General features: G+C 45.1%; 9 protein-coding genes and 1 pseudogene across 10 annotated transcripts in view; 6 read left to right on the top strand and 4 right to left on the bottom strand.

Annotated features, from left to right (window-relative positions):
* Positions 1-2,121, top strand: part of LOC116996881 (fatty acid-binding protein, liver-like) — a 3,037-nt gene extending 916 nt beyond the window's left edge. The window contains exons 2-4 of the mRNA XM_033060907.1: positions 231-403; positions 1,416-1,508; positions 2,053-2,121. Coding sequence (XP_032916798.1) covers positions 231-403; positions 1,416-1,508; positions 2,053-2,103 — 317 coding nt within the window. The 3' untranslated portion in view covers positions 2,104-2,121. The remainder of the gene's footprint in view (positions 1-230; positions 404-1,415; positions 1,509-2,052) is intronic.
* A 4,187-nt stretch (positions 2,122-6,308) lies between these two features.
* On the top strand, positions 6,309-9,839 carry LOC116997010 (fatty acid-binding protein, liver-like). The gene is made up of 4 exons (XM_033061194.1): positions 6,309-6,389; positions 7,403-7,575; positions 8,590-8,682; positions 9,759-9,839. Exons 1-4 carry the CDS (start codon positions 6,323-6,325, stop codon positions 9,807-9,809), a joined length of 384 nt encoding a protein of 127 aa, XP_032917085.1. The 5' UTR covers positions 6,309-6,322; the 3' UTR covers positions 9,810-9,839.
* Positions 9,840-15,180: 5,341 nt separating this feature from the next.
* On the top strand, positions 15,181-18,598 carry LOC116996855 (fatty acid-binding protein, liver-like). The gene is made up of 4 exons (XM_033060877.1): positions 15,181-15,289; positions 16,298-16,470; positions 17,466-17,558; positions 18,548-18,598. The coding sequence occupies exons 1-4, from the start codon at positions 15,223-15,225 to the stop codon at positions 18,596-18,598; spliced, it is 384 nt and encodes a 127-aa protein (XP_032916768.1). The 5' UTR covers positions 15,181-15,222.
* Positions 18,599-19,818: 1,220 nt separating this feature from the next.
* On the bottom strand, positions 19,819-44,049 carry SMYD1 (SET and MYND domain containing 1). 2 transcript variants are annotated; one of them, XM_033060536.1, is made up of 10 exons: positions 43,731-44,049; positions 35,474-35,650; positions 34,716-34,929; positions 33,289-33,419; positions 31,449-31,487; positions 28,659-28,851; positions 24,528-24,620; positions 23,368-23,531; positions 21,695-21,863; positions 19,819-20,160 (listed from the first exon to the last, which is right to left on the bottom strand). In XM_033060536.1, exons 1-10 carry the CDS (start codon positions 43,865-43,867, stop codon positions 20,002-20,004), a joined length of 1,476 nt encoding a protein of 491 aa, XP_032916427.1. In that variant the 5' UTR covers positions 43,868-44,049; the 3' UTR covers positions 19,819-20,001. The 2 variants fall into 2 exon arrangements, with proteins under 2 accessions (XP_032916427.1, XP_032916428.1); XM_033060537.1 differs by lacking the exon at positions 31,449-31,487.
* A 23,776-nt stretch (positions 44,050-67,825) lies between these two features.
* Positions 67,826-78,221, bottom strand: LOC116997126. Its single transcript, XM_033061398.1, has 2 exons — positions 77,941-78,221; positions 67,826-72,201 (listed from the first exon to the last, which is right to left on the bottom strand). The coding sequence occupies exon 2, from the start codon at positions 72,189-72,191 to the stop codon at positions 69,567-69,569; it is 2,625 nt and encodes an 874-aa protein (XP_032917289.1). The 5' UTR covers positions 72,192-72,201; positions 77,941-78,221; the 3' UTR covers positions 67,826-69,566.
* LOC116997127 lies at positions 75,893-77,713 on the bottom strand. Its single transcript, XM_033061399.2, has one exon. The coding sequence runs from the start codon at positions 77,599-77,601 to the stop codon at positions 75,904-75,906; it is 1,698 nt and encodes a 565-aa protein (XP_032917290.1). The 5' UTR covers positions 77,602-77,713; the 3' UTR covers positions 75,893-75,903.
* A 3,420-nt stretch (positions 78,222-81,641) lies between the features above and the next one.
* CD8B (CD8b molecule) lies at positions 81,642-87,831 on the top strand. The gene is made up of 5 exons (XM_033061307.1): positions 81,642-81,729; positions 84,062-84,409; positions 86,296-86,391; positions 87,018-87,107; positions 87,791-87,831. Exons 1-5 carry the CDS (start codon positions 81,684-81,686, stop codon positions 87,829-87,831), a joined length of 621 nt encoding a protein of 206 aa, XP_032917198.1. The 5' UTR covers positions 81,642-81,683.
* An 11,505-nt stretch (positions 87,832-99,336) lies between these two features.
* LOC122149397 lies at positions 99,337-110,050 on the top strand (annotated as a pseudogene).
* On the top strand, positions 101,291-106,249 carry LOC116997108 (T-cell surface glycoprotein CD8 alpha chain-like). Its single transcript, XM_033061352.2, has 4 exons — positions 101,291-101,678; positions 102,051-102,167; positions 103,083-103,113; positions 105,339-106,249. Exons 1-4 carry the CDS (start codon positions 101,567-101,569, stop codon positions 105,382-105,384), a joined length of 306 nt encoding a protein of 101 aa, XP_032917243.2. The 5' UTR covers positions 101,291-101,566; the 3' UTR covers positions 105,385-106,249.
* A 5,433-nt stretch (positions 110,051-115,483) lies between the features above and the next one.
* Positions 115,484-140,036, bottom strand: RMND5A (required for meiotic nuclear division 5 homolog A). Its single transcript, XM_033060217.2, has 9 exons — positions 139,775-140,036; positions 135,236-135,378; positions 129,300-129,434; positions 129,045-129,145; positions 124,259-124,425; positions 123,428-123,593; positions 120,849-120,951; positions 118,658-118,812; positions 115,484-117,208 (listed from the first exon to the last, which is right to left on the bottom strand). The coding sequence occupies exons 1-9, from the start codon at positions 139,914-139,916 to the stop codon at positions 117,145-117,147; spliced, it is 1,176 nt and encodes a 391-aa protein (XP_032916108.1). The 5' UTR covers positions 139,917-140,036; the 3' UTR covers positions 115,484-117,144.
* Positions 140,037-140,492: the final 456 nt, after the last annotated feature.

Raw genomic sequence — 140,492 nt, 5'->3', positions numbered from 1 at the left:
ATGGGACATATCCCACAAAAATTCAGGATGACAGTATTAATCTTCCTCCCCAGCAGACTCAGGGACATATGGCTCTTGGGGAAGTATCATCATTGTAAGGGTTTTCCACACTGGAACAGAAATTTTCCCAACTGTAGGTCCCCAAATCCTGCTACATTGATTTGTTTAGCAGTAGCAATCTGCCCACAGATGGCTCCACCGTTCACTCAATGTCTCTTGTTCCTGGGCAGGGCTCCCTGAGGAGGAGATCCAGAAGGGCAAGGACATCAAGAGCATCACAGAAATTGTGCAGGATGGGAAAAAGTTCAAGATTACTGTAACTGCTGGCTCCAAAGTGTTGAAAAACGAGTTCACCATTGGGGAGGAGAGTGAGATGGAGCTGATGAATGGACAGAAAGCAAAGGTGAGTGAGCAACTTCTCCTCTGCCAGGGCTGTGGGGGCTCAGGGACATTAAATTTCCTTTCCAGCCGTTCCCTCTGTATATGAGCAAAGGGACTGACCATACCCCAGGAATTAATTAATGTACTGCACTTCCAGCAGAAGACGCCTTAAATTTCAGAATCCATTTTAATGGTCACTTTGGAAAATGCTAGAAGCTGTTGTTTTAATATCCCATTTGGATAAATAGGATAAAGATGCTTTGGTATAATTTTTTGACACTAACACTTCTGAAGGATTTGTGGAGGAAAAGGATTGACTTTGTGACATGTTGCAACAGAAAAACATAGCTCTGCCTTAATTTTGTTGACTAAATCATAGTGCAGGAAAATCAGATAATGAATCATAAACCAATAAATCTCTCCTTTTAAGTCACTGTAGCTGTTAGCTTCTCTGTTAGACTTTCCCGCTGCTTCAGGGTACACTGGTTGAGATGATTTGGCAAGGAGAGGAGTTACCACCCTTGAACCTGGGTCAGCTCCCATTCCTCGACATCAGTTTCCAATGGTTCAAGTCAACACCACTGGTGATACTGCCTCTCATCTCTGCCTCAGGAGGAGATGGACTTGCAGGGACTTCTGAAAGCAGGAGGGATGATCACCAAAGAAATGCCCTGTGAATGAGGCTCTGAGAGCTGTACCCGCTGTGTCAGGATCACTGCACTCCCTTTGGCATAAACCATGAGGAAACAGCTATTAGAGTTTTAGCCTCTGTACATCAGCAACTCAAGGGCAAATGAACACATCTTCTAGCTGGGCAAGGCAGCTAAAGGGAAATGGGCTTTGCTGTCTTATTTATTTGATTAATTTCATTGATCAGTGACAGCTGCCCTGGGGGTGCTGCTGCTGTCTGTAGCCTTTTGAGATGTGCAGCTCAGGTGGCTCTGCTGTCCCCTCCTGCCACAGCAGGGCAAGGACAAAATGCAGGGGTCCAGGTGGTCTCCAGCAATAACACGAATGCTTCTGTCTTCTACCAGGTTGTTGTGCAGATGGAGGGCAACAACAAACTGATTGGAGAGACGAAAGGGATGAAATCTGTCACAGAGCTCAATGGAGACATCATCACTCACGTAAGTGTGGAAGGGCAGTGCTGGAATAACAGAGCTGCCCCAGGGGCCTGGCCCTAGGAAGCTACAGAGGAACGGGGAGGAGCTGGGGCAGAGCACGTGCCTGCACACAGGCTCTGCAGCCTGGAACAGGAGGCACTTTCAGTTCAGTACATTATCATCCAGAAAGTAGTTTTTCAGACCTCGTTTTAGGTACAGATGATCAAAGTTTCAGGTAGTGAGGGCGTGTTCTCACTCACACAGAGGAACAGGTATGTGCCAGAGCTTCGCTCTCTTAGAGAAGAAAGGTGAGGCAAACTGATCCCAGCTGAGCGATGCCACCTTATCCCTACCTGCTTTGGGGGATTCATGAAGAGATGCGAAGCTTTAAAAGTTCAGTTCATAAGAGATAGACTGGGGATCAGTCCTGTTCTGATTTACAAGACCAGATCCTAAGTACAGTTTGGAGCTAAATACCATGGTGATCCTCATGTGTGCCTTCCAACTTGAGATATTCAACAATTCTACAAATTCATAAAAAGCTAACACTTCTTCATTTCTTTTTCAGACAATGACCATGGGTGACCTCAGCTTGAAGAGAGTCAGCAAGAGAATCTAGAAATCTTGAATATGCCAATAGTTTACTGTGTAAAATGTGTGTATTAAAATAAAATTTTTATTGAAACCTTTTCATTGTCATCAACTTCATCACTGCTATTGCAAATAGACACAAGCCTCCAAAACTCATGGAAGCAATGGTAGAACTGGGTAACAAACTGAGCTGAGGGTGTGCTGATGTTGGGGAATGGAGCTGAGGCAGAGCATAGGCTCAGAGCCAGTGGGTGACACATGCTGATGAGTATCCTTCCAGCCCTTTCCTGGGGACCAGGGGAGTCCTGGGCATTATGCCAAAGCTTCTGAGCCCCCTGCCCGGGTCTCGAGCCATCCAAGGAAATCAGGGGAATGTCCTGGATTCCCACAGGAGAATAGGGTTGCTCAGTCCCACAGTTCCACCCTTTACACCCCAGGATTCATCATCTGCAGGCATTCCTGGTGCTGCATTCTAGCAGAGGATCAGAAGGGATTCTAGGATACACTATTCTATTTTTACACCTGTCTCTACATTTCTTCAACCCTTTGTTCAGGAGCACAAAGATGTGCCATATATCCACTATTTTCTTCCTAAAATGTGAAGGGAAACAGAAATGGAGGCACTGTGTCTCATCCTTTGCTACACATATGGAAACAGCCAAGTTGGATTTAGGAAGTAGATATTAATTTTTCTGAAGATATAGAATTGCACCAATAAAGGTTATAGCTCTGCTATATGGGGACTAAGACACCAATAATGGATTTCATCTGGTGTCCTATAATTTTTGGAGTGTAATAGCAGAGAATTCTATAAAGCTAACAGGTCACATGAAGTGAATTAGGGGCTAAGGAAATTATAGATCCCCTGCTGAAGTCTGGGGAGTCACTGGTGGGATAGATAAGAGGAGCAAGGTGATAGAGGAGACATGCATGGAGACATTCCTAGACCTCCACAATGCTGCCAGGGACCCTCCCCTGGGCTACAGGAAAGTGCCTCTCCCCACACACTGCTTTGGCTGTGAAGTTGTTTTTGTAGGTCAGAATTTAGGAGTTTCAGTTGGAATTGGAACAGCCTTTTTTCTGTATTAGCCTTAAACATCAAAATCTGGGCATAATGTCCAGCTCAACAACAAGGAGTGCAGGTAGGAGGTGCTTGCCAGACACTGAGTGAAAGTGAGAGTTGAGCTCAGGAATCTCAGGGAAGGGTTGAGGAGATGTCATGAAAAGATACATCTGCCCCACTGAAGCTACAGAGGTGACAGAGCCAAAGTTCTTGATTATGGAGATGTTATAACGTGAGGCACCAACCACAAATTGGGAGGTTTGGATTGAGCACCGCGCGTCTTGGCGACCCAGGATGAGCGCCCAGGGATACACAGGAGGTGTGGATTAAAATTTTGCCAAAACCAAGGCTGATCCACTGGTGATATTCTTGCCTAAGAAGTTCTGCATGCCCCTATCTCCAATTCAGGTGCAAAAAGCAGAAATAAGATAATTCAGTCTTTTTTTTCTGACAAACTTCTAAGACCCTCTGCTTTATTTTCAAAGCAACTTAAAGACAGAAGTACCTGCTGGCTTCCCTCAAGATGTAGCTTCCTCAGCAATTTTTGAAAATTATGCATGTCTTTTCTCTTTATACAAACCAGATTCAGGTTTTAGTGTATGGATTTACTTTAATCAAATTATCAATTGTCATGGCAAATCAGGCACATTTTCTTGGCCCTGGCAAGTTACAATGATATCATATTTTAAAAGATGCTGTATTTTGTTGGTTAGATGTACAACTAGTCTGAACTTTGCTTTTGAGATTAAGTTTATCTCACCTGCATTTGCTCAGTAGGCCTGGTTTGATAATAATTACAGTAATTTAACAACTATAAGGCTCATCTGTTTGACTAAAATTTTGATGGAAATCCTGGAAGTGCGCCTTATAATCCAGTGCGCCTTATATATGGACAAAGTGGGGAAATTTGCCAACTTGGAAGAGTGAGCCGCGAGCCACGGCATCACCACGGGAGCCCCGATCCGATCCGTGCCAGTTGTGAGAGCTGTGTGCCACACGCCAGCCGTCGCTGGGGACGGGCGGGAGTGCCGGGGTCCATGCACGGGGATGGTGCCTGGGGCTACATTTAAAGTCTACCCCAATTTGTGAAAAATATTTGCAAATTGAGTACCTGCCAGTAAACTCCGTGATCAAGCGATTCTGTTACTAATTTGTTATTTTGTTGCATGAGGATCACCGCTGCAAAAAAAGTGCGCCTTCTACTCCAGTGAGCCTTATATAGGGGCAAAGTTTGGAAATTTGCCGACACCTGGAAGTGCGCCTTATAATCCGGTGTGCCTTGCGCTCGTGAAATTACAGTACCTTGGCCAAATTTCATTCAGTAAGTGTTTCTCCTTTCTGCCATATGCACTGCATTTCTTTGCTAAAGAAAATTATAGAGTGTTGAGCCCAAAAGAACACAAAGAGGTTTAAGTTCAGTTCATTGATCAAAAATCAGTTGGTCACATTTCCATATTTTCTAACAGAGACCCATAGTCCCCCACTTCAACAACAGCAAATCAGGAGCACAGATATGTTATAGTTATTCACAGTAAGCAGAGGAGCAGAGGATACCTACAGGAAACAGCTTCAGTTCCAAATGGGCTGAATTGTCTCACAAATTATCCATTTCTGTGAATGAAAATATTTCTGCCCAGTTACCAAGAGAGTCCTGGACAATTATATTCCCCTTTCAACAATTAATGAGGGACATCCAGCCCTTAGGAGCTTTATCTCCATGGGCACTGTGGGCCTGGGAACTCTGCACATTTTTCAAGCCTAATTTCGTTTCCCATCACCCAAAGAGAGGGGACCTGAATTGCCTGGAGGAACAGCCAGAGGTCCAGGGCATGAAAACATGGGAGGCACACATGTGCTTCCAGGTGGCCCATGGCCAGAGAATTTGGCTGACAGGAGGCAGGGATCTGCCAGCTCAGGCTGCTGCCAGGACACAGCAAAAGAGGCCAGTCACTGCTGTTCCCGTGAAGAGCACACTGAAAAGGGACATGTCAGCACAGCCCCATGTGACACTGGGCTATTCACCTGAGGCAGGTACAAAAATCAATGCAGTTCCTAACATTGCTGAGGGCATAAAATGGAAAAAAAAACCAAACTAGAAGCTCTCTGGAGAAATTGCTGAGTCAATCCACCCATCAATGAATGCTCTCTGAACCTGCCTGGCTCCCTCCATGGTGCCTCCATGGACGATGTCCCCATGAATTTTCCCCCTTCCCAGCCAAGGACAGAGATGCAAGCTGACGTTGTGAGGGAGGAGGAATTCATTGAGGCAAGAAGCCAAGCCTGGCAGTCCAGATCCAGAGGATGGATGCTCAGATGCCATGAGCAATCTGGGACAGGGCTGGAAGAGGAGCCCAGCTCTGAGTCCTGCTTTGGAGGGAGGAATCAGGCTCAGTTTGGAGCTGCTGCTGATCCTTCAGCCAATGTGGCACTTGGGAGAATTGCAGCTCCAAGAGCTGGAATGCTCAGTCACACGAGTGACTATGGGGAAGGGAGATGAAAGCAGTTTGGTAGATCACTAATGGCAGCAGCTCTCTATCCACACAGGACCACAGAGGTGGAGCCTGATTCACACTGCAGTCTTCAGGTGGGCCAGTGCAAGGCCAGGAATTAATTTGGAGTATTTTTCTTAGAGGAGAGTGATGTGTTCGTGCTGCTGCTCCATCTGGATTACAACAAAGCTCACCAGCACAGGTCTGTGAGTCAGTCAGTCCCTGCCAGTGTGCAGCCACTATTTCTGCTAGTGCTGAACACCCACCAGTGAGCAGAAACCCCCCAGTTCCAGCTCCAGGGGACACACAGTCACCACATTCTCCTCCTGCAGTTATGTGCTTCCAGTCAACAAACTCATTAAATGATTTGGTTCCTTCCTCTGATAATGAGCCTCTTTGCACTATAAGTATTATTCTTTAAATAACTTGTTTATGAATGCCACGTTGTGACATCCATAAAATGCATTTTATGGGGTTTTCCCTGCCCCCACGTTGTAAATTGTGTTCTGCAAAATGTAGAACAATTTATCACTGACCATTGCCCAGTTTTATGTTAATGTTTGAACATGCCCATAAACCAATTACATCATCTTACCTCTGGTCAACTTTTAAGGCAGAAGGATGATATAAAACCCAGCTCTGCTTCCCAGTAAGGCGCCTTCTCTTGTGTTAGGAGCACAGAGACCATTTCCACAATGAGCTTCTCTGGAAAGTACCAGCTCCAGTCCCAGGAAAACTTTGAGCCCTTTATGAGAGCCCTTGGTAAGTGCCTGCATGTGCTATGTGCTGCTTTGTCTCCTCAGATCCCACTAATTTTTGGGAGCCAACTGTGCTGATGTGCTCATGATGTAGATTGAGACATCTCTGAGATTTCCTATTTCTGTCTGTCACCATGTAATTATTGGGATTCTAAATGTATTTGTGCAGACATGTGTTCTCAAAATAGAAGAGAATGCATCTGCCTCTGAAGCTGAGGGTGGGTGAAGTTTTATGGCTCGCAGGAAGTCAGTCCTGGCAGGTTCTGCAGCCACTGGCCAGTGTGGCTGAGTGCTGCTCACATGTGATAAACCAGAAGGACCTTGGTGGCTTAGGGGAACTGCAGATCTGCTCCATCAGGCTGTGAAATTGGAGGGCAAGCAGGACATTGCACAGACACTGTGCTGAGATGCTGCAAAGCCTCACACCCCACCGTTCACCAGAGAAATAGCTGGTGTTGTTTAAATGCTAAATGATGAATGTGCCTGATACATTTGCACTTGTGTTTGTGACAGGGAATGTGGTCCTGCAGGGATCCAGGGGCTTTGCTCTATTTCTGCACAGTTATGTGCCAGAAGGGCTCTACCTGTCAGATCACCTTCAGGCTTTGGCAAAAAACTTCATTAGTTGGTTCTGGGGAACCCTGAATCTCTTTTGAAAAACACTTTGTTCCTTTGTTCTGTCTTGATTTAGCCTGTTTTTCCTTGCCTGTCAGTGAAGGAAGGAAAACAGGAATTGCTCTTAGACAGGGAGGTGATGTTTGTGCCCCCAGTCAGGTCAGCGAGACATGGGACATATCCAGTTCCCACAAAAAATTCAGGATGACAGTATTAATCTTCCTCCCCAGCAGACTCAGGGACATATGGCTCTTGGGGAAGTATCATCATTGTAAGGTTGTTCTGGAACAGAAATTCTCCCAACTGTAGGTCCCCAAATCCTGCTACATGGATTTGTTTAGCAGTAGCAATCTGCCCACAGATGGCTCCACCGTTCACACAATGTCTCTTGTTCCTGGGCAGGGCTCCCTGAGGAGGAGATCCAGAAGGGCAAGGACCTCAAGAGTGTCTCAGAAATTGTGCAGGATGGGAAAAAGTTCAAGTTTACTATAACTACTGGCTCCAAAGTGGTGAAAAATGAGTTCACCATTGGGGAGGAAAGTGAGATACAGCTGTTGAATGGAGAGAAAGCAAAGGTGAGTGAGCAGTCTCTCCTCTGCCAGGGCTGTGGGGGCTCAGGGACATTAAATTTCCTTTCCAGCCATTCCCTCTGTATATGAGCAAAGGGACTGACCATACCACAGGAATTAATTAATGTACCGCACTTCCAGCAGAAGACGCCTTAAATTTCAGAATCTATTTTAATGGTCACTTTGGAAAACACTAGAAGCTGTTGTTCTAATATCCCATTTGGATAAATAGGATAAAGATGCTTTGGTATAATTTTTGGACAGGAAAACTTCTGAACGATTTGAGGAGGAAAAGGATTGACTTTGTGTCATGTTGCAACAGAAAAACATAGCTCTGCCTTAATTTTGTTGACTCAAAGGTAGTGCAGGAAAATCAGATAATGAATCATAAACCAATAAATCCCTCCCAGTAGCTGTTAGCTTCTCGGCTAGACTTTTCCCCACTGCTTCAGGGTACCCTGAGTGAGATGATTTGGCAAGGAGAGGAGTTACCACCCTTGAACCTGGGTCAGCTCCCATTCCTCGACATCAGTTTCCAATGGTTCAAGGCAACACCACTGGTGAATACTGCCTCTCATCTCTGCCTCAGGAGGAGATGGACTTGCAGGGACTTCTGAAAGCAGGAGGGATGATCACCAAAGAAATGCCCTGTGAATGAGGCTCTGAGAGCTGTACCAGCTGTGTCATGATTTACAGGATCACTGCACTCCCTTTGGCATAAACCATGGGGAAACAGCTATTAGAGTTTTAGCCTCTGTACATCAGCAACTCAAGAGCAAATGAACACATCTTCTAGCTGGGTAAGGCAGCTAAAGAGAAATGGGCTTTGCTGTCTTATTTATTTGATTAAGTTCATTGATCAGTGACAGCTGCCCTGGGGGTGCTGCTGCTGTCTGTAACCTTTGGAGATGTGCAGCTCAGGTGGCTCTGCTGTCCCCTCCTGCCACGGCAGGGCAAGGACAAAATGCAGAGGTCCAGGTGGTCTCCAGCAATAACACGAATGCTTCTGTCTTCCACCAGGTTGTTGTGCAGATGGAGGGCAACAACAAACTGGTCACAGAGGTAAAAGGGATGAAATCTGTCACAGAGCTCAATGGAGACACCATCACCCACGTAAGTGTGGAAGGGCAATGCTGGAATAACAGAGCTGCCTCAGGGGCCTGGCCCTAGGAAGCTACAGAGGCAGGGGAGGAGCTGGGGCAGAGCACGTGCCTGCACACAGGCTCTGCAACCTGGAACTGGAGGCACTTTCAGTTCAGTAGATTATCATCCAGAAAGTACAGTAATTTCACGACTATAAAGCACCCTGTATTGTAGCTGCACTTCCAGGTGTCGGCAAATTTATGAACTTTGCCCATATATAAGGCGCACCGGACTGTATGGCTCACCCTTTTTTTCAGTGAGGATCCACACAAAACAAAGTAACAAATTAGTAACGGAATTGCACAATCACGGGGTTCTGACAGGTGCACAATTTGCAAACATTTTTCACAGATTTGCGTAGCCTTTAAATGCAGCCCCCGGTGCCCTCCCTGTGCCGCGGACCTCGGCACTCCCGCCTGCCCGCGGCGCCGGCTGCTTCATCTGTCGGGGCGGGAGCGGCTCGTCTCAAGGCTTAGCTCGCGCCATGTCTTGCAGCTCAGCCCCCCTGCCCGCTGCGTCACGCAGCTCGGCTCACAGCTCGCACTTCTGGGTTGGCAAATTTCGAAACTTTGGCCATATGCAAGTTGCAACAGATTGTAAGGCGCACTTCTGGGTTTCGATCAAAATTTCAGTCAAAAGAGTGTGTAGTAGTAGTCGTGAAATTAATGTACTTTTTTAAACACCAGTCTAGGCACCGATAATCAAAGTTTCAGGTAGTGAGGTCGTGTTCTCACCCACACAGAGGAACAGGTATGTGCCAGAGCTTCACTCTCTTAGAGAAGAAAGGTGAGGCAAACTGATCCCAGCTGAGCGATGCCACCTTATCCCTACATGCTTTGGGGGATTCATGAAGAGATGCAAAGCTTTGAAAGTTCAGTTCATAAGAGGCAGACTGGGGATCAGTCCTGTTCTGATTTACAAGACCGGATCCTAAGTACAGTCTGGTGCTAAATACCATGGTGATCCTCATGTGTGCCTTCCAACATGACATATTCAACAATTCTACGAATTCAAAAAAAGCTAACACTTCTTCATTTCTTTTTCAGACAATGACCATGGGTGACCTCACCATGAAGAGAGTCAGCAAGAGAATCTAGAAATCTTGAACATGCCAATAGTTTACTGTGTAAAATGTGTCTATTAAAATTATTTTTTATTGAAGGCTTTTCATTGTCATCAACCTCTTCACTGCTATTGTAAATAGACACAAACCTCCAAAGCTCATGGAAGCAATGGTAGAAACTGGGCAACAAACTGAGCTGAGGGTGTGCTGATGTTGGGGAATGGAGCTGAGGCAAGACACAGGCTCAGAGCCAGTGAGTGACACATGCTGATGAGTGTCCTTCCAGCCCTTTCCTGGGGACAGGTGCCAGCACCCTGCTGGGCATGCCCCAGTGGGTCCTGCACCCATGGCTGATCTGGGCTGGGGAGCACTGGGCAGGAAAAGGGCTCTGTTCCCTTTCCTTACTGACATGGCCAAAGTGATCAGAGTCTCCAGCTGTGCCAAGAATTCGGGGTGCTTTAGGTGGAGTCAAGGAAGCACCAATGATCCTGTTTGGAAAGCTGCCTTGGCAAAGAAACCAGCATGGGCTACCAGCTGCTGTCTTCATCCTCACACCTCTGCAGTAGGATCTGGCCCCAGAGGCTCTGGCCACCCCATCCCCATCTCCTCCCCACCAGCAGGAGGGTCGCAACTGCCCCCAGGTTTCCACTGTGTGTGTTTCACCCCAAGCTGCACCTGATAAATCGGGTTGAACTGGAATTAAACACTTCTTCCAGGGTGAAACACAGGTTTTCTCTCCTGGCAGGAAATCAATTGGTTGTTCACAGTGTAGACAGAGGGAGAACCAAACTCATCTCCCGTGCTCCTGCTTGGCACTTCAGGTCCAATGGAGATGGGGTTTTGTGCTGCACACAGGAAAGGAAACTCTTCCCTCTTATCTGCCTTTTCCAAGGGTGGTGCCAGGACCCCTCTCTGCCCAGGAAAGGTTTTCCATATTGATCCTCATGCCAAGAACTGAACCAATATGGATTTTCACACGGGGCAGCAGAGGCACCTCACAGATAAATGGAAGGGCTTGGCTAAACAGTGCCTAAAAAGCAGATGTTGGGCTTTAGTCAACACAGATCTGTTGACATATCAGCAAAATCACTGAGAAATGTCTTAAGAGAAAAAGACCTTTTTTTTTGTTGTTGTTTTGTTTTTCTTGTTTTTGTGCTGAGAAGCAGATAGGGGATTCATGAATAAACCTTTTCCTCTCCTGGCTGCCGCTGAAAGTCTGCAGGAAATCAGTTGGATTTTGAGACATATGGGCAGAGAACAAATACATCACTTTAATCTAGAAATCTATTTTAAAAACTTACTTTTCTACCTTATAACAATCTAACTTATGCTCTACTTCTGTTTTGTGGCTTGCAACTCCTCATGCAAGGATGGCAGTTTTTCCCAAGGGCAGAAATCGAAACCACAGGGGTCCTGGGCATTATGCCAAAGCTTCTGAGCCCCCTGCCCGAGTCTCGAGCCATCCAAGGAAGCCTGGGGAATGTCCTGGATTCCCACAGGAGAAGAGGGTTGCTCAGTTCCACAGTTGCATCCCTTACACCCCAGGATTCATCATCTGCAGTCATTCCTAGTGCTGCATTCTAGCAGAGGATCAGAAGGGATTCTAGGATACACTATTCTATTTTTACACCTGTCTGTACATTTATTCAACCCTTTGTTTAGGAGCATAAAAATGTGCCGTAGATCCACTATTTTCTTCTTAAAATGTGAAGGGAAACAGAAATGGAGGCACTGTGTCTCATCCTTTGCTACACATACGGAAACAGTCAAGTTGGATTTAGGGAATAGATATTAATTTTTCTGAAGATATAGAATTGCACCAATAAAGGTTATAGCTCTGCTATATGGGGACTAAGACATGAATAAAGGATTTCATCTGGTGTCCTATAATTTTTGGAGGATAATAGTAGAGAATGCTATAAAGCTAACAGGTCGCATGAAGTGAATTAGGGGCGAAGGAAATGAGAGATCCCCAGCTGAAGTCTGGGGAGTCACTGGTGAGATAGATAAGAGAAGCAAGGTGATAGAGGAGACATGCATGGAGACATTCCTAGACCTCCACAATGCTGCCAGGGACCCTCCCCTGGGCTACAGGAAAGTGCCTCTCCCCATACACTGCTTTGGCTGTGAAGTTGTTTTTGTAGTTCAGAATTTAAAGAGTTTCAGTTGGAACTGGAACAGCCTTTTTTCTGTATTAGTCTTAAACATCAAAATCTGGACATAATGTCCAGCTCAACAAGAAGGAGTGCAGGTAGGAGGGTGTTTCCTAGACATTGATTGAAAGTGAGAGTTGAGCTCAGGAATCCCAGGGAAGGGTTGAAGAGATGTCATAAAAAGATACATCTGCTCCACTGAAGCTACAGAGGTGACAGAGCCAAACTTCTTGATTATGGAGATGTTATAACGTGAGGCACCAACCACAAATTGGGAGGTTTGGATTGAGCACCGTGCGTCTTGGAGACCCAGGATGAGTGCCCAGGGAGACACAGGAGGTGTGGATTAAAATTTTGCCAAAACCAAGGCTGATCCACTGGTGATATTCTTGCCTAAGAAGTTCTGCATGCCCCTATCTCTAATTCAGGTGCAAAAAGCAGAAATAAGATACTTCAGTCTTTTTTTTCTGACAAACTTCTAAGACCCTCTGCTTTATTTTCAAAGCAACTGAAAGACAGAAATATCTACTGCCTTCCTTCAAGATGTAGCTTCCTCAGTAATTTTTGAAAATGATGCATGCCTTTTCTCTTTTAACAAACCAGATTCAGGTTTTAGGGTATGAAGTTAGTTTAATCAAATTAATAATTGTCATGGCAAATCAGACACATTTTCTTGGCCCTGGAAAGTTACAATGATATCATATTTTAAAAGATGCTGTATTCTGTTGGTTAGATGTACAACTAGTCTGAACTTTGCTTTTGAGATTAAGTTTATATCTCACCTGGCATTTCCTCAGCAGGCCTGGCTTGATAATAATTACAGTAATTTAACAACTATAAGGCTCATCTGTTTGACTAAAATTTTGATGGAAACCCTGGAAGTGCGCCTTATAATCCAGTGCGCCTTATATATGGACAATGTGGGGAAATTTGCCAACTTGGAAGTGCAAGTCACGAGCCGCGGCTGCACTGCGGGAGCCCTGAGCCACAAGCCGCTGCCACCCCAAGCCAACATGGAAGTGCAAGCCGTGAGCCATGGCCACAGCAGGGGAGCCTTGAGAAGAGTCGCGTCAGCTGCGAGAGCCGTGCGCCCCACGCCAGTCGGTGCCGGGGCCGGGCGGGAGTGCCTGGGTCCGTGCACGGGGATGGCACATGGGGCTGCATTTAATGGCTACGCTAATCTGGGAAAAATATTTGCAAATTGAGCACCTGCCAGTAAATCCCACGATTGCACGATTTCGTTACTAATTAGTTACTTTGTTACATGCGGATACTCGCTGGAAAAAAAAAGAGTGTGCCTTATAGTCCGATGGGCCTTATATATGGATGAAGTTCAGAAATTTGCCGACACCCGGAAGTGCGCCTTAAAATCCGGTGTGTCTTATGCTCGTTAAATTACTGTACCTTGGCCAAATTTCTTTCACTGAGTGTTTCTCCTTTCTTTCATATGAACTGCATTTCTTTGCTGAAGAAAATAATAGATCATTGAGCCCAAAAGAACACAAAGAGGTTTTAGATCTGTTCATTGATCCAAAATCAATTGGTCACATTTCCATATTTTCTAACAGTGATCCATAGTCCCCAATTCAACAACAGCAAACCAGGAGCACAGATATGTTATAGCTATTCACAGTAAGCAGAGGAGCAGAGGATACCTACAGGAAACAGCTTCAGTTCCAAATGGGCTGAATTCTCTCACAAATTATCCATTTCTCTGAATGAAAATATTTCTGCCCAGTTACCAACAGAGACCTGGAAAATTGTATTGCCCTTTCAACTATTAATGAGGGACATCCAGCCCTTAGGAGCTTTATCTCCATGGGCACTGTGGGTCTGGGAAATCTGCACATTTTTCAAGCTCATTTCTTTTCCCATCACGCAAAGAGAGGGGACCTGAATTTCCTGGAAGAACAGCCAGAGGTCCAGGGCATGAAAACATGGGAGGCACACATGTGTTTCCAGGTGGCCCATGGCCAGAGAATTTGGTTGACAGGAAGCAGGGATCTGCCAGCTCAGGCTGCTGCCAGGACACAGCAAAAGAGGCCAGTCACTGCTGTTTCCATGAAGAGCACACTGAAAAGGGACATGTCAGCACAGCCCCATGTGACACTGAGCTATTCACCTGAGACAGGCACAAAAATCAATGCAGTTCCTAACATTGCTGAGGGGATAAAATGGAAAAAAAAAACAACCCAGAAGCTCTTTGGAGAAATTGCTGAGTCAATCCACCCACCCCTCAATGCTCTCTGAACCTGCCTGGCTCCTTCCATGGTGCCTCCATGCACAATTGTCCCTATGGATTTTCCCTCTTCCCAGCCAAGGACAAAGATGCAAGCTGACTTTGTGAGGGTGGAGGAATTCATTGAGGCAAGAAGCCAAGCCTGGCAGTCCAGATCCAGAGGATGGATGCTCAGATGCCATGAAGCAATCTTGGACAGGGCTGGAAGAGGAGCCCAGCTCTGAGTCCTGCTTTGGAGGGAGGAATCAGGCTCAGTTTGGAGGCTGCTGCTGACCCTTCTGCCAATGTGGCACTTGGGAGAATTGCAGCTCCAAGAGCTGGAATACTCAGTCACACGAGTGACTGTGGCTCCTATGGGGAAAGGAGATGAAAGCAGTTTGGTAGATCACTAATGGCAGCAGCTCTCTACCCACACAGGACCACAGAGGTGGAGCCTGATTCACACTGCAGTCTTCAGGTGGGCCAGTGCAAGGCCAGGAATTAATGTGGAGTATTTTTCTTAGAGGACAGCGATGGATTTGTGCTGCTGCTCCCTCTGGGTTACACCAAAGCTCACCAGCACAGGTCAGTGAGTCAGTCAGTCCCTGACAGTGTGCAGCCACTATTCTGCTAGAGCTGAACACCCACCAGTGAGCAAAAACCCTCCAGTGCCAGCTCCAGGGGACACACAGGCACCACATTCTCCTCCTCCAGTTATGTGCTCCCAGACAGCAAAGTCATTAAATGATTTGGCTCCTTCCTCTGATAATGAGCCTCTTTGCACTATTAGTATGTTTTTTAAATAACTTGTTTATGAATGCCACGTTGTGACAACCATAAAATGCATTTTATGGGATTTTCCCTGCCCCCACATTGTAAATTGTGTTCTGTAAAATGTAGAACAATTTATCACTGACCATTGCCCAGTTTTATGTTAATGTTTGAACATGCCCATAAACCAATTACATGATCTTACCTCTGGTCAACTTTTAAGGCAGAAGGATGATATAAAACCCAGCTCTGCTTACCAGCAAGGCACCTTCTCTTGTGTTAGGAGCACAGAGAACATTTCCACCATGAGCTTCTCTGGAAAATACCAGCTCCAGTCCCAGGAAAACTTTGAGCCCTTTATGAGAGCCCTTGGTAAGTGCCTGCATGTGCTATGTGCTGCTTTGTCTCCTCAGATCCCACTAATTTTGGGAGTAAACTGTGCTGATGTGCTGATGATATGGACTGAGACATCTCTGAGATTTCTGCCTGTCATCGTGTAATTATTGGGATTTTAAATGTATTTGTGTGGACATGTGTTCTCAAAATAGAAGAGAATGCATCTCTCTAGAGCTGAGGGTGGGTGAAGTTTTATGGCTCACAGGAAGTCAGTCCTGGCAGGTTCTGCAGCCACTGGCCAGTGTGGCTGAGTGCTGCACACGTGTGATAAACCAGAGGGCCCTTGGTGACTTAGGGGATCTGCAGATCTGCTCCATCAGGCTGTGAAATTGGAGGGCAAGCAGGACATTGCACAGACACTGTGCTGTGATGCTGCAAAGCCTCACACCCCACTGTTCACCAGAGAAATAGCTGGTGTTGTTTAAATGCTAAATGATGAATGTGTGTGATAGATTTGCACTTGTGTTTGTGACAGGGAATGTGGTCCTGCAGGGATCCAGGGCCTTTGCTCTATTTCTGCACAGTTATGTGCCAGAAGGGCTCTACCTGTCAGATCACCTTCAGGCTTTGGCAGAAGACTTCATGAGCTGGTTCTCTGGATCCCTGAATCTCTTTTGAAAAACACTTTGTTCCTTTGTTCTGTCTTGATTTAGTCCATTTTTCCTTGTCTGTCAGTGAAGGAAGGAAGAAAGGATTTGCTCTTAGACAGGGAGGTGATGTTTGTGCCCCCAGTCAGGTCAGCAAGACATGGGACATATCCAGTTCCCACAAAAAATTCAGGATGACAGTATTAATCTTCCTCCCCAACAGACTCAGGGACATATGGCTCTTGGGGAAGCATCACCATTGTCAGGGTTTTCCACACTGGAACAGAAATTTTCCCAACTGTAGGTCCCCAAATCCTGCTACATTGATTTGTTTAGCAGCAGCAATCTGCCCACAGATGGCTCCACCATTCACTCAATGTCTCTTGTTCCTGGGCAGGGCTCCCTGAGGAGGAGATCCAGAAGGGCAAGGACCTCAAGAGCATCTCAGAAATTGTGCAGGATGGGAAAAAGTTCAAGATTACTATAACTACTGGATCCAAAGTGGTGAAAAACGAGTTCACCATTGGCGAGGAAAGTGAGATACAGCTGCTGAATGGAGAGAAAGCAAAGGTGAGTGAGCAGCCTCTCCTCTGCCAGGGCTATGTGGGGGCTCAGGGACATTAAATTTCCTTTCCAGTCATTCACTCTCTATACTGACCATACCACAAGAATTATTTAATGTACTGCACTTCCAGCAGAAGAACCCTTGCATTTCTGAATCTTTTTTAAGAGTCACTTTGGAAAATGCTAGAAGCTGTTGTTCTAATATCCCATTTGGATAAATAGGATAAAGATGCTTTGGTATAATTTTTTGACACTAACACTTCTGAAGGATTTGAGGAGGAAAAGGATTGACTTTGTGACATGTTGCAACAAAACAACATAGTTCTGCCTTAATTTTGTTGACTAAAACGTAGTGCAGGAAAAGCAGATAATGAATCATAAACCAATAAATCCCTCCCAGTAGCTGTTAGCTTCTCGGCTAGACTTTCCCCCCTGGTTCAGGGTACCCTGAGTGAGATGATTTGGCAAGGAGAGGAGTTACCACCCTTGAACCTGGGTCAGCTCCCATTCCTCGACATCACTTTCCAATGGTTCAAGGCAACACCACTGGTGAATACTGCCTCTCATCTCTGCCTCAGGAGGAGATGGACTTGCAGGGACTTCTGAAAGCAGGAGGGATGATCACCAAAGAAATGCCCTGTGAATGAGGCTCTGAGAGCTGTACCAGCTGTGTCATGATTTACTGCACTCCCTTTGGCATAAACCATGGGGAAACAGCTATTAGAGTTTTAGCCTCTGTACATCAGCAACTCAAGGGCAAATGAACACATCTTCTAGCTGGGCAAGGCAGCTAAAGAGAAATGGGCTTTGCTGTCTTATTTATTTGATTAATTTCATTGATCAGTGACAGCTGCCCTGGGAGTGCTGCTGCTGTCTGTAGCCTTTTGAGATGTGCAGCTCAGGTGGCTCTGCTGTCCCCTCCTGCCACGGCAGGGCAAGGACAAAATGCAGGGGTCCAGGTGGTCTCCAGCAATAACATGAATGCTTCTGTCTTCCACCAGGTTGTTGTGCAGATGGAGGGCAACAACAAACTGATCACAGAGGTGAAAGGGATGAAAGCTGTCACAGAGCTCAATGGAGACACCATCACCTATGTAAGTGTGGAAGGGCAGTGCTGGAATAACAGAGCTGCCTCAGGGGCCTGGCCCTAGGAAGCTACAGAGGCACGGGGAGGAGCTGGGGCAGAGCACGTGCCTGCACACAGGCTCTGCAGCCTGGAACTGGAGGCACTTTCAGTTCAGTAGAGTATGGCGTAGAAAGTACAGTAATTTCATGACTATAACACACCCTGGATTATAAGGTGCACTTCCAGGTGTCGGCAAATTTCTGAACTTTATCTATATATAAGGTGCACCGGACTATAAGGCGCATTTTTTTCAGCAAAGATCCGCACACAACAAAGTAACGAATTAGTAACAGAATCGCCTGATCGCGGGGTTCTGGTAGGTGCTCAATTTGCAAACATTTTTCACAGATTGGCGTAGACTTTGAATGCAGCCCCAGGCACCCTCCCTGTGCCACGGACCTCGGCACTCCCGCCTGCCCGCGGCGCCGGCTGGTGCAGCTCGGCTCGAGGCTCGCAGTTCTGGGTTGGCAAATTTCGAAACTTTGTCCATATTCAAGGTGCATCAGATTAAAAGGTGCACTTCTGGGTTTCGATCAAAATTTCTGTCAAAAGGGTACGCCTTATAGTCATGAAATTATTGTACTTTTTCAAACACCAGTTTAGGTACAGATGACCAAAGTTTCAGGTAACGAGGGCGTGTTCTCACCCACACAGAGGAACAGGTATTTTCCAGCATTTGGCTCTCTTAGAGAAGAAATGTGAGGCAAACTGATCCCAGCTGAGCGATGCCACCTTATCCCTACCTGCTTTGGAGGATTCATAAAGAAATCCAAAGCTTTAAAAATTCGGTTCATAAGAGGTAGACTGGGGATCAGTCCTTTTCTGATTTACAAGACCAGATCCTAAGTACAGTTCGGAGCTAAATACCATGGTGATCCTCATGTGTGCCTTCCAACTTGAGATATTCAACAATTCTAAAATTCATAAAAAGCTAACACTTTTTCATTTCTTTTTCAGACAATGACCATGGGTGACCTCACCTTGAAGAGAGTCAGCAAGAGAATCTAGAAATCTTAAACATGCCAATAGTTTACTGTGTAAAATGTGTCCATTAAAATTATTTTTTATTGAAGTATTTTCATTGTCATCTACCTCTTCACTACTACTATAAATAGACACAAGCTTCCAAAGCTCATGGAAGCAATGGTAGAATTGGGCAAGAAACTGAGCTGAGGGTGTGCTGATGTTGGGGAATGGGGCTGAGGTGGGGCACAGGCTCAGAGCCAGTGAGTGACACATGCTGATGAGTGTCCTTCCAGCCCTTTCCTGGGGACAGGTGCCAGCACCCTGCTGGGCATGCCCCAGTGGGTCCTGCACCCATGGCTGATCTGGGCTGGGGAGCACTGGGCAGGAAAAGGGCTCTGTTCCCTTTCCTTACAGACATGCCAAAGTGATCAGAGTCTCCAGCTGCGCCAAGAATTTGGGGTGCTTTAGGTGGAGTCAAGGAAGCACCAATGATCCTGTTAGGAAAGCTGCCTTGGGAAAGAAACCAGCATGGGCTAACAGCTGCTGTCTTCATCCTCACACCCCATCCCCATCTCCTCCCCACCAGCAGGAGGGTCACAACTGCCCCCAGGTTTCCAGTGTGTGTTTCACCCCAAGCTGCACCTGATAAATTTGAGTTGAACTGGAATTAAACACTTCTTCCAGGGTGAAATACAGGTTTTCTTTCCTGGCAGCTAATCGGTCAGAACAATCCACACAGCCATTGTCATAGCCAAACTATACCAACTGGCTTCTGCATGGCCCCATGTCCACCACTGCAGACATTTTCTGATTTGTAATTAAGGAGGATAATTTATCTCAATGAACTTATCTTGATGGAGGGATTCCAGTTAGTCTCATTTGCAAATGACCCACAGTTTGATGTGTGCCAGCTGCAAAATCATGTCCCAGTAGTTTTTCACCAGAAAAACATAATTTAACACTAAATACCATCTGTTGGTCTTGTTCAGTTTGCATTCATTGCCCACAGGTGTACATGACACTTCTTGGAACTGGCTTCCCACTTCTATCACCACTGGAAAGAAATGGACACCACTGGAAAGAAATTATGTCATCCCAAGGAAGTGGTAGAAGCCCCCCACCAAAAAAAAAAATCAGTCAAAATTTAACAAAGGAATTCAGAATCAGGGCATGTTGAGAGCAACAGGCTTCCAATAAAAATGCAAATAATTTTATATCAGTTTTTTTTGCTTTGATTATTTAATGCCTTAGTGATAGAAAAAGGGATGTTGTTTCTGCCAGGGCCTCTTCTGCTTTAAGCCCTCAGAAGAGTTTTCAGGATGCTCCCCCAGCAGGTCCATGCTGTCAGACCTGTGCCACTGGAAACAATCCTTGTGGATATATCTCACTGGAAGAGCCACAGGTGATGTTACCCTGCAGGCATGAATTGGTGTCAAGCTCCAGCTTTATTCCTTTTTGTGGAAGAGGCTTGGTGCGTTCTCATTACTGGGTTCAGGCATGACTTGGATCTTCTGGTTCTTGAGGGCAGCTTCCCTCATCTTGTAATACATGAACTCGTTCTGCTGGAACATGCGCAGCTCCATCTCCGTCTGGACACGCATGACCTGGGGGACACAGCAGGTTACAAATCCTGGGACACAGCAGATCACAAATCCTGGGACACAGTAGGTTACAAGCCCTGGGACACAGCAGGTCACAAATCCTGGGACACAGCAGGTCACAAATCCTGGGCCATACAGCAGGTTACAAGCCCTGGGACACAGAGAACCTCAAAGCAAAGAATCAAACACTGCCAATATCAGGCACTGTCCCCAAGGGGTGTCCTGGGCCATGCAGTGACTGAGGCACCTTGCCCTCAGTGCCCCACCAAAGCTGACTGGACTCAGATATTCTGCTGCTTTCTCACTCTCATTTGCCTGTGTACTGAGGAAGACATCAGTCTTTCCTGCATCCAGTTTTTCCACAGGCTACTGGGAAGCCTCATGCTCCCAAAATTGATGCAGGGCCTGGAGGTGATGCTGTGCAGAGCCAGGAAATGAGTGCACTTCCCATCCACACCCTGGGCTGGCCCATCCCCAGGGTGGGGGTCACCTCAAGTGGGAGAAGAGGGTTGCTCAGTCCCACAGTTGCATCCCTTTACACCCCAGGATTCATCATCTGCAGTCATTCCTAGTGCTGCATTCTAGCAGAGGATCAGAAGGGATTCTAGGATACACTATTCTATTTTTACACCTGTCTGTACATTTATTCAACAATTTCTTTAGGAGCATAAAAATGTGCCATATATCTACTATATTATTTTTAAAATGTGAGTGGAAACAGAAATGGAGGTGCTGTGTCTCATCCTTTGCTACACATATCGAAACAGCCAACAAGTTGGATTGAGGTAGTAGATATTAATTTTTCTGAAGATATAGAATTGCACCAATAAAGGTTATAGCTCTGCTATATGGGAACTAAGACATCAATAAAGAACTTCATCTGGTATCCTATAATTTTTGGAGTGTAATAGCAGAGAATTCTATAAAGCTAACAGGTCACATGAAGTGAATTAGGGGCTAAAGAAATGATAGATCCCCAGTTGGAATTGGAAATAATTCCTCACATCTGAGCAGATGCAATTCCCTGGGATCTCCACTCTTGACTCTAAGCTAGGGAATCCAGCTATCAGTCATCTGAGCTAAAAATACACTGCTGCTGAGTGGGGAGTGGTAAATAAAGAAGAATGGACACCAATAAAGAAAATCAGGTGGTAAACTGGGCACATCCACCACATGTAATTTGATAAATTCAAATTGCAATGACATCCATCTGAGAGCAGTGAAATCAGCCTGTTGGAGGAATGGGGGGCTCTGTCCTTTGGCACAGCACTTTCAAAGAAGATTCAGGGGCTCAGCTGCCATTTCTCATGTATATTCTGATGCAGAATAAAAGCTGTTTTTCAGGGATGAAAATTTCCAATAAGAAAGGACATGCATTTCCCAGCAGAATGTATCATAATCTAAATAAAGCTACAGCACTAGTGAGAAGCAGCCAGCACTCAATGCATCTCTCAGTTCTTATGGGTGGTTTTTTCTATGGCTCCACTGTAATCTTGCCCAGATAGAGAGGAGAGGCAAGACAGGAGATGACACCTACCTCCAGGTCTTTGGTAATTGGGTGGGAAGGTCCATGGGTTATCAGGAGAATGGCATAGGCTTTACAGATCAAGCCATGGCCAGCTTCAATGAGGCCAGCGTGCCAGTGGGTCACTCCCGCCCGCATCACGGCCATCCCCAGCTGCGCGTTGTTGGGATGGTAAATTTTCCTGGAAAAACATTGGGTAATTTTAGTTCAGGAGAAATCTGGATTCTCAAAAGTGTCACTGACATGATATTTTTTTTTCCAAAGAGCAGATTGTTTATTCAGGTGAAGAGCCTGTTGCAGTCAGTGCCCCTGAAATGTGCCCTTCTTAGAAAGGGACAAGGACACATTACTCAAGGGCAGAGCTGGACATGACATGAGTTGTGAAAGGTGGGGTGTGAAAAGTTCAACATCTGGCCTGGAGAAAACCGAGCTCTGTCATCTCATGCCAAGACTGTCAGTATTTTGGCACAAACAGAACACAGATCTGACCCTATGGCTCAGCTGGCACCAGCTTAACTTACACACTTAGTGGGGTAACAATGCAACAATCACCAGTTTCTCATCCAAAGCAGGAAGAGAAATAGGTGGTTCCAGAAACTCCAGAAACCATCTCACCCTCTGCAGATGCATCCCTTCATTTGGGAATTTTCAGTGCCTAAGTTGGGAAAAAGGAAACCTCTCCTCTACATCCAACTTTAAAAGCTGAAGCAGAGTTAGAAGCTGCTTAGCTGAAAATCTGCCCTCAAGGGCTTCTTTGGAACTTTGAATTGGTATTTAAAGCAAGAAAGGAAACTACTGAGATCCTCACCATGGTCTGAAAAACTGAGGAACACAAAGGGGAAGGAATTTTCCCTCAGTCAATTAGCTCAGTGCCAGGGCTAGGACATGAAGTTGTTTGTCAGGCCTGCAAGCCAGGGAGGTGACTCTGTCACCCCTCTGCAAAAGAACAAAATATAGCAGGTCTTTTGGGGTAGAACTGGCCAAAAAGACAAGTAATGAGTGTAAGATACCCTCAGCAGGAGAGTGAATGAAATGATGAATTAGGCTTTTCTCTCTTCGCTACAGTTTCCATTATTTTCTTTCTTTCCTTTTTTTTTCTTCTGTTAAATACTCATCAGTTCTGTCATAAGAGCTCAGTAATAATAAAACATATAATTTTTAATGTGAGGTTTACCCTGGATCTATGTGAACTAAACCTGAATTTCTTTATTCTCACTAAGCTTTTACCACAGGACTATATAATTAGCCAAGACAAAATCCATGTACTATTCAGGAGTGAGGGAATATCTTGAGTGACAGCCATTTGGCATGGTTTCTATTTGAGCTCTCCTTCCTGCAGGGTGCAGGGAACAGGCTATGTCCTACAGTCACAGCCTCTTTGTCCTGCTCCCAGTCTTTTTATCTTGTTACCAGGGCAGCCCTGAGATGCTTTGGACACAAAACAAAAAGGCCAGTAGAAGACGTTCCTATACTATTTGCCAGTTCCAGTTTAGTGAATCAAGGTGTTTGGGAGCCCTTGTGCGTTTTAAGAAGGGATCCCTCTCAGTCTGGTGGTACAAAAATGTCCCACTATAAATTTCACCACCACTGCCATGATGGGAGCAGACTAAGGAAATGATTCCTGTAACCCACTGCTTCGCATGGCATGAGCACAGAGAGCTGCCAGAAGTAGGGCACAGACGCACAGGTAGCCATCCACCATCCTCTTGGCATAGTCTGCTGCTTCCTCAAACATCTGCAGGTAGGAGAGCACCTCGGAGGCAATGCTGAGGATCCTCAGCAGGTAGATGTTGGTGTCCCCCAGCACAGGCTCCTGTTTCTTCAGGCAGTCACGGCACAGCTTCACAACCTGAGCGTGGAGGAGCAGGGAGAGGAAGGGTGAGTCCAAACACCTTTGGGCCTGGAGCTGCCACACCAAGACCCTGTGGGTTGCACAGTCCATACCAGTCCCAGCCTCTGTGAAGTTTTGATTTGTTGAGAAACATCAGCCTAGGAAATCATTAGCACACACAGCTTTCTCTCCTAGAGTTACACTCATAAAACTGGTGAGGAAAAAGAGATGTCTACTGCTCAGGAGAAGAAAGACTCTGGGAGGCTGGGTAGTGTCAGATACCAAGTGCCTGTAGCACTCTTATACCCCAATGCCATCCACCCAGTCTCCTGAAAATATTCAATGCAAGGAATACTCTCAATGACCCCTTGGGGCTGGAGATACAGAGGTGCACTGTTCCATGCCTGACCTAGCCATGAGTCAGTGTCCAGATTTCTGTTCTAGGGGGCTTCACCTTTCCCAAAGACAGTTAAAACCCAGAGGTCATTACTCAACCTGGAGTGCTCTCTGAGGAGAACAATTAAATATTTTCTGAGTGAGCAAAAGAGGGGGGGAAAAAAAGAAATTTATTTGAGCTCTCATCCATTGCCCTTGTAGCTTGGGCTTCAAGTAGGACATGGTTCACCCAAACCACACGCCCATCCTCAGCACCCAACAAATGAGCAACATGAGGCACTGAAGAGATCAGCACAAAGACCCCTAACAATCTTGTTCCACTCCCAAACCCACTGTCCTTCTTTTTGTGAGGCTACCTGGCAGAGCTGACTTGTTACACCTGCCCTGTAACTCATGAGTTTCACCCAAGAGCCCTGGGTTCAACACCTGTGTCAGTCAGAGGTGCTGGAAGTCACCTGGATCTCCTTGTGTCATTGCTACAAAAGTTAGTCTGGGATGCCTCAGACGTGGTTGTGCTTTACAGTTGTTTCATCCATAAATCATGAATGTAGAGGGGGGACAAGGCTCTTTTCCTGGGCAGTGTGTGTGCAGCAAGAGAGCAGAAGTGCCAGGACTCACCTCGTGGTAATTCCCCTCCATGCGGGCCTTGTTGATCTTCTCCAGCGTGTCCTTGGAGAGCTGGATCACCTCCTTCACTGTGTCTGCAGAGGGCTGGGGACAGCAGGGAAAACCAGTGAGGAAAATGCACTGCCTCACACACACACCAAAACATATGGGTTGAAAGAATGTTTGGTCCAAATCAGCTTCGTGGGATGCTTCCCACATCACCACTTCCTACTGCTGTTTGCAAATACCACTGTGTTCCTCAGACCTGCCCAAGGCTGAAATGGGCTGCAATGCTCCCAGTTCCAGGCCAAAAGGTCCTGCTGATTTCTGTGAGTGTTGCCCATCAGGGTGACCATGTGCCTCTGACATGCATGGCTGGGTTCCTCAGCTCTCCCCACCACTCTGCCACTCTGGAGAAGGGACAGAATTCATCCTGCAGCTGAGAGGTGTCATGAGATACCAAAGAGGCTGTGAAAGCCCCCAGCTGGTGAGTACCAGGTGCTCTTAGTGCAGCTGCTACAGAGAAATGAGGCTCTTGAATGAGAGATTGGTGGGAGAGGAAAGATCCCTGAATTTTACCTACCCTGAGAAATGCTGTCATTAGTTCCAAACATCCTAAGATGGCTGAGCTCAGATTTCAGCTGCACCCAGATTGGGATATGTGTTTTCCCACACTCCTCAAAGAAGTTTATTTTTCATCACATATTTAGAGACATGAAGCACTTCTAGGAACACATGGCAAAACACTAATGAGCTCATAATTTGCTGCCTCCTCTTTCTTCCTTTAATACTAAAATATAACATAATACCCAGCACAACCATTCATCTTCTGCTTCTCTGAGCCCTTCAAATTTGCATTTCCCAACTATTCTACCTATCATGACCTTCCTTTTTATAAATGAGGAGATCTGAAATCAGCCCACAGTCACATAACTCTGGGAATTTTGGGAAGAGCCTGACCTGGAGACACACAGCAGAGCCAGCAGCCAGGAAAGACCTCTGGGTGCAGATCAAAACTAGGGTCCAGCATTGGAATGAAGCATGCAAAGATTGGGAGTCAGGACTGTAGGACTGTCCTATCGCCTTTTTTCCATACCTGCTCAATTAGCCTTTTGAGGAATCTGAAATTCATCCAGTTGGGAAATCCTCTTCAAAGTTTAGCATTGAAGAAAAGCCCATAGTTTTCAGATCCATTTACTCCTATCTGTTTACAGATGCATTTGTGTTATGATTTATTATTCTATAGTCTTATACTGAAGCTATTGTAGCTGGTCAGATTTGGGCACAAAGCACATCCAAAGGCAGTGTTAATGTCAGTGCAAATCACATTGCTGTGCTGTCTGAGTCAAGGCTCCCAGAATAGGGACCCAAACCAGCATTTCCACAGTGGCTTGGTCTAATAAAAATCCTCCCTTGCCTTTGCTAGACTTCTAAGTCAGTTGTCACTATAAACAATGGGAGCTTTGCTGCTCTTTGGAAGGGGTGAAGGACTGGAGGTCAGAGCAGCTGTTGAGGATGGAAGCTGTCCATCTCCCATATATTCCTAGCACTTTTTCCACACAGCTGTGAGTGCTGCTGCTCCCAGGCAAGAGTGCCTGAGCTCAGGAAATGAGACACAGCCAACGTGCTCTGTGGGTGAGGTCAGCCTGGACACTTATTGTCTGTGGATGGGGTGTATTTTTAACAGCTGAAATCATGCATCTTGCTTACAGGCTTTTCTGCAGAAGCATTTCAGTCTGTGGAGGACATTCCCCAGAAGTGCCTGTTTTCCTGCTGTGTGCTGCACAGCACCTCTAATGCTCACAAAGAGGGGATGGTGCATGTGCAGTGCAAGGGTGTCCCTGCTCATGGCAGGGCAGCTGGAATGAGATGATCTTTAAGGTCCCTTCCAAGCCAAATCATCCTGTGATTCATGGTCTCACTGCTCAGTCAAGGCTTGATAGCAGGTGTTGAATGAGGGATAAGATTTTTTTAATGCTGTCTACTGGAGAATGTGTTCAAAAATATTCCTGCAGAAAGCCAGATAAAAATCCTTCTGCATCAAAGAACTGAGCTCTGGGACAGCTTTATACTATAAGTGGAGAGATACAGCAGTCAGGATTAGCTGTAAGATGAAGCTTGATAATTTAAAATGGGTTATATAGAAGGGTCTTTTTGCACCAAAGGGAACTTGACTCAGCAAGGAAAGGTCTCCTCTAGTCCCATCTCCTGTCTCCCATAAGGGAGCCCCCCTATATCAGCTCAGTACTATTTCTCTAAACCTTTCTCAAGGAGAGGTTTACACTCTGCAATATCCAGCCTTTCCTGGCTGCCATCTCTGTAAAAGAAGAGTTACAGGACTGGGCTTGGCTTCCTGGTACCTCCTGAGAGGGAGGCTGAGAGCTCTGTTCTCCTTCCCAGGAAGCTGCATCTCACTGGGCTATCCTGGTGGCACTGCCTTTGTGAGCTCACATTTCCTCATCCCAACTTTTCTGTTTCGTTTCCCACCTGCTCCACATCATCCCCTGAGCTGCATTGTCTGATTCATGGTGTGACTGCTCAAAAGTGCAGATCAATGACTTGATGATACACTTATTGTACACTTTACAAGGCTTGAAGGGGTAGAAATCCCCAAGCTAACACTGCCAGAGAGCACAAAACTTATGGACAATTATATCCTTGGGCAGAGGAACTAAAAAGAAACTCTTAGAGCTGCTAGCACACTCATAAACTGGAACTGCTGACCAAGCAGCACATCCCACTGCCAACAGCAAGGCACAGCTTTATACCCTCCTGCTTGTGACTTGTGGCACCTCCAAGGAAAAGGAAGATTACTGAAAAATGAGCAGTTAAACATGTTAATTCCTTGCAGTCATTCTGCCCGTGGAAAGCATGCAAAAATGTCAAAGGGATGGTGCAAACTCCTTGTGACAGGCCTTTACAAAGAGGGATTGGAAATTCAGGCTTCCCACACTCCTGGAGCTGGTGTGATGGTACAAACTATAGAATTTCAGCAGCACTCGTTAGTCCTGCCACCATGGATCGCCTGCAACACATTTCTTTTTCTGCCCTCAAAATGTAGATTTCCTTGCAGTTTCTCAGGAAACAAACAACAAAACAAAACAAAACCAAAAACAAAACAAAAAGCCAACAAAAAATCCCCCACCACAATCTAAATGCCAGCATTTTTCTCAGCTCTAGATCTAATTTTCCAATATTTTTGCATTCTGTCTATTGATGGACTTTTAGGTTAAAGGCAACTTCTGGGGGCTTTTTTAAATTAAAAACTGTACTTACCTTGCATAATAAGGATTAAGCTTACCTTGCATGGTGGGCTTGAATTGGGTGTTGTGCCCAATCTAGGTTCAAGGCTCAGTTCTGTTCTCATTTTTTTTACATTGGCATTAGTCATGCTTTTGCCAAAATCTGACTCTGTTCCTATCTAGAATGTCCCTGTACTGAGAAACCACAATCCTAGAGACCCACAGATGCCTTGGTAGAAGAGATGCAGCCACCACTGGGTTTGGACACTGCAGGACTGTTGGAGCCCAGAAGCCTGGGATTTTTGGGTTTTCTGTGCTTTCTGACACTGACCCCCAGGAGAGCATTGCTTTTGACTTAGGGCCTTGGAGAAAGCTCCAAATTTGAGTGATGGAGTTAAAATCACAGGTGTGTGGTTGGAATGGAAGTGTGTGATTTCACATGGTGAAGGGTTTTGAATTTGAAGGCTTTGGAGAGTGGTGGTGGGTATGGGACAGAATGGAGGGGATTAGGTGTTGTCTTTTTCTTCCTTCTTCTTCACATTTTCAGGTAGTGGTTTCTGGTTGGATGGTTGGTGCTGCACTGTGGGTTACAAGAGTTTGGTTATTGGGTCAAAGGTATGGGTGATGTAGGTGTTGGTTCTTTATTGGACTATTTGGCTTTGAAGAACCCTGTAACTAGCTAAACTGAGGCCTCTATCTTGCTTGCTTTTAGCTGGTAGCTGGAAGTGTTACAGAACTCTCTGTACTTCAGATAAAAATTTAATAAACAACCAAATCCAAACATGAGAAAATTCATCTCCTTCATGTTTTTAATCCTAACTCTGAGTAAAAACAGAAGAAAATGAAGACAAGCCACTAATTAAACGGTGCAGTTACCACATTTACACAGGACAAACCATACCTTGCTTTCCCCTGCTTTCACTGCCAGCATCAGGTCGTCCTTGAGCTGTTTCTTGCAGTGCTCGCATGTGCAGTCGAAGTAATATTGCTTCTTCAGCTGCTTGCGCCGCTCCTCGCTCAGGCTGAGGAAATCCACGTAGGAAACAGTCAGCTCATCCCCCGGAGAAATCTTGCTCAGGGCCCGCAGCTCGATCCTGGGGGCAGAGGAATTGGGGTGAGCATTTGGAGAAGCAGCAGCAGTGCAGCCCTCAGGGATCAATCCTGCCCTGCCTAAGGCACTGCTTTGTCTTCAGGGAGGCAGTGCAGAGGTGAACAGCAGGCTGGTTAACTGGATACAGAGCAGGAACACAGTCACATCAGTTTTTCCTGCCCCTCTACAAGTCTCTGGCAGGGATATGTGAAGGTCTGAGCTATAAAGAGGTTATGGCTCCATTATTTTATCCATATGGGGATGAACCTGCACATCAACTTTTATTTTGTTGCAGGAGATCTCACCAGAAGAAAAAAACCACTGAGATCAGAAATACACACCAAAATGCTTTTTTAAGTGCTGCTTTGCATGCTACCCACACATCCCTGGCTACCCTCCCAGATCCTGAGCTCTGCTGCCTTCGGTATCGTTTTCACTTTGGAAAGTTAAGACAAATTCCCTCTGGGTGCTGCATAAGAAATGCCCTCAGCCTGCATGCATTCCCACATAAAAGCTTAGAAATAATTATCTGGAGAGAGTCTATTTTTAAATAGCTTGTTTGACCTATTACCACAATTCAGTTGCCAGTCTCTGTTACTGAAATCCATGGCAAGCCCCTGATGATGGGATTTGGAAAGCCAGACCTTTGTACCTGCTTTTCCCTCATGTCATTCCCTGCAAAAGGACTTAAATAATGGAGATAATAGTGAAGATTCAGAACTGTTCCCTTGCTGTTTCACTCTACTGAATCTCCCAGTTACTCTGGGCCATGTCTCAGCTGTGGGGCTAAACAGGCACAACTGGCTAGACAGATTGGCCAGAATGGGGAAAAAATCCAGCAAATACCAACTGTGAGATGGTTCTTTTGCATCTACCCCCTTTCCCAACTACTAGTGAGCTCAACAGTGTGTTTAATGTCTGCCCTGAGATGGACCTGGGGAGGACCTGCTGGCTGCCACCTGAAAATGAGGTGCTCTGGGTGGAACCCAACAAAATCCTCATTAAAGACAGAGGTGGCAGAGGATTCACAGGTATCAGCAGGTGCTTTAAAAGTGACCCTTTTGGGGAGGACATGACTTATTCTGTGTGATCATGGTTTGCAAAGGGATTGTAATTCTGTAATTCCCTTCTAATTCCCTTGGAAATTCTGTTACAAGCTCTCAGGGTGTAGATCTGAGTCTTCCAGCTCTGCTAAAGCTGCTGTCAAAATTCTTCTGAGGCTGGTCTTGATCTTCTCTGGGTGCTGCCATATCAGCAACATATTTCATACAGAATCCATCACCATACATGCCATTATCACGAAGGGCAGCTATTAGTTATGTCACAACCACAGGAAAATGCCAGGCAGAGAAAGCTGCAACCACCTACTCCAGGAGGAAGTGCACAAAAAAGAGCAATTCCCACCTGGAAAGTTTACACATATAAACATTCCTGTTCACACTTCACAGGATCCTCATTACAGTGAGCCATGCAACCAGAGAAGCACAATCAAGCCCCTGACTTTCATGATGCCCCTGATAGCCCAAGCACCACAGGGGTATTTTAAGCAGCATCCCTTGTGTGGAGGGGGTTGACAGCCTTTGGGGTAAGCCAGGAAACACATGGCATATTTTAAATACTGCAGTTAAAGAGACACTGTCAGCCAGGAGCACACCACTGAGCTTGTCAAGGGCTCTTTCCCCACGAGCAGCAGGGGCCTTGATAGCTGCATGAACAGGCACAGAGAGTGCCTGATAGCTCAAAACTCAAATTGCCCCAAATAGCAACTCTAATCAGAAGTGAAACTCTTTCCCCCCCCTTTTTTATGGCCCTATCTATAACGTACTGAGTGAGATTCAGTGGTGAAGAAGAGCACTTCAAATGTATTTCACATCTTCTTTGGGGAAAATGCATGCCTGCTTGAAATTAAATTTTAAAGACAACAGTGTCCCCTTAAGAACACTGAGTATAATATACCAAATGCCATGAGTTAAACAAAGACTTTTTTTGCACATATTTTTGTGATTTATTTAGTTTGAATCAGGTAACAGTGGCATCATTAAAAGGTGGAACATTAATCATGAATTATGATAAAAAGGAATTGAAACCTGCATCTCATGGTACTGCTACTGTAGGCACACATTCCTCAGGCACAGTTTGTTGCAGGAGAAACGTGGAGTATTTAGTATGTCAGTAACACAGTCATTTCTCATCTCCTAATAGGCAAGGTTTTATTTTGGGCTGTACAAGATTAGCGAGACCTTGTTCTGACTTTCATGCTCTTGCCATGGTCAGGGGAGGAGAAATGAGAAGTGGAGAGGGGAAATACTGACAGGGAGGAAGCCAAGGGAGAGGGTGTGGGAAGGCAGAGAGGGAATTCACCCTGGGAAAAACAGTCACAGTATTACCACTATCATTTTAACTTACTACAAAATGCAGAGTTAAGTGAGGTTTGGGTTTAGTGGGGCTTTACACAGGGGAAGAGAAGTTTAGAAAACAGGAAAAGTGGAATTTGGTGTAAACAGAGGGAGCCCCTTGGGGTCTTTGAATCTTTTCCACAAAACACAGGGCATGAGGGGTACAGGGTAACGGAGGAGAATGATGCTTTCAAGACCAACCCACCTCATCTGTGTGTGGAACATTGATCTTACAGCCTCATGACTGAAAGACAAAACAAACATCTGCAGTTTACACATGTACAAGTACAACATTTTAAAAAAATGGGTACAATGCATAGCACTGGACATTGTACTGGCAGGAGACAAGGGGGTTCCCTGTGCCTGGCTCATGCATGACAGCTTCCCTTTGGATGTGCAGCTGCCAGGACCAAACTGTCCATCACTGGGCTGTGGAGCATTTGGTGGAGAGCTGCCCTGGCACTGTGATTTTAGGAGTGGTCTAGGTCAGGGAATGTGCAAAACCTGCTCCTGACATTTGACAGGAACAAGGGGACTGGATCTCCTGCACAGAAAGGTCTCCACTGACATCAGCAGTGGTGCTCTCTAGAGCACAGCTTGAAATGGAAATCAGGCTGGGATATCAGCCACAATTCACCTGGCCAGTCACCCAATGGTCAAGTTTAAAGTCAGTAACCAGATACATGTGGGAGCTTTGACAAGCTGCCAGGCAGATAAATGCCATTCCTGTACTTACCCAGAAAGTCAGGGCTGTTATCACTGCTGGTTACCTCCTCCACTGCTGGGAGCTGTTTGGAGGGGCTCTCCCATCAGCCCACTATGGATCCAGTCCAGGACAACTGGATATCACAGTACAGACTCCAACCTGAGTGGATCAGACCCTATTTCCCACCAAAGTAATCATCCTAATGCAGTTTTGTTTTCTCTTGGCTCCTTTACCAGCTCCTTGATAAATGCCGGTGCAGTTTTGTCAGGGAAAACCAGCAATGATAACTGGAGTGCAGAACCAATGTGTTAGCGAAAAAAAAGAAGAGGCTGGGGGGAAGAGGGGTGGTTAAGTTATAGTACTAAAGTTTAGTGAAGACAGGTAGCTGTAAAACAGTAGCACAAAGATCAGAGGAAATCCTGTGGCTGTGCAGTTTTTGGAAAGCCATTTCCCACAGTTAATATTTTACACACACTGCAACATTCTGAGTCAACAGCAGTTTATACCTGCCATGGTTTGGAAACTGGGAAGGGCAGAGCATCCCTCCTGTGGGCTACCTCCTCTCCCAGCTCTGGTGAGACATCCCCACATTTCCCAGTGAATCTTTTTCCATCTCACTCATCCTGCAGAGGTTTTCTTACAGGTCTTGAGCGGGAATAGGGAATGCCCAGAGATGGAGAGCACCCTGCACTCTCAGGTGGCTCTGCTTGCAGATAACAACCACAACTGTCACTGAGGTCCCCTTGCTAAAGAGTGAATCAGTGATTGATTGAGATGGTACACCCTCACCAGATGGGGTTGTGTTAGGAATGGTTACAAACACACCAGCAGACAGTAAATGCACAGCTGATTGCAAGCTTTGGTTAGGAGAAACTCTTGGGCTGTGTACTCAGCATAATCCTTCCTCATTTGCTAAGTGGAATTACTCCTTAACTATCTAAAAATGAGGTTTCAATATAAGGGGTGAGTTAAACAGGTACTTACTACTTTAGCTACCTATTTTGAGTCTAGTTTAAAAACTCATAAAAAACCAGGGAAATTTTGAGTCTAGTTTTAAAACTCATAAGAAACCAGGGAAAAATTCTTGCCTGGTTGGTGAATTTGGGGTCAAATCTTACGTATTTGTTAGTGCATTGGATGAGAATTTTTAAAATAACAGTGAGAGAAACCAGTTTGTCTTTAGCAAGAAAATACTGTTTGGGTTTTCTTCTGAGCTGGAGAAGGAAATAAGAATGAATAGATTTTCTGGGGCAGGGGCCTGGCACTGGGGGTGGCAGAGCCTGCTGAGCTGGCTGTTAGGATGCATCCCTGCTGCACCAAAGGAAAGAAATCCACTCACTTGCCATTGTTGAAGACGACAGTGCAGTTGGGCCAGCAGTCATGGTTGGCCTGGCAGAGGTTGGGGAAGATTCCCACACCAACAGCCTGCAGTCCTCTTTGGTCACTGAGGGTAAAGCCATTGCAGCTGATCTATTCCCAAAACACAGGCAGGAAAAAATATCAAAGGAGAAAAAGCTGAAACACTCCAGTCAGGATAAAACATCAGAAGAGAAGCAATGCAGGGCTCATGCAGAGGGACCAGGGCAGGGCTGAGCCAGTGTTACAGAATATTTGCTGTCAGTGCTCACTTGGGATGCCTAAGGTAAACTTGGTTTGGCCGTGCATTGATTTCCTTGTATTTGGTTCCCGAAAATAATTCAGAAAAAGGTCACAGGAAAATGATTTTGAGGCAATTCAAGCAGAAAGCAAAGTTCACACTCAGGTATCAGTTAGAAATTAACCTTGACTGCTGCATTCAGCCTGGTCATGTTTGCTGGGCTGCCCTCAAAGCTGATAAAAACCAGCTACTACTCTTTGCAGTGAATTTTCAGAATGACTACTTTTGCATGACATATATTCCAAGAATTAATTATTTCACTCTTCTATATGATACACTATTATCACATATGAACAGAACAGTATTTAGTCACATAAATGATGGAAATATCTGCAAAGAGAAAATGTGATAAGATAAACCAAAGGAAGTAATTACCCAGTACTGGTTAATTTACCCTGTTAATAATTTTATTTCCTTTGTGACCTGATTCTGTAGTTTTTCCTTGCTTCTCCACAGACAAGCTGTGCTGGTCACTACCACATAGTGTCCAGTGGACTGGATTTTCTTTCTGGTGTGGGTACCAAAGCATGCTGTGTCCTCTCCCTGTACTGGGAGTGGCAAAGACCAGCTTGTCTTGCACAGCAGCCACTGGCAGAGAGGTGAGCAGAGCCTGTGTCTCCTCTTGGTGTGTTGGGAGCTGAGGAAGTACTGCAGGGATACCCAGGGCTGGGAGCAGAGCAGCTCAGCCTGAACTGGAATTTCCCTCTCTGCTACACTGAGAACAAACAACTTAGTAATGGATGTTATTAAAAATATTTCCATTGTTTAACTGATTTATTATATATAAATGTAAATGTAAATAAATTGAATGCACAGAATATTAATAGACATTAATGTATCTACTAAAACAGATCTGCTATAATCAAATATATTCTAGGTGTATTTACTAAAAATATATTTTCTTAGCCCTCCCAGGTGCAGAGAGATGCCCAGCAGGACTTGTGATGAAAATGCAGCACCTATGTCACAATTTCCCAGTGTCAGTGCAGAAGAGAAGCAGGTGGGGAATGGGATGAAGTCAGCCATCCTCTGGATGGAGAGTTTCTCCCCACAGCTGGCATTACAAACCCTCCCCCCTCTGCACTCCCACCCCTCTCACCCCTCCGTACCACTCCGAATATGTGGGAGATGAACTGCATCCCAAACTGCTGGCAGTGGGGCGGCCAGAACTCCAGGAAACTCTCCACATCAGCACGCAGCTCCTTCTTCTCCTCCTCTCCAAAGCTGTCCACGTGGTTCTGCAGGTCATCGATGGCCACCAGGCAGCCCTCGGAGAGCCCGCTGCCCTCCCGCTCCATCTTCCACAGGATGCGGGCAGCCAGCCTGGCCAGGGCACCACAACATCAGCAGCACAGGGAGAGACAAAGCACCGTCACATTCACCTCCTGGGGGAATGCTGTGCAGGCAGATTGACTGGGACAGGCTCAGATGGGTGATGGGTGGTGGAAAGGGACGTTCAGGGTTTTGTCCCAGCAGTTGTGTTCTCATCTGGAGTGGTGCTACACACTCCCAGGTCCTCAGCCCTCCACAGCTTCTTTGAGGATTCCTCTCATTTTTTTATGCAAATTAGGCAAACTGGGGGAGAATCCATCTCCTCTTTCACTTTTCCACCCACTCCCCAGTTTCCCACACCTCCTAAACCATCCAGGGTGAGTTTGCCTCACCACGTTCAGAGTTTTTGGGACCCAGCAGCACAAAAAAACCCAAACAGGAACACATCTCTTGATGTGAACTATTGATGTTCCTCCACATACCTTCCCTATCTCAGGGATGCTCCTGGCCTATCCTAAACCTTCTCCCACCTCCCCTTGCCCAAATCAGGCCACCCAGCTCTTCCTTCTGTCCGCTCCCAGCTCACAGCTCTCACCTGATGTTTTCAGAGGGTGCCTTGCCGTGCCTCTTGATGGCAGAGCACTCGTTTTTGTGGTTGAGCCAGGCTGCTCTCTGGCAGGTCCTGTCGCAGTAATAGGCAAACTTGCACTGCCCGCAGCGGTGCAGCCGCTCCTGCCTCTTGAAGCAGGTGTGACAGATGACATGGGTCAGGCTGGAAGGACAGCAGGACACCTTGGGTCAGTGAGGGCCAGCTCTGCCCAGTGCAGATCCTGCCAGTTTTGCACCCCTGGGTTCCCTGCAGCCACAAAAATGAACCCCCAAGATTTCTGGGGAGGATGGAGAAACGTCTCACCCAGCTTAATCCTTGTGTTCTTGCCTGGTGCTGCTGCTATGAGTTAAATGGTGATGGAATAACTGGGACTCCTTCAAAAGGGGCATTTCAACTTTGGGGGATTCAAAACAAGACTTCCAAAGAGCATCCTACAATTGTATGCATGTAACTATAACCAAGGCTGGGGGAGAATACTGATGAAGAAGTCTGACCTCACCCATATGCCCCTTCATGTGTCCTGCTTTTGTTCCCAGAATTTAATTCACTGATAAGCAGGGGGAGACACTTTGGTCTCCTGTCCAAAAAAATTTTGGGACTTTCCCCTTGCTCAAGAGAAGGCTTTTCACTGCCTGATTTGGTGTCTCCAGCTGTCTGCTTCTCCAGGCAACCGCCCACTTTATCTGGGCCTCCAGCCAGGCTTGACAGTACAGGAGAATTTAAATTCCCATCACTCAGCCACTGCTGGTGCCAGAAGGAAGGATCTCCTCACTGCAAAAAGCTCAGGGACCACAGAGGCTTCATGATCAAAGGAACACTTATAATTGTGCACAGCACAGAGTGAGGAAACTGAGGCATGGGGAAATAAAAAAATTATTGCTGATCCCATAAGGAGGATGTGCCACAAGCAGGAATCAGACTCACAGCCCCAGAGAATCCAGCCCAAAGATTCTCTTCCTCTCTATTATGCCTATATATAGGTACACACATACATATTTATATTTATATTTATATTTATATTTATATTTATATTTATATTTATATTTATATTTATATTTATATTTATATTTATATTTATATTTATATTTATATTTATATTTATATCACAGTACCTTTAATAGGCATTTTCTTTTCTCTGGAAATATTACATGAGCTGCTGACATAATTTACCCTGTGCCTTGGCTCTTGCAGGATAAAAAGGGCCACGGATTTAAAAGCAGGATGAGCCACATCAGACAAAACCACATGCAAAAATGAGGTTTGGAAAATGAGGTTTAGGATAGTGAGCAGTGCTGGAAGGAGCCCAGTGCAAGGCAAGCACCTGGGATGGGGTGGGGGAAACTGCTGGGAAGGGGGATGCAGCCAGCTCCACTGTGTCAAATGGAAGAGCTGAGAGCTGGTGGGAAATGTGAGGCTGTGCTCTGTCAGCTGTCAGGTCAGGGGGCAGAGAGGTGCAAGAGAGATTGCACTCCTTGTAAGGCAAAGCAGAGCTGGAGAGCTGATAAAACCCACATGGTTGTATCGTGCCAGGAAGCACAGGGAGGTATCTCATGGGGAATGGGGGTCCCTCCTGTACTGGGTGTTTTAAGGCCAGTCAGAAAGAAAAAAAGAAACAAACAAACAAAAAATTTTTTCTTATAGAAAGGAATGAGTTGGAAGGAAACATGGTACAGAAAAATCCAAGTCCTCCAACAGGTGTTTCTCTCCCCTCAATTTGCTCCCTGAGAGTAAAAAATAATACTGAAATGCTGACTTTGCATTTTGTCGTTTATTGCATGGGGAGTCCAGATTTTCCAAAGCAAACCTGGCTGGCAGAACTTACCACCAGCTCTGGAAATCCCTCATTTCTGAGGAGTTTCACCAAAAATGTTATGCAAGACTTTCTGAGAAAGGAAAGGAGCAGCCCTTGTGGTATTGAAACTGCAGAGGCAATCACTCACAGGTAATCTGACTGGAAGTGTAAAAAATACTGCAGCTCTTACAAAACCATTATGGAATCCTCTGTGCCCCAAAATGGCTTCAAAGAAGACTGAATTTATAGATACTGTGTGTTATCCAGACTCCAGAGGCCTGGGCTCAACTCTTGGCACAGTAAAAGAAAATCAGGGCATCTCTCTCCTCAGTGTGCTCCAGAGAACAGCTTAAGATGTCATCTGGGGAGGTGACTTCTGCTGGGGCACCCACCAGGAGCCCTGGAGGTTTGAACCCTCTGAGGCTGCTCAGCTTCCCTTGTTCCTCACAGGGACAACACAACGGATTTCTGCTCTGTCTGTGCTCACCACAGCTCTGAGGTGATCGCTGCCCTCCTTCCACACATAGTGAGAACTGGTTCTCACCCTGCCCAAAGGCAGGATCCTCTTCAGTACAGTGATGCCTCCAGCCCATCACAAGCTTGCCAGGTCAGGATTTAGGACTGACTTAGAGGGCAGATGCCACTGACTGACTCAGTGAATGACTTTTTGGGGAGCCTCAGGTTTCATGGCCATGACCAACCAAGCTGAGCTCTGAAGGGCTCACGTGCTCTGGTGTTACTGAGGTGTGACGTGCAACTACAACTAATCCTGACTGTGACAGCTACAGTGACAAAAACAGTGATTCAAACAACCAACCAACAGTGCCAGCCAACAATTGCAAGAGGTAACACAGCCCTGACAACTAAACCATGGCTCCTGCAAGCACAGCTTGCAGCGAAAGCACAAGAAACAAATAACTCTTGTGACTGCTTGGATTGGATTCAGACAGATTGAGGTCTGTTGGACCTGCCAGGGTTGAGCACTGTCACAGGAGATGTATTAGCCTCACCTCTGAGACATGCACAGCCCAAACATCTGCCATCCAGCTCATAAAACATCTCATTCACTGGCCTGGAAAAGCCAGGTGAGATGGCTTTAGTGCAAAGAACAAAGCAGGATTTTATGGAGTAGCTGATAGCCACAGTGAGTAGCTCACAAGCTGTTTAACATGGCTCCATGATATTCTGTACATCAGAGACGATGCACACAGATGGCCTAACTTACACCTAAATCCTGTTTATGATTGCTTGGCAGGGCATCTCTCTCCTCAGTCTGCTCCAGAGAGCAGCATAAGCACAGCTTAAGATGTAGGCAAAGTCTCCTTGGTTTTCAAAGCACAGACTGTAACACTTCATTAAAGACAACAGCCTAAAAAAATGCACCTGCTACCTAAAGATGAATTATTAGCATAAGAATGGGTTTACACCTTTAAAAAGGAGGTGGAGCATAGTACTTTCATCTTTGAATGTCAGGGATTATAGATCCTAGTTTTTCTGATTTGAGAAGAGGATTTATTTTAGACTAATTTTTTACTATTTTATTTTTAGTCTTTCATTACATGACTTCCCAGCCTCTTCTTAAAGGTGTGGGTGAGGTTTTCTTTAAAAAGCTAGGTTTTCTCCCAGGTTTTAATTAAACTTTTGAACAAATGAGATAGTAATAAAAAAATCAAACCCCAGAACATTTTAAAAAATGTGAATACAATCACATCAGATCTCAGTTTTTATCAGTATCAGCTCAAAGAATTTGTTCCCATAATCTTTTCAGCCATGCTGTTATGGAAAATGTTGGATTTCTTAAATCTCTAGGTCATCCTAACTACAATAACAGAGTTCCTCACGTTTCCTTGGAAAATGTTTTCTGCCTCTTTCACATGTCAAAAAGACATGCAAAAATGCATGATCCCTGTTTTTTATCCATTTGCACATCACTCATCAGGCAGATCTTCAGGTGATCTTGGCTTTCCACCACATGACACTGTTTTCCTTGACTACTGTCCCTCAAATCCTGCTGGTTAAAGAGCAAACCTTCTCTTGGCAAAGGCTGACGGAGGCATATGAGGCATCCCCCTGCTCATAGGAAATGCAAACTCTTACAGGCTTGAGAGCCAGCTGATGTGTCAGAGGAGAAGGTCACATAGAGCACATTGAGCCCAGGCCCTGGGAATGCCATCCTCATGGAGGTGATGGAGGAAAGGAGACCTGGGATCTTTGAGGAGAAAGCAAAGAGGGGGAAGGATTAGAGAAAGCTTCTGTGAGAGGCTCAGGACCTTTGAAAATTGAAAAATTACCCCAACAAAAGCAAAGAATCCCTTGAGAAGATTTATTTCCAGCTTTCTGCTTCTACATCAGGGCAAAGCTGATGTCTTCTGAGTGATATTTCACCTGATAACAGCAAGGTTGAGTCAGAGCTCAGGCTGTGTCTACACTTTATCCTGGGAATCACTCAGAGTTCTGCACCTCTTTTCCATCAGTATTCAGCATTTCTTTAAGCAGCCTGCTCTCATTCAGGTAGAAGTAACAGGCTTGATGCAGGAGTCAATGCTAAGTATGCACTGTGTTAAGCAACTAAGTTAGAGAATCATAAAATCAGAATGGTTTGGGTTGGAAGGGACCTTTAAAGGTCATCTAGTCCTAGTACAACCCCCCTGCAATGAACAGGGTTAGCCTAGTGACTCATACTCTGGAATAAAATCTGACTATGAGCTGGCTGGTGTTTATAGGAACCTCATTTTTCTTTGAGTTTTACGTACTTCTAGATTAAAAGTCTCTGGCACTGTGTAAAGAACTGCTGCTCAGATGGCCATCATTGGGTTGAAGAGCACAAACCCTCACCAACCTTAATTACTTTAGGGGCTTTCAGGGTCCCTGTGACCTTCAGGGGCTTCCAGGGTGGGATGCAGCCTGTGGATTTAGACACCTAGATGTGCTCATCTGTGCCCTCTGTGTCTGAGCAGAGATTCCACCACCACACTCAGTGGGGCCTGGAAAGCCATTCAGCTCAGAATGTCTGTGTTCACTGCACACATGGAGTTCCATTGATTGTATCAGCATTTAGCATTGGTTTCACTTGTCTGCACACATAAGTCCAGTGTTTGCTTCTGCAGGGACACTTGATGATAGTTTTGTCAAAGAAAAAATTTATCCTTTTTCCTAGCAAAATAAACTCTCCACACTCCCTCAAACTCAGCCTCCTACTGAAAGACAGGGATCTATAAAGTGCAGTTGGGTGACAGCCCCAGGTCCAAATTACTTTGACAGCTCCTCACATGTATCTGTCTCTATCTACATATATAAAAGTCAGGTTGGAGTCTGTACCGTGATATCCAGTTGTCCTGGACTGGATCCATAGTGGGCTGATGGGAGAGCCCCTCCAAACAGCTCCCAGCAGTGGAGGAGGTAACCAGCAGTGATAACAGCCCTGACTTTCTGGGTAAGTACAGGAATTTATTTGCCTGGCAACTTGTCAAAGCTCCCACGTGTAACTTGTTACTGACTTTAAACTTGACCATTGGGTTACTGGCCAGGTGAATTGTGGCTGATATCCCAGCCTGATTTCCATTTCAAGCTGTGCTCTAGAGAGCACAATGATGCTATATCTCTGCAGAGCTGCCCCTACTAATCTCAAAAGGATCTTTGCTTCACCTGCACATCCTTTGCAGCCATACAGAAGATCACTGTGTGGCCTCTGCACCACAACTGCCTTCCATACACCATTCAACAGCCAAATCAGGGGAAGGATTTCAAGGTCCAATACCCCCAGACTGGGAACAGACTTCCCAAAGGACTGAGTTCTTCAAAGGACTGCAAAGTAGAGGCCAGCTCAGCACTCCAGTGCATCTATGTGGTCTTTATGCACAAAGAAAGCCTTTTTTCCAGAAAGATCTCTGAAAAATCTGGTCACATATTTGGTAGAGCCTGAGCCAAAAACTTAAACCCAGCAATCATTCAAATTTGAGTCCCTTTTCCATGGTACACACAGAGCTTTTAGCAAGACACTGAGTGCAGCTAGGAGGAGGCACTCTGGATTTTGGGTTTCCCTGTGCAGGCTCAGACCCTTTTTTAATGGTGTAGACTCAACAGCAATTTTAGGACTGATTGTTTGTGGGCAAGGAAAGGCACATGCCTCTTGACTGGGCTCTTCATCCATGCAGAGGCAACAGCAGCTGTTAGAGGGTAAAACCAGCTACCATGGCCAGGTGAGGATTTATTCTGGCAGGAATAAAGAACATGAGGATGCAGGCAACCCTTTCAGCAATCAATTCAATGGAGTTTGATGCAACTGAACACCCTGGGACAGGAATAGAAGGTACCTTTAAAACCAAAGTCCTGAGTGTGTAAGGAAAGCATCAGGGTAATTTCCACAAGAAAAATGTGTGTTTCCATTGTATCTCCCAGCCAGGCTACATCCTGCCAAGCTCCAATCAACAAGCATTTAGTCTGTTTCAGAGATTTTGGGACTGCATTTCACCACTGACCCATATTGAGTGCTTTGAGCTGAAATGTGGCACAGGAGGGTAAGAACCCATTATTATTGCTCAACAGTTGCAGAGAAGGGCTGTGTTTACCTTGACTTCTTCTGCTCAACCTCTGGACCTGCCCTCTGGGAACTGAACAAGCCCAGCCTGGGGAGGAAGGGAGGGAAGCAGGGAAACAAATCTCTCCCCATCTGAGGTTTTCTGTTGGCCCAAGACACGGTCTGCAGTCTAAGAGCTGATGCAGTGAGAGCTCCTGCCCTTATCTCACAGTACACCAGTGACATTTGAAAGTGCAGCTCTTCAACATGGGCAGCATGGTGCAACATTTCGCATAGAAGAAAAACTATTTTTACCCCACCATCAAAAGTTAAAATGTTCCCAGTGGTTTAAAAAAAAAAGTTTTTTTTTAATAAGGCATATGAGAGAAATAATTGTCCACAGGCACTTCTGAAGCAAATCACCACAAAATTCCAGCTAGTGACACGAGTGAAACTGAAGTACTAACAGAAGAGCTAAAAGGACACATCAAGGAGAAATGATTTTGTCACCAACTCCTGTAATTGAGCTCAGGGTTAAAACTTCAAGAACTCAACATTTTAAAGTGAAAAATGGCATTTTTAATATGAGCTCTTGCAATGACATATTAAAATAAAAACTGAAGGTGTCATTCCTGCTATGGCAAAGATTCATAATCATGTTCACCCACTGGCAGTTAAAGGACAAAGAAACAGTGAATGAAAGACACACAAAAAACTTATTTCTTCCTCTGCCCATTTAATATCCAATTCTCCGCTACTGCCAGATCACACAGTGGCCTTGATCAGCTTCAGCTATGAGATGACCAGAGTTAATACAGCAGCACGACCTCTGCTTGTGCCCCAGACTTTGTTAGCAGAGCTGATTTAATCAGACAAAACTCAGCTAAGCAGAATTGCTCATAGCCCTGTTTAGTGTGCAGGGTATTTACTGAAGTCATTGGCTGTTCAGGACAAAAAAATTCAGTCTCAGTACTCTCCATGATGCCCTTGAAGAACACTCACAACTTCCTTAAACTCAGAATTAAACCCTCAGCTGCCATCTAAGTCCTCAGTTTAAAAACTTGGGCCACATTCTGTTCACAGTCAGCATGTTATAAGGCTGAAGAAATTCCATTTGTGTCAGAGGCTTTAATTTAGATTTAGCCCAATGGAGATCAACATAGAAATCCGTTCTTTGTATCTTTTCTCTTCCAGGTTATTTTAAGTGAATCTTCCACTGATCCAAAGGGCAGAGCACCTACCAGCAGCACAGGTTGAGTGAATGTTGTGATTAAAACAAGCAGCAGAAAAGAAAAATATCCTTGCACCAGAAGTCTGCCACATCAGTGTGAACATAAATTTAAAACCTGTCTCATGAAAGAGCAAAAGCAGACGTTTGTCTCCAGTTAGCTCAGCCAGCTGTAAATATTAAATCCCTTTAACAGAAACAGTGTCACTCGCTGATCCCCACCAGCTCCTCGCTCCAGGGCAGCGGGTGATGAAGCTGCAAGTGCAGCTGGGGATGGCAAATGTGAGCAGAGCTCAATAGAACTCACTTTTATCATGGATTACCCATCGGAGACTTCAGCAAAGTCCGTCTGAGATTCCTGTACCTGAGTTACCCTGACTCCTGGCAGTGGAGCATGGGGCTGGCTTTGTGAGAGACTGAATGTGTGCAGCTCTCACTGCTTTTCCAGAAGGTTACAACACCAAGCACCTTGCAAGGTCATCCTGGAAACACACTGCACCTTACTAAAAGTGAAAAAACTCATCTGAGCCCTGGGAAGGACATTCACTACAAACTGTAAATGTGTCTTTCCAGAAATGCTCCTGATTTCCCTCCAATCCCTTCTCTGTTGTCATCCAGACACCTCCAAACTTTCACACAGCCAGCCGGATGAAATTTTGCAGCAATGTTACTTTTGGTCTGAGCTCTACAAGTGCTTTTCTCTTACCTGTCAAAAACCACGGCTGCGTAGGCTGGCTCTGCAAAGATGACATCCCCAGGCAAGAATTCCTTCTGGGCTTTCAAACCCCTGCCCTTGCCTTCGGCTGTGAACACTTCCACTGACTCCATTCCTCCTCTGGTCATCCCAGGCACCCCAAGGTTTGGAAGGTGGTGTCTCGGAGCAAGCCAAGCCTCCTGTCACTCCTGTCAGCTTGGACGGGCTGTGAGGCCTCGTTTATAAAAGGAGGGCTGGTCTGCCCCCAGCCCTGGCCACATGGATTGCCATAGGAGGGACAGGGGGTGGGAGCAGGAGAGGCAGGAGCTGGAGATCCTCTGCCCAGTGTCGCCCAAAGCGCGCGGGGACGGGACAGGGCTGGGGTTTCTGCTTCATTAGGAAAACCCAAAGTGACGTGGGGAAATGTTTCTCCCAACCACAAGAAGTTGTATATATTACAACTCGGCTTAATTTATAGTCTCCCACTGGAGAGAGAATGTATTCTCTTCACAGGGTATTTTTAGCCACCACATGCTTCTGTCTCTCAGGAAGCAACAGCTGAGACACTGGCATGGGGAGGGTGGGATGCCTATTTCTGACCCCTGCACTGTCTGGCTTTTTCTAGAAATCAAACAAAGCTGCTTTATTTTTACCCTCAAAGAGATGGACAGCATGTTTAAAGGCAGGGATAACAGAGAAGCATGTGCCTTGACATTCTCAGCACCCTGTCACCACCAGGAAAAGAGGAATTCACTTCCCAAAATGCCAGTGGCAGTGTGCAGAGCAGAGTGGAAGGAGATGGAAGGACACCAGCAGTTCAGCACAGACTGTGGGAGCAAGCAGGACATCCCAGATACCCTCACCATCCTGGATGCACTAAACCTCTTTGAACCAGCACCTGAGAGCCATCCCCACGTCCAGTGCTCAGCTGTGGAAGAGAATCTGAGCACCTGAGTGGAAAAGGAGGGTCCAACAGAGGGACCCAACTCAGGAGCAGCGAGGGCCTGGCTTTTCCCTCTGCACCAGTGCAAGCTCAGGGAGACACAAGGAAAGGCCTCCATGTGCAAGAGTGAACCTCACTGTGCTAACTGAGCCCAGCCCACACTGCCCTTCAGCACTTTTTTATCATTTAATAGCACTTCACAGGGCTGGCTCCTGCTAATCTCACCCTCCACCCCAGGAAACCTGCTGCTGTTTCCTCCTCCATCTCCAAGCACTGTGCAGATAACAATGATTGCAAACCTCTTCCCACTTCTCTGTGCTCTGTGAAAAATCTGCCTGGTTAGCAGTGAAAGTGAGATGCAGAGAAATAAAGAGGGTAAATCCTGTGCATCCCATAGCAGTAAAATAAATCCTTTACATTTCCCAGGCAGTGGGAAGTGTCAGTGGGCTCTTTGAGACACAGAACTGCTCAGCACCTTCTGCTAAAAGCCTCTGGCAGTGTTCCTTGCCTGCAAATGAAGTCTGGTATCATAACAAATCCCTGTCTCATAGCCTGCCCGTGTGTGCCAAGCACAAACAGTATCAATCCACAGCTCCATAAATTCTGGGTGATCTGGCTGTTCATGTGCTTATGAGCAGCAATTCCATAACAACCAGACACCTCCACTGCTCCTGAGGAGGGCCAGAGCTGTCCCAGAGCCATCAGCACAAGGCTCCCAGTTCATCCTGTGCAGCCCAGAAAAGTCACTGCAAGGAATTAACTTCTACAAGTAGTAATTTCACGATTATAAGCCACACCATTTTGACTAAAATTTTGGTCCAAACCCAGAAGTGCAGCTTATATATGGACAAAGAACGAAAAGTTGCTGTTTTAGTTTGGAGGACAGGTGTCTGCTTAAAAAGGCAGGAGCTTCTCTTTGAAATGGAGAATGTAAACCCCCTCCCTACAAATTATTATAATTTTGAAATCAAGGGGCTCTCAGGCAAAGATATGGGAATTAGGAATAACAGTTCTTTTCTAGGGAAATTAAAATAGAAATACAGTGCTACAAAGAAACAAACCCCAAACCCTGACACAGTCAGAGTACAACCTGACACCCGTCAGGCAGGGTGTTGGCAGCAGTCCCATTCCATGGTGGCTGCATCCTCCTGCAGTGACAGATGTGGCTCAGTTGGAGCAGTGCTCCTGTACAAGGTGCAGTTTCCCTCCGGAGCTCCAGTGGTGATGTGGAGAAATCCGGTTTTCCTCTGGAGTCCAGTGGAGAAAGGGGCTCCCTTAGTGTCCCAAAACCTCTGTTTTTATCTTGGTAAGAAATGTTGGGCTCTTCCCCCTGGCTGGAGCAACTCCCAATGGGATGCAGTGATTTTATCAGTCCCACAGTGGGACTCAATGGCCATGAGCAGAAAATGACTGGCTGGAGGAAGGATGGGCTGTGAAAAGATAAAGAACAATGCCCTGCCTGGTTTCAATGGATGGCCCATTAGCAGAATATCTGCCATGGAGATCAGGATCACTGCCCCCACCCTCAACAGATGGTGATAGAACAGATACCTTTTATCACACTCTGTATTGTATTGTGTGGTTTATAATCAGGTGCATCTTGTAATCGTGAAATTACTGTAATTACAATTTTAGCTGTAATGCTCTACATTGTATGATAGCTGATGTGAGAACACTCTGGTCTCATCTGTTATTCAGAGGTTATTCCCTTGGCTCTATGCATCTTTGGAAACTGCCAGAAGGACTTTAGCACCTCAAAATCGCTGCTGATTGTTTTTCTCCTCCCAAACTCTCACAACTTGGAGTGTGGCTACTTTGAACTCAGTCATTAATCCCACTAAGCACTGTTTCTGGTTCCCAGATAAATAATAGAATAGAATAGAATAGAATAGAATAGAATAGAATAGAATAGAATAGAATAGAATAGAATAGAATAGAATAGAATAGAATAGAATAACAGAACAAATAATATAATTACAACAAATAATCTATCTTTTCAAAGTAGATGCTGGCTATCAGGGATTCCTTCTTTTTCAATCCATATTTAGAGCAGTGAACCTGCTTTGAGCCCCCTGAAAAAAATGTTGGATTTCAGAGCCAGCTGGAGAAGAGCACCAATTTTGGAGCATGGAGCATGACCCCTCAGCAGGAGATTATTCTGTGCTTTGGGTCTGTCTGGATTCTGGGCTGGAGGGGTGAGTGGCCCCATCCTCCCAACAGGAGAACTAACAGCACCCTCTGCTGCCCTCTAAAAATTATCCAAAGCACAATTTTATCAAATTTAATGGCAGTAGCTTTGGACTCTTGTGAGCAGAGCTCAGACAAATCATGAATTAGAGAGAAAAAAAAGGAAAAAAACAGGAAGAAAAAATCCCTGTGCCAAGCAGGAGCTCCCCAGACTCATTCTGCCACTGCACTCCAGCTTTAACCATCCAGTGTGACACCTCTCATGGTGTTCTGGATGCAGCCCCTCTTTGGGGCAACAGCAGGGAAAACTGGGGGGAAATTACTCTGCTCATTTTCCTTGGGGTGGAAACAATGAGGGCTGAGGAGAATTCAGCCCTGAAGGGGGGTGGGTCAGTGGGGCCATGAAGGGAAGGGCTGGTATTATCTAGTATTAGCTAGGCAGTTACTGGTAATTATTAGGTAGCTATTAAGTACCTATTAGGAGCTGTTAGGCAGACACTAGGCAGTAACTATTATTTACTAGGCAGTTACAAGGCAGTAATTAGTAATTTAGTAATTGTTAGGCAGATATTAGACAGCTACCAAGTCATCATTAGCAGTTGTTAGCACTAAGATGTTACCGGCAGTTACCATGCAGTTATTGCAATGTTGTTAGACTCTTCCTAGTAGTTTCTGAGAGGCTCTTATTGTAGTTACTGAGCAGTTACTAGGCACTTACTAGCTCTAGTAGTTACTGGGAATTACTAGACAGCTGCTACTAGCTCTGAGGCAATTACAAGGTAGTTACTAATTAATTACTAGGAGTTGTTGAATGGCTTTGGTCAGTGGTTTAAAAGCATTGACTGATAGGTTGTATAATGAAAATCAGGTTAAAAAACTAAAAAAACACACACTTAGCAACGCATAAATGTGGGGTTTATTTAAAATATGTGAGACATCCTTTAGCAGCAGCTTTCCCCATTGTCAGTTAAATTTAATAGCACTCTTGGAAGCAGAAATAACTCCAGTGGAATTAATCACTCCCTTTAGAAAGCTGACATCTATTTTAAGCAGCCAGCTTTCTGGGGGAAAGAATGCAAGCTCTTCAAAGGAACATACTTGGGGAAAGTTGAAATATGGTCTTGCTATGTTTAGGTTTAAATTCTGATTTTCACACATATTCCCTAAATTGAATTGTCATGTTTCTGAACTCCAAAATCTGCTTTGGTACATTAACAACTTCAGAAGCACTTAGACCTCCCTCCTGGAAATTTCAAGGGGTTTAAGAGTCTGAGGGTCATGGTTTTTCAATCCTCAGTGTTTTAGAGGTAGTTCACACCCTTATTTTTAGTGCAGAGTTGGTACAGGTTTTGTCATGAGCCACAGAAAGGATTGTTGGTTGTGTTTGTCAGTTCATACCTGTGCCAAACAGAGGTGCAGAACTGCATATTATGGGTATTTTCTGGTCTGAGAATCTGTGAGAACAGAGGGTATCCTTTTCTTCAATGCAAAATCAGCAGTAGCTTTCAACTTTGGAAAGACTCAAAGGCAACTCCCAATGGGATGCAGTAATTTTATCAGTCCCACAGTGGGACTCAATGGCCATGAGCAGAAAATGACTGGCTGGAGGAAGGATGGGTTGTGAAAACATAAAGAACAATGCCCTGCCTGGTTTCAATGGATGGCCCATTAGCAGAATATCTGCCGTGGAGATAAGGATCACTGCCCCCACCCTCAACAGATGGTGATAGAACAGATACCTTTTATCACATCCTGTATTGTAACCCAAGACAGTTGCTGACACCCAGACATGCGGCTTATAATCAGGTGCGGCTTATAATCGTGAAAATAGTTACTAGTTTTCTGAAATCCTGAGCTATTTGTTGCAGTAAAAATTATTTGCACTTTTAAAAGTGCAGCTTTTTATTTTTTCTGATAGAAGCAGAACAGCAGATTTCAGTCTGCTGCAGCACTGACAGTCTGGCACATCATGGGTGTTGCAGGAAGGAGGAAGCAGAGGACAGGCTTAGTCATGTGTTGTAGCCAAATTAATGCTAATTCAGTGTTCAAAGATGCATATGAAGGCTTGTAAGTTAACTCTTGTTAAGGTATTCTGTGGGGGAAAATTTTGGGGGTTTGAGTGATGAAACTAGATTACAGGAACATGCAGTGCAAGCATTAACAGCATTCATTTCCAAGCAGAAATCAGTTTGGTGTTTCACTTTTTTACATTCCCATGAGCTTTGAAAACAAAACAAAAATCACTCAAAATATATTCAGTGAGTAAACTCACTGAGAAAATGAAAATTTAATGCTACTACAATATTGTTTCCTTGGAGAAAAGTCTTTCACCTAACTGCAGAAATGGAAATCTCACTGGCTGAGCCTCTCTTCCTCATTTGGAATACAGTGCTGTAACACCACAGTGTATTTGACAGGGGATTTAAAGTCTGTTACCTTTGCCTGCCCTTTCTAAGTTGAATTTCTGTGGATATCTGAGTGTATTTCTGCGTTTGCTGTCTGACTCCTGTGCACTGGCCATGCTTCCTGCTGCCCTCAGCCAAAAGGGGCTGGATTTCAGTGCTGCTCTTTGCCTGCAGTTTGAGACACCTGATACACTCAGCATCCAAGCTTTTGTTCATCTTTCCTCCCTTTATGGAACAGGAATGGGATGTCCTGATTACAAGCAATACAGTTTTAACTTCATGTAGAGCTGCAAGCAGGTGCCTGCCTTTGCTGCTTGCAGAATGAAACAAATGAATGTGGATTAATGAGGTGCACATGATGCAAATTAATTTGTTGTGCTGTGCTGCTGGGACAGGCTGGAGCACGCAGAGTTACAGAGGGGCTGCTCCTGCTGAGCTGTGTAACCCCATGGCTCGTGGGGATGTGCCTGGGGAAGGGCTCACAAACTGGCCAAAGGTGTGAGTCAGTATTTGCTCTTGAGGAATTGCAGTTGTTGTACCTGATTTAATTCATGTATTTCCACCTACTTCTCATTAAAATGCCGTGTTTGCTGTTGGCATTTCAAAGTACAATTTGGCCGTGTCATTTTGTGGGTTTAGTGCCTTGAACTTCAAACTTTGCCTTAAGGGATTTGTCTAGCCTAGACATTTTCTTTACTCCATTATTCTGCTTTCTGTCTTCTTTGCCCTGAAGAATTGGGAAAGAAAAGTTAATAATAGGCTAAAGCTGGGAGCATTTCCTTTTTAATCAAGAAAAAAAAATCCTGGGGTGAACAGACTTTTTTTAAAATTACCTGGTTTCTGATATTTTAATTAATGTTGCTATTTTCCCTACCTTTATATTGCCCTTAGGGAACACTTTTCCTTGCTTTTCCTACATGGGATTCTGCAAAGATTCCTCTACAATTAATGCAGCAAGAGTAAGAAAAGAGCAAAGGTTTAAAGTTGGAAAGACATTCTCAAACTTCTCTCAAGAGGTAAAATATGCAAGTATAATAATGTTAAAATGTTCTTAAGCATTCTCACATGAGGGTTTTAGTGGTTTTCTGGAATTGCTGTGACACTTATGGAAAAAAGACTTTTTAAAAGTATGATTCTAAGATCACAATGGAGAATAGAGAAACAGTAAGCAAATCATTTGTCTTTCAATCCACACAGTAAGAGTCTGAGCCATTATAATTAGGTAACTTGTTTGGTTTCAGGTTTTCAAAATCCACCTCAGTTATTTTTATTTTTTAAATTTATTTAAAAGGCATCAGGTTTTTGGTTAAGAGAGCCTGAAGTTCCCATTCCCTTCTCAATGTCCATAATTTCAGTCTGAACATTGAAACAATGAAGTTGTTCTCTGTCTTTACTGTTATTCACTATTATCTTAGACTGCTTTTAATCTCACTTCATCTGATTTATTAGGTGCTGTATCTTCTCTCAGAATGCACAAGTCAGAAAATAAATAGTATGCCGAGTTTCAAACATGCATTTATTGTCATGATTTATTCTGCTTTAATAACAGCTTTTTTCTATTCATTCATGCCATTTTAAGTCACATTGGAGATAAGAATGAGAAGTTATTTTTACAAGAGCAAAACTGGATATGTTTAGGAAACTCTTCATGCATCAGTCTTTGTAAAGTTTGAGTGGTTTTGGTAATTAATAAATTTTCAGTGATCCACAGCTTGTCTTATGTTGGAGAACTTGTAAGACTGAGACTGACTCACTAAAACATTAGTTTTGAATCAAATTATTACCTTACAAACCTCTGTGTCAAGCTTTTAAAATGGTATTGTGAAAAGTAAAACTGTGAGGCAGAACTCCAAGTGCAACTTAAGGTGAGCATTGACTCACAGGGAGGAGTGATGCAGCAGATACTCTGTGTTTGCTCAAAGGAGTCAAGCACTTGGTTTGAACCACCTGTTTTCTGATCAAACCAGTGAATTCAAACAAAGATTGTTCACACCTTTACTGAAACAGTCATTTTAAGTGATGCTGTTTATCCAGTTCTGCTGTTCAGGGTAATACTGAAAGGCCCATCAAAGTTACATTCATAAGAATGAAGTTTTAACTCGTCCCTCATTATCTCATTTCTCCTGTGCTACCTTTGCAGGATTCAGGGAGGCACATAAGTAAAAATGAGATTTCAAACTTAAAGCCTAAATGCAGAAGTACTCACAGGTACTAAATATCCATAGAATGGATATTTAAGGGTGCTGACCAAGTCTTGTCCTCTCTCTCTGTGCAGAGGCATAAAACAACTTTTCAGCCTTCTTCTTTCTCACCTCCCACCTCTGTCTTTCTTCTCTGTTAGGGCTCCATAGCCTCTGGAGCACATTTGGAATATAAGTCTGACTGTAAAGCAGCCCTTTATTAAAATGCTAATCTTAAATGACTACTATAAATTAATAATATTCCACCCAAGAAGGAATACAGATTGACTTTTGTGTGCATGTGTTTTGCTTTTTTAGCATTTTGCAGGCATTTTGATAGATAAAATCTTTTGGGCACCAATTCTCTGTCCTAGACTTTAAGTTCTTGAATCATCATAGAGCCAAAGTAATCACAATAAATTCTGAATGGCTGCTGAGAGTTGGCAGTGAAAAGAATCGTGTCACAATGGGTAGCAGTAGTCTCCAGGGTCTGCTTTCTTTGGCCTTGACAGTCCAACAACAGTAATATTTTGTTTCTCTTGGCACAAATATCTGCTGTTTAAAGAGAAGCTTTTAGGTAGAACATTCATGGAAATCTAGGCTGTATTTAACATTCACTTTCTGAGCACACAAGTGAAGTATAACAGAAGATGTTGCCATTTTATTGCTGGATTTTCCCTTTATGCCTGGATGGTGCCTGAGCACTCATTTCCCATTCTGTCTAATCAGCTTTGACAGGTACTTTCTGCAGCCTAGTTCCCTCTGAAAAGAAGTATTTCTGTAGTGCTTGGGAAGGATGATGGGCAAAGCAAATGGTACAGGTGAGGCAGATGGTGAGCTGTGAAACTGAAACCAGGGCCATAACTGCAGAGGTACCAATCTGTTCAGTGGGATTTCTCACCCCAGAAGCCAGAGGGAATTGTTACAGAGCTCCACAATTCCCATTAATTTAATCTTTGAGGGATTTTTGCAATTTTTTCCTGGGATTTTATTAGTATCTGAGGCTAAATATCTTGTGCTAAAATCACTTGCCAAACTCTTCTTAGCATTTCAGTAGGATCAGATTCATAATTTGTTTTCTAGAAACTCCTTATGTTTGCTGCTTCATTTGTGCATCCTTTTAGAGACTTAAACTGCTGTTAATATTTGCTGTAGCTATGGGATGTCAGTGTACTCCACAAGCCATGAACTTTCACAACATGTCTGTGGCACTGCCAGGTGCCAAAAGTTCCAAAATACAGCTGAGGATCCTGTGGCAAGGACAGACCATAAGACTTCCTAAGAATCACACGAGAAGATATTGCCATTGGGTCCTGGTAAACAGGAGGTGTGGGCTGGATTCACGTCTCCAGAAATCTGGTTTCCTCTCTGATGTTTGGATGTTGACAAACAAATTGTTTAAACTAAAAATAAATGGAAAACCACACTGAAAATTCATCATGTTTTACAAATGCTTGTATCTTTTATTTTAAAAAAAAAGATAAAAAACATTAAAAAACCAATAAAATCCTGTCTCATATTTCTTAAACATTTTTATCTATAGCATTTTATTAAAGAGCTGCACCTTTGTGACAATCAGTAGTTAATCTGCTCTGCAGTGAACCATTTCTTAGTGTCAGAAATTTGATCCACTCCAAATTCACACCACCAGCACCAATAAGTATTTTGGAGGCATATAAATGGCAGTGTCAGTCTGGCAGTTCTGCAGGGCCACAGCTTTTGATTGAGTCTCTCAAAGGTTTCTGATGGTGTGGTTTCAAACTGCCAAGTAGCCTTTTAAAGAAGTTTTTCTTAGTTGCCAGGAAAGATGTCTTGTGAATGTGAAAGCTAAAAACCTCAAGTTTGGCTTAATATCTATAGAACTGGTTGCACACAGGCAGTGGGAGCATAGATCTCCCCATGCTCTGTCAATTTTGTGTGTAACAAATGGCCTTGAGGCAGAGTTAGAAGGAGAAGGGGCAGATTTGTTCCTGACCCCTCTCTGGGACTGAGCAGGGATGTGTCATTTAGAGCCTGTGGATGTTTGTGGTGGCCTTGGGAAGGAGCTTGGAGTGCCCAGAAAAACTCAAGGCCATTTACAGCTCCCTGCCTGGCTGGGATTTAAACACATCAGTTTATTCCTGAGCTTGTCTTTGTGCAGTTTGTCAGAACACTGTGTATAAAAACACTGCCCAGCATTGCATATACATATATATATATGTGTGTGTGTGTGTGTATACAAACACATATTTGCCTAAAAATCTGGTAACAACACATAAAAAGAAAAATGCTATGTGTCTATGTGTGTTTGTACATTTTTCCGCGTGGTTTGAAGTTGAAATTGCCCCAGTTCAGGGTTTTTAAAAGTGGTTCCCCAGCACTCCAGAAGCTGCTGTGCTTCCAGCCGTGCTCAGCAGCAGCTGCTGTCCCCATTTGTGGATCAGGGTGTCCTGGCCTTGTTTGGGCTGGGGGAAGCAGGTGGGGCTGGGCTGTGCTTGGCTGTGTGACACTGGCAAAGCTGGAGCTGGGCTCCTGTGCCTTTTGCTAATGGAACAGCAGGGGAGTGCCAGGAGCTGCATCAAAGACATGGCCAGGCTGCTCTGCCCTGCCCAGCCAAGTTACTGCTTGGGAGCCCTGCCTGTTTAATGTCTAATATGTTAATCATCATCCTATGACCATGCAGAAAACCTGAGCACAGGGAATCCTTAAGGTTCTGAAATGGAAACAAATGTTTGGAATTCTGCATCTTTGTTTTCGAGGTTGTTTCTCTCTTGGGGCAAATGAATTATTGGGTTTAACAGCACTACAAGTGTTAGACTGAGGTGAGAGGTTATTGTAGCTCTGCATTCATCACTGCTGTCTCAGCTGTAGCAGCATAATTTTATATTTAGAAAAATTGAGCCCAAACAGAGGGACTACACCATTAAGAAGTGGGAAATTAACGTAACAAGCAGGAGAAAAGACAATAATATGAAAAGAGAACTGATATGTGATGCATTTACAAAGAAGAAAGAATCTTAAGTCCTTTCAGCCTTTTTACAACATCAGGGAATGAAAATGGATCTTGTAATAACAAAGGAGAGTAATATTTGAAGCTGTCCCTAGAATATATTTCCATGTAATTCATCAGGACACAGCAGGGTTCAGGATGGCTCCAGGAGGCACAGTAGATGTTACTTGGCCAACTTTACTCTCTATAACCTAATCATTTCACTACAGTGGGCAGCAAGAAAAAGGTGAATTAAACCTCATTTTAAATTTTACATTATAAAGTTTTTAGGGCTTTTCCATAGTGTGCATTTGGTTGTGTTGTGTCTGCCAAGAAGGCTGTGCAGTTCACTGCTAACTCAAGGAAAATATACATAAAGTACTGCCTTTAATTCATATAAAGAAGTCTTTAAAACAAATACATGTTTTCCAGTGAGAAGTTATGCAAACTGAAATAGAAAATTTGCATCCTGTCCATGACAGTAACATTTCATAGACTGTGCCTAGCTACAATTGGCCTTTTTTTAACTGGGTGGGAGGTTTTCCAATAGAGAATATTGTTCCATCTACCTTCCTCTAGGTAGCTGTTTTACAGTTCAGTACACTTGAATAAACTGCAATTTTCCTCTGTAAATGCCTTTTCTGCTACAAACACTGGCAATTCATGTATTTTGGGTGCAAGAAGGGCTTTCATTAAATGATCACAACTTATCATTGGATTTTCTTGTGTGAATCAACTCAAGTTATTGTGTCCATCTTTCACTCCTCTGCTTGAAGGGGTTACTCTGCATGAATCAGTAACAGTAGAATATTGAATTTTTTGGATGGCTTACACCACAGCACACCAAATCTCTAAAAGATGAGGCACCAGGCCCATTGTATGTCATTAAAAGGAAGTTTTTATTTGAAAATTAATTCCTATATTGGAAAGGAATGTCACTCCATCAGCAGCATTTTGATACCCAGTTTGGCATTCCTTGTTGGGGCCACACTCCTGGGGTGATACTGTCTCACATAATGTTTAAACTGATCTTATTTTAATTAAATCTGGACTGACTGGATTGGTATCTATAGGTGGTTGCTTTGAGTATCTATAATACTATTTAATTTTTCAGAATGGTTTATTCTCATCAGCACTTGACAACATTTGCTGGAATTATCTTGCACCACTTCAGACATCATAAATACTCTTTGTAAAAGCCATGGTTACACTGCAACTGGGCACCTTACCAGCTCCCTCCATAAGCACAAGTGTAAAATTCATAAATTCTAGTGTAAAACTGCAGCAGAGACTATATTTATAAATCCTGTTTATGTCATTGTGTCAGAACTCTTGCATGGGATGGGATCATGATGTGCTTTGAGTTTTGCCCCTCTTTTGCAGTCTCTAACCTATAAGTTCCTTTTATTCAGCAGCTGGGGCTGGTTGTAACTTGTGCCCTGTCTGTAACATCACACTTAACTTCCACAGCAAGTCCATTCCTTAACTCCATTCTCACATGGAACAAAATAAGCACCAGATTAAGTAAGTCACTAAGTCTGCTGTTACTATTTCTCTGTAGTTTGCACTTCCAGACTTTTTCATGAGCGCTGTTGTCTGCTGCTAACTTGAATAAATTAATGGAGTTTTTTTGGTTTTGTTTTGGATCGTTTTTTTGTTTTGGTTTGGGGGGTTTTGGTTGTTGGGGGTTTTTTTGTTTTGTTTTGTTTTGGTTTGGTTTGGTTTGGTTTGGTTTTTTGTTTGGCTTAATGGTTTTAAGAGGCACTGCCTACTGAAACTGAGATTCAGTCCTAGACTTCTCATAGACCAGGGAAAATCCCTCAACCTTTGCAGTTTTTCCCACTTACCTTGCTCTCTGGGGGTAGCAGCACCTATTTTGGCACAGCCTCTGCAGTGCTCAGTCTAGAAGGAAGTGATGTGAACTTAAAAACTCCCCTTGACAAGGCAAAGGCAACCTTAATCCTGAAAAGTGCCAAGTCTGCAAGAACTGTGTTGCTTTCAGGATTCATCTTACATTTGGCATAAGATATTTATGGGATGGATGGAAGCTCTTGTACTTTCCCTTTTACCCAGGAGAGGGCTGCCAACTGTTAACTGCAGAATGGATTCTGTGGTGATTTCAGATGTACTTCTGTACTTCTAGACCAAATATCAAAATTGCTTACATATTAACTATTTTGATAAAACATTTTATAGAATTGTTATGGTTGGAAAAGACTTCTAAGATCATCAAGTCAGGCCATTAAAAAATTTTAATTGAAGGCAAAATAATAATAAAACCACAGACTGATGTAGAACTGGTGTGATTTTATATATTTGTTTAGAACTGAATTAGGATGCCCCAAAACAGGAGTGTAGGAAACTGCTACAGGCCTATCTAACAAAATTATTCCAGTTGTTTGCTGTTAAGGTTTTGGTTTGCTTTGCCTTTTTGGTTACTAGTTCTAAGTGGAAAATGAGTCCATTAAACATGGAAATGGTTGCAATGTACACATCATCTAGGAGATTTTCCTCACATATTCCTGATTTTTAAGGAATGAGAACAGCCCTGCTGAGAAGGACTCAGAGGCACTGGTGGATGAGAGGCTGGACATGACCTGGCCATTTGCAGCCCAGAAAGTCAAACCTGTCCTGGGCTGCATCTCCAGCAGGGTGGGCAGGCTGAGGGAGGGGATTCTGCCTCTGCTCTCTTCTGGTGAGACCCCACCTCAAATGCTGCACCCAGCTGTGTGGTTCCCAACATAAGAAGCACGTGGATCTGCTGGAGCACATCCAGAGCAGGCCACAGAGATGCTGAGATGCTCTGGAGTCAGGCAGAGAGAGCTGGGGCTGTCCTGCCTGGAGAGGAGAAGGCTCCAGAGACCTTCCAGCACCTTCCAGTGCCTCAAGGGGCCACAAGAGAGCTGGAGAGGGACTTTGGATAAGGGCATGGAGTGACAGGACAACAGGGAATGGCTTTAAAAAGAAGGCAACTTTAGATTGGGTATTAGGAAGAAATTGTTCCCTGTGTGGATGGTGAGGTCCTTGCACAGGATGCCCAAAGAAGCCATGGATGCTCCATCCCTGGAAGTGCTCAAGACCAGGTTGGATTTGGGCTTTCAGCAACCTGATCTACGGCAGGGGGTTGTACTAGAAGATCTATAAATGTCCCTTCCAACCCAAACTATTCCACGATTTTGTAATTCCATAATGTGTTCGAGCTCTTGTGCTGCTCCCAGCACTCATGAGTGAGAGCTTCAATGAGCCACAGACATTGAACACATCAGCTCCTGCAGGGTCTGGGGTAGGCAGGGAAAGGCAAGAGAAAGAGGGGATTGCACAGTCTGCCTGCAGTGTTCAGGGCAGAGCTTGTGCAGAGGACTTGTGTGACATTGTACTGAAAGCTGTGGACTGAGTAAATACAGTGAAGATCTGAAAACTGATCATTTAAAAGCAACTTCATAAGAGGCTGTGGAGTGTCTCTCTCATTGTCTTCAGGCCTCAAGAAAGCTTCTGTAAGCCTTGCTGTGGGACCTGAAAGCCATCACACTGCTGGTTTGCAGCACTCCAGCTGTGCTTCCCCCAGGGTGGGTCTGTTTGAAGAGCCACCTGTGCTGAGCTGCTCTGCTCACTAAATCTGCCCAACTGAAGCTTTCTGTTGTGGGCTGCTGTTCTGTGGGATGGAGTAGACACCAGGGCCCTGAAAACCTTGAATTCTGTCTGATTTTTCTTAGTTTTAGTCTTGTGAGTATAAGAGGAAGGTTGAAAAGCCCTGAAAAATAATGTAGTCTCCTTTTTCTTTCTGGTTTCTTTTTGAATTTGTATTTTGTGGTTGATTGTAATCTTGGCTCTCGATTTTTCCTACTGCTGCTAAGCAATAAATCTGGGTAGCCAGAACCTGAGCTGTCAAGTAGTTTAGTCCATCCAAAGCTTAGCAGGGACATGTAGCAATTCATTGGTCAGAAGTCCCAGGAACCTCAACCCAAGGTCCATGAGGATTCACTTTTAAGTTTAAAGTGCACATGGGGCTCTTGTTTCAGTCCCCTTTCTAAACTTTTAGCTTTTATTTGAGACTGATAATGCCTCTGCTTTCTTCAGTGGCTCTCTTTTCTCACGCAGACCTGGCTTTTCCTCTGGATTTCTGCCACTCTGTCACAGAGGGCTGTGCAAATTTGGCCAGTGCCATTTATTACTAGGGCACCTTGTTCCATATGCTCACATAGATCTCCTTTTCTTGGGAAGTCAGTCTAAAAACACTTAGAAAACTTCCCAGCAGATGGAAAGGCCGTGATGTATACTCTACTTGTACACCATGAACACACTCATTGAAGGGGAATAAGTGCCAATTGACTCAATTTTGAAACAAGAGTTGCATTTTTGGAAGTCAGGAGGAGGAGGTTAACATATCTGAAAATAATGAAAAGGCACAATTTGGCAGAACAAGGAAATGGTTTTGGTTTGTTCAGTGATCATTCCCAAATGTGTTCATGAACTCATGAACATGCTTGCTCACCTGCTGGAAAGTGGTTGCAGAAACTGTGTTCTAAACTAAGGTTCTTAGTGTCAAATGTGAAAGATAAGATCCTAAATGAAATGTTCTTGTCATGTTTCCATTTAAAAGTTATGCATCTATGATGTAAAAGCTGCAAATGAGACATAGCAGATTCTCATCTAGCAGAAGTGACTTATAGCTTTTATTTAGGTAAGCAATAACCAATTTACTAAGGTCATAAATAATGGTTATTGTTCATGTGTTCCCTGATCTCCTTGTTCCTGGCCTTTCACATTTGTGCCACTAGTTCTTTACATTTAAAGTACTAAGCACAGAGATTGATGATGTTATTTATTCTTTACTTAAATACATCTTTTTTCACTTCTTAGAGACAAATGTCAGTAATGAAATCTAATTCTGCTTATCTGTTCCGCCCATTAAACTCACCAAAGCATTACAATTCTGATTTGAGAAACAAATGGAGCCACAGATCTTTGTCACATCTGAGCAGAAAATATTTCAGATCTTCCTGGACACCCCTTGGAGAGCACAGTGTCCAAGGCAAGTGTGGGCATTCCTCTCTGCAGGCCCAGCAGCACTAAATTAGATCTGTTCCTTGTCTGGAAAACTTGTGTGCTGCTTGGCTCTGTGAAAAAACTGCTCTATACATAAAGGACAAGGTAAAACTTTGTACATGTAGAGCACAAAACCAAGGTTTGAGCTGTTGTTTAAAACTGAGCTTGAATAGAAGACTCTTGCATTTCAATTTTGCTCTGTCCCTGGTTCACCAGGTCACCTGGATTAAGTAATTTCACGATTATAAACCACACCTGATTATAAACCGCACGTCTGGGTGTCAGCAACTGTCTTGGGCTCCAATACAGGATGTGATAAAAGGTATCTATTCTATCACCATCTGTTGAGGGTGGGGGCAGTGATCCTGATCTCCCTGGGAGATATTCCGCTAATGGGCCATCCATTGAAACCAGGCAGGGCATTGTTCTTTATCTTTTCACAACCCATCCTTCCTCCAGCCAGTCATTTTCTGCTCATGGCCATTGAGTCCCACTGTGGCACTGATAAAATTACTGCATCCCATTGGGAGTTGCTCCAGCAGGGGGAAGAGCCCAACATTTCTTACCAAGATAAAAACAGAGGTTTGGGGACACTAAGGGAGCCCCTTTCTCCACTGGACTCCAGAGGAAAACCGGATTTCTCCACATCACCACTGGAGCTCCGGAGGGAAACTGCACCTTGTACAGGAGCACTGCTCCAACTGAGCCACATCTGTCACTGCAGGAGGATGCAGCCACCATGGAATGGGACTGCTGCCAACACCCTGCCTGACGGGTGTCAGGTTGTACTCTGACTGTGTCAGGGTTTGGGGTTTGTTCTTTGTAGTACTGTATTTCTATTTTAATTTCCCTAGTAAAGAACTGTTATTCCTAATTCCCATATCTTTGCCTGAAAGCCCCTTGATTTCAAAATTATAATAATTTGGAGGGAGAGGGTTTACATTCTCCATTTCAAAGAGAAGCTCCTGCCTTTCTCAGCAGACACCTGTCCTCCAAACTAAAACAGCAACTTTTCATTCTTTTTCCATATATAAGCTGCACCTGATTATAAGCTGCACTTTGTGTTCGGACCAAAATTTTAGTCAAAATGGTGCGGCTTATAAATGTGAAATTACTGTAGCTCTTCCAAGGCCTCTTGTTTCAGCTACAAAAGGTGCAGAAAGGGATTCTGGCAGATTCTCCTGCCCATGCTGTGCCCCTGAAGCAGATTGCTGCTGCCACTTTCCTTCCTTTCTCCTGAAGCTTACTATCCCTTGGACATCCTTGTGTCCCTGTGTCTGCTGCTCTGCCCCACAGGCAAATAGATCTGCTGAAACTCTCCATAAAGGGCAGCCAGCATTAGAGGGAGGCAAGAACACCCTTCTGAGGGTGCAGGAATAAAGAGAAATGCCGGCAAGCAGTGGAATTGCTTGTTCAAGGAACACAGTGGAGCCCAGGTACTCATCTCTGAACACAGCTGCCACACTCATTGCCCTGTGAAGGGTGCCATGAATGTGAAAAAAAAGTCATTATTTTATAGTTCTTTTTTCCCTTTGACTTTTTATACATTGGTTTCATGACTGGCTGCAGTATGTGAATAATTTGTGACAAGCTCCTAGTTCACAGTCTGCCTGAAAAAGTCCACAACTGAAACAGAGCAGCTCAGAGTGCAGTGAGCAAAAAGTTGTTTCCATGGTGGGAGGTTCTCACCAAAGGAAGGGAGAACCACTGAACCACCTCCTGTGCCCTGAGCTCGGGCTGTGGTTTCAGTGAGCACACGGGGAGCACCAACACCTGCCAAGTTAACCCCACTGTTGGCTTAGAGCCCTGTCCTTGTCACATCTGACCTGATAACTTCTCCAAGCATGTTTCCTTAAAGATTGGGAGGCATTCAACCAAAATCACTGCAAATCACCCCAATACAACACCTTGTGCTGCCTCTCAAATGTGCCATTTATCTATGGAACGAGATCACAGTGTGAAACAGTTGTTTGAGCAAGTCAGAGAACTATTACAGCTTAATTAAATTAAATTAAGGGCATTTTTCAGCACTGCCAGCCCACACCACAGAAGCTGACAGTGTTCTTGGTGGCTGTGTTTGTCTGCCAGCACCCCAGGAGGAAAGCACCAGGGTGAGGACTGGGAAATGTGTATTCTCTTCTCACAAGCTTCTCCTGTGATTTACAACTTCCCACAAGTGTGGTGCCAGATGAGCTCTTCCAGCTGCAGCCTTTTTTAACCATGACATCCAGTGGCTGCTGGTTCTTCTGGACATCCAGTGGTGGAAATGGCCTGAGGGGGGTCAGAGCCCTGCCAGATCTGCTGGTGTCTCTCCAGCTGTTCTTGTTTCTCATCCTGCTTCTGTTCTCAGAGCAATGTGTTCAGCAGCTAAGCATGGAATCTTTTTAACCCTGACCACCTGTGACAGCTCTTGATTATACCCTAAAATAGGTGTCACAAAAGAGTCACAAAAACCCCCAATAAACAGGAAACTATAAATAAGTTCAGTGCCATAAATCTGTGGGACAGCTTTGGTAAAGGAACACCAAGAGTCCTTCATCTCCCTTTCAGATTTTAATTTACATTTAAAGCAATGAAGCGCTATTCAACCAGGTTGGGCTTTTTTGTTTGATTGTTTGGGTTTTTTTCTGGTAAAATGAAGGTTTAGGCATTGATTCCTATTAAATTTAGGAAAATCCTGCTTTGATTTCAGAGGGCTGCAGAAAACTGCCTGCCCAGATTTGCTCCCAGCAGTGTGCTGTCAGTCACTCCTGCTCCAGGATGGAGCACTGAGTGTGGGCACAAACCCTAAATCAAAGTTTCCACAGGTGACTGACATATTCACAAGTGCTGAACACCTGTGGGAGCCCACCTTGCACAATGTGCTGGTGCCACTTGTCACACAGTTGGGCTTCATTGCAGAATTGGTACTTAACAACACCTGGCAAAACCACAGATCCTCAGGTCACAGACCTTTTCTTCCTGCATCGACCGGCTCAGGTCCTTGCTGTTTCTGTTCTTGAGATGTGAAAGTTTGAAATAAAACCAGATTCTCAGTGGGGGGATTGTGAAAGAAGTAGTACATTGTGGGTTTTTTCTTTGTGAGAACTGTGGAGAAAACTGAAAATGTGTTTGTGTGGGAGAGGGGAGATTTAAAAGACACCTTTAAAGTGAAGAAGGATTCCCTAGAATTAAGGATGAAACAGTTTCCAGCAGTGTTCCAAGCACTAACCTAACAAACAGTTGAAATGAAGTTGTTTTCCCCAAAGCTAAGTGCTAGATGTTTCCAAACCATCTGCATTATAAATCCAAGCTCCACAAACTTAACCAGAATCACCAATAATGTCATGATGTGTGAGAAATACATTGGCTGTGATACCTCTTGCATTTAGGTAATCGTTTTCCCTCAAAGTGTTTCTTTTGGAACTGTATTATATCAGCCTATATGTGCAGCTTCTTTGGGTGATGGAAGGTGCTAGAAGGTCTCCCTGGAGCCTTCTCCAAGCTGAACACCCCCAGCTCTCTCCTCCTGTCTCTATAGCAGAGGTGCTCCAGCCCTCTGAGCATCTTCATGGCCATCCACTTCAGCAGATCCACATTCTTCTTGTGCTGGGGGCATAGCCAACTGCTGTGTTTAAAAAAAATACAACAAATCACTCTGCTTTGCTCAGCTTCACCCCCCTAATTCTCACTCTCTTGCTTTGCACTCCCCATACTGCAACACCAGCAAACTGCATTTCTGTCTGGACAAATGAGTCACTCACTCTGGGCAAAGTGCTGTGTGACCACTGAAACGTGAGACTTCTCAGCAGCTTGCAAGATCTGGCTCTTTTGCCCGCTTCTTAGAGGCCAAGAGAAGTTTTGGTGCTGCAGTTTCCTGCTAGTCCAGGCCAGGGCACCGTGGGCTCAGCTCTTGTGGGTTTCTCAGGCAGCACCTGGGCTCGCCTTCAGGGACAGCATCTGTGCATGCACAGATCTCCCTGGGCCCAGGAGCTCATGTCAGTGGTGCTCATGTGCAGAGACCCCTTGGGAAGGCACCTTTTTCACCAGTGTTGTGTGAAGTGTTCAAATTTGAGTTTCTACACATGAGCTCCATCCCTACTCCATGCTGCCATGCTCAGCATGGAGAAGGATAACTGGGAAGCTGATGTGAAATCAACACCATGATGGTAGAGTTGTATCTTGCCAAACAGCATCAGATCCCATCAGATTTTAAACCAAGTCTGCATTTTGGACCATCTCTGAATGGCCAGCAGCTGGCATTGCTGGCATTTGTGTCTGTTCAAGCACTTACAGTTCTGTGAATTTTTTGAAAACTCTTGACATGCATGTCTCTTCCCTGCTCAGTTATTCCATGTCACTCTCTCATGATATCACAAAGAAGGATTTGGATTCATTTCCTTAGAATTGCCCTTAAAATGTGGGGGTTTTATGGAAGTGGCTTTTCTTTCAGAAAAATCCTCTCCAATCAGATGGGGAAGGTGATGCCAGCTGTTCACTGCCTGCCTTCTGGCTTGTTTACAGCTCTTTTTAGTACCTTTTTTTTTTTTTTTCCTTAGCTCAACAAGTGAAAAAATCCAACCACAGGCATTCAGGGTGCTGGGTGCTGACCCCAGAGCTGTGTCTGTGGTGGAGGTGTGGTGTCAGCAGCCCCAGCAGAGCCAGCCCTGCATCCCTCACTCTGTGCTCCAAGCAGAGAGAAGCACCAGCTGGTGAAGGGAAGGAGGCTGAGACAACCCCCCCAGGCTGGTGTCCATCTCTACCTCCCTGTGTGGCCTTATCCACTCCCCAACACTCATCTCACAGCTGCACCACCTTTCCTTTTGATTTTACTGCTCTGGCAGCTCGCTGGGTTAAGATTACTGATGAGGTTTCTGATGAAGTGTGAAGGAAGTGAGAACACTTAACCACTGCTGTTGTGGTGGTGCTTTCTTGTTCATTGGTGGGCACGATGTTAAAACAAACGAACCTTTGTTTCTTTCTCTTTTTTAGCAATTTTTTACAGACATAGGCAAATGGGCATCTTTGCAGCCTTACTGCAACATTTGCTCATGGAGAGCAAGCATAACTTAAGGGTTTTTAAGGCAGATATTTTGCCCCCATACCTTCTAGCCTCCATTATTTCAAGTAACTTCATGTCTTTCTATTCTCTTTGCAGATACCTGTGACTCCTACCTACTGGTGAAGATGCTGAGAGCAGCTGGAGGAACAAGGGCATTTTGATTGTGCCGTGCTGTAGAGGACCTAATTCTTAGCTACCATTAATTACTTAATTACAGTCTTTTGTTAGCCATGCCAAATTCAACAGTCACTTTAATGATAAGTATCTCTCAAAACTGGAATTTGTTTCAATTGTGTTTTATTTTTAAGAAGATGAGTGAACCCACAAGAATTCCCTCTGCAGGATACATCTTCAGTCATTTCAGCACTCCTAAGAGTAAACTAACACCCTGCTGAGTTATTCATGACCCTTTCAGCCGGGCTGATGTAGATCTGATCACTTCCTGAGGCTGCTGTGAGGAATAAATCAAGCATCTCCCTTCATGCTGAGTGCTGGCACATCACAGTGTCTGAGACTCTATGAAAGAGAAAAAAATCAACACAAACCATCATCTGTTCCACATCCCAGATGAGCTACCCAGCATTTTAGCTCTCAAACCAATTCTCCTTATTGTGCCTCTCAGTCCTCATGCTCTTCCTCATTCCTCTGCCTAAAGCTCATTTCTTCCATCATGCCCATCAGTAACAAATTGTGTTCAGCCAGGTTATATCCCTGCACTTTTATCACTGTCCTTGGGGCTTTCTCACTCCTGAAGGATGATCTGGAGAGACAGTCATATTTAAGAAGCAAGAAAAGTGGTGTTAAGGAAGGTGGAAAGCAGGTGGTGCAGGAAGGGGTAAAAGTTGGAGGTGTGAAAGAGGGAAGAGAGAGAAGGAAAGACTGGAAAAAGAGCCATGGCCAAGCCTCAAGTCTGAAAAGCAAATTTTACACCAGAGAGTCACCGTGGTTAAAATGCTGCTGATGGGTTTGAGAGGCAGCTTGACAGAGAAATCTGCCCAACTGGCCCTGCCCAAAGGGGTATGAAATGAACCTTGATGGTCTTTGTTGTATGTTTTTCTGAAAATACCATGCTATAATCTGTTTGGGGATGGGAAATCAAAGTCTGAGCTTTTTCACAGCAATGTGCTCAGGTACAAGCTAGCCAGGGAAAAACACAGGTAAAAATTCCTCCTGTATTTGATTTGAGCCTGTGTGGGATGTTTAAGTTCAGGGTAGCTGTGAGGTCCTTACCCCAGGGCTGGCTCTGGAGATGTCCCCATGCAGCCATAATCAGATACCTCCACACAGCCACTCACCTGTGCCTTGGAGGAGATGGAGACTCTGCCCAAATGGAGTGACTGCTGTGGCACCTCTGTGTGACTGCAGGCCACCTCCCAAAACCACCAGGATCCTCTGCTGCAGCAGGAAATGCCAGGTGCACAAGAGAAATAAGAGTGTCTTTGCAGTCTCATGAGATAAACCCAGAGATCAGCGCTTACCTTGTCTAAAATTATGTGTTTGGTACATTTCTGTCCCATATGGGCACTTTTAGACTCCTCAGAGGACCCCAGCAGGTCTGGGGTTCACCAAGTCTTCTTTTTACATCAGTTTGTACAGGCTGAGTCAAAACTGCTTCTCAGTAGCACCTTAACCCCTAATTTTCAGAAATGAATCTGAATTACTGCCATGGGACCAGGTCAGTGGGGCTGGTGACCTGCTCACAGCCTGACACAGAGGCAGCTAGGCTGGGCTAGAGCTGAAAACTACCTCTGACCTGCCTAGCTGGAGCTGAGAGAAGCCAGAGCATAGTGGGTGGGTGGGTGGGGGGCTTCCACAAGCCACAACTCACTGTGCTACACAGAACCCACTCTGTCCCAAAGCACAGAGGATGGGGACAAAAAGACCAGGGAATAAATCCAATGTGTTACCCATTTGTTTCAGAAAAGCAGGCAGGTTTGGACAGAATCTTTTCTGGGATCTACAGAAACTGCTGGAAAAGCAGACAAATCCTGAAGTCCTGCTCCCAGGCTGCAGCCCCAAGCGTGTCACAGCCACAGCAATTGTGCTGCTGCTGTGAGAACAGCCCTCCTTGGTTTGTGGTGATAAACAAATGACATTAGATGGGGGGAAACTTCATAGTTTTCTAAACTTGCCCAGCCCACGTGCACACATGTGCTGGCTGAGCAGAGGGGGCAGCTCGGTGCAGCTGCAGAGGATGCAGTGCAGGGCTCTGTGCTCAGCTGGAACCTGGTGTAGGTGCAGGAACCCCTTTCCCATCACCCCAGGGCTAATTCTGCTGGCCCACACTCACAGTGAAGAGTGGATAATGGGAATTTTCTATGGTTTCTTTTTCTGCTGCACGGCCCCAAAGCAGGTTTAAAGGGTAAAGGTTTTATATAAAAGGGTGATTATTCACTGGGAAATTAGTTCTCATGAAACATTGAGGTGTTAGCAAATAAGAAAGGTGCTTTAAGCAAAATAACCCTGTGTTTTCTGTGAGGCTTTGTGATGGGGAAACTGAAGGGAGCAGCCAAGAGTAGAGGGGACCAGGTAATGGACCTTTCCCAGCCAGGTGGGAGGGGTGAAGGGAGAGCTCAACCTCCCATCCCAAGGGTGAAGGAGGTGCATTTGTGGTTCTTGGAGAGGAAAAAAATGATTCTCTGTGGGGTTTGACCATGATTTTTAAATTTTTTCATGAGATCTGTTATAATGTATATTTCTAAGATGATGTGTCTTTATGAAACTTTTGCATTTCTTTAAAACATCTATGCTGCAGCAACATGATATTTCTTTGCACTTCTCAGCCTGGTGATTGTGAAAAGTGGGTTTTAAATTAATTTCTCAGTTTTCACTTGGTTTCTGGTGGGTTAAAGGACTTTATCTATTTATTTCAACTTGAATTGCAAAGGGTTTTTTTTCTGTGTAACCCCTCACACCCTGCCCCATTCTCAGAGAGTGCAGCACCTCTGAAATGAAATTGAACATGGGCTGGAAATGAGGTGGTTAATCTAATTTTTGAAACTGCCCGTGTTTTAAAATTGTTTGAGGCCCCCTATATGTATTTTGAGGCTCCTTCTGTATTCAGAGGCAGGGGAGAGATGCAGGTGAGGAGAGGCAGGGTGAGAGAGGGGATTGAGTTTGTGCATCAGCTCAGAGCCCCATTCTGCAGCCCAAGGCAGAAATCTTTGTGTTTGAGTGAATATTCTGCAGACAAAAAAGCAAGTGAGAGATCCAGGCTTATAGAAGAGAAAGAAACCCACATTTTTTTCCTTTTACCAGAATTTCTCTTTCCCAGTGTAGCTAAGGGTACAGGCCTGGGTAGTGAGTGAGAGGCAATGATTGAACAGACAGCCCATTCTCTAACTGAAAGATTTATTGAGTACATGCACAGCTAAGAAAAACAAAGCAAAGCAGTGATGCCAGGCTCCATAAACAAGATCTCACCAATCCGCTGGCCAGACGTGCAGGGAGTCTTGGGAACCTGGAGATGGTGCTGCAAAGGTCCATGTGGATTCAGCTCCTTAAAGTCCATGTGGATTACAGGGTCCTCTGTTCTGCTCATCTTTTACCATCTTTCCAAGTCTTTGAGGCTCTTCACACCCCTGCTGTCTTCAATGGGTGCTTTTTCCAAGCTCAGGTGTCACAGTTCCTTCTCTTTCCTTCCAAAGACAGTGTCCTTGTCCCCATCTCCCTGGTTAAATGATGCCTTGAGTTTTAGCTTTCATGTTGTTTAGATTCTGTACTGCCTTAGTATGTGGCTCTGAACTGTTGGAACCCTGCAAACTGAGAGTTTTGAACTTTCTGTGCTGTCAGGCACTGACCCCCAAAAGAACACTGCTTTTGACCTGAAGCCTTGGAGAAGGCTTCCAAAATTGAATGATAGAACTAGAATCACTGGTGTGTGGTTTGAATAGAAGTGTGGTATCACATGGTGAAAAATTTAGAATTTAGGGGTTTAGAATACAGCAAGATGGAGGTTTTAGGGTGGAGGTTTCTTTTCTGCTTCATGGGTCTAGGTGGGATCTTGTTTAATTGGATAGAAAATACCACACTGCAGGTCAGAGGTATTTGGTCATTGGGTCAAAAGTAAAAATAATCTAGGTGTTAGTTTTTAATTGGACAATTAAGCCTTAAATGATCTTGTAATGAGAGAGATATATAGCCATTTCTCCATTTTTAGCTTATTAGCTAGGAGTGCTGTAGCACTCACTGTAACATGGATAAGAATTAATAAACATCTGAGTCCGAATATGAAATTCTGTCTCTTGTGCTCTTAAGCCTGACTCTGACTGAAGGGAAAGAAGAAGATATAAAACCTGATACTAAATTCATATAAAGTATTAGCAGGTCTTCTTGACAGTTTAGTTAGACAAAACAATCCTTTTCCAGCCTGAGAACCAAGCACAGTTTTGCAGAAGTGCAAACAGCAGCAAATTGAGGAGAGCAGTCTGGGAGGATGGGACTGCATAACCTGAGCTGTAATTGGACCATTAACCCCAATATGTAAATGGACCAAAACTTATAAAAGTGTGAAAACTTGTGACTTGGAGTCCATCTGGAGTCCACTTGGGTCCATCTTGGGTGGAACCATGGCCAGGCTCTTGTACTGCCCAAGGTGTACCCTTTAAAGGCTTTTTAACAAATCCCTGCTTTATTCCTTTAACTCTGTCTAGCCTGTGTTCCAGGTCGCCTCTCACAGGCATTTTAAGGACTCTTAAATCACACAAGAGCAGCTTCTTAACATTAATATTTGGGGATGGGAAGTTAAAAACCAAATTACTTATGCTAACTTTTGCTTCATTACTACAGGGGTGATCAAACAATGAAACAGGTTTCTTGAGCAGGTGGACTCAGACTAAATGAAACCTCTCAAGAGGTCCCTTGCAACCTCAGCCATTCTGAGGCTCATGCCATCTGCAGGCTGCTTGGCCTGTCCTCCCCTCCTGGCTGGCCTCTGGTAACAGAGAAGGCCATCCTCTCATCAAGGTCTGGCATGGCGTGTGTCCCCACCGCTCAACGCCTACTGGGTTGCAGCCAACAGCGGAGCCAAAAGATCTTCTTGGTGGCAAACACAGAGGCCAACCCAGTCTTGCCCTTGACTATTTCAGGAGGGTCTTGGCCAGCCCCGCTCCTTTCACCTGGTTATCAAAGCAGAGTTTCACCTGCCTCATCCGGTAACAAGTGACTACCATGGCAAAGCACACGCAGATTTGCATTAGCAGTATAACTACAACGGGGTGCAGCAGCGCGTTGAAAATGCCAGTGGCTGTGGGGGACCAGCCGAAAAAAACTTCCCACCAGTGATGTTCTCCCACCCTCTTAATTCGTTCCATTACTTGTTTTATAACTTTACCATCATGGTGAACCGTTATTAGGATCTTTTTAGCTTCGGCCCTGGCATTTTCTAGCAGCTGCTGCAAACTTGCATGCTCTAACATTTCTTTTACAAGTGATAAATCCATTCCGATGGGGGTCGGGGTTATACTACGATACAAGGTATAGTTTCTAATTAGCAACTGGCTAGTAAATACAGGTGGCTTATACACAAAATCACAGCCTCTAATAGTAGCTACATTGCAAGCACACATATTTGAATCGCTAAACACAGACTGGTTATATGCTTCATTAATTTGCACATATTTACACGTCGTTCTGAAGCACACACAGCCTTTCCCTACGTACACTAACACGGTTTTGTTACTGCTCTGGGGGTTGATCTCAAAGTGGCACACCCCTTCTTTGGTGTCAAAGCACACATCACTCGCCTTAAGGGCATCATCTTCGCATATGAATCCCAGCCCCCTCTCCAAAATGCAGGCTTCCAAATCTACCGTCTCCCACTTCCCATCAGACACCCTGGCCCACATGCGGTACTCCAGGGGATAGACCACAGAGCCGTTGGTGTTCACCCCCAGGGCCACGATGGGATAGACCTTTTCAATGCGAGCCTCTGCCACAGTGAGGACGTGGGCAATGACCGCGTTGAGGGTCTGGTCGTGGGTGAAGTTGACGAGCCTCCACCAGGCTTGGAGCTGCCGCTCCTTCTCTGTGGCCGCGTCCCACACGATCTTTCGGATCTCAGTGGGCAGGACGCCGTTGTCACCGTCTCTCAGGATGCCTGCAATGACACTCTGCACCCACATCTGGGCCTGGATGCAGCTGAGAGCAAGAGAGACGTTACTTTGTTCGATGCCCAGGGCTCGCAACAGCACCTGATGGTCTTTCTCACTTATTTGTTCCCAGGTGGGCAGCACCTCTGACACAAGCCACTGCCCCATCCCAAGGCTGGACAGGGATGAATTCAGGGGCTTGAGGAGGTCCTGCACGCCCGAGCTGACAGTCTCCAGCTTGTTGGCCAAGACCTCAGAATTCATGCTGTTGAGGACTCCCAGACCAGCACCTCCTCCTCCCAGCACTGTGGCCAGCAGGTCTCTCCTGGCCCGGGTGGGCTGGAGGGAGCGGCTGTGGAGCCACGCCAGCCAGCCAGTGTGCAGAGTAGCCAGGAAGGGGGCACAGTGTGGCCGGACAGAGGAAATATTAACAGTGGACAGAGACAGCACCACCTTCTTTAGTGACCGCACAGGCCCTGTCAACAGCTCCTGGATGTGATTTTTCTTCACTACATAAGGGCCTATTTTGGAAATGAGAGGGGGCAAGACAGCAGTGATGGAAAATTCTTTTTTAAATCCTTCAGGGCCTTCTATCCACCACTTTCCTCCAAGTCTGGGGGACATTTCTACGCTCAGATTTCCTCGACACCACACCTGGAGGGTTATGATCAGGTGTGGGCAGCGTCCATAATCCTGATTATACCAAGAAGCCTCTGCATCTAGTTCAGATCTATCTAGAGTTTTGCTCTCATAGAGGCAGGTCAATGGAATGATCCACTTGTGGCCGTTAGGAGCTGTGACAGTCACGGTGGTGCCATTAATTTGTGTTGGGTCAGCTACACTTTCTTGGGAGTATTTAATTTCCAGTTTTACCTGGTTGCCAATTTCAGCATAAGGGGCTGCATGCCATGACAAAAAATGACACTTTGAGATCTTAATGGCAGCAAAGGAGGGTGCAGTGGTGCTGATCTTAAATTTAAAGGACAGCCCCACGCTGTTGTCTGCCCAGAGGCAAACCACAAATACTGGTTGGACCAAAGTAAAGTTGTACCAGCAGTCCAATTTCTCCACAGCACAGATTTTTTTCTGATTCTTTTTAGTTTTTACTTCAGTGACAGAGATTTGAGTCACTCTCTGGTGAGTGGATCCATTAATTACCCTGCACCCCACCTTTATTTGCTGTCCCACCTTCCCCAGCAGCTGTGGAAGTCTGTTTGTGCTATCCCAGCCCCACTCATTTTCCAAGTACACCTCTGTCCCATGCATAACCACTGTTGACAAATTTAAGCCTTTGTTAGAATTTAATCCCATGATTCCCGTATGTTTTATGTAAGCTTGGGACCAGGGCCAATCAGTCCCAATTTCTGTGTGCCTCCTAACCCTGTGCTGGGCTGTGGCCTGTGTGTTAAGGTGCCTTTCTAAGTGAGAATGAATGACATTTTGTCCAAGGTGCTGATGGGTTGGTTGGACACACTGGGTGCTCAGCACTATGCACATACCAGAAAGCAAAGTAAATCCTGCAATCACAAATTTGAAAGCATTTTCCCCGCAGTACAAACAGGGTTGGTGATGCCACGAAGTTCGCCCTTCCCGCTGGTCACAATCGCCTTCCATTTTCCTTTATCTGCAAAACATAAGCAAGGAGGGCTCTCCAGCCCCGTTAGTTTCCCTTCCATGCTTTTAATTGTGAAGAATGGAACCATTTCTCCTGCCTTTTTGGCCCTTTTCTGATTTCCACCTGGTACACAGAGGGGCTGGCCTTGTTCACAACCCTAACAGGCCCCATCCACTGGGGTTCCAGCACCTGGTTCTTCTCCCTAACCACTCTGTATATCACCAGATCCCCTGTGTTCCACTCCACGGGGCGCAGTAGCACTCCCAGCTGCTTTTCCATCTTAGGGATGCTGGTCTCCTGTGCTGAGGCGAGCTGGTGGTAGGTGGCTGACACCGTCCTCAGCATGTCCTGCATCCACCTGTCCATCAGCACACGGGGCTGCATTTCATCTGGGGGCTCCCCTCCTTGCCACCAGTGTTCCAGAGACTTCAGGTCTCTTGCAGGAGGAAATTTTGGGGGAGAAAGTGTTTGAGATGCCAGAGACCCCCTCAGTGCCAGCAAGGTCAGTGGGAGTTTATAATCCCAGTCTTTCCTTTGCTGGCTCACAAGCTTCCTCAATGCTGCCTTTAGTTGTTGGTTGGGCCCCTCTGCTGAGGTTGGTTTCTGGAAATGCCCCGTGATGTGAAGCTTTTGCTTGATTCCCAGGGCCTGGCACACCCCTTTTGTGACTTCCCCAATGAAGCGCTGGCCGTGATCTGAGTGGATCTCCTTTGGGATACCCCACTGTGGGAAGATGTGCTCTACCAGGATCTTGGCAGTTGCACTGGCTGAGTTGTTTCGAGCTGGGAATGCTTCCACCCACTTGGTGAAGACATCACTGACCACTAGGCAGTACTTATTGCCTTGGGCTGTTTGGGACAGAGGGCCGATAAACTCCATCTGCAACTTGCTCCATGGCCCAGAAACCCTCTGGTGGCCCAGGATGGCTTTGGCTGTTTTGGCATCAGGATTGTTGGCTGCACATGTCAGGCAGTTGCTGACATACCTCTCTACATCCTCTCTCATTTCAGGCCACCACCCAGCAACCTGCAGCCTCACCATGGTCTTGTCTGTCCCCAGATGCCCCTGCTCATGAGCCAGGGCCACCAGCTCTGTCCGGATCAGTTCAGGCACCACCCAGACCGGGAAATCTGCCCCTTCCCTGCGTGCCAGGACCAGCCCTGAGACATCTTTCCACACCTTGCACCCTTTGTACTCCCTGCTCTGTGCTAACTCCCAGAGCCTGGGGTCCTGTGCCTGCAAGCCCACCAGATCCACGCTCTTCCAGAGCCTGCTGGGAGCCACCGACACTGGGCCACTCTCTAATATCTTGCTGGCCTTCCACATCAGCCCTTCCTTGGCACCCTGCTTGGCTCTGGCATCTGCCTCCTTGTTCCACTTGGCTTCCTCTGTCCCCTTCTTGTGTGCCTTGACCTTAATGATCTGTGCCGGGCACACCCTCTGCTCTGCCAGCCTTGCAAGGTACAGCAGCTTTTTGGCATAGGTGACAGGCTTGCCATCAGCAGACTGCATGTCCCTCTCCCTCCAGAGGGGCAGCCACTCCAGGGCCACACGCACCACCCAGCCTGAGTCGGAGAATATGGCCACTGGCTGGTCTGCTGGTGTGTTTTCCAGGGCAGCCATCACGGCCACCAGCTCGGCAGCCTGGATGGAGTGCGGCAGGCACTTCCCCTTCACCACCTCCCCCGTGCCCCTGTTGACAGCAGCATAGCCCGTGTAGGGCACCCCTTCCTCGTGGTAGTTGGAGCCATCTACAAACCACACAGTGTAGCCTCTCTCCTTGGCCTCCTCCAGGCTGAGGCTGCTCTCAAAGAGGGGAGCCTGCCATGGTTTGGGGTCGGTAAGGGAGACTCCTGGCACCTCCCCATCCCTCTCTGCACTGATCACCACCCTGTAGGTACCAGCTGAGGGATCCCCAGGGACCTCCTTTTTGGTCAGTGCCAGCGCCCAGTTGGCCATCCTGGGGCAGCACAGGGGACCTTCATCCCCCTTTCCCAACAAGAGGTACCTCACTGGGGTGCAGGAGGTCCTCAGCAGCACTGGGGCTGACCCCACCAGGTATTCCCAGTGCTGCAGGGCCCAGGTTAAGGTTAAAACCTCCCTCTCATAGTCACTGAACTGTTGCTCGACCGGCGTCAGGAGACGCGAGGCGTGGGCAACAGGGAGCAGGTTGGCACTGTGTTGCTGGCCCAGGGTGGCCTGCAGCCCCCTCCCTGTGCTGGCCAGCTGCAGAACATAGGGTCTGTCCCCCCGAGGATGTGCCAGCATGGGGGCTTGTGCCACACTCTCCTTTAAGGTCTTCACTGCCTCGTCCTGCTCTGGCCCCCATTCCCAGGGGGTGTTCTTTTTCAGGAGGTGGCAAAGTGGGGCTGTTTTCTCTGCATAGCCCTCAATGAACTCACGGCACAACCTCAGGAGAGCCAGGAAGGACCTCAGGGTAGTGACATCAGATGGTGCTGACATCTTCTGTATCAGCTCAACCCTCTGCTTTTCCAGCGAGCACCCTTCCTCCCCCAGGGTCACCCCCACAAAGGAGACCTCCTTCCAGCACAGCTGGGCCTTTGTGGGGCTGATCCTGAAGCCTGTTTTCTGGACAGCCCCCAGCACCTCTGCCAGCACCTCCAGGTTCCTCTCCTTTGTCTGGGTGTGGATGAGGATGTCACCAGCACAGGACAGCACACTCTCCCGGTGGCTGACCCCCTCCCACATCCTCACCACGTGGGCATGGCAGATGGCAGGGGCATTGTGGAAACCCGGAGGGACTCTGGTGAAAGCAAATTGCCGTCCCCGAATAGTGAAGGCAAACTTGTGCCAGGACTCGGGGTGCAAGGGGATGGCAAATGAAGGGCTGGTCAGGCTGAGCACCGAGAACCACTCGGACCCCCGGGAGATGGCTGCCATGATGTTGGGGTACTTGACCACCGTGGAGGTCTGCATTGGGGTGACTTGGTTCAGGGTGCTGAAATCAACTGTCAGCTTCCATGTTTTCCCATCAGCTTTCCTCAGGGGCCACACAGGGGCGTTGCTGGGGCTCTGCTGCTCCACCAGGACGCCCTGGTCCAGCAAGGTTTTGACTGTGTGCCACAAGCTGTCCTCAGCCTCAGCCGGGTACCATGGCTGAAGCTGAGGAGGCGGATCCGGCCCTTTGATTGACACAGTGGCATCAATCTGCCCACAGTCCAGCTTGCTCCTTGCCCAGACCCGGGGGAACTGCTCCGTGACCCGTTTCACCCGGGGCTCCCACTCAGGGTGGACCAGGATCTCAGGGGCTTTCACTGACATCACCCTGTGGCTTGCCGGGATGACGGGCAAATCGATTTGTGGGCAATGTAGCAATGCTCGGTTTGCCAGGTCCACAACCACCCCCATCTTTGTCAGTGAAGAGATGGCTAAAATTCCTGGCTTTCCTTTCATTTCTATTTTCCCAAATTTTTCAGACCCTTTGGCAGCCCCAATTTCAAAGGGTATGTGCCCTGTGAAGGGCACTGAGGATTTCTGGCCGTTCGGCCCTGTCAGTTCAATAATTTCAGAGGTTTGGAAAATCCCAGCTCTGCTGGGAGCCATATTCAGAATTGAATAAGAGGCACCAGTATTAATTAACATCACTTGTCCAAGCACCCCCCCTCCAATAGTTGTATCAACTATCAGGCGCCCCCACAAATCGGTCTTAATCGGTGCCACAAAAAGGGGCGATGCGGGTGCCTGGCAGCCCTATTGCTGAACCTTAGACCCCGGGTCAATTGGGGGGGAGCTGCTGTGCTTTTTGGCCTCGTGCAGGGCCAGTTTTTGGAAGAGCTCAGCATCTGGCAAGCCATCAATGTCCTCCTGTTTCTCATATTTTATCAAGCGCTTCCTCAGCTCAGCCCGCCAAGGGTTAGACTTCTGAAACCTCAGCCCTTGCTGGTTCTCCTTCCCCAACCCCCCCTTGCCATCAAGATCTTTTCGGTTGTCCCCTTGCATTTTTCTCATCCCTTGATTTTGGAAAGACATGGCCAAGGGTTTCCCTTTCTTTCCCCCCAACATGTACCCTGGGAATGCCTGCTTTTGCAGCTCAAAATTCTGGTTCAGGATTTGCTCCAGCTCTGACAGAGGCTTTTTGGCTGCATCCCCACCAGCAATCACCCGCAGTGGGGGTGTCAGCCCCACCACCAGTGGCTCTTTGAATTCAGGCCTGTCAAAATTGAGGGGAGAGTCCTTTGAGCCTGGCAGCCCAGCCATCTGGTAGAGCATCTTTTTACGGTTAACATAGGCATCAGGCCTCTCCTCAGGGTTTTGCTTCTCCTGGTGGAAAAGCACTAAGGGGTTGACCTCTGGGAAGAACACCTTCAGCACAGCCAGCTGGACGTCCCCAATGTCCTGAACATTGCCCATCTGCACATCACCTGGCAGGGCTGCAAAATCATCTGGCTTCATGCACTTTCTCACAATGTCTATCAGGTCACTCACAAAGTTGCCACTCTGGCACTTGGGCAGACGCTGCACCCTGGACAGCCAGTTAATCGCTGTCTCCTTTGTCAGGGGCCCCAGCATCTTCCCCACTGTCTTAAGCTGCTCAGGGGTAAACCAGAGCACAGCCCTGTTGGAGTCTATGGGCTGGAGTGGGACATGGTTGACTGGCTCATCATGGGGGACCTTTTTGTCTTTGGAAGCCTCTACCTCCCCTGCTTGCAGCTGGCACACCTCCTCCCGCAGAGGAGCATAGGGGGACGGCCTGGTGGGGCCGTTAGCACCCCACACATCATCCTCGTAATCATAGTGGGGTGGGTGCAGGTCCAGGGAGTCCTCCCCCTCCCCATTCCCAATCGGGGTCCTCTTGCCTTTAATGGCAGCCACAATGCCCCTGGACACCCCCAGCTCTGCCTCCAGCTCCTGGATCTTGGCATGGCATACCTTGTGATCGGGGCCAGTGCCCCGGTCGCGCTGGACGTCCTGCAGGACTGCCCGCACCGCGCTCTGCGCATCGTGGGTCTCCCCGATCCACTTGCCAACCTCCTTCTTCAGCTCCTCTGTTTTCATCTTCTCATGGCCCAGCTTGCTTTCCAGCCGGGAAATCTCCACCGCGCTCCGCAGAGAGTCCCCGCACAAACCCTGCACCTCCGCCCGCAGGTTGTCCACCTGCACTTTGAGCTCCTCCTTGGCCTGCTCCAAGGTCTGCACATTCTCAAGAGCCTCCTTCAGCAATTTGGACAACTCCCTGCCTACCATCAGCAAACCCTGCAAAGCCGCTCGCTTCTTACACTTGTTAGTGGGTTTGGGCTTTTTGTTCTCCTCCGACCAGCCCTCCCACTGCTGGCACAGCTGCTGGTACGCATCTGGGCCCTGGAAAGACCCTGGAGACCAAATTGGGGGCAGACACTTCTGGAGCACAAACTGCTCCAGCTTCCAGCTGCTAACGATGTCGCTCATCATAGTGAAGAGGACAAAATCTGAGACAGCTCCGTCTCAGGGCAAACCTACCCTAACACAGCAGCACTCACAGCCCCTTCAAACCCTCCACAGAGCAAGGCAGCAACCACAAACCTGCAACCTCACAACCCTGCAACCCCACAACCACCCCTCCGAAGAGCCCCCCGGGGGGACACCGAGCCTGGGCACAAGGGAAGGGGAAGGTGGGAGCAGGAGCAGGAGGCCACGGCCGAGCCGGCAGCTGCCACGAGCCGCCGGCTCCCGGGGAGGGAATGGGGAAGGGATGCGGGAGAGGGTGAAGCAAAGGAGAGACAGAGCAGGACCCCAATAATAAGATCTCACCAATCCTCGGCTGAATGTTCCGGCAGTCCCAGGAGCTCGGAGAAGATCTCTGCAGAGGTCCAGCAGATCCGGCACCTTTAAGGTAAAGGTGGTCACGAAGTCGCAGCCTGGTGATTTTTATACCCATGGCAGGTCGTTGTTTGGGGCTGGTGACACCTGTGTTTACTTCCTTGGTGGCTTTTCCTCCTCCATGTGCTGCCTTCCCAAGGACACTTTCCTTGTCTTTCCTTATCCTCTTCAGCACTGATTAGGGAAGTTGAGATCACACGGCAGCACCTGCACTGCCCCTTATCTGTTTGGGGAGGTCCAGGATTAGTCATGGTTCACACTAAACTTCTGCTTTCACCAAATGCCCTGAAGAGGGAGAGCTGGAGCCTGTCCTCTGATCGTCCATCCTTCCAAATCCCCCCGTGCCCCCCTCATTTACTGCACACCCCATTAGCACCTGGGGTTTGCGGGGAGATCACACATGAAGCTCACACCTGAAACAAACACAGTCCCATCAAACCACCCCCCAAGCACAGATCTATTTGCCAGGGAGTTTTGAAACGACAGGAAAATCCACACAAGTCATCATTTAGATCCATTTTGGCATCTGGTCTTTAAAAGTAGCATTTTTCTGTGCCACATCATACACTGACATGGCCTTGGGGTTACCCCATGAGATGTCAGGAGCCTCCCCTGTGATACTGCATCAGCTGAATTGCAGCTGTAAATCTGCACCTGCAAAAGCAGATGGACACCCCAACCTCATCATACAAACCACATCTCAGCTTGGAGAAGTTTAGAAAATTTGACCCATTTGTTTTGGGTTTTTTTCCTGCTTTTACACTCAGGAAAGGGTACCAATTGTCTCAGTGAAAATGCTATCGTTTTCATTACTGCTTTTACTTCTAATTAAATACTCCAGAGGCTAAACCCTCCACTAGAATGAAACCACTTTTAAAATATTTTAAAAGGAAAAAAATGTTCACACAAGGCTGCTGGAGCCCCAGGGAGCTTCAATCCTGCATCCCTTCACTCCCAGAGCAGCTCTTATTTCTAAATACTGCAGTACTGGCTTGTGTTGGACTGGCCTGGAAGTTGAGCAGCCTTCCCTGATACCTCAAAATCAGTCCTTTAAATCTAAAAAGCACAGAGAGAATGGTTTTTTCCTCTATTTTTATGGTAGCTATTTTCTCTTGCCTGGCATTTACAGCCCAGCTGCAATTAAGCTCCTCTGCAGCATGGGAGTTTACAGACATGAAAACTCAGCCAGGTCCTACTTCTTGGCTCTAAACCCTGTTCTTCTACACCAATGCTTTGCTCCAGCCCTCAAAACAAACATTTTATTGTATGAAGTTCATAACGGGGGAAAAGAAAGAGTAAAAAATGCAGAAAAGCTGGTGAAAGCACCAGAAATTAACCTCAGCGTGGCGAGGTGGGCAGGATGCAGGCTGGAAAAAAGAAATGGGGGTGTTTCCCACTAGGATGAGTTCACAGGGAGCTGACTGGGCTGGGGACAGGGATGGTTGTCTTTAATTTCAGAAAAAGAATAAAATTTCCCTAGAAATCGTGCAGCTACCTAGTACAAATACACCAAAATTCAATGATTCCCCCCCAACTTGGCCCAGCCAGGAGCCAAACACTGGTGATTAGGAGCTGCTATTCCTCAGCAAGGTCACCGACAAATCTTGCTTGTGTGAACAGATAAGATCGGCTTACACCCTTCTTTCCTCCCATTTTCTTCCCAGGATTGCAGCCCCAAACAATGTGAGGATGTTGTAAACAGCAGCTGTCTCCTGCACGTTCACACAGTGCTTTGATTTTTGTTGGTGATATGCTGCCAGACATACGTATCCCTCCTCCAAAATGTTTCCTTGTAGGAGCAACAGCCAGTCCTGAGAACAGCCTGGCCACTGGTAAACAGCTTCACTGCGTATAAACAGCAATTTTTAAAAAGTTATGTTTAATCCATGTTGCAGTACGCTATGCTTTTACATTTCATGTATTCCTTTTGCTTTCCCTAAAGTTGCTATAATGTCCTGGAGAATCATCCCACTGTAACACTCCCATATCCAAGGTTGTAATAGTGGCAAAAGCCACCTCTGGGGAAAATTCTTGTCCTGGCCAGGAAGGCAGAAGTTGCTGCAGGTGACAGCAGCAGTGGGAAAAGGGGGACACAGCCATTGCAGCAGCTGGGGATTTTGGGCTCAGCTCACAGGCTTCACCACAGGGATGAAGGGAAAATTCACTTGCAGCAGCATTTCTCATAACAAGCACTCTCTGTCCCCCTACCTCAACAAAAAGAAGTGTGTCACCTCATTCGAGGGAGGGCCCAATCTCGGAGTGGTGTGAAACAAAAGGGGACAGATGAGCAGAGGATGAGGACAGCAAAGGCAAGTATTGCTGCTACCCACATCAAGGGCTCAGCTCTCAAAAAGAGGCGTTAAAAGCATTGAAATGGGTTTGGAAACACTAGACTTGCCTTCTCCTGCCAGGAAAGAGTTAAGGAGCAACTCAGCCCACCCTAAAGTTTAGCAGATCAGCCTTTTGTGGCGAGGGTTTTGCAGCTAGCAACCCGCTTCGAGCAGGAAATTAAACAGAAATGGGGAGAGGATGTGTTACAGCAGCACGGAAAAATCTGGTACAAAATGGACCAAAAGCTTCCAGTGTACAAGGTGCAATTTTGTTTTTCCTATTCATCTGCCAGCTCAGCCCTGGAGGAGGTCTCTCAGTGCCCCCATGTGAGATTCCCTTTTCCAGGGAGATGCTGGGACATTATAAGGACCACAATCATCTGCATGAGGGAGACATAAAAAAAAAAAAACTGAATCTCGCTTGGCAGCCAAGAGGGCAGCAAATAAATAAAAATAAAAACAATTTATATTTTTTCCCCCAAACATGAAAATACTGAAGTCTGCTGACACCAGTTCATCTCTGTAATTTCACCTCATGTACTTGTCTTTGAATGCTAAACCCCAAGTGCTTCAAACCTCTTCCTCACAGACATTTCTAAGTCATTCTGATATTTTATCATTTAAATATTTCTGCCTATGAGCCACATGCTGTCACAGCTACCGAAGCAGCACATGCTGTGAGGTGGGAAGCCCCAGCAGAATTTCCTCATTTTTGTGGTTTTTCAGCCACAAATTTGTTTGAGGTTTCTTGCTCTTGATTTCAAAGCTTTCTGTGATGCTTCACATCTCTGCTTTATGTTGGGTTAATCTGATGTTAAGCATTTTCCAGAAAAAAACACCTCCTGCTATAAATTCTGCTGAAGAAAACAACCCCACAGATCAAATTGCATCTTTTCCCTGTTTGGAATGTTTTTTTATTTCAACAGGGAAAGAACAGCCAAAATTCGTGCTTTTCTGCTTTTATCTTTAAGCCACCGTCCTAGATTTGTAATTTATTGATAGGATAGAAGTAGTTTAAAAGAAGGTAGGTAGTGGAATAAGAAGAAATTGTAATTAAAAATCAGTGAGTTTTCTTGGTTGTATTTTTCTAAGAGGGATTTAAGGGTAACCTGTGGAGTGCTGCTGCCCTGACGCACTCTTGGGTTTGGCCTCGGCGCAGAAGAAGCCGGCGGGTTGAGGCTCCAGGTGCTGCTGTGGCAGAGACTCTTTGGCAGCAGCTGGTGAGAGATCTGTGCAGAGAGGGGCACGGACTTCCTGAGGTGAAACCAGCCCTGCCACCAAGAGGTGACAGTGAGTGGAAAGGGGGAACTGGCACAAAACCCCTCCGTCACCAAGTCCGCCACCATGGCCCGGCTGTGGCTCCATCTCTGCGTCTGCCTCCAGATCCCAGGTAAGAGGGACACGTCTCTTAAGGGATGAGGGCACCTAAAATCATGCTGGAGCCTCTTCTCCACCACACCCCAGCAGCAGGATGATGGAAGATTAAATGTACCATCACAGTATAGATCTACAAGACATTATTACCTACTTCCAATAATTTTGGATCATGCTATTAATAACATGCTTTAGGTTTTGGTCAGCCCTGAACTGGTCAGGAAGCAGGACCAGTTGGTTGCTGTGGGTTCCTTCCAACTGAAATGGTCTACTCTACTCTTCTCTACTCTACTCTACTTTATTCTATTCTATATTCTATTCCTATCTCAATACATAATGATATGGATGCCACAGAGTTTTTACTGCACCCTCAGTGCAGATGGACTGTAAGAAGCTGCTAATGGAGAATTTAAATTTAAAATAGCTCCTCTCTCCACTGCCTGTGTAACACGAAGATGATAAATGTCCCATCAAATTTTCTAAATCATCCGAAGACTGAGTACTGTTCAAGGGCCACAGATGGAATTGGTGTGTTATAAAACATTTCTGCCTTACAGGTTCTGATATCCTATAGATCTGTGAGGTGAGGAGCCCACTGAGAAAGCCTCAATAAATGAGAGATTGCTTTACCCATGCAAAAGGGACCATTTGTAAGGTGCTGCAGGCTGTCTGGCCAAGCACTGTGACTCCCCATGGACCCCCTGAATATACACCAGGAAAGGGAACAGGGAGGTTTGGGGGTTGAAAATAGGATGGAGGATGAGTTTTCTGCTCTGTCTTCATCCCAGCTCACTCCTGGCTTGACCACTGGCACTGAGCTGAGATTTTCCAGAATCTCTTCTTATCTTTTCTCACTTATATAACAGGGTCCCCAGCAGGTCAAGGATAAGCTTTTTATGGAGAGTTATGTTTCCCGTGCCCGGCAGAGCCAGACTTCAGGCCACTCAAGGAGACTCTGAAGCCCCCATGTGCCATGGCCACACACATTTCATCCCCTGAAAAACCACACAGTGTTTGTCAGGACAAAATTAGACAGAATTATGCTCTAAAACCTTAAAATCATGTATTTCAGTAATATGGAGACATTAATGCTTCGCAGAACCAGAGGATGTGGCAAAATGCTGTGGTTGCTGTGCAACACTTGAATTTTGGTATTGCACTGTTAGTGTTCTTCTTTATTGGAAGCAATGGGGTCATTGGTGTGGGCACAGAGGAAGGCTCTGGACCCCTGTCAGTCACCAGAGCCCTCTCCTCTGCCTGTCCCATTGGGAGCACAGGAGGCATCAGGACCTTGTGCCACACTAATGGCTTTAGATGTTCTTGGGTCATGCCAACCCGTCCCCACACCACTGGGTTAACAGGGCTGCATGAGCTGAAAAAACTGCTGTAAGCAACTTTTTGATTTTGAAGAAAAAGGAACATTTTAAAGTAAAAAAGACAATAAATATGTATCATTGAGCTTTTTGCACAGCTCTAAAACACGCCTGGGAAAGAGACGGGGGAAGCAGGAGCACCCTTATCTTCAGAGGGCTGTTTTTCACCCCGAGTATCTGCAGCTCTGCAGGACTGTTTGTGAACAGCAAGGATCACAAGTTACCTGTTTTCCTTTCCACAAGGACACATCCTTGTTCACACAGACACCCCTCACACCTGCCTGGGACAAACAAGACTTAGATAATTTCCACAGAAGTTGCAAAGCCCAAACAGGGCTTTGGTGATGCCAAACCAAAGCTTTGAACCCCACCGCTGCCCCTCACTCCCTCTCATCCCCACGTCTCAAAATCCCTTTGAAAAATGTTATTGTCTGAAAACTAATATCAAATTGGCTCATTCTGAGATGTTTTGCTCATTATCTGGTCTCTTTTTCTGCCCTAAGATGTTTATTAGTGTTGCATCTGTTAGAAGAAAAACCTGGTAAATCTGTTAAGAGGCACAAAAATTTGTTGAAAAAGGGGTGAAATGTCTGAAAAAATGAGAAAGGTAAGGAGGGCAGGAGAGGGGCATCCACAGGAGCAGACAGGGATGGTCTTCCCAAAAAGGAGCCCCAAGGATACTCTCAAAACCATCCCTCCATCCCTCTCCCTGCCAGTGAGAACCTCCTTAGGTGAGTGTTTACACAGAAAAGTCTGCCTGTATAATTTGGCTTGGCTATAAAACAACAGCTGGGGAGCCCAAAAAGGCCTCTGAGGGAATATGGGACCATCCTGATAAAAATGCTCCTGTTTCTTGCTCGTGTGACTCCCCCCCGGTCTGTGGGTCTATTAGGCCCATAAAGAAAATCTATACTTTGCATGAAAAAAAAAATAATGAAATTAAAATAATAACTGTATATTTCTCTTTTTCCTTAGGTTTGTATACAGCTCGACTTTTAACCCAAACTCCAGAGCATGTTCTAACCCTAACTAACAATAAAACTGAAATCCTGTGTGAGCTGAAGGAGAGTACTGGGGTGTACTGGTACCGCTGGAGCCAGGAGAGGCAACATTTCGAGTTCTTGGTGTTTTCCAACATACTTGGCAAAACCACTTATGGCACAAATGTGAACCAGGACAAGTTTAGTGTCCGTGAGGCGAGGTCCCACAGCTCCTACAGCCTGCACATCAGCCACCTGCAGCCCTCAGACAGCGGCACCTACTACTGCTCCATCTCCCAGTCCTCCCAGCTCCTCCTGGGCACTGGGACACAGCTCAGAGTGGGTAAGCAGCACCCTTGGGGCTCCAAAATGTGCCACCAGCAGTGTGGTGAGGTCTCTTGGGAAAGGGGGGATTGGTTTTGGTAAATTCTTCCCAATTTTGAGCTGCAAGGTTGGGGCTCTGGGGTTTTCTGATGAGATCTGATAAAGCAGAAAACACAGAAAATAGCTAAAAATTAGGTCAGCTTCATGTGATAGTCCTTTTGCCACAAGGACTATGCTGTGGGCATGCCTTTAGCACAGCATTGGAGCTGTGCTAAAAGCACAGCTTTTAGGAGCTTTTAGGAGCTGTGTCCTAAAGCACAGTGCTTTAGGATTTCCAGGGTAAGACCAGATATTGCCATGCCCTGTATTTTTCTCATTCCCTGCTGTACTTTGAATGAGAGGCTGGATTTGTGCCCTGCTCAGCTCACAGATCCTTCCATGCCGTAATTCTTCTTCACCCTCAGTCCAAGTGACACAAGCAGCATCAAGGCCAAGAGAGCATCGCCCCTCACATCTCTGGGTTGGATCTGATGGCAGCTCTCAAGACCACCCTTGACAAAAGATACTGAAATGGGATTTATTTCTCAAAGCTCACAACCCACTGTCCTTGGGGAGATCCAAACAGAAATAACAGTTTTCTGCAGCTGTCATGGCAGGAGAGAGGCTTTACAGACATCTGGGTCATACAGAAGCTCTTTTCAGCCCATTTTCCTTTTGGCCACAGAGCAGTAGTTGATGCAGAAAAGCTAATGTATTTGGAGTGGGATTCAGCCTCTATTTTTGCAGACTTTTAGGGAGACAAACAACTTATTTAACTAAGATACAAATAACTTATTTAACAGAAATGCTGCTACAGCTTCTGACTCTAAAGCAGACCGAGTGTCCCAGTTTTTCTGGGTTTTTTTTTGCAAATATACTCTGTACCTTGAACTGGATGAGAAATCCCTTTTGGATTCTTGCAGACCCAGAGAAAAGCTGGTTTAAGATAAAGGAGAATTGTTTTTTAACAGCTAGAGACATATCTCAGTGCAAGGCATGAAAAACAGGCTTGAAATGCAGCTTGATCAAGGACACCAATTAAAAAGTAATCAGCAGCAGGTGCTCTGGGAGGACTCAGGCTTTACTGGATATTTTCTATTTTTCCTTTTAGTTCTCATGATAAAACAAGTTGTTTTTAAGCTGATTTTCCCTAAGTCTATTATAATGTAAGGAAGAAGTCGTCCAGATAAATCCCAGCATCCTGATGTCTCATCTTTTCGTGTAAAAGAATGGTAGTTTCTGTAGGAATTTACATCCTGCATAGAAACAGAAAAAAATGTTGCTTTCAATCACCTAAAATTTTGAATTAATATGGTTTGGGCAGTCAGACATGCAGCTATTTAATGACATTACTGGCATATTTTCCTGGCCAACCTTATTCAGAAATGAATGTGTTCCACTGTAATTCAGATACACTATAATAAATCCTGCCCTCATTTTATCAGAAAAAAAATCAAATGTTGAGCAAAGATTAGAGCAATGTGAATTAGGAAAAGACCCAGGGAACCCTTAAAGCATTTCAGTGCTATTGAAATCTCCTGCTACCCACGATTTTGTGCAATGCTGGAAGATGATGCTTGGCAGCAAATGCCACTCGAGAAAGTTTAGGGATTTTCCCTGCATTAGCCTTCTCCCTTCTTTATCTGGTACACTGTTTTATTAACACTTTTTAAAGCTCTTGGTAACTTCTGTGACCCAGAAGAGGCTCAGGTCAAGCTCCCCCCTCTGAGTGACATGGCCTTTGCAGGGGTCACTGGATGGGGCTTGTTCCAAGGGCCAAACTTACCAGCCCTCTTGCCTGCTGTTGGAGATCTCTGCTGCACTCAGTGTCACACTGACCACTCTCTTTTTCTCCTTCTCCCCCAGTTGATGTTTTGCCTCTGCCTCCAAAGACCACACAGACACCGCAGTCCAAAAAGCCTGTGTTGTGGATAACCAAAAGTAAAACTTCCAGAAGGGAAGGTAAGGCACTGTCTCAGCTCAGGCTGCCTGGAAAAAGGGGTTTGCTGAGATCTTGGGGTCCTCAGGGCTCAGCTGGAGCTTGTCCAGGGGTGGGGGCCACCACAATGTCACCCTACAGGAGCAAGTGTCCGGGTCCAGATAGACCCACTGCTCTGGATAGAGCTGACTTCTGCCTGTGGGAGGGATTCTATGGGATAGCCACAGGTTTAGGGGCCAGGATGCATTTCAGTTTAGGTTAACATGACCTCAGAGCTAAGTTCCCTGCAATGCCTTTTTTACTCTGAGAGGGCCTGAGTGCTGGAACAGGTTACCCAGAGAGGTTGTGGAGTCTCCCCTGTTTAAAAATACACGCAAGCCATCTGGACACAATCCTGTGCCACGTGCTCTGGGATGATCCTTGAGCAGAGAGTTTGGACCAGGTGATCCACTGTGGGCTCTTCCAACTTTACCCATTCTGTGATTCTGCAGTGCATCCTTCAAAGGATACCCCAGGGTGACGGTCACATCCTCCACTCCTCCTCCTCTGAGGACCTGCCTTGCTTTTCTCCCTTCCCCACCCCACACTCCATCCCCCAAAGCTGCTGGGGCAGGGTGGTGCCAGGTGCTGAGTCCTCTCCTCTCTCCAGGTCCCTGCAGCCCCCTGGTCTGGGTGCCCCTGGCCGCTGGTGTCCTGCTCCTCCTGCTGGGGCTGGTCCCCACTGCCCACCGCCTGTACCGTGAGTATCCTGCCAGCATCCTGAGGGTGCCAGCCCTGGGACAACCCAGGATCCTGAGGGTGACAGCCTTGGGACAGCCCAGGAGCATCCTGAGGGTGCCAGCCCCAGGACAGCCCAGGATTCTGAGGGTGCCAGCCCTGGGACAGCCCAGGATCCTGAGGGTGCCAGGCCTGGGACAGCCCAGGAGCATCCTGAGGGTGCCAGCCCTGGGACAGCCCAGGATCCTGAGGGTGCCAGGCCTGGGACAGCCCAGAATCTTGAGGGTGGCAGCCCTGGGACAGCCCAGGATCCTGAGGGTGCCAGCCCTGGGACAGCCCAGGATCCTGAGGGGTGCCAGGACTGGGACAGGACAACCCAGGATCCTGAGGGTGCCAGCCTTGGGACAGCCCAGGATCCTGAGGGTGGCAGCCCTGGGACAGCCCAGAATCTTGAGGATGACAGCCTTGGGACAGCCCAGGAGCATCCTGAGGGTGCCAGATATGGGACAACCCAGATCCTGAGGGTGCCAGGCCTGGGACAGCCCAGGATTCTGAGGGTGCCAGGCCTGGGACAGCCCAGGATCCTGAAGGGTGCCAGCCCCGGGACAGCCCAGAATCCTGAGGGTGTCAGCCCTGGGACAGCCCAGGAGCAGGAGGGGGAGCTCAGAGGGGATCCTGGCACTGATGGTCGCTGTCTCTTCCCAGGTCTGCGGCGGAGGCTGCGGCTTCGCATCCACGGGCAGTAAATCCCAGTAAATCCCAGTAAATCTCACTGGCCCCCCTGCCTCAGACAAGAAGGGAGAATCCACAGAACCTCCCCTGCACAAAGCTGAACCTGGACATGACCCAGGAAGGACCTGGCAGGGACAGATGTGGACTTGCACCACAAAACGAACATTTCTTTCCTGTGACAGACCATGACTTCAACATTTTCCTTGACACAACAGCTGACAAAAGGACCAAGCTGGATTCTGCAGCATCCTGAGCACTTCTCAAAGGACACTGAGCAGAGAAAATGCCACGGCTGGCTCTGCACAGTGGGAAGGAGCTGGTGTACCAAAGAGATTCAGATGGGCTGGAATGCTGTGAGCTCCTTGGCTCTCCTCTGTGCTCATCTGTAGGGCAGCACAAACGTGCTTTTTTTGCTCCTGTTAATACTGGTTGATAAAAATTTGGTACTGAACACTTTGAAAATAACCAGCAGGGATGGGGCAGAGGCAACTTGTAAAGACCCTGTGCAGATTTATTCAATACCAAAAGTACCAATATCACTCAGTTATTTTGTTCTGCAGGCTGGTGTCCTTTGCTCCTGCTCAGTGTGGTCCTGCACAATTGTGTGGCAAGCAAGGAACCATAGCTTCCAACCAAGAAAGAGTTAAAGCAGAACAAAAGCTCCAGGGGTGAGCAGATCTGGGAGGGTGCCCTCTCCCATGGGAGACTGCAAACAGCCAGGAGGTGGGAGAGGAAAACCAGACAAAGCCATGCTCACAAGGCCAAACACTTGGCACAGCCTGAAGGTCAACACAGTCTCTGAGAGCAAACAGAGGCTCCCAGGGGCTGGCCCTGAGCCCAGCAGCACAGCATGGCCAGTGGAAACTGCCCTGAGTGATGCCTGGGTGTGCTGAGCCCCCAGTGACACCTGTGTCCTGAACCCTGTGTAACATCCCTGCATGAGTGATGCCAGAAGCAGGGAAGGTCTCCCCAGGGATGGTAACAAGGCTCAGCTTCTGCCCAGGGTGCCAAGGCAGAGCTGGGGCTGGAAATTTGGCATCCTGCTGAGCACAGGCAGCGAGCACTGACTCTCAGATGCACCCCCAGCCCCACATCTGCTCACACACAGGCACCAGCACTCTGTCAGCTACAGTCAGGGCAAGAAGAGGGTGGTCCAGAGTCCTCAGGGTCGGGGTTAACCCAGTCTTGGGATGAGCTTTGGGTGCAAAGCATCACAGTGGCAGAGCAGCAGCACTTCGGCCTTCCCCTCCCAGCTGCAGGGTGTTGCTGCTTTCCACTTTAATACTGATTTTTCTGCAGAGCTTGGTCTCAAGCCCAGCTGTTGGTGCCTCCCCTAAGTGATGCAGTGATAAAGCTGGCAGTGGATCATGCTGAGCCAGCTTTCCCAGGCCGTGACACTCACCCAAACTCTCAGGCCACCCAACTGATGACCGTGGGGACACCAGCACGAGACCCCAGCACAGCACAGGTGCAGCAGGAATGGGACTCTGAGCATCTCTGATTCCCATAGATCACAATTGATCCTCTGTGAGAGCTCACATTAAGTAAAACCATCATTTTCCTACCCTGCAAGAAGCAGATGGTTTTTATGATATGGATATTTTTCAGGGCAGCTCTAAGAAAACTCCTTTGAGACTTCCCATGAGCAAAGGTTTACTCTTATTCTTCCCTCTGCCTGCAAGTGCTTTTGAAATCCCATCTCCCTTTCTCAAACTTGACATGTCCTGACCTTAATGTCCACTCCTTGTTCAGCTCTCCCAGCCAGCACAGGAGATGAGCTCCCATGGCTGAGCAGCCAGGGCTGGGTCTGGGCAGCAAGGACAGGCTGACAGCCCAATCCTCCTCTCCCAGGGAGGGGAGCAGCCTCAGGATAACCCTGCCCAGTCCTCTCCTCTTCTTCTGCACACTCAGGAAATCCTCACAGTGTCTGACCTTCACTGAAACCCCTCCCCATCTTGTCTTGATAGACTTCTGCCACTTATCCCAACTCCAGTAACACAAAGGATAGGGATTTACCCCTTGACTCTCTGCTCACCCACAGCAAAGAATTTGCTCTGTAAATTCCCCATAGTCTTCACTTTTCCTTTGTAATTAAAAAAAAACAAAAAAAGCAGAACCAAAACCCGCTCAGGCTCTACATCACCTGTGTGCAGTGAAAGCAGGACAGGACAGTAGCAGCCAAAGATGTTGTCTGGCCTGTTGAAACACAGGTTTGGGCAGCTTACCAGTAAAAATTATGAAAAAATTATAATAATTTCTACAATCATCAATAGAGTGTTTTAGACAGTAAAACTGGGAGAGGTTTTAGCAGCAGGTTTCAAAATTGTGAGAATTGAGGGATTAAAACAGATTCTCATTTCATAGACTTTTTTTTCCAGAGGATAAATAAACATGAAACAGAAACACTAATGAAAAGATGCTGAGAAAATTATCCAGTTCCCTGATATCTGCAACTTCTTTGCTGAGAGCACAATGATGATGCCAGCCAAGGGTCAGGGATGCCATGTTGTGTTGTGGCATGTTGTTTCCAACTTGAATTTTAATGGGAAAGTGTTTGTGTGCATGAGCCCTGTATCCATGGAGAGATAAAGGCAGGTGCCAGCAGTGTCCATCACAGTGTCACTTCTGCCACCATGTCCTGGCACATGAGGGTCCCTAATTTATTCCTTGATTCATTCCAGTGATGGATCAGCCTTCTCCTGCCTCCCACTGACACCATCCTTCCTGCAGCAAGGAAAAGCCACACCTAGAAGGAAAAATAATGGGATTATATATATATATAACCCAAATGCCTTGCTTCAAATAAATAAATAATTTCCTCTTAAATGACAAAATGACAAATGACACCACAAAATTTGGACAGACAAAAGGCCTAGGAGGGTTTTGCAGATGTATGGGTTCAAGAACAAAACTTCACCCATATTGTACTCATCTCCACAAATCATTGGGCAAGGAATTGTGAAAGAGATCAAAAATTACATGTTGCAATTGTCTGGTTTATTATTACTATTATTTCTTTTATATTTTATAGTATATATAAATATATATATTTTATATAGAACATGTTATAGAACAGACATTATATACAGAATAGATTATATATAAATTATATATAAAGAATATATATAATACATATTCTATATTATAAAAATATAATCCAGCTATTCTCTCAATGAACAGTGCAGATCTTGAAAGCATTAAAATATTCAAAGGTCATAGATACAGAGCAGAAACACAGGTACTTCAGGCCTTGCAGTAAATAGTCTTCATGGTTTTGTTAGTTCTGTAAATGCATTTTTTAAAATTCTCAATCTTTCTTTATTCTTTTAAACTACTCAGTCATTTTTATGTGGATGGTGTGTGATTTTATAATACAAAAAAGTAAATCAAACCAGGTGCAGTTGAAAACATTCAACTGAAAGCAAATAATTGACATGAAAGTGAAGTCATCTCTGAGTTTAAAGTTCCTAATATATAAAAAAATAATTTTCCAGTCACAGACTGCTGAGTAAGGCACAATAACAGAGAAAGGCTGAACAACACCTCAATTATTCAGCTTGAAATCTGTGCAAAAACGGGTGCAGTTTAAATTCCTTCAGATTATCCTCACCCAGAACAGCTCTGTGCACTGTAGCTGTTAATTAAATATGTTGTCCTGGCAGGAGAAATTGATTCACAGCAGGGCTTCTAAGCATTCAGGTCAGATTTGTTAAATGGGAATTTCTAAATGTCTTTTTCTGTCACTGTATAAAATCACATGTGTCCCAGAAACTGCAAGGAAATCCCAAAAAAAATCCCTCTAGGAATAAAAAAACTTCCTCCAGGTAGCATTAGTACTTTTTGCCCCTGTTTTTCTGGACTTCAATAAGCCCAAAATAGCAATGTGTTGAATTTCTGGTTTATATAAATAAGAAAATAGATTTTAAAATATATTATTCTAATTATTAATATAATTTCTGGATATTAAAGTATATATTGTTAGCTGAAATAACAAGTGCTTGTGTATATCAATATACTTATAATGAGTGCACCCAGGGTGAGATCTGCAGCTTCTGTGGGATTACAAACAAACATTTGTTATTCCAGCACTTATTTAAGTGGAACACATATTGGACCAAGTAAAAAAGAAATTTCTATTAGGTATGTATTTTGCTCCTCTACTACCTTGCTATAAGAAAGGTTAATTTGAGTTCATACACCAGTGGTTCTTTTACAGGAAGCAAAACTCACCCAAGCTTTAAATGTTTGCAAGATGACAGGAGCCTTAACATTCCTCCCTTAGGCATTTGTGTTTTTCTACTAAAGCTCAACTTCCCATTTAGCCTTTAAAATACACATGTGCATGAAAGGGCACTGCACCACACTTTTGAGAGTATCATTATTGCTATTTACACATTCTGATCTAGTTAAGAAATGAAAACCAGATATTAAATACCCCTAAAAAAAATCCCAGTAATGACAACAGCTCAGAATCTTTTCTCTGCCAGGTACAACACACCTAAGTGCTGCTGCAACAGGGATATCACAGCAAAATTATTTCATTCATTTACTATAAAACCCCCAAACCCCTAAGATGAATCACTCAGCTGGAAGTCAATAAGCAAATGAAACTTGTTCAGATGGCAAAGCCCTCTCCATCCTCTCCCAAAAGCTCCTTGGATTGGAGGGAACTCCCAGGCAGCCAGGTTGACACAGGCACCTCTGATTCTGTCTCCTTGGCTTTTCTTGGCCCCAGCAATAGATCAGGGCCACGTTTTGTCTTGCCCTGGACTGAGCCTCTGCATCAGGCAGCAAAAAACCTGATCCTGGAGAAATTTGGAGAAGTTTTGCAATACCAATTTTTTTTCAAGGGCTTGAGCTTTGCTGGGGAAAAAAAAATGGAATTCCCTCTGCAGAGCATTGGGAGCAATGGATGCCTCCAAAGAAAAGTCAGGACAAGAGGAAATGGCCTGAAGTTGTGCCAGGGGAGTTTTAGATCAGATATTAGGAAAAATTCCTTCACTGAAAGGGTTGTCAGGCACTGGCACAGGCCATCCAGGGCAGTGGTGGAGTCACCATCCCTGGAGGGGTTTAAAAGACGTGCATGTGCCACTTGGGGACACACTTTAGTGGTGGCCTTGGCAGTGCTGGATGAAGGGTTAGGCTTGATGATCTTAAAGTTCTCCTCCACCCTCAACAACTCTGTGAGTCTGTGCTGAGCCCACAGGCTGGTGCCAAACACCACGGGTGCCTGTTTGTCCCATCCCACCCCTTCCTCCACGCTGAGAGCTCAGAGGAGCCAGCCTTACCCTGCCCCAGCTGCAAGCCACGCTGGGTTTTCTGCTCCTCTTCTCTGCTGGTGGTTAAAACATCCAGCCAGGAGGTCAGGCACCCAAATCTGGTGTGCAAACATCCTCCCTCCCCACAGGGCTCAGGGGAGGAGGGCTGTGGCTTGAGAGACATCTCTGTCCCCAGAGCTGTGCGTGGGATGTCACCCACCACACATCCTGCTGAGCCCTCCCAGCACAGAGAGCCAGGGCTGAGGGCTGTGCAGGCAGCATGAAATGCAGCACAGAACCATCCTGCTGGACACAAAACCATCCCTGCCTCTGGGGCCAGCACAGCTTTCTCAGAGGAGCTGGGTGCACACTGCTCTTCCACATGGCAGCACCACAGCTGAGTGCCACCACAGCATAGAACCAGAGAATCATTTAGGTTGCAAATGACCTCCAAGATCATGAAGTCCAACCTTTGACCCAATACCTCAATGCCAAAGCTCAATGTCTGCTTGTTTTTGGAGCACTACTATTGATGGTGACTCCACCACTGCCCTGGGTAGCCTGCTCCAATTCTTATCCACTCCTTCAGTGAAGAAATCTTTTCCTAATATCCAGCTGAACATCCCTTGGCTCAACCTGAGGCCATTTCTTCCATCCTATCAATATCTGACTGCTCTTCAGGCACACCAGGGATGAGATGCTGAGCTCTGGGGGCTCCTGGCTTACAGGCAGGGTCACAGGAAGAACTGCTGCCATTCTCCAACAAAGTCCAAGTGCAATCATCCAGCACAAGGTAAACTCACTGACTGATGTCTCAGGGAGAGGTGCTGGCTGCACTGATGCCCAGCTATGGGGCTTCTAAACATTATGTCTTAACATCAACACTAAATGCAAAATTCAAGTTAGGATATTTTCTATCAATCACTAAAAAAAAAAAATTGACACAACATATTCCTGGGGGCTGGGATTGTATATTCCTGCCCTGAGCAATGAGCTGCAAATGACATTCCTGTTATTAAAATACATGTCTCAAGTCATCTGGATGCAGGAGGAAATGAGTCAGAGCAGTGGTGGAACAGCCATTACTAAAATAGATGCCTTTCCTCAGGTCCTTTCATTTTAATCTGACACCCATCACTGCCATAGCCAGGATAGTTCTGATGCAATTAAAAACATGGGTCACATCCCACTGTGCAGAGCCCAAGGTGACATCCCCAAGGAGATGCCAGGGGAAGGAAGCTGCCTCTGTGCAAATTCTCCTGGTCCCCAAACCTCCTTGTTTTCCTAAAGCTGGAACACAAACTGAGGTAGTTGCCCAGGGTCAAAGATTTTCCTGGCCATTTTCTCTTTTCCAAGAGGGATAAATGTTCTTCTGTGAAAAACACAGGATCTGTTGTTGGGATAAATGTCCTTGGGCAGGGTGAGCAGCTAAGGAAGATTAAAGTGTCCAGCATTAAAGAATTAGATAATTGGAAAATTAATAGTGTTTCACAGGAAATGGATGTGGAGTTTTGTAACAAATGGCTTTCTTAAAATGACAGATTATAATGAGATCTCACATTTAAGAACATAAAAATTACTGATTTGGTTCAAAGCAAAGGTTCATCCAGACAACCACCCTGTCTCCAACACTGGCTGTGAGCAGATGGCTGAGTAATAATGACAAGAAAATCATATATGACACTCTCCCTTAAAATTCAGTCTATTTTTAACTGAATAGATTTCCTGAGCCTGTTGCTGTCTATTGAGTAACCCACAATGAACCTCCCTTCCAAGCATTTGTCCAGGCTCTGCATCCACAGTGTCCTTTGTCAGGGACATCCCAGGGTGGAGGATTTCTTCTGCTTTCAGTCTCACCCACCATCATCTGCTGCCCCTTACTTTCTCTATTGGAAAATGCAGGAAAAATCAATCTGTCTCTGCTCCTTTCCAGCCACTCCTTGCCCTGGAGACCTTTAGTGTAAATCCATTTAAATCATGTTTTCAGGGTAAAAGAGCCCAAGACACATAAAATGCATCCCAGACCTCTGATCCTGATTTTATCCTGCTCTGAACTTTTTCTTGCTCTACTACTTCTTGTTTGAGCCCCCTCTGTGAGATGGGGGTGAGACCAACACACAGCATTCAGGATCCATGCAGTGCATTGGACCATGCCTTGGCTATGGATGGACACTGGACCACACAATGGCAAAGCTGTGTTCTCTGTTTTATATCCAATTTCCTTCCTACCTGCTGAGACCCAATTTGCTTTTCCTGCTGGGCAATGAGTTGATGTTCCCATGGCAGTACCTGTCTTAACCCAAATTTTATAGGCAAGTCAGGACTGGTTTTCCTTTCACACAACACTTCACAATCACCTACTCCAGTTTTCACCTTCCTCTGTATTGCCCAGTCTCTATAAAATCCTTCTGCAGTTCTGTATTGACAACACATAAATGCAAAGAAATTGATGTGCATAAAAATGAAGTTTGCAGGATTTGTTTTAGACATGATTTGCCATTTGACCTCTGAGTCCAACACACACAAAGAGGGAGTGCAGGAGATGGGAACAGCAATCACACATTTCTCTTTGCAGAACTGGTGGGGATCAGCCTATTAAAAGTGAAACTCAACACCAAATCTAGTTTGTTTTTTTGATGGCAGGAGAGCATTAAACCAGCTGCTGCTTTTTGGTGCCACCATCCCTCCCACACTGTCCCTTTAGATCAGGATATTGTGGCTTAGGGCTGCATTTACAGGTTTAATTCAACAAAGGAGGTTGAGGTTTTTTCAAATAAATGCAAAACTGAAAAGAAATAAGCTGTATAATCCAGTAAACACTATTAGTAGGACCACAAAATGGATGAAGCAAGTTGTCCCCAGCAAGCCATGGGTTTCCATTCTGCCAGCTCTGCCAGCAGGAGAGGTGGAGAACAGAACTTCCTCCATTCCATTAGCTGTGACCTGCTGTGGAGATTGGTTGCCTCTCAAAGATTTTTACAGTAAAGATGCACAGCAATACCCTGCTCCAAGGAAGTCCTCATGCACCACACAAATGGACCCTGAGAAATCTCCACCAGGATTTCCTGCCCAAGGTTTTTGGGGAAGAAGGTCAGTGTACAGCAAAGAAGGAGACCAGACATGGCAAGGTCTGGATTGGTGGTGGCAGAAGGTGTCAGCTGTGGGGATTGCACCAAGGCTATGAGAGCCTGGAAGGGAGCTGAACTCAGAGCACAACAATCAAACAGTGCCTTGAACAGAAATCTGATTGTGAGAATTTTAAAAAAATATATGTTGGAGCCAAACATAAAATTTACCTTTTCTTAAATCTATATACAGTTAGAAAAACATTAGGGGTTCTTTTGTTGTTTTGGTTTTTTTTTAATTCTAGTCTGAATTTGTGGTGTTTAGATTAAAGAGGCAGAAAACCAGCCTGTCCACTGTTAACTGCAGCTGGGCCACCGGCAGACTACATTGTCATCAGTCCTCAAAAGATGCCATCACAAATTGCCGATTTACTGAATGCCAGCACAAAGGAGCTCTACAGCATCAAGAGAGGAAGTTTCCCTCAAGGAAAATTCTTAACACATTTGCTAACAAGCCTGGAGATGATGGAGGTTTTTAACCCTGTGGTCAGGTAAAGGGCTGCACCGAGGAGGGGTGAGAGCACAGGAGTGTTTGTGCTCTGCACTCTGGATTTTGAGGCGTGTGACGTGCACACAGAGTACCCAGAAGAGTGGGCAGCGTTGGCCACTGAGTTGGAAACACGTGGCTACAGTGGAAAAACAGTGTGAGTACTTGGTGGGTGACTCTTGCACTTGACATTCTGCAAATCCCTTCAAGTGCTGCAGCTTTGCAAAGAAAAGGGGGGAAGCAAGGGGCTCATAAACCACAGCTCCACTTCACACCGGAAAAGCTGCGCGCTAGTCTCAACCTGGTATTTTTCCCTCTGTTCAAAAAACAATGCTGGTAATTTGTGACTAAATTTTGAATTCTTCATTGAAACTTTCCACTCCTTGTTATGGAAGTGGAATGGAAGATTTTAAGGCAATCCTTCAAGGGTTAAGAACAGGAAGAGTCAGCAGTGCTGTGGCAAAGGCAGTGCAGTGTCACCCCTCATTTACCACCACTGACCCCTCACAGGGGTCCAACAGCACTGCTCATCCTCAGGAATGAGGCATCACTGCTTGGCTATGGGATGTCCTTGTGGAGCACTAGGAGACACCATGGGCAACAGAACAATGGTCATTTTGGTGCTCCTTTCTGTTAATTTACCATGGCTGAGGGACTCCCATGTCCCCAGAGGAACTCCAGCCTCTGTGAGACATCCAGGCAATGTCTGCTATGACCAGCACTGAGAAACTGAGGAGGTTCTTACCTCATGAAAAAGACCTGAGAGGTTTCCACAAAATGACTGAGAAATCAAACATATCCAAAACTCAGCATGTTCTCCAGCTCTGGAGCTTCAGGTCACTCTCGTTTCCAATTCCTTCTTTGTCAAATGGATGTGAGAAAGCAGAGAAAATGAATCCTAAATTCACTTCCTGCTAAGCCCTGGTCAAAAACAGGTGAATCCTTGTTACTGTGTCTCATCCCTGCATGATTTTGTCTCTTGTCTCCTTGCTCCTGTATTCTACTAATCATTTGACATTAATTAATACAGACCTAGGTTGGCCCTAGTATATAAAGATAAATTTCAGTCATAAGCAACTTATGTTGGTGTTAAACAGCAATCAGAGTCCTGTAACCTTAGCTGTGAGTAAAATAAAACTTATATGTAGGTTTTGGAGAAAAAAGAAATTATTTCTATTTTCTAATCAACCTGTCTGGTCTCCTGACTTCTCTTACATGATGCTCTGCAGAAGTAACTGGTTATCTGAGTATTTTTTCTTCTTCTTTAGTCATATCATATCAGTGACACTACAACAGAAATTACTAAATAAATGACTAATAAAACATGTTATTAATGACAGTGTTCACTGATTTGGCTTAGGTCCCCAGTCAAACAATAGCAGCCTATTCTAAAATACTGTATAGAGGACAAACAGGAAACCACAACATATGAAAACCAAGGAGATTCCTTAATTAATCTGATTACTCACCTTCTCCCCCAGTTTTAGAGTTGGTCACCAATATTAAACTTACATTAACCAATCTAAATTATTTATACTAGTATTGATTTTAAATCAGAGCATTTTTCTGGAGGTCTTGCTTGTGTTCTGGAGCTTTTCCCAATCGAATAATTGCCACCACAACTTTATTTTTTCTTCTTTGTTGCTATGCAAAATAGGAATAGCTTTGTACTATGCAATACCTTATCACAGAAGTCAGTAAAAAAGTGATGTGTGACAGCCCTCCTGCAGCTGTATCTCCCAGCTGACAGCAAGCTTTTGCCTTGCCTTTGAAGGATATATTCATTACCAGAGGAAAAGGTGGCCTTACCTGGAAATCAGCTCAATCAGTGAGCAAAGAGGGCCAAGATCAAGGACACCTCTACACAGAGGAGAGGAATATCTGGGTGCCAGTTTGGTATCCTGGACTGAGTCACACAAAATTTATTATTTGTCAGAGATAATAAAGAAATTAGATATCCCTATTAAGAAAGGCAGTGGCCCATCCTGGATGATCCCATGATTGTACAGGCTCTCCCAGCACATCCACCTCCACATCTCTGAGGACATGCACTGCATGCTCACTCTACAGCAGAATGAGAACCTAGAACTGATGAAGTTTTTTGTCCCATCCTCATTGGCCAGCACATTCATTTTACTTTTATTTGCTTTATTTAAGGTAGACATCACAAGTCTCCAAGCCTAACAAAAGCATGGATTTCACATATCTCAGCAGGCCTAGCAGGAGCTTTCTTCACTCACCCACAAGCATTGAAGTCCAGAGAAATAAACCCAGCTCCTAAACCATTTTCAGTGATTCAGCTCTGAGCCCTAAGAGAAATGACATCAAACCCAGCAGCACCTACTTTCTGACAGATCCAGGGAAAAGGAGCTTTCTTTGCAGAGGGGTAATGGGAAAGAGGAAAAAAAAAAGGCACATAAAAAAATCAACAGGAAAGCGAGGAAGAAAGAAAGAAATAAATCTGACACCAGCCCAGCCCCTCGTGGGCTGGTGAAACTGTTGTTACTGCGTGTGTTTAAAGCTCCAGCAAGCATCACCCATTCCCATGTGCAAGTGGTCACCTGGGGGCAGCAGCAAGGGCCTCTCCATTGAAGGCCACAAGGGTTTTTTTTGGCAGAGGGGAAGAACCTGTGGTGAGAGAAGAGAGCCATGAGTTGCAAAAAGCAAAAAGCAAATCACAAGCTGGACATCCGGCAGTCAGGTGAAATTTCTGCTCACAGACCACCTGCCCTGCATGAAGAGATTTGCAATTGTAAAGAAGAATGAAACAAGGAAGAATTGCAAAGAGAACAATCAAGCATCTGAAGAACCCAGCTGTGTGCCAGCAGCACGTGTGCTTGGAGATAAATTATGTGTACACCTATGCCATAAACACCTGTGCCTCACAGGCTGGGTGACAAAATAGTCTGGGCTCTGCCATCCACACGAGACCCCTTGAGTGTGCTGAAGGGAAGGAGGCAGAATCCCTGCCAAGAAAAGCAAAGAGTGGCTTGCATCAAAACCATAGGATGCGTCCGTAACTTCTGCAGAGCTGGAGGATCCCCAGCAGGCTGTGGTGCTGACCCTACCTCAGCCATCAGCAGCATCACTCTGGATCTCTAGGGAACTCATCCAGGAAAAAGCTTTGAGGCACCATTAAGGATTGATAAGGATATATTAGCCCAAACTCTGGACAAGAAAGTGATTTCTTCAGGAATATTTCTTTTCTCATTACGCTGCAGATACCGAGCATCACCTCCTTACCCAAGAGGGTCCTGATGACATCACATCCTCCCCAAAGAGCGACACAGCCTCCCAAGCCAAGTGACAAAGATCATCTCAGCTGTGCTGCAGGCACAGACAGCCCAGGAGAAGATGGACACAGCTCCTGCCCTGCTCCTGCTGCTCGCTCTGGGATTCTGTGAGTACGGACACGGGGTTGTGCAGCCCCTTCACTGGGAGGGGCAATGAAAACCTTTCCATTAAACCAAATACATTGGGTTAAATAGTTAAGGGGGTAAAAAGCAAATCAAAAAGGCTGACTTTGAGATGTGCTCAGTAAGTTTGGAAGGAAAGGTGGCATCACCTCAGCCAGCAAAGGGCAGCTGGAGGGGCGGCTGCAGCACCTGCACAGGGAAGGGAGATTGGACTGATGAGTGGTTCTGGAGGGCAGGGAGAAGGGGGGAAAAAAATGGGCTTTGCAAGAAGTGCAAAGGGAGTCACTTCAGAGAAGCTGGGAAGGTGTGATGTCCCTGAGAAGGAACTGGAAGGGCAGCACCCATCTTTAAAGCCTGAGTGGCTGATTGCTGAGCACCCTCCATGCATCATCCCAGCAAGGACTCCATGAAAACCTTCACATCATCCAGGCACCATGGCCCTGCCTCTCCATTTCTACTTCCAGCCCATGGACAGGGAGGGAGATTTTCCTCAGAGAACCCTTTGGCTCTTCCCAAGTGGCTCCAGCAAGGATTTCTCTCCTGCAGGCTGTCCTGGCATTTATGGCCAGTCACTTCGCATAATGGCCAAGTCTCCCAGGGACACCACCAGGCTCCAGCTGGGACAGAGGCTGGAGCTGGAGTGTCAGACTGACAAGAACAGTGGTGCATTCTGGATCCACAAGGACAAGAAGGGGACCCTTCACTTCATTGTCTTCATCAGTTCCACGTCCCGGGCCACATTTCAGAATCACAGAACATCCACACGCTTTGAGGCGAGCAAACATGACACAACTTATTACCTGGTAGTGAAATCTTTCACACCACAGGATCAGGGGAATTATTTCTGTGTGATGAATTTCAACCAAATGCTGTTCTTCAGCTCTGGCCAGCCTGCCTTCTTACCAGGTCAGTAACACCTTCACCAACCTCACTCAGCCCTGACAACGTGCCCAGCACCTCCTGCCCGTGCCCTTTGTAAGCAGCCATCCCTCCCACAAACCCCATTTCCCTGCTTTCCCTTCCATTCCCCAAGGCATCCTGGGACCAACCCACTGCTCCCCCTGCCACAGGCTCCCTGCTTCCCACCTCTCCTCCTGGACTGCTCCTGCCCAAAGGCAAACATGATTGGGCACACTCAGCATCACCTTCCCATCCCTGCTTCCCCACCCCAGCCATGGCTCTGAAGGGAGAAGCCTAAAGCAAAATCCACCACCACCCCCTCCTTCCTCAGCCACACAGCTCCCAAAAGTCCTACCAAGCTCAGGGGGCTCAGGCTTTGTGAGGATGGTGTCAGAGAGTGAGAAACAAGGAGGCTGCAGCTCCCTCTTGGCTCTTGGGAGACCCTCCTTGGGGGAGTCCCCCTCCAAAAAGTTCTCCTGTAGCTGAACTCGGGAGCACCTGTGCCCTGGCAGGGGTAAGACAGCAGAATTTCAGGAGAGATCTCTTTTATTGTATTTCCCTACATGCTGAATTCATCCATTTCATTTACAGCCACCACAGCGGCACCCACCACGTGTGTACCCACTACCAAGGGTGGCACAACTGAGGAGCCCAACCTCAAGACTCCAGATCCAGGTAACCTGAATGGAGAGAGGGAGGGAGAGGGGAAGGGCTGGACCCTGGTCCGTGATACCAAAGGGGATCCTGCAGGCTTTGGGGTTGGGAGGGAGGGGAAGAGCCACAGAGCTTCTCTGTCACAGATGCAAGGATTAAATTTCCATATTTCATTCAACATAAGAAAGGCTAAATATTACATAAAAAGCATGAGCATGCCTGGGCACCCCAGGAACATGGGGAGGGAGGGCAGAGCCTTGGGGGCTGGGGTTGCTTTTAGAAAACTTCTGCCCACATGTCCTCCCTCGAGTCCCCAGTAAAATGGCTACACCAGAACTATCTGTAACTCTGGCCATGAACCTGGTGGACATTCCATCTTCTCTATTCCTGCAGGGAGAACAGTGCTGGACGATCTGAATTCCTTCTGTCACATCTTCATCTGGGTCCCCTTGGCCGGTGCCTGTGTCCTGCTCCTCATCGCCCTGGTGATCACCCTCGTGCTGTGCCGACGTAAGGCTCACCTCAAACCCCTCCAGATGCACCTCTGCCCTGAGCCCACAGCCCTGCCCCTCGGGGAGAGGCTTTGGGAGGCATGGGATAATCAGTGTCTGCATTTTAATCCTCCTCAGTAGGATTAGGATGAAGAATTATCGACTTAGAATCACACAATCAGAAAATTATTTATGTTGGAAATTACTTTCAAGGAAGAAAAATAGATTAGAAAGAGACAGTACTTACTCTATCAACTGTCTTGGTTCATAAATGGGTGTGTCAGAGGTTAAAGTCCCAGAGCCTGAAACATTCTGACCTAACAGAGTAAACACTCTCCAGCAGAAACGCTGAGAGTCCCAGTAGCAGCTCGAGCTGGAACCAGAGAAACTTCATTACCTTATGACCAGTGAAAAGCCCTCAGCTGCAGGTAATTGCTGCAGCAATTTCCAAGCCCTTCAGGATGGATTTTTACCTTAGTCTAAAGTTAATGGCTGGACATTTTATTTTGCTGAATTTCCCCCAAAGTAGAGGCTAAAATGGGGAAGAGGATTGTTACCTTGGTATGTGAGACGTGGCATCACTGCCACTCACCTGCTGCAGGAATAATTGCTGATGAGTGATTTTCAGCAACATGCCAAAGTCACTGGAGACAGAAAACAGAAATGATTTCACCCTCAGTGTTCCCAGGCTGACCCTGCTCTGCTACTCACCTTAAAGATTAATTCATAAAAATATTTAAGTGGATTACAGGGGTAACATGAGCTGCAGCACCACTCCCTGACATGGATTTGCTCGAAAACAGGCTTGGTTTATCCATTATTAGTCTTGAAGATATCAGCTGCAGGGGAATACCAGCCCTACCTCACTGGAGTGTTTCTCTCCTGAGCTGTCACTTGGCACCTTTGAACTAAAACATTTTCTCTCTTTTCTTAGAAACCAGAAGACGAAGATGCAGGTGTAAGAGGTGAGTGACAGGCATTGGCATTTTTTTCTTCAGCTTGGCAACATCTCACCCACAAGAGATAAAGGAGGCAGGTGCCAAAAAACAGCCTAAAAATTCTTCATCTGATAGAAGATGGTTGGGAGGAGCCTGAGCAATGACTTAAGGGCTAAAACGGAACAGAAGGTTCTCCTGTCCTCTATTTTTGGATTTGTTTGAGGCTTTTTGTCTGTTTGGGCTTTTGGTTTGGTTTTTCAGCTATTAAGTCATTCAAATCATTGAGCTCTGACCCTGCAGCAAACACAAAACAGAAAGACAGGAGGTGTTTGTGGCAGCCCCAAAACTTTGTGCATCACCCAGTGCTCATAACTCACCACATTTCTCTGCTTCCAATGCACCATTCCCACCTTGAGCTTGGGGGTGACCACATTTCATCTCCTCCCCTCCCCAAACCTTCATTAGATTTCACTGCTGTATATTCAGATGTCCCCATGGATTACATGTAAGTTCCTGCATCCCAAATCCCCCTCTGCCCCATTTTGGACCAGCAGCACCAGGCTTCCTGCCTGTTTCCCCAAAAGGCACTAAGGAACAGCCTCACACGACTCTCCTGAGAAACACCAGTGCAGATAGGAATAGATTGAGGGGTAACCCAGTTTCTAGTGCACACAGGAACCTTTTCTTTATGCTTTCCTTCCTGCCTCCCCAACCCAGCCCTCACCCTGAGGAAAGCACAACCAGACTGAGAATTGCAGTTTCCTGGTTTGGAAGAGAAATGCTTTTTGCCCACACATGTTTTACTTCTGCAAATCAACCTCCCTGCAGGTGGTTTGCTCACTTCTGTTCTGCAGGAAACCACTTCTGTACTTCTGCAAGCCTTGTGCACCCCTGGGCTTGTGGCAAGAGAGACACCAAGTCCCCACTACTGCTCAAGGGCAGCCAGGGCTGGGCTAGTGCTTGGAACAGCTGGGTTGCCCAGAAACTTTGAAACAGGATGTTCACACCTCTGGAGCCTCATTCATTGCCAATCAAAGCATCTTTTGAATCAGATAAATTCCTGTTCCCTGTTATACATCCACGGGTTTTTTAGTACAAGAGGTAATTGCCGTTTAGTTCTCCAAATTAATACAGTCCCTCCCCAACAGTAGCAGGAAATAGATCCCTACAAATTTATTTTTCTTTTAAAGGCAGGTTGCATTTTTTTTTAAACTGTCTGTAAAATGGAACAGACTGTCATTTTCACAGGGGATATTTATTACACCCAGCGCTTTCCTGATCCTCGCCTGCCTTTCCAGGGGAGAAATGATAAGGAAGAGCTCTTCATGCAGCCTTGCTTAGGAGAATGTTTGCATTTTTCACTTATCTCAACCCCTGCTGCCAGCTCTGTGCAAGGATGTTCTGTCTCTGTGGGGAGGAAAACACCCTGCAGAGCTCTCCCACTTTGCCCTGATGCAGTGGTTGTAACACAGAGGTCTCAGGAAATCACATCCTCAAGGATGCCTCTCCTTCAGCAGCCCTGAACTTGCCAGAGCTCTGGTTTTAGCTATTGTACCATACTTCAGGTTTGATTTAGAGAGGAAATTCCTGCTGCTCTGAGCAGCTCCTGCTTAGTGAAAGGAAGCTCTTAGGAAGCTAACAGTGCCATTCACTCCCTTCAAGAGCACCCCAGGATCTGGCCTGCGATCCTTGCTGGCAGCAGGATTCATTTTCCACCACAAATTAATCTTCCCTGAAAGAGGGTGACAAATCCCCAACTCGTTAGATCAGCACAAAACTCTCAGTTGATGGAGACCAGTCATTTCTATCATTTTGGGTGCACGTTGGTTGTCTGGAAAGCCAATCCTTTCAAACCTCTCTGCAGGCAACACATTCCAACGAGAAAAAGTGTCTCTGAAATGGTAACACCCTAACTCATAAAAACCCCCCACAAACCCTGAGCTCTTCTTTCTTCATTATTTTCTGAATGTAGAGAAAGGCTTAATGAGAGGACAGGAGTCAGAGGTAAATTTTAAAAGCCCACTTTATTTTTAAATTAATATTAGATTTAGCCATCAGTGTATCTTGAGGTACAACCTTCTGTCTGTCACTACTTGAAATGGAGGCAGATTTTTCACTTGCACAAACAGGATTTAGGAACACTTTGCAGCCTCCTCTGGGAGGTCCCTGGCTGCAGCCCAAGGCTAAAGGAGCCTTGATTTCCTTCTTGCTCCTCTCCCATCTGAGTAAACCAAACCCTCTTCTCTCTGCAGACCTGCAAACGGGAAGCCCCCCACAAAACCCAGGACACCCAACTAACACAGACCAGCATCTGCTCCTCCTGCCTTCTGGATCTTCTCCTGGGACCTGTCAGCACAGAAATCCATCTCCTACATGATCCACACTGCCACTGCACTCACCCCCTCTGCCCTGGCGGGTGTGAAGGGGCAGAGGGAGCACAGACACACAGACAAGCAGCACCTCCCTGTGAGCTGCAGGGCAAAGCACAGCTCCTTCCAAACTCTGAGCTTCTCTGGCAATGCCAGAAACCACCTCTGCACCCAGACATGGGCTCAGGCACAAGAGCCAAGCCAGCCCTGATGCTGACAGGCCTCAGTGAGAAGCTGATGAGAAATAAGGACATGAGCTGGACCTTTGCTCAAAGCTGTGTGCAATTTCCTCCCAAAATGCAGCCACAGGTGGAATTTGCTGCACTAAACCTGAGAAATGATTCTCCTCACTCAACACATCATCTTGTTGTGGTACCTCCCTCCTAGGGCTTTTATTGTTTAATGCAATGGAATACAAGACTGCATTGAGAATCTAAATATGGATTAAAGGGCCTTACTTTTGAGGTTTTCACAGTCCTGGGGGCTAAGGTTCACTGTTCCCATCACACTGTCCTTGTTCTGCTGCTACCCCTGATCCATCTATTTCAGCAGGAGTTTGGCCTGAGTAAGGAAAGTGGGATTTGCTTTCTTACTGAGGGAAATGCCTGGCCAATTATAAAAAAATCTTTGTCACTTGTTTTTTGTTAAGCAGGACGTTTAACATGTTGATATTTCGGGATATATTATAGACTACTGTAAATCTTGTTTTTTCAGATCTGTATTTCTTGTAAATATTTCCTTAGTATACTTGCAAATTAAGAACTGAGACATAAAATAAAATTATTTTAGTCAGACTCATGACTGTTATTTCTGTCTTTCTTTCTTCAGTTTCTAGTCTTAGAAAAGCTAAAATCCTTCAGGAAGATAATAAACAAGGGGTTAAAAAAGTCTTGGCTAAGGGAAAAGCCAGTGATTTATACACCATCCTGAGCTTTAGGGTGCAGACTTCAGCTTCCAGCTTACCAAAGCCTAAAATCATCTAAAGGTACCTTCCCAGGGATTTGCTGATGGGCCCAGTAACACTCCCACATCCCAGGAAACTGCCAAGAAACTGCCTGAGATAAAGAGTCTGTGGGTACTCTGGAATTCTTGTCACGGGACTGATAAAAGCCTGGCTAAAAAAATGATTAGAAGAAACCCTTTGGTAGTCTTCTCCTCTGTAAACAAGATGGGAAGGAGAGAAAATCAGAGAAAAACAAAAGTTCTTCCAAACTTACTTGTTTGCAAGAATTAAAAAAAGAACCACAAAAAAATCAGGCCTAGATAAGTGTATCTAAACAATACCAGGCAAATACTGAATGATAAATCCACAGAACTAGACATGCTATGAAGGAAAAATAACAGAAAAGCCCCAACATTGAGGCTATGAGATCAATTTAATTATTGGGTGGCCTCTTATGGAATTAGTGTGAGCTATACATTTTCACTGAAAAAGCTGTAACTCAGAGTGTTTCTATAAGCTACAGGTGTTTGTTGATATTCTCATATCCACTTTTTCACATCACACATCACACCACGTTCCTGTAGCCCAGGCAGAAGTGCAGCGTGCTCCTGCTCTGGTACTGACCCTCACACCCAAATCCTCTTCCAACAGATGAAGAAATAGAAGCAGGATCTGTTTGCTTTGGGAATTTTTATTTGTTTCAGAGGGGTTGTTTGTTGCTTTTTATTTCAGAACACACCTGATCACTTTTAAGCCCAGTCTCAAACTCGGGAGGCTCTGGGATGGCTCCTGCCTCCCTCAACACATCTTCACACTGATCCTCCAACCCACACTGTGCAGGGCACAGCTCAGTGACCCCCACACACCTCAGCAGCAGCTTTCCCCACTCTCCACCACTCTTTGATGCCCAGTGATATAAACACAGTTCCTAAATCACTTTCCATTACTCAGCTGTCAGTAGCAGCACAAACAGCGGCACCTGTATTCTGACAGACCCAGGAGTAAAGAGACTTCTTGGCAAAGAATTAGTTAAAAAAATTAAACAAAAAACTTTACACAGAAAGAAAATCAACAGGAAAGCCTGTGTGTGCAAAGTTCCAGGAAATGTCACTCACACCCCTGTGCCAGTGGTCAACAGAGGTAACAGCAAAGGCTCTACACCGGAGCACACAAAGAGGTTTGGAGCAGCAGAGAAGGCACCTGTGGTGAAACAAAAGAACCACAACTAGATTAAACAAAGAATAAGACAATCACAAATTCTGGACTAGAAACTAAGTTCTTCAGAAATTCTTTTTTTCCTCAACTTTTCCCACAGCATTGTCACTTTACCCAAGAGGGTCCTGACGACATCACATCCCCCCAAAGAGCGGCACAGCCTCCCAAGTGACAAGGATCATCTCAGCTGTGCTGCACTGTCCCCAAGGACATCCAGGAGAAGATGGCTGGGTCATCTCAGTGCAATGAGAACAACAGAGAAGTACCCACCTGTGTGCCAGAAACCTGTGCTTGGTGATAAACAATACATGTGGATCTACACCTCTGTGTCACTCTGCCATGCACACAGGACTCCATGAATGTGCTCAAGAGGAGGAGGCAGAATCCCTGCCAAGAAAAGCATTCCAGGGCCTGCACCAAAGGATGGGGCTGGTCTGTATCTTCTGCACAGAAGCTGTGGGGAGGGAAAGCAGGCTGTAGTGGCTGATCCTCCCTCAGTCATGAGCAGCATCACTCTGGATGTCGAGGGAAGTCATCCAGAAAAAATCCTTGAGGCACTTATAAGAAATTATGAGGTTAAAGGGACGCAGATTCCGGACTTGAATTAAATGCATCCTGATGTTGGGGTCCTGATGACATCACATCCTCCCCAAAGAGCGACACAGCCTCCCAAGCCAAGTGACAAAGATCATCTCAGCTGTGCTGCAGGCACAGACAGCCCAGGAGAAGATGGACACAGCTCCTGCCCTGCTCCTGCTGCTCGCTCTGGGATTCTGTGAGTACAGACACGGGGTTGTGCAGCCCCTTCACTGGGAGGGGCAATGAAAACCCTTCCAATGAATCCAGTAACTACAACTAACCAGTTAAAGGGGAGGAAAAAATCAAATTGAAACCACTGACTTTGAGGTGTGCTCAGTAAGTTTGGAAGGAAAGGCAGCATCACCTCAGCCAGCAAAGGGCAGCTGGAGGGGCGGCTGCAGCACCTGCACTGGGAAGGGAGATTGGACTGGTGAGTGGTTCTGGAGGGCAGGGAGAAGGGTGGAAAAAAATGGGCTTTGCAGGAAGTGTAAAGGGGGTCACTTCAGAGAAGCTGGGAAGGTGTGATGTCCCTGAGAAGGCACTGGAAGGGCAGCACCCATCTTTAAAGCCTGGGTGGCTGATTGCTGAGCACCCTCCATGCACCATCCCAGCAAGGACTCCAGGAAAACCTTCACATCATCCAGGCACCATGGCCCTGCCTCTCCATTTCTACTTCCATGCCCATGGACAGGGAGGGAGGTTTCCTCAGAGAACCCTTTGGCTCTTCCCAAGTGGTTCCAGCAAGGATTTCTCTCCTGCAGGCTGCCCTGGCATTTATGGCCAGTCACTTCGCATTAAGGCCAAGTCTCCCAGGGACACCACACAGCTCCAGCTGGGACAGAGGCTGGAGCTGGAGTGCCAGACTGACAGGAACAGTGGTGCATTCTGGATCCACAAGGACAAGAAGGGGACCCTTCACTTCATTGTCTTCATCAGTTCCACATCCCGGGCCACATTTCAGAATTACAGAACAGCCACACGCTTTGAGGCGAGCAAACATGATACAACTTATTACTTGGTAGTGAAATCTTTCACACCACAGGATGAGGGGAATTATTTCTGTGTGATGAATCTCAACCAAATGCTGTTCTTCAGCCCTGGCCAGCCTGCCTTCTTACCAGGTCAGTAACACCTTCACCCAACCTCACTCAGCCCTGACAACGTGCCCAGCACCTCCTGCCCGTGCCCTTTGTAAGCAGCCATCCCTCCCACAAACCCCATTTCCCTGCTTTCCCTTCCATTTCCCAAGGCATCCTGGGACCAACCCACTGCTCCCCCTGCCACAGGCTCCCTGCTTCCCACCTCTCCTCCTGGACTGCTCCTGCCCAAAGGCAAACATGATTGGGCAGACCCAGCATCACCTTCCCATCCCTGCTTCCCCAGCCATGGCTCTGAAGGGAAAAGACTAAAGCAAAACCCACCACCATCCCCTCCTTCCTCAGCCACACAGCTCCCAAAAGTCCTACCAAGCTCAGGGGGCTCAGGCTTTGTGAGGATGGTGTCAGAGAGTGAGAAACAAGGAGGCTGCAGCTCCCTCTTGGCTCTTGGGAGACCCTCCTTGGGGGAGTCCCCCTCCAAAAAATTCTTCTGTAGCTGAACTCAGGAGCACCTGTGCCCTGGCAGGGCTAAGACAGCACAAGGGCAGGAGAGATCTGTTTTATTGTATTTCCCTACATGCTGAATTCATCCATTTCATTTACAGCCACCACAGTGGCACCCACCACGTGTGTACCCACTACCAAGGGTGGCACAACTGAGGATCCCAATCTCAAGACTCCAGATCCAGGTAACCTGAATGGAGAGAGGGAGGGAGAGGGGCAGGGCTGGACTCTGGTCCACTGATACCAAAGAGGATCCTGCAGATATTTTAGGATGGGGAAGAATAAAAATCCATACAGCTTTAGCAGAGAATTTGTAGGATTAATTTTCAACATTTCTTCCCCCGTAGGAAAGGCTAAGGATGATATAAAAAGCATGAGCTTTTTGTCCCATGTCCTGGGCACACCAGGAACAGAGGGAGGGAAGGTGCAGCCTCAGGGCCCTGGTCTGCTTTTAGTCTCATCAGAGGACACAGGAAAACTTTCAGCCCCTGTTTTCTCTCTAGTTCCCAGGAAAATGCTGAGAGCAGTACAACATCACTGCAGCCCAGGGGAAGCTCTCTGCCTCAGGCACCCCAGGCAGGGCCCTGGGAAGCTCCCTTGGCCCTGAACTGGCTGTCACACCAGCTGTGAGCACATGGTGCACCTTTCCTCTTCTCTATTCCTGCAGGCAGCATTTTGCAGGAAGATCTGGAACAGTTCTGTCTTGCCTTCCTCTGGATCCCCCTGGCAGGCCTCTGTCTCCTGCTTCTCCAGCTCCTGGCCACCACCATCGTGCTGCATCGACTGAAGGCTCACAACAACCCCCTCTAGATGCAGCTCTGGCCTGAAACCACAGCCCTGCCTCGGGGGGTGGATGTTCTGGCTGCTTTGGGAGGCATGGCATAACCAGGACACAGTGCAAGAGCAGGATCCCTGTTACAGTCACTGCCTGGATATCCTCCAACAAATCATCTTCAGTTTCAGACTGACCTTCCCCTCTCACTCCAGCTCTTCCCAGTGATTTTGTACAAAGGAGGTGCAATGATCTGACTGCAGCATCGGGGTTCGTTCCCAACAAAAGGCCATGTGTTACGCATGGGAAGCATTGCCTTGAAAATGTATTTTCACTATTCAGTGTTGCTGAATGTGGCATGTGACACACAACAACATTAAATGTATGAACATGGAACAGAAAGCTGTTCAAAAAACTGAGCAAAAGCATTCTCCTCTATGGCAATCCCTGTAAGCTTTGTTATTCTTCCAAATTAAATTACTATATCCTAACCCAGAGATTAATTATTGCCTGTTCTACCGCTTGGGAGCCTACAGAGGACAATCCTGTGGGGAGAAATAGGAATGGGTATTTAAATTCAAAAAAGCATTTCAATAAGATGAACACATGTATAACTGCATGGAATCCTAATGTAGGATAAACAGAGAAAAATAAAACCCCAAGCAATAAAAACCACATATATTTGGGCATTACTACCTGGCATTACTAATAGTGATGCTCTACTATGCAGTGCTGCACTAAGACCCCAGTCCTGAAGCAACATTGATCCAGGCAAGATTGATGCACTGAACAAGTAGGAAATGTTTGGGTTTGGGTTTTTTCATCATTTTGTCAGGTTTGCTTGTTGGTGCTTTTTCTGCAGCCTTTCATTTGCACAGGAAGGAAATCAACCTCTAAAAAAGAATTACAACACTGACACTGGTAATTACCCCCCTGAACACAACTCCAATCCACTGCACACTGGAATCTTCCAATTTTTGACCTCTAGTACCACTGCAACAGATACCATGAGTCAGCATAAGCCTATAAGGGAGTTGAAAAGCAAATCCAGCTCTCTACTTGTGTCTGTGAGATCCTACATGTTCATGGACTGCTGTCCATCCCAAGATACCCAGGGGATAAAACTTGTTCTTCTGTCTATTATTACACAAGGTTTTCTGTCACTGAGCTCCTTAAATTTCAGAATGTTTTACAAATACACCCAATCCACTGCACTGAACTGCTCTGATTCCACCTTTGCTGCAAAAGCAGCACAATCCTCTCTGCAGCAGGTCAGAAGGCTGAGAGGACCAGAACAGCTCAGGGTGAGCACCAAAACAAATCCTTTTGTAGTCACTGCCCCAGTTTCACAGTGAATACCCAAAAAAATGACTGACTTCACCACAGAACTCTCCAGGAGAGGCTGTGAACCAGCACAGCTCCCCAAAGCAACAATGACTTTTCTTTGCCAGCCCTTCCTTCCACACAGCCTTTGATCAGCTTGTGTTCTAGCTCAGCTCAGCTACACCCAGCATTGCACCTTGGATTTAAACCTATGGCTAAAAAGAGTCTGTAAAGTTTTCCACCAACAGGTAAAGCTGAGGAACAGCATTCTTTATAATCCACTTACAATCTGGATTTTCTTTAGAAAACCTTTGCACCCCTACTAATAAAGTACCAGTAGAAGGCAAAACCAAAACCACATCTTTTGCACTAAAATGTTAAGAAGCAATTGCAAATATCATTGCAGCAGTGAGAGGTGCCAAGAGCAACTCCAGCCCTGCATGCTTACACCTCTAGCAAATCATGTAAGCTCAGGGCAAACTGGCTGGGTTTGTGGTTGAGTGGCAATGTCTGGGCAAGGAGCCTGGACTGCTGCTTGCACTAATGAAAAGAGGAGGAGTGGCTGAGCTGGAGTGCAGAGAAGCAGCTCAAGGGTGCCTGTTGGTGCATGCAGGAAGCTGTTGTTGGACAGGCCCTGCAGATGTGACAGCTTTTGGTTGCAGCACATGGAAGAGGTTCTAGCTCCACAGTGAGCTGACTGAGCAGGGTGCAGAGGCTGGAAGCTGTTACAGGCTGGCACAGAGCAAACTGGAGTCTGGCACAGAGAATGACTTTCAAAGAGGAGCAGAAAGAATGCACTTGTTCAGAGGGTGATTGTCACCTAATTGCACACTTGCTCCAAGCCAATAATGGAATGGCTCATAACTGCTACAATCTGCTATGTAACAGTTTGCTTTCACTATTTTGCATTTGCTTTTACCAATTAGAATGAATTGTAACCACTTCTGTAGATATAGTGCAAATTCTAATTGCTCTTGTGGACAGTATAAGTAAAATTGTGCAAGAAGCAAGGCTATCACAAGATGGAAGCGTGCTCACAAAAGATGCATCACAAGATACTGCTCTTGCAAAATGAAAAACCAAGACAGCACAAGCAGAGAACAAAATAACATAAAAGAAGACCAAGTCTAAAGAGGCATCAGAAGAGCACCCTGGACTGCCTCCCTGAGGGACCCTCCCAGACTGCAGCTGAGGACTTAGGCAATGCTCTGGCAACCTGAGGCAGAGATGTGGTAAACAGGCTCCAAAAATGTGCAGTCATTTGGGAAAGTAATGCAACAGCAATAGCATAAAGGACTGCTTGCTAAAGAACTGGGTGTGCCTCATGCTCCCTGAACTGTTAGTTTTGCTTTGTTGATCAGTCCCTTATTATCCCTTATAAAACTCTTTCAATTTTGAGGAGTGGGCTTTGGTTGTCACACTGGTGTGATCCAGAACACCAGCTCCTAAATACAGGCCCAGTAGGACTCAGTAAGAGCTTACAGGAGGTTGTAAACAACTCCAGTTCCTGTATTTCTCTACAGGTCTGCTAACTTAATGCAAACTTTAAGTCATAAACATTAAGTCACTCTCATCTCACATATGTACATTTTTGCAAACAGCTCTTCTTATTTACAAATTTAGATTTGAAATAAATTCACAGTAGTGATGTAACACCACATTACAGCTTTACTCACTACAAATCATTGCTGCCAGACTGGTTTTTTCAATCTCTTGTTCCAAAAGCTTCCTTCCCTACACTTTTGTCTCCCACTCACAAAAGGAAAGGATCAAGGGTTGGGATGGATTAAGGACCACGTTATCCCTCCCTACCCAAGAGACAAATCAACCTCTGAAGTGATAAGCACAGAAAGGAAAACTGTATCTTGCAACAGGCAAACAAACCTTGCAAGGAAAATCTAACCCAAATTTACTGCCTTTAACTTGGCAAGTTGGCTCTGAGTGATAAGTAACTTCAACCTTGAATTTTAGCAGCAGCCATCCTGTAAAGTGTCAAGAAGAAAGATTCAAAGCCACAGGATGGAGACAGTTCTAAGCTAACAGAGATCAGAAGTTCTGACTCATTACTGGTAACACAGGGATCCACTTCAGCTCCTCCACACGTTAATTAATGTCACAGAGAGGAGACAGAAATCAATAGTGTTTCCAATAGAGGAACACGGCTTTCAGGAGGGAAGATTGTTAGCTCACCCATACCTAGCTGCAATGTGCAGTGCTGAGGTCACAGCAGGAAAACACTTAATTAAAAAATACTTCACAGAGCAGACGAACCTCCAGAGTACTAACAGGGGAGGACATGAATTCTGTGTAAATGCCAACCAAAAATGAACAATTCCTTTGAAGTTTAAAAAGGCTATATGCTACTTTCCTTTCCTACTCTTTTGAAGTTCTGATAATGCTTTATAACCCAAGTCAGATCTGAAACACCACAAGAACACATCACAATACATTTCCTATTAAAGGCATTTACAAAAATTTAAATTCAAGTCTATTAATAGACATTGAAGGGACACTACAAACAAGCTGCTGCTCTGAAAAATCAAGTTCATAAACATCCATTACTTTCAGAGCACCTATAAGTTAAACTTTATGAAAGCATGGTTAAAACATTCTTGACTTGATGCCCATCCACAGCACTAATGGGTGCACTTGCTCAGAGCTGCAGTTCTGACATTTGCAAAGGGGAGAAGCATCAGCTGCAAGCCCAGTCCAAGGAATACCAGGGTGATCTGGACACAAACACTGAGTGTCTTCAGTCCCATCTTGCAGCACTAAAAGGCACTTGGGACACACAAAGCATCTCCAGGGATTAGTTCAAGGCTTCACAATCTGGTCCAAAAGTGGAATGGAGACACATCTCAGATACCACCACAGCTTCAAAATCAAATACTTTTTTACTGTGGATATTCCCAGCCCCTTAGGGACCATGCACACATACCAGATGCCAACTATACTTTAAGTATGAAAACCACAGAGTTTTTTTCACTTTTCTCCTGCAAGCATGTTCTCCAAGTTACCAGAAGCACAGCAGGCAGTGTCAGGAGAGAACCCACATCACTTCACAGGGCAAACTGGGTTATTTGTGCCACCCAAACTGCAGCACAGCCTCCCGTTGGGGTGAGCACGCATGCTCTCAGTGCTGAACCGTGAGCATCATCTGTCGGTGGAGCTGCACAACTGCAAGGAGTTTTAAGTCATGGACAGGCAGACTGGGAAAGAACAGCACTGACCTGGTGAAAAGAGTTTTTGAATTAGCTATGGATCCATAACATGCACTAGTTAACTTGAAATTTAGTTGATATTTAATAACCAAGGTGAATTTATACCCTATTTCCATTTAATAACTGTCCCATCCCTGGGCTTTAAGCTATCACTATTTACTGGTGTTCACACCAGTGCTAAAATACCATCAGTGTAACACAGAAAGATGCAGCACTCATACTTCAGGCTGGTTGTGTGGGGGTTTGTTATTATTGGTTGGGTTTGTTGGGTTTTTAATTACTTCATATGCCATTTCATATAGATCCAAAGCATTAAGCAGTTCCAGTCAAAAGAAAATATTAAAAGCAATTTCAGCAAGACTAGGAAACCTACATGGAAAATAATATCCTCACCCGTTTATTGTTGATTTTACCACTTGGTAACGCGGCTGTTTGGAACTCAGTGTGAATACAATGTAAGTTTTGCAGAAAATCACACACCTCTATTTTTTCACATGTATCAAACACATCTGAAGTTTAAAATTTGTGTGCCTTGACTCGCTCCTCATTTATAATGTCTCTGTAGGTTTGTCCATTGTCACTGCTCCCATAAGAGTCCGACTCAGTCTCTCCAGTCAGGTGACAAATTCAAAAGGTGTAGATTTCCCAAAGACGTCTTCTCTGTAGTGCATTGTGCTAGTGCATTCAACCAGTGTGTCAGTGTTCAACCAGACAAGCTTGGGGTTGGTTGGTTGTTGTTTTTTAACTACACAATACAGAAATATAATTTTACATGTAGCTTTGCATGCCTTATGGCTGCTTGCCCTACTGTAGGACAGTGCAATAAATACAAATATATGCACACTAAAAAAGATTTAACTGCCGTGATCTACGTCTCCTTTATGAGTACAAATTTACCTAGTCAACAATATGACAAATTTAGCAGAGAAAGTGGCAATGGCAGTAATATTCTACTACAAAAACAAGGCTAGAAGCAAAAGTGTTCTCAAGCTACAGAAAACTTGCTACCTCCTAATATATGATGTAGGGCCCAGTTCTGCCAAGTGCAGTCATGATCAGTAGATTGCATCAGAACATGCTTTTCCCCCCATTTAACAATGAATACTTCTACAATTTATTTGGTTTTGATAACTGTTTATAAATAGCACACTATAATGACTATTAAACTATACAGCAACATGACATTTATAGCCTAATCCTGAATACAAAGTTCAAAGAACATGACTACAAAGGCCAGAGAGCAAATGTCATTGACTAAAAGCATTTCCACTTCAGAATTTATTGAATGTTCTCTTACACAAACACTTCTCAGTCGTGAATCCAAAGGAACAGGATTTCCTATTCCCTCTCTGCCCCAGCAGTAGTTTAGTCACACATCACCCTTATAAATTAGTGATGGATTTCAACAGGTAGCCCCTTGGGGCTATATATTTTATATACTTTATATATATGCACATTTACTTTGAATTCTATGTAAAAGTTGAAAAAATGTTTGAAAGAAAAACTCAGAATATATCACAGCATTTTCAGCGAAAAAAATACAAATTAGTTTTATAACGACTATTCAATTTATCAAACTTTTTTTTCTGAAGTATTTGCCTTTAATTATGTACACATTACAGGAAATAAAACTTTGTCCACAAACATTCTCTAAGATGACAGTTATCAATAAAATGATAGAATAATAGCAGGAAGAATATTAAACAAATGGGGGTGATCAATTTCTGCTTTTAAAAAGTAAAAAGTCACCATATAATTAAGTACAAAAACCTGCATTGAATGACAACTGCTGGTGTAGTAACTTGATCAGGTATGGAGACCAAGAGTATAGTAAAGCCCTATGGTAATAGTATTTCTGTAGCATTTCCACTTGGTATGTATATACTAAATGTTGGCAAAGTTTCTGTAGCATTAGCTTATACAAACATAGGAGTCCTCAGTCTGCTGCATAAAAGGGAACAAGTGTGTTTTAATTCTCCTGAAATGCACCTGAAATCCAGAGTGTCACTTACAAACTGCATAATGAAACTTTTCTTCAGAAAAATATCTGTTTGGCATCTCCAGGGCTCTGTTCCATTGGACAATAGGGGCATTTTAATCTGGGGACAAAGACAATGTGTTAGAACTGGGGCAATGTGTGACAACAAAGCATTAGAGGTGTTGAATTTTTCCCCTGTAGCAGGAAACAACTGCACTCTTAAGCCCCAACACTTTACTTGGCTCCATTAAAAGTCACCTTTAGAGAGAACTTACCTTGCTTTTCCTTCTAGTTATAGTCTTTCAGCTTTTAACCACAAGCCCCTGAATTATTAGATTATCATAAAGAGCGATTTCTCTGTGGTTATCATTTCTACTTCTGGATTTGCTTGATGCATTTTAGAATCACAGAATGGTTTGGAAGGGACCTTCAGGACCATCTCATTCCAACCCTGCTGCCATGGGCAGGGACACTTTCCACTAGACCAGACTGCCTGGAGCCCCATCCAGCCTGGCCTTGCAGTAATTTTAAATCAGCTGGTAGCTTTCACTTTGGCTTCCTCAGTTCATTTTAGTGTCTGGTTCCCAAAATAGTCTGATTTTCCAATCTACTTAGATCAGCTCCTGCAGGCTATGACTGAAAGGTCAGTCTGGTCTCCCTGCCTACAATATTTATTCTTTTTGAAGAAATTGATTCTTTTTTGAAGCATTGATCCATTTTGCCCCCCATCTCCTACATTTGGGCATTTTACCTTCTTCCTCCACCCACCCCTCCAGAGTTAATATTTGTCAGAGCTGTGCTGTCAGTAAAACTGATCAATGAAAGCACCAGGAATGAGTGATCAGGGACAGGAATGATGTAGCAGCAAGTTTACTGCTTAAAATGGCTAAAGTCACCCACAAAGGCATCCCTGAAGGTTTTTCTAACAGGGAACAGAATGCAAACATCACTTGACATTTCCATTCATAGCCTCACTTATTTTCACACTGGATTTCCCAGAATGACTTACAGCTCTAAATAAAGCTGACAGCCTCTACAGAAACTGTATATATTCAATCCAAATAACCACTGTTCTTCCTCAAGAAAATCTGTATAGATTTCTCTCTCCCATTTCCTGCTTCCCAAAAGCCTGAAGCACCCCATGGATATCTAAGGAGGAGTATTTCCACAGTTCTAATTCCCCTCCTTCTCAATTACTAAGCCATATTTCCCCCAGAGGTTTGATTTTGTTTTTAAAGAGATTTTTCATGCATTACTAACCTTGCTCCCAAGGAAAAACTGTGTGTGCAAAGCCTTGCAGTTTGAATTTAAGACAACACAATGGGGGTGACAACGTGAAAAATTACTCTGCTCACTGCATTCCTTCATGCAAACTCACTTCCAACAACATCAGAGGGTTTATTATGCTTTTCTCCAGTGCATCAACCTAGCTTATCCAGCTTTCAAGCCATTCTCCAAGATTAACAAGCTTCCCCTATAATTATGGACCCAGTTTTCCCAATATACATTATTCTAGTCTTAAGATGTGTCCTTGTCTGTGTGTTGTTTGAAATAAAAGAATGGTACTTACTTGCTGCCATTAAACATTTTATTCAAAGCATCTCTGGATATAATGTGACCACAGACTAATTTCATAGGTGGATTATTATCTGTTGTTTGCTGACGAAGAATGGGACAGGCAAATATTGAATGATACCAGCACTTTTTACCGAGGTCCACTTCAATCTGTGAAAGAAAGTAACACAAGAATTTATCTTGGGAAATTACATTTCCAGATAATTATCCCTCTAGGTCATGGTCTTTACTTAACAGATTTCACAAAATTCAGCTGTGAAAGCAACAAAATCCATTGTGTGGGTGCCTGACAATTTGTCAGCCAAAAATACTTAACTGTGCTTTTAAAATAGTGATTTATGTTGGGGATGGAGAGTAACAACAAAACAGGACATTCTGCTAAGGTACAAGTGCAAATTTTGTTGTAGTTCTATGCCCTGGCAGGAAAACTGTGCTGGTGACCCAACAAGACTTTCTGGAAATCACTGGCTAGGAAATAAAAAGTAGTTTATAGATTTCATTTTAGGGAGACATTTAAAAAGAAAAACCCTTGGATTGACTATATTCATGTTCTACAGCTTCTTGAAAGGCTCTGCCAACAGCTTCATGTCCTGTGAATAATAAAGGATATCACAATCACTAATTTTCAGTACCAACACAGAAGATACTTGTGCAGCACAACTCTTGCCATGAGGACAAAATTATTTCAGAAAGGGACATGTACCAGAGAAGAACAGGTCTGTGACTTCAGTAATGAACTGACAACTACAGAAATCCCACCGTGTGTACCCAAAGCACCTGCTCTGTTCCAAAGGTTTAACCTTCAACAAAACCTGACAATGTGACCTTTTCATGCTACTTCATCTGTCTTTGCACAATGAATACAAGGTTTCCCACCCCCATACTGCCTTAGTGGAACACACTAGAGACCCTTCAGTTTAGAAAATGCAATGAGACACATGTGTGCTATTAACTGATCTGCATCAAACAGCAATCCTTTTCCAAATGCTCCCCAGCTACTCATTCCTGGCTGGACAGCAAAGCAGGAATCTGTCACACTCTGAGGTTACACTCTCAGCAGAAAACACAGCTGGGAGAAAACTCAGCACTCATCCTTACTCTATAAATGAATCTCTTCCAGCTGCAGTCGAAGAGGCTAACTCAGTTCATGCCCAGTTTGCACTAAATAAGTTTCCTTTCCAAATCAGGAGCAGGTCACTGGAGAACTGCACACGCTTGGTAAGAGCTATAAAGGGAAACTGGGGTTTCATAACAACTGAACTTCATTTCAACTGATATAAATGAGATGTGCTGGAAGCATAATGCACTGGATCCCAATTCCTGTGTCCCCAGATGCAGCACTAATTCTTTCATCTCCTGTCTGCCTGATAAAGAGCCACTGCAAAGCAAGCCCTGGACTGAGCTCAAGCCTAGCTAGGGGGAAGTTAATGTTTCTCTGTGGGATCCATTTTCTTTCCATTTATACAGAGACATCTCTGGGTAAGTGCAAAGTGAGAGCATCAGTTTCTTTAAGGTCATTTATCAAAGATCTTTTCAATACAAAAGGGGATAACAAATGAAAGGAGAAGCAAAAAACAAAACTGAGAGGTACAAACCTCATGGACAAAAATAATGGAGATAATAACAAGAAACAACCTTGACAGATCATCAAGAAACTGCAACTAAACCTGGACTTTGCAACAGATACAAATTTAAACCTGAGGGTCTCTGTGGAGGGGGACCAGTAGAACTGTATAAACTGTAGGAGGAAAGTGCAGGGGAAGGACACTGCTGAGAACAGCTGGAAAAGGGTTAAAAGGGGCTAGGAGGGACATGAATTGAGGATCCACAAGCACCTGTTTGCCTGTGAATGTGGGTGATTCACCACTGCCTTCACTGGTCAATGTCAATCATTTCCTGCCAAGGAGAAGGAAGGGATCTTGGCTGTCTGTACTTGTGCTTTAGGTGAGTCCTGTGTGGGAGCTGCTGAGGGCAGTGCTGTGTCTGGGCAGCCTGTGTGGCTGGTTGGGTCAGTGGCTGGGCGTGTGGGGTGTCTGTGAGCCCCAGGGCCCTGCACAGCAGAGAGCCCCAAGCCCCAGAGCTGCTGGAGGTGGTGGCCATGTAAAACATCCCATAACACAAAAGAAACCTGAAAACAGCATTTGCCATTAGAAACCTGCCCCAGGGGTAGCTCAGCACCCACTCACCGGGAGTTCATCCTTCTGGTTCCAAACCCCTGTGCACTGCCTTTGCTCAATGACTGCCTTGATATTGATTAGAGCTGGTAGTGCTACACAACCTGCTGAAAAACTGCAGAAAAAAGACATGTTAATATAAGGGGCATGTTAGGAAACCATTTCTATTTTAAAGGTTAATTAGGACACAAGGTCTTTGTATTTTTTCCTTTACATCTTGTTATACTGGGAGGGAGCTTAGAAGTACAGAGAAGCAAAGTTTTGGGTCAGGTTATCAGTTATCCATGTATTTTCGCCTGGGGCCCTCAGGTACTACATTTTGGACAGAAAACAACAGTTAATCCCTCCTCTGAGATTCATAATTAATTGATTTCTTCTGTCACTACTTTGATTTTGAGCTGTACAGAAGGAAGGCATCCCATTAGTTTACACAGAGTTTGCTCTCAGCTGTGGTGGAGTACGTGCAACCTGAGAGTTGGCATGTAACCCACAAGTACACACAACCCATCATCCTTTAATTACATATAATTACCACCTAAAGAAACATGTCTTTCCACCTTCACCTTAAACCAAGAAAAGAAATGTAGAAAAAGCAGGTAGGTAAGGAAAGGAAGGAAACCAGGGCCTGTGATAAGAAAGAAGCATAAAACTGCCCAAAGTCTGTGTCCCAACAAACAATTCAGCTTCCTCTGGGATTTACCCACTAGCAGAACTTAGCACATTATTTAAGAATATTTCAGTATTTTACAAAAGGAAGTATGACACAGTTTCCACAAATTAACAGATGATTTGATGGATTTAAGTCTAATGATAGTACTGAAAACCACAAACAGAAGCAGGATTTGAACTTGCTACCAGTCTGCTTTGTTTGGCAGATTATTTTACTATTTGTGCAAGTTTAATTGTCTAAATAAGTCATGCCTTTCCTCTACCTGAAACCTGTATTTGCCTAAGCCAAATATGTATATGTATATAAATAATTTATCTCTCTCACCTCCAACTGGCCATTTTAACCCTTGCACTTTGCTTTTTTTGTTAATTCAGCCCTGAGTGTAACTTGTGTTAACCCTGTGAAAAGTCTAACAAATAGTATTTTGTGAAAACATCTCTGAAGAGCCCTCCCAGAATATAAAAACTCAAGTAAATAGTAAATTCAAATTCCTGTAGTCCTTCAAGACCCCAAAGCACAACCTCCATAACACAAGAGTTTTTCCACTCTCCCCACATAATAGCTCTGACCATGAGGCCTGTATAGGATTAGATAAATACTGGAGAAGCACAGCAGGGATTTCGCTTCAAGCTTGTTTAATTCCTAAAGGATCTGCAGCACTCCAAGGTCACATCAGTTTAGAACAGTCTTGTTTATGACAAGAGCATCCATACCACCTTACAGTAAACACATTTCAGCACAATCAATCCCACAACAGGAGCAGAGCAAATGTCCAACCAGACCAAACATCAGTAACAGGGATTTTCCACTCCACCAAAAATCTCTTGGCCATTTGATCTGAAAACTGCATTGCAGCATCAGTGCATGAGCAATGAAAATCTAAAGGCCTGCTAGTTATTTGAATGAAACAAGCTAAAAGTCAAAATCCAGAGATTTATGCTCTAAATACCTATAAAACACTCCAACTGGAACTTGAAAGTTCATTGCAGAAATACAATTAGTCTGAAGTGCTCCCTTTGTTGTTTCTGTTGTATTTTGTGACTGAGGTACAAACAGGAAAAGCAGAAGGCTTAACAATGTGAGAGCTCTAAATTAAGCACAGAAGTCCAACAATAGTGAATGGAAACAGTAAAAGGAAAAAATAAAGCCAAAACAAACCAAAAAAAAAAAAAAAAAGAGGAAGCAGTGAAGTTTCTGCTAAGTACTAAATCCAGCCTAGAAAGTTACATATAATTTATTTTCTATTTAACAATTTAAATGAAAATTAAAACATCAGGGGAGTGTACTGGGGGAATTGACATGCAAAGGCTAAATAGCAGCTAATCTGTTTTATCTTCAAAGAAACTAGAAGGAGATTAGGTTGGGTTTTCTTCATATTTCCAACAGCCTCCTACAGATTTGCATTTTGTCAGATTAGCTACTGAGCTTAAAAGTGCCTCTTTCTTCTTTGCAGAAAAGGCTCAGCAGACAGCTTGGAAATTTTAGCAACTGAAACCACAACATAACTGTTAAGCATTCTTCTGAGAAGACCAGTAATGTGTGGATTAAAAACCAAAATTATTAAATGCTGATGGAATCATGGCCACATTTTCAGGGCAATTTTTCAGCAGAACAGCAGGGACAGTTGTCACACATTTGTTGTGGGAATAACTGCCAACTGCCATCCTCATCTTTCACAGTTATGTCTAAACTATGGAAGATAAATTTCATCCAGGAATGCTTCCTCTTGAGCTGCAGTGGGGCAGGAAAAAGCCCAGCACACAGGAACCTCTGGTTTTTAACCCCTGCAGATCTTGTTAATTGTAACTATATCCTGTATTTAATGCAAGATGAGACTACTCAAAAGTCATTTCTTTTGTCCTCAACAAGAAAAAGGAACCAAAAAAAAAGTCTCAAAGAAAGCAAGAGAAAAGCAGCATACCTAACACTGAGAGGAGATTCAACTGAGAGGCCCAGGAGAGCACAGGCATCCCTTGTGAAGATGTCACAGATGTCAGCCCACTGGTTTGCATCCAACAGGTGAACGTACGGCGAGTTCTCGATGCCTTGCCGCAGGTACACCAGGCTGCCCATCAGAACCTGGATATCTGGGAGGGACCAGAACAGCAGAGTTTGCACAACAAACAAAACATTGTGTCTCCAGCTGGAGCTTTCACATGGAAAAACATCCTCACCTCCACAAAAATCAATTTACAGCCATGACAGCCAGGAGAGCTCCACTCCTGCTGCTTTTTTGGCTGGGGAGTTGCCAGTGCTGCCTGGGAATTTGCTTCTAGCAGGTTTACTATTTTTAAGCTGACACAGAGTACCCTAAAAAATAAGCTTTGCTGGATTCAGCTTGAGATGGTTCATTTAACTCACATGCTCCTCATTTTTCAAAATTTCTCTTTGTATTACCCCACGCAGCAGAAAATAGCAGATGACTATTCCAAGAACATTCCTCTGCATTTTTAGCACTTTACTCTGGCAGCAGGCCTATTCTAGATGTAATCTACATTTTATTTAAAGAGTCAAAAACCTTAAATTTAGGCAAATGTGCAAACCATCAGATATTATTTTTGAACCCTCTTAAAGAAAAAAAGAAGGTAATTCTAATTGTAAGGACTTTTGTTTTATATGATAAATCCAAAAAGAAGAGTCTTTTAACAAACTGAAAATAATGGAGCAAAACATATTTGGAACATGATTTATGTTTTACTACAAGGTCCCATATCCCAATGCTTTAAATCCCCTTAATGTGACCAAAATTTACCTTTCTGATGATTTAGGGCGAACGGTTGGAAGTTTTTCGCATACTGAAGTGCTTCCCTTTGATTTGCTGTTCCACCCATCAATAAACTAATGAAATATAATCTGTGCAGTTTAAATTCCAAGGAGCTGTTCTGTGCCATGAGCATCTCTCTGTTGGATACCGCCCACCTGGAAGAGAGGAGGTACAATGGGACGTGACACGGGAGTAATTAAGTGTCAGCCCACACCACATGAAATCATTGCAATTATCTATTATCTACCAGCTATTTCAAGGAAAGTGTGACTGTTCCCTGAACTTCTGAGAGCCTCTACAGAGCACAGAAAATGGCAAGGCCCTTCACAAGTAATGGAGCTGCACAGGGTGCATAAAATGTGGACGATGTTAATTCTGGTGCTGCTGTAAAGGTTAAGCACTGCAAAATTCAACATTCACTGGCTGAAAGACAAGACTAAATTAGGCACAATATAAGGCAGAAATAGCTCAACTCTATTGTATTTCAATTAATAGCACTGTGAATGTTAACAATTACTGACAGTTCTTCAGCTGCATGTCAAGAAGTTTGACCAAGAACATTTTCCAAGGTCCTCATTCACCAAACATGTTGTTCAGGCCACTGTGTTTGTGTGTATGCATCTGTTGCCCTGGAGAGGGGAATTGCATCTATGGGACCTCAAAGACAGAGCTTATCAAGATCGCACAGTGGGGGAAGGGAAATCAGTTTAAATATCATAGTTTACCTTGTTTAAACTTTGCTTTCTGTGTTATTTTCAACTTAGACAATAAAAATATTTCTCTTTTCTGTGTCTCATTCACCATGACAACACTAATGTTTGTCTTCTTAATAACATGAAAGAATTCTTAAACATACATAGAGTAAAATGAACTGAAATTTTCAAAGCATTTTATACATATTTTTTCTTTAAAAAAACCAAACATTTTTCTTTATAATTTAGAATTTATCCATCCTTTTCTTGGTTTTTTGGAAGGTTTTTTGGTGCTGGTCTTTTTTTTCTTTAATTCCGTTCAGTCAGGCCTAAATCAATCCAATCTTTCTCTTAAGAACCTCAAGTTTCAATGTTCTCCAGTACATCTGTTTCTCATTAGTGTTAATTAGTTCTACTATTTTCACTGTGGGGGCCCTATTAAGCAAAAAGCTTTTCACTTTTTAGCAAGGAAGTGAGGAAGTCTGTGTTCCTTAAAAAAAAACAGGGTATGTGAGGCTTCTTTTCAATCAATACTAAAATGAGAAAATTAAGCATTCTTACTGTATTGGGAAGGCTTTCAAAGCAAGTCAGCCTTCTGCATTAGGATGTAGCATTAATGAGCAAGTATCCACTTTCAATTTGTTGTGGTGGAAGTATCAGGAGTCTGACTTCACTGGCAAGGCTTTGTAAAAACACAGTAACCTTTCAGTAGGAAACAGTGAAAAATGGAGCCTTTGAACTAAGAACAAGCCCTACTGTCCCCAGTTTCAGGCAGTTTCAGATTTTCCTGAATCTCCACCAGGAAGGAGTGAAGAGCACTCTCACTAACCATGGGTGATGAGTGGGTTTTGGGGTGGTTTCATAAGTTTGGTGGGGGGGGGTGGGTTTAACTGTATTTTTATGTTTAAATAGGATATTGTGGCAGTAAAGTTCAATTCCAGCTACAAAAACAAGAGCATGGAGTTAACAACCATAGACTAATAAACAGATGAAGGCCAAAAAACTACTATAAATAAACACTAAGACTAGTCCACAGTGCCATCAATGAGATATTAATCTCTATTGCATCAAAAGAGCCTCCATCCTCTCCCTGCCAATATCTGCACCCACATGACAGAGTACTTCATCTTGCTGAGGTCGAGTCTATTTTTCCAAATTAGCTTTTAGGCAGGCTTTCCATTTTTAGGTCTTTGAGTGGCAGCACAGATTTGTATCAAAAGAAAGCAAGAACAGAGGCAAGGCCTGAGGTGCTTGGTCTGGGACATGATGTTCCTATTTCCAACAGAAAAACAAAAAACCAGCAAGGGAGGTTTAAAACACTCCACCTGCATATTCTCTACAACTGTCCAAAATCATGAGTAATCACCTGTCTTCCTACCTCTTCTCAAAATTACACTCAGTGTTTTCACTTCTGACACTCAATTCCATCAGAATTTTTTTAAAGTTTACACTTTGCAAACCACAGGTACACAGGACTCTCTTCAGCTCCCACAGGGATTTAGATGTTAAAATTAATTTAACAAAGCCTACTGAAGATTAAATTAAGTTTAAATCACACCCCAAGGATCCAGCAAATATCAGCACCCATGCAATTTGCAGTTTTCCAAATTACAGCCAAAGCTTTGAACCTTCAAGTCCTTTTCACCAAGACCATGGGGCCCTACCTGGGCTCTGAAGGGCCAGAATACTGAAAAATAACTGCATTTCCCTTCCCATCACCAAACTACAGTGAGAAAAGTCACTGCAAATTAATGGGATCTTGCAGGCATACAGAGATTATACAGCTCAGATTGCAAGGCCAGACTAAGCCTCCACAAAAGTCAACTTCCACACCCCACAAGGGAAAACAAAAAAGTTATGGCCAGTCCCATTCTATCTAAATCTGAAAGGTCATATTTTTAAGTGTTGAAATTTGTATTAGAAGGAAAACCTGGATCATAAATATGGTTAGGGTCTATTTTTTTTTTGAGACACAAATACTAATTTCCATCACCCCAGCAGGGCTTTGAAAGACTTTTTGAAAAGTCAATAATCTGAGAACTCCCTTCCCACAGCAGTGACCAGGAGACACCTGTGTTCGTTTTGTTTCCAGCACTGAGTGAAGCTGAGCACAAGCAGAGAGTGCTGGCAGAGCCAGAGAGACTGGTTGCCTTTTAATCCCAGCTTTTCACAATTTTGCATGGATAGAACCTGCTATACTCCACTTCCTAGTTCAGGAGACTGTAATTAATCATCCTTGTGTGACACTTTGCTTCAACACCCCTGTCAGCAGCCTGACCCTGCCATGGGCCACTCTGGGGCTGCTTGATGCTGAAACTTTACTCACTGAGGCCAATTTTAGCCCAAGGAGCACAATGCCACTTTCTCTCTCTGTCATATGGAGGCCATTCACACAGCAGTGGTTTCTTACCCCTCCTCCTGAACACTTGTGCCTGCCAGGAAATAAAAGGGAAATACCTTCACAAGCATCAGCAGTTCTGTGGGATAACTGGGCAGTTAATGCATTGGTTACCTCCTCAACCAGAGAGCTCAAACCATGGCATTTTGTCACATGTTGATCATCCTCCCCAAGAGCCGTGGATTTTACATCAGCAGCACCACTACAAATAAGGCCCCTCTGTGCCCAGCAGCAGCCAAGAGAGGCAGACAGCTTTTGCACTGTCCAGTTTAAACAGAATAAACATTATACACAGAAATAAGACAGGGAGTGGGGAGACCAACACACAAACTGTGCTGACAATACACCCTATTGTCTGCCCATTCAGCTGGAAAATAAAAATTCCTTTGAGGGACAACCATGCCTTCTCCTTTGTTTGAAAAATATTTAACACACTGCAGAAACTACAGGATACAACTCAGCAGCAATGAGTAAAGCCTAAAGCATTGCAAACTGGAGCTGAAATGAATTTAGAGATTTCAAGGGAACAGTCATAACAGCAAGTTACTGTTCCTCAGGGATTATCCCTCACAACAGCTCTGTTATTATTTGAACTACAAGATATATGTGGTGTAACTGACAGTAAATCTTGTTTCAGTTGTAATATCAGTGTTGCTTCCCTTCAATTAGCCAATTCAACAGCAATAAACCACCCCAGCTTTCCACCTGTGTAATTAAATTCAAAGACCAACTATTTAGGTCAAACTTTGCATGACCCAGAGGCATTACCCAGGATTTAGTCAATGAACATCAGGGTTTGAATATCAGAGTGTCCCTGCACTTAGTTTAGATGCCAGTAAATGCTCAATTGACACACCTATGGTGGTTCATGTAAAAGGGAAAAGAAAATGTTGTTAATATGAAAATGTATTTAACTGAATAATGCAAAAGATTCTATCTCAAGTATATGATTTATGGTCTGGAATGAAAGACAAATTTTGAATTTGTTTTGGTTTCACTATTTTTAAAAGGTCACTTTAAAGTTGATTGGGTTGTTTTGTTTGGTTGGGGGTTTTTTTGTGTTTTGATTTTTTTTTCTTACTTTTGACACCAACCTAGGCTTAGAAAAGTTTAAAAAAAAAAAAAAAAGAAAAAAAAACAGGATCAGGGGTTTCAGGGGTTTTCTCATTATTTTGTTCAGGAGGAATTAACAGGTGCCACTGTCAGCCCCAGGCTCTTCCCACCCTCTGGTCCTTTGTCTGGAAAGGGAGGGTCACTGGAGGACAAGTGAGAACTTTGATCCCAAGTCAGGTTCTGCCCACCCCAAGGACTTCATGGTACCCAACACCTTTAGTGAGTCCTGTATCCTTCACAATGGGACCTCTTCAAATAAGGTTCACTAATGATCCAGTAGAAGGTCAAGCACCATCACTGGCTAACAACACTTCCTCCAAGGGATGTTTCTTCCTTAAAGTACCACAAGTGATTAAAGTGAGTCCTTAATCTAAGAGAGAGAATCTTAGTTAACCACTTCCCATGGGGAGTGACAAGGGATGGAAAAGGAAAGATCCACTCAGGAACTGCCCCTCTCAAAGGACAGACAGGGACATATCAGAATATACCAAAGAGAGTATTGAAAGTGAAAAACTAAAGAACTTTTAAAAGCATTTTTTAAAAAGTGATGAAAAGAAATGAGTAGACTCACTCAAGTGCAGGTCTCAAAACTCTAACTTTTAATGCTTCCAATATTCGATTTAACTCCACAAATGGTTCTTTTTGACTTTGATCTATTGACAGACCAGATTCCTGAAAAGAAAAGAAAAAGACAAAAAAAAAGGCACTTTTTAGTTAAAGTATGAAAAACAATGGGTTATCTAATAGTTTAAATATTCACTCAAATGGGGAAGCTGACAAAGCTTCACTTTCTCCATGGATAACCTTCCACATTCACACTTGTTACCTGACAAAGCTCCTCGGCCACATCCAGCATTCCCTGCCTGAAGAAGTGCTCCACCATCACCTCATTGAGGATCCTCTGGCTGTCAGCCTGCCAGCACCCATCTATCCCCACGCTGCTGATGTCCGAGTCAAAGTTCTGAAACACACAAATTAACAGTTAATAGGCTGGAATAAATCACCCCACATCATTTTTCTTTAATTATGCAGGACACCTGTGGCTCCACCCTGATGCCTTCTGCCTATTACTCAGCTGGCCCTCAATTATCTCCAAAGTGAAATAAATATATGCCAGCTTCCTTCATTACCTCCTGTGTAGGAAGAAGAAGAAATTTTTAGCTTGCTTGTTTCAAGTCTGAATAATATTCACTACAAGGAATTACACCAACAAATTAAAAGTCTAGCTAGAAAGTTAGAAATCTAGTTAACTAATAAAGGGGTTTCCAGCCCATGATGCATTTCTGAAGGAAGTATCTGCAGGAATGGCTTTTTCCATATGTGAAAACTGCAAATGTTTAGAGAACAGAAAGCAAAATCACCTACACTAGAATCAAGATAGAGTCATCAACGCATCTCTGTCAGTACAGCACACCAAACTGAAAGTAAAAGCTTTAACTCAAGGATTTTTCACATATCTGGGGTGTAAGCAATACTGAAAAAGCAAAAAGTCACTTCTCCCCACAACCAAACAATGAAATTCAAATCTCTGATGGCACCAACATCCCAACAACAGGATGAGCTTTGAAGACCCAAGAGATCTTTTTTAGATGTAACCCAGATGATCCCAGTGCCACGTATTTTTAGGCCAGTGGCCTATGGACATACTCCAGGAATAACTAAAGAGTTGTCATGCTGTCTCCTCAGTAACACTTGGCACTGCTTGGCACTTTGCCTCTTGGCAGCAGGAGAGCAACATTTATTCTAATCCAGGACATAAACCAGGATTTTTAACTGCTAGCATGTTTTATGATCAGGGCAAGCAGGTTAATTTTAATAAAAATCCTCACCCACTGCTTAAAACAAGCCTCTTGCAAAATAAAGAGTCCAGAAGTCAGTGCATTGCTTGCTGCCTGATCTGAATGACTTCAGCTCTCTCCCAAAGGAGCTTCAGAAATCAGAAGTTCAGTGAAAACAGCAGTGCTTCAGCTGTGGCTCTGTGGGGATCCACAGCCCTGCACAACACGGGAACACCAGCCTCACACCAACACAGGCTTCTGTCACAGCAGGCAGGGCAGATAACACCCAGCTGGTAGCAGCTATCTCCCCAGCTCCACACTGCACCTTCCTGTTACTCACCACTTACTAATTTCCTTCATCAGCACCTCCCCGGTCCCTTTGATGCTGCTCTGTGTCATCATGAAAAAGGGGCAGCCTCTTCATCCTTGAACACACAGCTCCAAAGCCACTGCTTCCTTCAGAGCCCTCAGCAAACTTTCAGTAAAACATTAACCTTAGTCTAGCAAACTGACTTTTCCATCTTTCTGAGATTGTAAAGCAAGGCGAGCACTTAAATTATTGCCACTGATTCACATCTCACATTTAATAACATTTTCACTTGGGTGTCTTAACCTGTAAGCTCCTTGTCATGCTGTTCACCTCTAAGCTGTATCTTGAAAACTAAACAATACTGTTCTTATTTGTGCCAGCCATTCAAATCCTTAAAGGTTCATCACCATTGCTGACTGGTCTCAGTGTCCAACCACCACCAGCAGGTAACACAAATCCATTATCAAAGTACTAAAGGATATGACACAGGATTCAGAATTCACAAGCTTGCTTCCAGGGTGGAGATTGTCATTGATCTAAAAATAATTGACTATAAGTTATTCTTCATGCAATACCAAGTCCTAGCAATGATAAAACCCCCTAAGCAGAAACTCTATCCTTCTGGACAGCTACCAACAGCAAAGCTGCACCTGTGCCTCAAACATTATCACATCATTCTCACTGCTTGGGGGTTAGAGATGGTGGAACTCATTAGCTCAGTGCTCTCACAAAATGCTCATTTTCTTCTGAAACACCAAACCTACCAGCCTTGTCAATCTTCACAAAACCCCATTAGATCTTTTCAAGTCACATACAAGAAGTTATCAAGTCCCATCATTCAACCTGATACTCTCAGTCGTTTTCTGACCAAGCCAGTCTTGACCAGGTTCTCATTCCAATATTTTTTTAGTTTGTTTTAAATGATTTCAAGGTCTGTATTATATGTGGGATTCTACAGCTCTGCCTCCTCTGGGTCCCGAGGAGCTTCAGGAACTGACTGCACAGATTACAGTGAGTGACTGCCACATGTCAGAAGAAATTATCACTTGCCTTTGGCTTATATATTTCACAACTGTCATTGCTGCAGGATCTGCTGGTGACTGCAACCCTCAGTCTTGTTTTGTAAATGCTAACAGTCTGCTAACTGACAGCACGTGGGGTTTAATAAGATTTCTAAAGTTAAAAGAATTTCTGTAACTTAAAAACTCCAGAAAGCTTAAAACACAAAATAAATGATGTGTCAGTTAATATTCCTGGGGAACACATCTTTTTTTAAAGCTTAATTAGCAAGCCTAGGGCAAAATGTACAGTATTATGTGCTAAATACACCAATGATACAACATACAGCACATTACCAATAATTGCTAGAACATGATGACCTCAAGATACTCACAAACACAAGATGAACCTTTTTAACCAACATACAACCCTCCATGTTATTCATAACAACAGGGTACAAAGAAGGATGATGATTAAGGACAGTTTTATTCCTCAGTTACTCAGTTGAGATTATTTTGTGTGTTCCTCCCTTCTGAATTCTTACCCAAAAACCACAAATAAGACATTTGTTTATCTTCTCTATTCAATCTGTTTCCACATAAAGCTCAACTTGTGAAGACCCTGTATTTATGTAGCCCCATTCTTAACACCAACACAATTAAATTATGCACAGTAAAGGATTTTTGTGTGTTCACACACAAGTTTTAACATAAAATGAACACTAACTTAGGCAAAAGTTTGCTTTCCCAAAACAAAGACTGGATTAAAATGTTGGCCATATAACAGATATAAAATTCAGGGGGGAAATGGAAGGAACTACCCTTTATTCCAATAACTTTCCTAAATGAAAGCATTTAACCACTACTCAGACAGATTGCTCCTAGAGAGAAAACATTTACTAGCCCATCAAACATGCTCTGAAATGAATTCAAATCATTCCAGAAGAGTGATTGATTTACAGGGACGCTGATGAATGAGCTACCTGATAACAACTTGCTGAACAACGGTGACATGATGAGTTCTGGAAGCAGAGCAATTGCCAGTACAATACAGAAAAAACTGGATGCAACCATTTCCTTTCAAAGGAGAAAATGCTCTTTGGAAGAAAGGGTAGCCTTTTGTGGATCAGAAGCATGCAATCTATATAGAACTGCCATGAAAAAAGGTTTAGCTTATTAGATAAACTTCCCAAGCAACATACAAAGCTCTGGTATTTCAGACTTCAATGTATTTAATGCCAAATTTGAACTTCATTTTGCTCTAAGGATTTCTGTTTTCAGAGTGAATTCTGCAGGCAGACAAGTCTAGGGCCCATCCAAGTTCACAAACAACTACAATAATTTAAAAACTGACCAGATAACTTTTTATGTAGGTGTAGTGCTGCCCCAATGAGGGAAAAAAGAAATTTAACCTGAAATTGCCACTGGCAGACAATACAGCAAGTTCTTTCTCAATCCAAACTTGCTAAATAGGAAGTCTATTGATTCTACATGCAACAGCAGCTACCATTTGCCTGTGTCATATGAAGTGGGTACCAGTATTAGCATGTTTCCCAATCTCAAACCAGGCCATTTATCTGTGCCTGAGCAGGCACAGTTAGTAAGACCATAAGCAGAGTTTTGGAGATGTTAATCTGTCTGTAAAATAACTGAGGATTTACACATGACAGAAACAAAACTCCAGTCTCATTAATCAAGGCAAAGGCTGTGTGTGCTTCCTTAAATTCTAACAACTGTTTTATTTTGAAGCAGCAGTACTTTGACCAGAATGTGTTGAGAATCAATTCACTACATCAATTACACTTAATTACTTCTACTGGTTTAAGCTTAAGTATATTATGGTGAAGGGATGGGGGAGGGCAATTCCAGTTTGGGACTCTGGTGCCAACTACAGTTGGAGAAAACACATCCAAAAAATTCCACCAAGGACACATTTAAGGAGACAATCCTAACCTGTGCTCTGAACTTCACTGAATAACTTCCTTTGCTACAAGCAGAACTGGGGATTTGTGCAGTTCCCACTATTTTTGATTTTTTAATGCAAACACCACATACAATAAGTAAGACTGAAAATCCAGAGGAACAAGCACACTGCACACAGCCAGTTGAGCTCATTTTTGAAGACTTCACTGAAAAAGTCCTTCTGACACCCAACAGGAACAGAGAAGATTAATGGGATCCTTTCCAGTATTTTGCCAAGCAACACATTTGAAATTTTAAAAAAAATGCTTTTATTTACATCTATTATTTTTCAAATAAAAACACTACATAAACTTAAAACAGCAGGGCAAAACACTGGAAAAACTATTCCCATCACAATTGAAACAGCAGTTTGGAGATTAGACTCAAGCCTAAGCTTCATTACACTTGCAAGCATTTTCTTTAGTTTGTAAGAAATATCATCAATTTCCACTTACACCCTTCTCCATACAACCTGGGGCTGTTCCACCTCAGAGGATTTAAATGAAGAAAGTATGGCTAAACCTGGAAGTGCATTTGCACAAAGTCCACTTGCTGAAGCAAAATTGGAAAGTTTAAAAACTTAGGCCAAGATTACACAGATTTATTTCAGGCTTCAAGCTGGTAATAAGGATGGAATTTTACTCTAGTTAATTGGTTTAGATACAACAGCAAGGATTTGAGACAGATGCATCCTTAAGCTTTGGATAACAGTGACGTGTGGATTAAAGCTCTTAGTAAAAAGTTTGAACTCTCCACAATGGTCAGTCAGATAGAAACAAAAAATATAAGTTTCATGGACATTCTGCCTAATAATGCAGCATTATGTACTTTGTTTCATCATCACATTATTGTTACATTATGTTTTAGCAGATTATCACTACTACCAAAGTTTAAATGAGATTCCCAAAGGATAAATCAGTGCTGTGTACTGAATAAATGTTTAGACCCTGTCAGAGTCACCTTCTGTGAAGCTATTATAAAATATCCATAAGAGCAAGTATCAGACTCCCTGCACACAGAACTACTTCATGTAAGAGGAGAGGGAGAAAAGCACAGCCTGAAAGTATACATGTAGCACCATTTCAACATAATTTCAAAGAATTGTTAATATTTACCTATAAAAATAGGTACAAAAATATTCATATCCCAGTTACTGCTGAACCTGAAATTCAGATGTCTCATATGTAGAACACCAAAGGTAAGCTGCCCTGTCTTATTATTTAGGCAGAAACTGTGAATGCTGAATCTCCTCTTATTGCTCATTAAGAGCACTGCTATAAAATTAAGCTCCTAAATTCAGTAACATCCCTGAAAGAGGTACAAAATGCCTTTCTTAAAAAATTCTCTGCAAAATGGTACTTTAGAGTAACCTGCTACTGACAATTAACTAGAAATACATATATACACACATATGTAAAAACCAACAGTATTTCTTACTGAGACAGACATTGAAGAAAATATTGTGCTAAAGTGATAAAACATGAAATATTTCTACATCCTGTAGTATCCACAGGGTATGTTCTGTAAGAAATTAGGAGATTTGAGCTGTCCCAGAAGGAACAGGCTGTCTGCAGTGAGTTCTGAAAGCAAGTACTGTGCTGCCCACTGGCTCGCCTTTGCTTCTGCAGCTGACAGAATATTTAGTTTGGGAAGCAGAGCACACACCACATGTGTGCTACAATGTGATAATCCAGTCAAAGCACAAAACAAATACCTTATCAATGGCTTTTCCAACTCTGGATACGCTGCTGTGAATGTCTTTGTGATCTGAGGCCAGTTTTTGGACTGTGTCTTTTATTCTTTTACAACACTGCGTCATAACAAGTGAAATCGTCCCCGACAAGTCCCCATCTTGATCTAGACAAAAGAGAGGAAAATTAACAACTTTGTTACAAACAAATGGCAAAATTAAATCTCTTAATATGCAACAACATAAACAGACAAGTGGTATTAAAGAAACGCAAGAAGGCAGATGTACAGGAATTCACCTCTATGAAAACTCTCCTGTGGAATTAGGAATCCAGTTGGGTGCACAGTAACACTGAACAAGTGCAACAGTTTGAAAATTTAATGTAAAGGTCTCATGTGTCTCAGTCACAGCAGATGAATAAACATCTCAAAGTAACACTCAGTTCACAAATCTCTAAGAACACAACAGAAGGATACTGAAGCTACTACAAGAACAGTTTTCTTTTAGACAGCCCCTAAAGGTACATGAGAACACCATGTTTAACTTCAACAGGGTGCAAGCAAAATGTGGATTAAGATGGCCCAATCAATTCTTGCCCCACAAGCCACTCACTGCTATTGGACTCTGAGATGTATGGAGCTTCTGCTCCCTGACTTGTGGCAGTAGCTCTGAACAATCTCCAATTCCCCTCAATGGATGGGAAGAGTCCATGGAGGACCTGTGGATCTTGTTATGAGATTTATTCTCTAGAAACAGTGACATTGCTTAGCTGTTGTCCAACAGGTTCACTGCTGTATGACCCACTCTGTGAAAAAAATATTAAACAGGACAGGCTTACAGTTCCCTGACCACATCACAGTACTTCAGAGCTTACACCCTTTGTGCCTTGATTCAAACATCACTCAGAAGCTCGAGTGAGGAAAAAAAAATACATTTTTTGGTGCTTTACTCCACTCCTTTCTTCCCACTTTTGATGTAAAAATACAAGAAAAATCTCCCTTCCAGTCTTACCTCAGAAGGTCCCTCTTTTCTCAAAGTTCATTCTACATGAAGAATTTTTCCTTTAGGGACACAGACTTAGCAGCCTTCCACTGCATGAGAAGGCTAATTTAAGTGGAGAGCAGCTCAGAAATGTCTCCCTAATATTCCAGACCCAAAGCCTTCATGTGAAAAAAACAAAATCACAAAAATATCTGTTCAGAAGAAGGATTTTATGGAAAACATGCTCGCTTTTTAAGTTTGTTCCTTTTTGATTTCCTATTTTAGCCCAGTTTCTAGAGAGAGCAAAGGGAATCCAGAAAAAAACTGCAGTCACAGGGAGTAGATGATAATTTCACAGCCATTTTTTTCTAAGCACCTTCCTTCTTGCACCCTCTGAGCACTGCTGCTGACACTGTCACACTGAGCCACCTCCCTTCTGAGCAGCAAACAGCTCCTGTCCAGTCCCACAAGCCACAGCTGGGGAAGTTTCAACAGCATTTTTCCAACAATCATGGGTTTTAAGAACAAAAATAAGCTTTACCATTCTTTTTTTCCTCCCTCTAGTCCCACAAAGCCAAGGATCATCTCCTGGGCAAAAGGCTAATGAGGGTCTGGGGGTTTTTTTCTAGCAGATGAGTGAGGAGTAATAGGAGTGAAAACAGTCACTTCAGTGATTCTATGCATCCCAAATTAAAACCAAAAATTCCACTCAGCTATTCCAAAAACTTCATCTCTCAAAATTATTTAAAGGATAATCATTATTTCTCAGTTGCTATTTAATTTTTATGGCAAACACTTAAAAGAACATGAAGGATCTTTAACTGTCTCATGAATTCTGCCACGGCGAAATGACCAGCCAGAGATTATGCAACAAGCAAAATGGAAATGCTCATTCCCCAACAAACAGAAAGACTAAAATGCACTTTCTGAAAGCCATTAAGCTAAAACCCAAACAACCCACATGGGTGCCTGCTTTTACCCCAAGCAAAAAAGTGAATTATTGGTCCCTGACATTGAAGCAGAAACTCAACTCCAGGAAATGTCTACAGAGGAAAAGCCATCAGAGCTGTAGAAGGTTTCCCTCTGCACCCCTTTCTTTCAGCTCCAATCAACCTATGAGCTACTTGCACTAACTCAGCAGGAAAAAGCCTGCAGCCATCCCTCCTGGTAATTCAGGGTTCACAGGACAGAAAGACAGAGCTTCTGTCTGTGATGTGTGTGCACAATTTAAAAAAAATTTAAATATATTGGCCCACAAACACTGAGCACAGAGCAGAGTCCAATGCCAAGTTTACTCAGCCAGACACACTTATACCATCCAAGAATATGCAATCCTTGGCTACTCCAGAAAGACAGATTTATTAAGGGAACAGAGAAGAAAAACAAACTTTGCCTCCCCATTCACAGGCCTGCATAGGGCTGGGCTGCTCTTAGGCTTTAACATGAAATCAGCTCAAGACATTTTAATACACTGTAGTGGGGGGGAGAAGGAAACCAGTTTAGAGGTTAAAGCAGTTTCTAATAGTTTTTTTTTTCTCCACCCACTTCCTTTTTTTATCCACTGCCTATTTAAGGTCTTTTCATACATCTTTGCACTCAGATCTTGTCCTAACTTCTTCTGCAGTGAGGGCTTTCATTTCTCTTTCTTTTTTCCTTTGAAATTACATCCAGGAGCCTATTTCTGCAGTTCACAGCCCTGAATTAGACTTCCACATTAAAATGTCTGTCTGCTTTCAATTCCATCCATTTTCAAAAATCCTCAAAATAGTGAGCTGAAAAAAAATTGTTCTTTTTAGAAAGTTACAAGTAACATGTCAAAGAAAAAAGAAAATTGTAAGAATTTTGGCCTCTGTGAATTCAGCTCACCCTCAGATACCAAAATTGAAGAGTCTCCAAATGTCTGAAGGTGCACTAACAATGTACTGGCTTCATTCTAGAGCACTTACTAAAAGAAAGCTCAGTTTGGGATGAGCTCTCTGGGACAGCATCACTTTGTAAGTGCTGAAATTATGTCCAAGGCCTTCACTGAACAGTGCCAAAAACTGCTAATCCAAGCTTGGATGGAAAACCCAGCGAGGATCCTGAAGGAATCACACACTAGGATCTTCTAAATTCATTACAAGGAGAGTAAAAGCTCTGGAGCTGCAATGGGAATGTCACAGTCAAACCTTTACAGCCCAAAAAAAGAGCAACACAAGCATGAGGGCACACACAGCTCTCCAGGCCAGGCCAGCACCTCTGTTTGTGAAGACACATATTTTAGTGACTGTCCTCAATGCCCAAGCCCAGAGTGTTTCAAACACCAAAAGTAACTGAAATAGAGTTCAAAACAATGCCAAAAATACCAAGCCTTATGTCATCCCAAATAAAAGCCTCACAATTGGAATTCCATGTTTGCTCTCTATAGAAACTTCTGGGTACACACAGAGCAGCTCCAGCACACTTGTCTTGTGTTCCTGCAACTATCCACACCCCTGAGTAAGCTTTCACCTGTATTTGCACAGGATCAGGACAAACATGTTTTCCCCCAACTAAACAAAAACAAAAGCAGTTGTTCTCAAGTTTGGTCTCAGGACCTTGCAAGTTCCTATTTTAATCCCTGACCCATCACTCGCTTCCTGCATGGCCTTGAGTAAATCACTTCAGCTGCCTCTCCGTTCCCTCCCACTCAAATAAACACGGCACTACCTCCATCTCCGGGATTTCGCAAGGTTTAAACGCGCCGTGTTTACAGCCCTCCAAGTGCCCAGCATCAGCTGTGACACAGACAAGGCTTGTTTACGTCCTGAGCACGGCCAAACCCAGCCACAGCAAAGGAACAGACACACAACTCAGGCACACAGGAAAAGAGAGACAAAAAAATAAAAGAAAAATGGGGGCGGGGAGTGGAGTAGGAAAGCAAACAGGTCAGCTCTGCCGTATTTCCTCTGTATTTCCCCTGGGGTGACCAACCCCTTTGTAACCCAACACAAAGGGTCATGAACACACTGACCACGGTCACGCCAGAGCTGGTGACCAGGAACAAACAAACCCCTCCTGCAGCACACACGGGGCAGGAGAGGCCCGGGATCACACAATCATGGAATATGCTGAGCTGGAAGGGACCCACCAGAACCATCGAGCCCGGCTCCTGTCCCCGCACAGCACAACCCCAGCAGTCCCACCATGGGCCTGAGAGCATTGTCCCAACACTTTCTGAACTCTATCAGGCTTGGTGCTGTGATCACTTCCCTGGGAAGCCTGTTCCAATGCCCAGCCGCTCTCTGCGTGAAAAACCTTTTTATGATGTTCAACCTAAACCTGCCCTGCTCCCACCTTTTAAATGTTCCGTGTAAACAACGCCCCGAAAGCTCCGGGGCTAAGGGGGAAGAGCCCCGGCTCAATCCCCAGCACAAAACCCTTGGGGTGAGGAGGATCCCTGGAGCAAGGGCCCTCCTGAGGGGGGTTCCCAGCCCACAAAGCCTGAAGTTTTGAGGGGTGTCCAGCCCACAACGCCCCAAATTTCGGGCTTCCCCTCCCCGGAGGGAGGAGCAGGACCGCGTCCCCTGGGCAGAGGGGGGAGCGGGGGGGGTCTCCACGTACTCTCGGTCTGCAGGATCTCCCTGCGCAGCCCTCCCGCGTACTGGATCAGCTCCTCCAGGCTGCGCTCGCAGAGCTGCCCGTATCCCGAGAACTTCTGCAGCACCTTCTCCAGCTCCCGCTCCACCGTCACGCACTGGTCCATCGCGCCCGGGCCGCGCTCCTCCTCCTCCTCGTCCTGCTCCTCCTGCTGCCCCGCGGCCGGGCCCCCCGCGCCGCCCGGGCCCGCCGCCAGCCCCGGCCCTCGGGCGGCCCCGGCCCCGCTCCCGCGCGGCACCGTCGCCTCGGGCCGCCGCACTTCCGCGCAGGCAGCGCCACGGACACGCGGGGACCTCACAGCGCTTCGCGCAGGCAGCGCCGCGGACGCCTCAGCGAGGGGCCTTCACGAAATGCAGGGCGGAGCGGAGATTTTTCAGTCAGGCAGCGCGACGGACAGCCCTGGCCCGCCGCCGGCGGAGGTGGGCGGGACGTCTTTTCCGGTGTCGCAGTGGGATCAGGAAGCGCTTCCCGGTCAGGCAGCGTGTGCGAGTCAGCCGGGAGAACCAGTATCCCGGGGGTGTTGCGCATCAGGCAGGGACATGGGCAGCTAAGCGCGGGGGCCTGTGGGGCGCTGTTGCCATGGCGACGCCGAGGCCTGAGGCGCACCGGGCCCGAGAGGCCTCGGGGGCTGGGACGGCTCCTCTGGATTTTGGGCCTTTGAGCCGGGGAGCGGTTTAGGGCC

This window comes from Catharus ustulatus, chromosome 5, assembly GCF_009819885.2.
Source record: "Catharus ustulatus isolate bCatUst1 chromosome 5, bCatUst1.pri.v2, whole genome shotgun sequence".
NCBI lineage: Eukaryota > Metazoa > Chordata > Aves > Passeriformes > Turdidae > Catharus > Catharus ustulatus.
The sequence above is the reverse complement of the archived record's forward strand: the minus strand, read 5'-3'. Positions and strand labels throughout refer to the sequence as shown.

What these genes read in the sequence shown, in the direction of transcription:
- SMYD1 (XM_033060536.1), bottom strand. Translation starts at nt 43,867, where the DNA reads ATGACCAGAGGAGGAATGGAGTCAGTGGAAGTGTTCACAGCCGAAGGC. An exon ending in GCACCCTCTGAAAACATCAG is followed by an intron (nt 34,930 to 35,473) that starts GTGAGAGCTGTG and finishes TGCCCTGGCCAG; the next exon opens with GCTGGCTGCCCGCATCCTGT. An exon ending in GTCGTCTTCAACAATGGCAA is followed by an intron (nt 31,488 to 33,288) that starts GTGAGTGGATTT and finishes TTTGTCTTTCAG; the next exon opens with TCATGAGGCTGTAAGATCAA.
- LOC116996855 (XM_033060877.1), top strand. Translation starts at nt 15,223, where the DNA reads ATGAGCTTCTCTGGAAAATACCAGCTCCAGTCCCAGGAAAACTTTGAG. An exon ending in GCCCTTTATGAGAGCCCTTG is followed by an intron (nt 15,290 to 16,297) that starts GTAAGTGCCTGC and finishes GTTCCTGGGCAG; the next exon opens with GGCTCCCTGAGGAGGAGATC. An exon ending in ATGGAGACACCATCACCTAT is followed by an intron (nt 17,559 to 18,547) that starts GTAAGTGTGGAA and finishes TTTCTTTTTCAG; the next exon opens with ACAATGACCATGGGTGACCT.
- RMND5A (XM_033060217.2), bottom strand. Translation starts at nt 139,916, where the DNA reads ATGGACCAGTGCGTGACGGTGGAGCGGGAGCTGGAGAAGGTGCTGCAG. An exon ending in GTTTTGAGACCTGCACTTGA is followed by an intron (nt 124,426 to 129,044) that starts GTGAGTCTACTC and finishes CCTCTCTTCCAG; the next exon opens with GTGGGCGGTATCCAACAGAG. An exon ending in ACCAGAAGGATGAACTCCCG is followed by an intron (nt 118,813 to 120,848) that starts GTGAGTGGGTGC and finishes TTTCTTTCACAG; the next exon opens with ATTGAAGTGGACCTCGGTAA.
- LOC116997108 (XM_033061352.2), top strand. Translation starts at nt 101,567, where the DNA reads ATGCTGAATTCATCCATTTCATTTACAGCCACCACAGCGGCACCCACC. An exon ending in CACCCTCGTGCTGTGCCGAC is followed by an intron (nt 102,168 to 103,082) that starts GTAAGGCTCACC and finishes CTCTTTTCTTAG; the next exon opens with AAACCAGAAGACGAAGATGC. An exon ending in CGAAGATGCAGGTGTAAGAG is followed by an intron (nt 103,114 to 105,338) that starts GTGAGTGACAGG and finishes TTCTCTCTGCAG; the next exon opens with ACCTGCAAACGGGAAGCCCC.
- LOC116997010 (XM_033061194.1), top strand. Translation starts at nt 6,323, where the DNA reads ATGAGCTTCTCTGGAAAGTACCAGCTCCAGTCCCAGGAAAACTTTGAG. An exon ending in GCCCTTTATGAGAGCCCTTG is followed by an intron (nt 6,390 to 7,402) that starts GTAAGTGCCTGC and finishes GTTCCTGGGCAG; the next exon opens with GGCTCCCTGAGGAGGAGATC. An exon ending in ATGGAGACACCATCACCCAC is followed by an intron (nt 8,683 to 9,758) that starts GTAAGTGTGGAA and finishes TTTCTTTTTCAG; the next exon opens with ACAATGACCATGGGTGACCT.
- LOC116997126 (XM_033061398.1), bottom strand. Translation starts at nt 72,191, where the DNA reads ATGGAAGGCGATTGTGACCAGCGGGAAGGGCGAACTTCGTGGCATCAC.
- LOC116997127 (XM_033061399.2), bottom strand. Translation starts at nt 77,601, where the DNA reads ATGATGAGCGACATCGTTAGCAGCTGGAAGCTGGAGCAGTTTGTGCTC.
- CD8B (XM_033061307.1), top strand. Translation starts at nt 81,684, where the DNA reads ATGGCCCGGCTGTGGCTCCATCTCTGCGTCTGCCTCCAGATCCCAG. An exon ending in CGTCTGCCTCCAGATCCCAG is followed by an intron (nt 81,730 to 84,061) that starts GTAAGAGGGACA and finishes CTTTTTCCTTAG; the next exon opens with GTTTGTATACAGCTCGACTT. An exon ending in TAAAACTTCCAGAAGGGAAG is followed by an intron (nt 86,392 to 87,017) that starts GTAAGGCACTGT and finishes TCCTCTCTCCAG; the next exon opens with GTCCCTGCAGCCCCCTGGTC.